The 121,896-nt window shown below is 42.7% G+C and overlaps 3 protein-coding genes across 7 annotated transcripts; 1 reads left to right on the forward strand and 2 right to left on the reverse strand.

Moving 5' to 3' along the window:
- Nucleotides 1–26,289: 26,289 nt before the first annotated feature.
- Nucleotides 26,290–53,326, forward strand: MRPS5 (mitochondrial ribosomal protein S5). Its single transcript, XM_030945787.1, has 11 exons — nt 26,290–26,366; nt 27,259–27,396; nt 37,353–37,478; nt 37,774–38,007; nt 40,403–40,437; nt 47,707–47,797; nt 48,480–48,526; nt 49,181–49,238; nt 50,043–50,105; nt 51,221–51,357; nt 52,766–53,326. Exons 1-11 carry the CDS (start codon nt 26,300–26,302, stop codon nt 52,988–52,990), a joined length of 1,221 nt encoding a protein of 406 aa, XP_030801647.1. The 5' UTR covers nt 26,290–26,299; the 3' UTR covers nt 52,991–53,326.
- Nucleotides 53,327–54,933: 1,607 nt separating this feature from the next.
- MAL (mal, T cell differentiation protein) lies at nt 54,934–65,488 on the reverse strand. The gene is made up of 4 exons (XM_030946181.1): nt 61,152–65,488; nt 57,757–57,927; nt 57,496–57,624; nt 54,934–57,267 (listed from the first exon to the last, which is right to left on the reverse strand). Exons 1-4 carry the CDS (start codon nt 61,797–61,799, stop codon nt 57,193–57,195), a joined length of 1,023 nt encoding a protein of 340 aa, XP_030802041.1. The 5' UTR covers nt 61,800–65,488; the 3' UTR covers nt 54,934–57,192.
- Nucleotides 65,489–66,090: 602 nt separating this feature from the next.
- GPCPD1 (glycerophosphocholine phosphodiesterase 1) lies at nt 66,091–109,026 on the reverse strand. Of its 5 annotated transcripts, none has more exons than XM_030944494.1 (21): nt 108,846–109,026; nt 100,514–100,599; nt 96,974–97,058; nt 95,950–96,043; nt 95,268–95,330; nt 89,519–89,594; nt 87,676–87,717; nt 86,390–86,513; nt 83,774–84,017; nt 82,564–82,726; nt 82,340–82,472; nt 82,070–82,124; nt 80,387–80,479; nt 79,248–79,325; nt 78,392–78,431; nt 77,542–77,603; nt 76,594–76,659; nt 75,614–75,750; nt 74,697–74,832; nt 74,216–74,376; nt 66,091–67,879 (listed from the first exon to the last, which is right to left on the reverse strand). In XM_030944494.1, exons 2-21 carry the CDS (start codon nt 100,560–100,562, stop codon nt 67,675–67,677), a joined length of 2,106 nt encoding a protein of 701 aa, XP_030800354.1. In that variant the 5' UTR covers nt 100,563–100,599; nt 108,846–109,026; the 3' UTR covers nt 66,091–67,674. The 5 variants fall into 5 exon arrangements, 4 of the variants coding, with proteins under 4 accessions (XP_030800354.1, XP_030800353.1, XP_030800355.1 ...); XM_030944493.1 differs by lacking the exon at nt 108,846–109,026 and adding an exon at nt 108,228–108,798; XM_030944495.1 differs by lacking the exon at nt 108,846–109,026 and adding an exon at nt 108,049–108,203.
- Between the last annotated feature and the right edge of the window lie 12,870 nt (nt 109,027–121,896).

The raw sequence follows: 121,896 nt of genomic DNA on the forward strand, positions 1-121,896 counted from the left end.
TAACCACAGAGGTGGTTCAGTTGCCCAGCCTGTTAACAGCAGGGATCAGATTTGCTTCACATCTACGCACATTGCAAAGAGGGGCAAATGTTCTGTAAAACACTGCTTACAACTACTGGTAATACACAGCCATCATTTTGTGCTGCCAGTGCAGGGCTGGTTCAAGAAATAGCTGAGATTTTGGCTGTGTTGTTCCTGCTTAGGAAAAGGAAGGTTCCAAAAGGTATTACTGTGTTCTCTCAAATGTCAGAAGTGCCCAACGTAAGCAATTCATTGAAATAAGAAGTGGAGTATGGTATTTTCTGGGGTCCCCTGTGGCAGGAAGGAATTAATCTGACTCCATGTTCTTAGAAGGCTAATTTATTACTTTATGATATTATGTTATATTAAAGAATACTAAGCTAAAACTATACTAAAGAATAGAGAAAGAATACAGACAGAAGGCTACAAAGAATGATGATGTATCTCGTGATTGTCTCCAGAGTCTGACACAGCCTGATCATGATTGGTCATTAAGTTAAAACAATTCACATGAAACCAATGAAACAACCATCTGTTGGATAAACAATGTCCAAACCACATTCCAAAGCAGCAAAACACAGGAGAAGCAAATGAGATAACCTTGTTTTCCTTTTTCTCTGAGGCCTCTCAGCTTCCCAGGAGAAGAATCCTGGGCAAAGAGGATTTTTCAGAAAATATGATGGTGACAGTGGAGGGCCAAGCTAAAATTAGGAGGAGGTCAGGGTGTATCCCCAAGCTCTAATGTGAGTTAGAAATATTATCAGTCATTAAGAAGCATCCAGTTCATGCAGCTTTTACAAATGCAAACTTGTAATCACAGAAGCAAAAAGACCACACAATTGTCAAACTTGAATTACTCACACCAAGTAAAAGCAAGGCAGGGAACAGTCTCCCTGTATTGGGCAGGCTGAATAGGCAGCTGGGGTTTTCATTTCTCTCAGGGACCAAAGTTCTCTTGCAAAGGAGCTCCTGTGGCTGTGCATGTGGGCTGGTGCTTGTTTGGGCAGATATTGAAAAGGAGGCAGAAGTGGAAGAGCTGAATTCCACATCAAGAGGCAGCAGCAGTTTTGGAGCAGGGTCAAAGTGAACAAAACAGAGAAAGACTCTGTGGATGCTGGAGAACTTGAGAGTAGAGAATGTCAAGAATGAAGCTTTCCCCCCAAACCTCACTGAGATACCATTTGGCCTGTGGGAAGTCTCTGTGATACTTTTAAACAGAGATAAGAGGGCAGGGCTGTGGAAGCTTGGTGACTTGCAGGGAGATGCCTGGTGGTGGCAGCTTCTCCTGGGCCTCCTCCTCTCATGGTGGCTCAGCTAAATTTAAATTGAGTACAGTAAATTGGTACCCTGTACCAGGGTCAGGCAAATGAGCAAGGGAACAGATCCCACCATCCTCTCAGAGGCTCCTGGTGTCAGGCACGCATTAAAATCAGGAGGATGTTTGCTTTAACATCTGCAGAAGCCTGAACTGGCACTGCTAATTTAATCTGAAGGGGTTTTTGTTTTTGTTTTTTTTTGATTAAACTAAGATTAGCACAGAGATTTGCAGGAGAAAGCTGTTGATTGGCCTTAACAAGAGGGAGGTGCTGTAAGAACTGGAGTGCAGGTGAGACAGTGGCTGATGAGTTGGTGGGTGTCCCAGGAGCCTCACAGGTTCCTTTGCAGGATTTGAGGTCCAGAATTTGGCTCCTCAGTGTCTATAATTCACTGTGTGGAGCCTCTATCCACATCTGCTTCAACCTGCCCATCAGCCTTGTGCCTTGCTGCAATGAAAGTGGAAGTTTAAAACCATAATTCAAACAGGCTTTCCAGCCATTCCCAACGTGTCCTAGGGGAAATAACCACAGGAGATGAGATCTGTAGGGATTTTTGCCCAGGATAAATTGTGGCTCAAGAAAATGCATAACAGGAAAAAGCATTAAAGTTTGACACTGTAAAAATCAAGTACCCATGATTTAGCAGGTAACAGATTTAATGCTGCCTGTGTGAACTTTATTGTACTCTCCCCCACCCCACAAGAGTGCTTGATTGCAATGTCATCAACTGCTTTTTTTTCTACAGTGCTTATGTCTCTCTTATGGAGGAAATTAGATTTTCTAACTGCATAATATTCAACTATAATATATTGTTAATATGAATTCCTTCTGAGCAGCCTGGATGGCAAATGCTGAGAATTTGAAAGTGGCTGTGTAATGGTATTTGGGACGCTTGAACTGCAAAGGTTTGTGTGCTGCCTCATTTTCTTTGCATGTAGCAGAGCACAGGAAGAAATATTTGCAGTATGGAGTACAGAGTGTTATTAAGAGAGAGAGAGGGGACTTATTCTAGACTGGGGTCTGGTTAAATCAGTGCCTTCAGAAAGGGAATCTGCAAGGGGTAGCCAGAACATGGCCCTGCATCAGGGATATTCCATGCACATTTCATCCAGAGCCCACCACAGGATGGGTCTGGCAGCTGCCAGAGGGGAAGTGCCAGTGCAGGCAGCTCCTTCCATCCCCTGCTCCAAACCCTGGGAGCTCCTGTGCTCCCAAACCACCAGCACTGGGGCCTCAGAGAGGTGGGGATGTCAAGGTGGATGCATGGAAGCACTGAGGAAAGAGGAAACAGAAACTGTTTGAGGGTTACTAAATCTGAAGTTACAGCATGGCAGCAGAGGCAGCCACAGTCACGAATCTCTCTTTGGGCTGGGCCAAAGCACTTAAATCCAAAGCAGTGCCTCCACGTGGGGTGCACTATAAATATCCACTAATTGCCTTTAACATGAAAGAACAGGGACTTGTGGTGATCCATCTGCAAAAGCAAAGAATCCTGTTTGGCTCTGTGCAAAAAGCAGGGGGGAAATGCAGAGGAAGGGGAGCTGGTGCTGCTGTCAGTCCCTGCTGTGAGCCTTCCACCCAGCACTGTGAACTTCCAAGCTGGATTGCCTCATCACAGCTCTGCAGGAGTAGGCCAGGTCCAAGGAGGGCAAATCCTTCAGGTCCCACTTCTAACTGGAGCTGTTTGATGTTAAACTGAAAAGAAAAAAAAATCTGTGTTAAAAGGAAGATCAAATGACCCCACCACCCTTCTGCCAGAGGAGGCAGCGCTATGGAATATTTTTAGGTTCTTGAAATTTAATGGTTTGCACTTCATGATTTTCTGTGGAGAAGAGAGTGAAATGGGGAAAAAATTCTTCCTTAGGCTTTCATTCTCCAGTGTCATAGCAAGCCTCCTCCCATCCTCTGCATCACAGAACACAGAATAATGTAGGTTGGCTCGGAGGAGTTCAAGTCTGACTCTCTGCTCTGAGCAGGTCCAATTACATGGGTTTGCCCAGGGCCATGTTCAGCTGAGGTCTGAGTATCTGCAGGGATGGCAATCCCACAGTCACTCTGGTCCCTGTTCCAGCACATTTGGTGAAAAATCCATTGCCCTGTTAAATGGAGAGCCACAGAAAAAAAGATTTTCGACCATGGCATTTTCCCATAAAAATATTGAATCCATATTTTCTCCCATGATGTCAGAATATTAAAAACAAAATCAAGAAATAACAGCAGATGCAATAAAATATTCCAAAATGAAGTGCAAAACATTTTCACTGTGTTTTTTGTCAGAATCACACAGTTCTCACAAATTTTTTTCCAGCTTTGACAGAAAGGCATGTTCTTTGGGTTTGCTGCCTGGTCTAAATCTTCCCAGTCACCTCTAACTAGAACTTTGGATAATGTTACTGCATGATGGGGTCCTGGCATGGAGCCCAGAGCCCTCCTCCTCCCTTGGGCTCTGGAATAAGAGCTGGTGATGACAAGTTTGATTCTTTAACCCCTGACTGCCTCCTCTGCCATTGGAAAGTCTCTAAGCCAAACACACTGCTCTGGGAATCCCAGAGCTGGGAATTTGCTCCATGCACTGTGCTTTCCTTTGTTTTGGCAGGCACTCTTGGATGTGCAATGCTGCTGTTTACAGCTCAATATGTGGCACTGCTCTCTTCTTCCATCGTTACACACTTCGATTTTAGTGACTGCATGAAATTTTCTGGTTTGCTTTCCTTGTTCCCAGGTCTTTCAAAAGGTCTTGGTATTGATTAAAAGATGGGTAAACTGCTTCAAAGGCTTCCTAAAGACCTAAGCACAGGTTTGAATTCACATCAGCACGGGTGGAGTTCTGTGGTGAGACCACTGTGGCACATCTGAGCCCAGCTGTGCAGAGAGCCCCTCACAGGCTGAGGGAAGGAAGATGCCTCACCTGGGCATTTTGCAGGTTGTCCCTGTGTGGAAATGGTTTTTTTTTGATCATAGGAAGAGCAAATCACGATGTCAAGGACCCTGACCTTCCTTTGGTCACTGATGTAAGCCTGCCCAAAAGTTCTCTTATGCAGGGCAGAAGGATAAATACCATATAAATACCACCATAAAAGCACCACCACATAAATTGTACACCTCACCATTTATCTCCCCCTAATTTGGCAAGATTTAATCCAGCAAGATGTCAGCTGGAGGAACCCACAGGAAGGGCAGCCTGAGAACTGCTTTTAGAGGCAGGGCAATCTACCAGCCCTCAGCATTCAAAACTTCTGAGCCTTGCCCCTGAAAGCTGAGTTATTTAAATCCTTACACAGATAGAGAGGCCTTCTGTTCTGCCTCCTGGCACTCATTTCACAGTTTCAAGCCTTTTCACTTCATTTCATTAAAGAAGAAGGAAAAGGAGGAGAAGGAGAAAGTGAAGGAGAAGGAGAAGGAGAAGGAGAAGGAGAAGGAGAAGTGGGAAGGAGAATAGCACAAGCTGAGATTCTGGTCCTGCACAGAATCAATTTATTTCCGCACATGAATATCCAGATTACACATCCAGATATATAAACAAATATACATATTTGTTCATAAATATAAGTACACAAATACATATTTATGTAAACAAATAAATATAGGTAGGTATAAATTTAAAAAATATATATATACACATATTACTTATTTCCAAGAACAATTGTCCTTTTTTAAAGCTGGTGTGTTCCCACAGAGCTGCTCCTGTACAATTCCAGCACCTGACTTTCTAAGCACAGATGTCTGCTTTATAGATGAAGGAGCTGGCTCGACCACAAGTTGTGTCCTGCAGCTGAGAATAAACCTACTTTTTCCAAGCTGTCTCCCAGGGCATTTTTCTGCTACTCAGCTCTGCCTCCTGCTGTGCTCTTGCTCTGGCCTGAATGAACACAATGGCACCAGCATTCCTGTAGGTGGGAAATAGCCTTGCTGAGGGCTACCAGCCCCAGGGCTCCTGTTTAGACAGAGACATGAGAGCAAACAGATCAAGTTTTCCCATCTTTTCTCCTCCATGGCATTGGCTTTTGGTCAGGTCACAGCATCCTAGGCCATTCCTGTGCACATCTTTTCTCCAGACGGATTTTTCTGCCAACAATAAAAAGAATACATCACTTAATGATTTACCATTTATTTATTAGGCAGTCATTAATGCTTTTTTTTTTCCTAATATATGCATAATAAGTGATCTGCTCAGGTGAATTGGCTGAAAAGGCTTTCAGCCTTTGTTAGGCACAAGTCCCTGGAGAACAAGAGCTCCCAGCTGCCAGATTCAGCTGTCCATGTCGTTGGTAACCAAGGAAGCTGCAGGTCATCTCCTATTCAGCATTTATGGGGGCACACAAATGAGAAGAGCACAAAGCAGAGTATCTCTAGGCATAAAGGTCATGCAGTGCCCATCCTCTATAACTAACATAATTCACACTTGAGGTTGAGCTGGTAAGGAAACCTGGTCTGACTCTGGGTGTGGGGGCTGTAGCTGAGAAGGGCCCTCAGTCCCAGCTCAGGTGGTGCAGGAGAGGCTCCAGAGGGGCTCCTGGATGCTCTGATAGGGAAGTTTCATTAACATGAGAATGGCTCCATGGAGCCTCCAGCCCCCGACCCACAGCTGGGCTGGTGCCAACATGAGATCATGCCTTTGCCTGTGCCCTGGCAGCCTCCCTGGCTGGCAGTCCCCACCTCCAGGGAGATCTGGGGCTTGGCTATGCCACCCTGCCAGGAGGATGCCAAACTGATCATCCCAAACAGCTGGCACCTTGGTCAGCTCCTGCTGTCAGAAGAGGCATTTCTCCCCAGGGGCTAAATGGGCAGTGGAGAGCACACAGGACTGTGGCAAAACTCATGGTGAGGCACTGTAAAAGGGGAGGAAAAAGCTGATTTTAAACCATTTCTGGTTTCTGGAAAGACACATTTCTCCCATTCTTCAGCACTCACAAGCATCTAGACATGGCTGTCCAAGGATCCTTGTGGGGACACAGAAGAATAGAAACAACAGATTCCAAGTTTCCTGACAGCACCCACGACACTGTGGCACTGTTACTTTACAACCCAACCCAGACCTCAGCTGGCTCCAGCAACCGAGGCAGAAGTCACACCAGGTGTCCCAGCAGCAAGGTGCACCCAGCAGTGCTCACAGTTCCACCTGCTGCCAGCTCCCAGGAATGATCTGTGCTCCATCCTGGATGGCACAGCTGCTCTCTTGACTTGCTGCATGTCTGCCATTCCTTGACTGGTGCCCTGCTGCTGCTTCTGGCGCTTCCACATATGTGCTCTCTTACAGGAAACTCTCAATTCCCTCGGCAAACCCCTTCAGGCCTGGAATGTTTTACTTACTTGGACAAGACAGCTCTTCTCTTATTAAAAAATAAAATAAAATAAAATATAAAATAAAATAAAATATAAAATAAAATAAAATATAAAATAAAATAACAGAGAGTCAGAGAGAGTTAAATTAGTGCATGAATCCAAGTGACCTGCAGGAATTTGTATGAATGGTGATCCTACAGACTGCCACTAGCCAGCTCCTCTCCTTGTTTGTGTCTGTTGCACACCTGGGGGAAAATTTGTATGAGTCAAAGGCAGAGCATGGAAAACAAGACTTCTGCACTGGGCATGAGGGATGAGAACAACTTGCTGTTCCTTTGTGAAGCTGATGTGCTCTTTGTCACTTGAGGAGTGCCATGGAAATCCAGGTCCTGGGCTTGCACACGTTGGTGGCTCAGGGGACATCACGGGGTCTCTGGCGTCGAGATGACCCCGAGGTGTTAGAAAGTCACTTTTTCCCAGCCCCAAGACTGAAGAAGAAGGCAGAATTCCTTGTCTCTTGTTCTCAAGGTTGTTTATTTTCTGTTATCTGTACATTCTTTCTCTGACCTGCTGAGGTCTGTTCAGCAGGTCAGCCAGTGGCACACTGACCACCTCCAGGGTGATCTTATCTTTTTATACTAAAAACTACATGTACTTTATTTACAATAATTTTCCAGTACCTATCACCTATGTAAGACAGTCTGCCTCTATTCTAAACCAATGCAAAAGTGCCACCATCACAGCAGAAGATGGAGGCCAAGAAGAAGAAGAAGGAGAAAGACTGGACATGCCCAGATTCCTCCATCTTGCCTCCTGAACCCCCATTCTAAAAACCCCAAAATTCTACATTTTCACCCTGTGATAAATTCACTATCATTCTATTCAAACCCTTGTGGCTTGTAACTCTTCACACAAAGTTGGTAATTGTTTCCATGGGCTAAAATCGAAGGCACAGGTGTTTTTGACTCTGTGCCAAGGTCTCTGAGCCCCCTGCCAGGATCTCAGGTCCTCCAGGGCAGTCAGAGCAATGTCCTGGGTTCCAACAGGGACAATCCAGGCTGCCCTTGGTTTTCCTCTGCACTGTCACCTGCTGGAGGAACAGTGCTAGGAGAAAGCAGAAGATGAAGAACTCCCAGATGAGATGAAGAACTCCCAGAATCACTTCCAAGGTGTCTGTTGTGAACTTTGGAGCCCTGCACTGTGCTGCTGGCTCACACTGCACTAGGGAGAGCACAGCCCCTCTGCCTGTCCTTGGCTCTTCTTCTCTCCAAAAGGCTGATTAGGGACATATTCTTATTCTTATTTCCTTTCAGGTCATAGCATTAGATCTGTCCTGACAAAGATTTGGCTGGCCTCAGATTTTTGCTGGTTTGGTTTTTTCTCCAATCCATCTCTCCTTTTTTTAAAAAAAGACAAGCAAAATCAGGTAATTATGAAGGAAAACCATGCCCAGAAGGCAAAATGCTTCAATAAGAGGAAAAAGGGAGAGAAAAATACTGTTCTCTTTAGCCTGGCAGAAGCCAGGCAGAGCTGCAAGTCTCCTGGGAGGTCTTGTTACTGAAGATCAAAGAGCTCAGAGAAGAATTGCCTGGTTTGGAAAAAATCTCCAGAAAGCTCTTAGCTCCATCCACAAGCCACTTCCCATCCAGCAACTCAGCCAGTGAAATATCTTGTGAGCCTCCTTCAAAGCAGTGATCTAAAAACTGCAGAGTGTAAAGTGGGATTTTATGGTCCCATGTATATTCACAAATACATTTATGCCCTGAGCAGGCTGCAATTCTGAGGGCTCTTGCAAGGCAGGGACAGAGGCATCCAGGGAAACAGCAGAGTGGGCTGGGAGCATCCACAGCATTTCCTCACACATGAGCTATAGCAACCTGAGCAAAGAGTCATCAAGCAGAACGACCCCATAGCAAGAATGTCCATCAAGAGAAGGAGCAAATAGACCTGGCCACTATTGCTGAGCGAGTTAAGGCAAGATTTCCCCAGCACACAGGTGCTGATTTCTTTTTCAGCATAATTCCGCAATAAAAGCTCTCTTTCCCCTAGGCATTAGTGGCAGATGACAAGCCATAAGCATAATTGCACAGCTAAGATATTGCTCTTGCTGCAGCTAATGGTTTCTTTCCTCAATAAATGATACAGGCAAGAATGTTTGCACTTGGTCCTTCAAGTGCTCTGAAAATCGGAAAAGACTGAAGCGTTTCCTGAGCTCAAAATAGAGTAATGTATTCACAAATTATATTCAGAACATTGGTACTTTATTCTGAATGAGGCAAGAAATAGAGGGCAGACCAAGTACCCACCAGCCTGATCAAGTGCTCAGCAGAAAGTGCTTCTGACTGTATTTGTAATGCATGGCAGCCACTACATCGCTACAGTCAAAATATTTGACTTTGTTTAGAGATGTCAAAAACAGCGCTGAAATTTATCTTTCCCAAGTGGCTGTGCTTCTTCCAAGCAAAGATAAACAAATGCTTCTTGCAGTGTTCTCAGATCTCTGAGTGCTTCAGGTTGTCTCAACTCATCACGATACCCAAAGTCACTTTGAGGCAGCAGAAGACTCCGGGGGAAGTTCTCAGAAGAAAACTGTCACCACTGTTAGGAAAATTAATCCACAAACGCCAGAGGTTTATGTCCAAAAAGGAGACAGAGGAGTCCTTTCTGGCTTTATTTGAATAAAGGGAGAGGTCATGGGGCATTCCCCTGGGGTCTTTCAAATTTTTGGAGGACGCAGCCTCCCTTTTATCCCAATTTCCCAGCAGCATCTCCCTTCTCTCTTTCCCCATTGGCTGAGGTACTTGAGAGGTACAGACTTCCTGATACACCTGATACCAAAGATTTCCCTCTCATGTATAACCCTCCCTTTTAATTTTTCATTCTTATGGAATTTAGGGGTTTTTCTTCCCCATTGTTTCTTTCATCTTTCAATGTCTAATTTCATTCATCAGCAACCCCAAAGTTTATTTGTAAAAGCAAATATCTTTTTCCATTCATCAGTCAATCAGTGGAATCTTTCCTATTGTTTCTTTTTATCTACTAGTTTTATCTACCAGCAGACCCACAGCTTGTTTGTGAAGACAAATCCGCCATTCCCCTCAGCACGCTGCCCTTCCCCACCTGCAGCCATGAACAAGGGCAGCTCACTGCAGGCTGGCCCTGGGGGGGAACTTGGCTTGGAGAGCTGCTGAAGTGACCCCAGGCACAGACAGGGGACAGCTGTGTGTCCCAGGGAAGGTGTTCCTTGCACTGGGATGTACCACACCCTTCCTTGCACCTGAGCAATCAATCAGCTGGTTCTTTGCTAATTGTAGCAGGTCGGCTGTGTATGAGCTGCGTCCATTCCTCATGGAGGGAATGCAGGCCTGCTGGAGACAGACCCAGGAAAGCATGAGGTGGTTCCAGGTCTGAGGCCTGGGAAGGGTGAGCTGTGACACAAGTGAAAAGGAAGGGTTGGCTTTATTTAACCCGTCCTGGAAATTGTCACCAGAGGCACTGGGCTCGCAGCCTGCCCAGGCGGCTGCACACTGGTGATAAGCATAAATATTTAACATTTCATATTAATGACCCAGACTCCTGTGTGCCCTAAAGATAATGGCTGGCAAGCTGTCACTCGGAACATGCGAGGTGCCAACAGCTGCATTTTCCCCTGCAGCCATTTTCCTCAGTGAGAATACTGATATTATTAAAGTTTGCCCAGAAAGCCTTTCAGCAGCTCATTAAACACAGCTGTGTATTCTGTGTAGCATTAAAGCAATTCACATAGTAATTAACTAAATGCATGAGAAGACGTTTTAACTAATATTGCTTTCCTCATGAGAGTGGTTTTCATTCATCTCAATCCAGTGCCCTCCCAGCTGACAGCATGGCAGGGGGGATTGACTTCCAGACAGGATGGGGGCATGTTCCCTGTGAAGCCACTGCATGGCCCTGGCAGACTTTGATTTTTCCATCTGAGCATCTCAGCTCCTCCTGCAAATCAAGCATCTGCTCTGGGCTTGCCACCCTTCCCTCTCCTGTCTCCACCCTACTCCTCCCAAACAGCAATCTTGGGATTTCTCTCCCCTTTTGGACCTCTGTGTTTCTCGTCCTGTGTCCATAGGTACCAAGTATTTTCTCCTTTGTGCTGCTGCTGCTCCTCTCTCCATCAAGGGCTGTTTGCAGCCCCATGAGTTGACCCTTGTTCCACAGTGCCTCTTCCAGATACCTTCCCTGAAGAGCATCAAAGCCATAATTTCCCTTCTGTTGTTCATAAATGCTGGTATGATTTTCTTTTTCCTAGCAATTAATATAACATATGGCATCCACTGAAAAAATGAAATACTTTATTACACCATAATGTCCAATGTTCCTAAGGATGTATGGGGCACTCCCCAAATTTAAAAGGGACACACACCCCAACCTCAAGACAGAGCTGAGTATAATAATATGAATATTGTTTTTAGCAGCTTTCCTGTATGTTGCTTTGTAACCAGAGAATGGAAGTTAATTGGCATAAATCTAATTGTGGAATATTAGGCCTTGCTCTAGAGTCATTCAAAAAGTTTGTTTTGTTTTGTTTTGTTCACTTCCACCAGTGCATGATGTTTGCAAGGGAGATGGAAAACTCCTGAATCAATCCACTTTTCCTAACAAATGGTTTCCCATAGACTGGAACCTCTTTGCCTTGTTAGTACAATGCAGCCTGCAAAGCTCAGTGTTAGGCAGAAAACAGAGCAGGATGAGAAACTTGCCTCATCTTCTGAGCATTTACTGTAAATTTGCTGCCAGGCTTCCCTCGCTGGGTTGGGAATGGCGTTTTGCATGTTGGTGACGATCTGTAATGGGATCCCACAAGAGGTCCCCATTGTCACTAAAGTGCTGCTGAGCAGGAATCTGGGAGAGTGCTGGGCATTATCTGCTCGGGCACCAGAGACATCACCCCCTGAGTCACAGTCTGACACTCACAAACGAACGGGGCATTCACAGGATTTTCACTAGCAGTCTCCTTCTGCTCCACAGCTAATTTAATTGGGATGTAGCCAACAGGGAGCAGTTCAACTGGACGTATTAATAAACATTTTTTCTTTTCCTTGCACGGTCCCCAAGGTATTATTTTTCCCTCTTGCTTAATGGTGCTGTGTAACTATGGAAACCTCCAAACCCTCTTGACTCAAGTTTGCAGGGGGCAGGGGGAAGCAGGGGCAGAGAAAATGCAGAAGAGATATTATTTCTTTGGCAGATCTCTTACAACTCCTAGATCCCAGAAAAACAAGACACTGTCTTAAGGGAAAGTATTTCTCTTGTTCTGTGAAATCTAATGATAATTTGAACACAGACAAATTTTCCATCTTGCTCTTTTTGTCCTGGATTTTTCCACTCATCTGGCTGAGCTTGGGGTTCAATTCCCTGGATGCTGCCCAACTCATCGTCCACGCAGGAAGGAAACAGAGGGAAGAGAATCAGGAAAGCCACAGAGAGTTCTAGAGGCTCCCCCAGCCTTCCTGGCGGACTCAAAGCAGAGAAACAGGAATCAGTTTCCTGCTCATCCTCTTAGCCAATACATCCCTTTGTGCATTCTGGTTTTCATGAGCTTTTGGTCTTGCCCTGCCCTGGGAGAGTGACAGTGGTGGGGACGGTGCAGTCCCTGCCTGCTCCTGGGCCAAAGGGGGGCCGGGGATGTTGCAACACTGTGAGGGGCCTGATGAGGAGAGAGAATAATGCATTTCATTCTATTGATATTAGAAGGTTAATTAATTCCTTTATTATACTGAATTATTCTATACATCTAAAACTGAATCTGCCAAACACTCAACCCTACACACAACTGCAAACACTGCACTCAGTTTTGTGACTCTAACTCAACAGTCCTGACACACACACACTCTTGGCCCTGATAGGCCAAGAAAACAAAATACCATGACTTTGGGTAAACAATCTCCATGTTGCATTCTACTTTTACACAAACACAGGCACAGAAAATAATAAAGACTGTATTTTCTTTCTCTGAAGTTCAGAGAATGTAAATCCCAAAAATATTCTTGAGAAGAATTGTGCCTTGCTTTTCTGTGCGAAGAGAAATGTAACTACACTGGGAGAAGGTGAGGGTGACAGGATGGGAAGCACTTCTGTCCCATGGCAGGGGGAATCTGCCCCTGAAGGACTGATCAGCAGTGCATGGAGAAAAGCCTCCCCTGGTTCAGGAGTAACTACTGCAGGTGTTGGTTGTACCAGAAGTGAAACATGCTGAGAGCACCCCAGGTCTGGGACATGCTAACACTGTGCACCCTGGGGAGTCCAGCAGATACAGCAAAAACCACAGAGACACCAAGAGGAGATGGGGGAACAGGGATGACACTAATAATTGAGATTTTCTTTTGCTGAGGGTGAGAGGCTGGCACGGCAGGTGCAGCTCTCTGGGAGCACAGGGAAGCTGTGCAGCTCCTGTGCCAGACGTGAGTCAGCTCAGCTGCACACCCCAAGTGGGTGAAGTGACACCAAAAACCCCAAGGCAGCTCAGTGAGGGTGTCACTTCCTGCTCACCCTGAAGCATTCACATCTTCAGCAGCTGATCCAAGCCAGTCTCATGTAGCTGCTGAGACAGCCACAGCTTAAACAAAAAAAAAAAGTAAAACAGGAAAAAACCCCTGAAGCAAAATGGGGAACCTCTGGGGGCTGACAGGGATCTTACGCCGAGTATTTTCTGGTTTGGGACAAGAACCTGTTCCTCTTTGATACGGCAGGGATCACTACAAGAGCTTCCCAAGCTACATGAGGACAGGTCTAGGCAGATGTATGCCCCATCCTGCCTTGGAGATCCTCTAGGAATGAATGCTCAAACTCAAGCAAATTGATGTTACAATTGGACTTGTTTATAATTCTGTGATTCTCTGTTGGTTTTAAGACATGACAATGAGATGCAATATCTGAAACCTTCACAAAACCACAGACCTTTTGCTGGCTTTTGGCTGCAGAGGCAATATTCTCCATTTCTTCCTGTGGCAATAGTTTCACCAGCTAGTTCAAAGGGTTTTAGGAGTGGAACAGGATGGTCTGTTTTCCTAACAATGCTTGCACTGCCCATCCCTGCCAGTTCATGCCTTCCCTCATGTTGTTCTGGGCTTTCATCAGCTTTACAAATGCTCTGCAGTTCTGCATGAGAGCCCTTTAGTTCAGGAGCTTCTTGTGGACCTGTTACAGGTCAACACGTGCCTTTCTCACAATGCCTGGAGCAGGTTTTTGCCAGCAGCTTGGATAATTCGCTTTTCTACTCCTCATTGTTCTGGCTGGTCTGATGACTAAACCAGTCTTTAAAATGCTTTATTTTTGGGATTTAAACACAGCAATGGTTTACCTTCTCAGCGTTGTTCTTTTGGTTTTAGTATTATTTCACTCTGGTGATACAGCAGAAGGTGCACTGCTTTGAAGCCAGCAATAGATCTAAGCAACACCTGGAGTCTTCAAGGTTTTAAGTCTCCAGCATTAAAATATTTTTGTGTGTTATTTTCTGTGGTTGGAGCAATGGATGTCTGTGACAGTGTTCACAGGGGTTTTCAGGTGAGGGAAGAGACGAGAATGTTGATTCTATGTTCAGAAGGCTTGATTTATTATTTTATGATATATATATTACATTATAACTATACTAAAAAGAACAGAAGGAAAAGTTTCATCTCAGAAGGCTAGCTAAGCTAAGAATAGAATAGAAAAGAATACCAAAGGTTTGTGTCTCAGACAGAGAGTCCAAGCTAACTGGGCTGTGGTTGGCCATTAATTGCAAACATCCAAGATGGGCCAATCACAGGTGCACCTGTTGCATTCCACAGCAGCAGATAACCATTGTTTACATTTTGTTGCTGAAGCTTCTCAGCTTCTCAGTAGGAAAAATCCTAATGAAAGGATTTTAATGAAAAGATGTTTGCAACAGATGTCTGTGACTGCCTCATTCAGAGGAACAAAAAGAAGATTCTTGAAACAATTTCCAAGATATATTTTTTATTGATGGCCAGTAGGGTTGGGACACTTGGTTCCTTCTAAGACCTTTGAAACCTCCATGATCAATCCTGACCTTCACCTCCAGGAAATATTTGCCAGGGGAAAAGCTCAATCTAAGGGTTTATCCTCTCCCACCCTGAGAGGGAACAGCTGTTTCTCCATATGCCTTTCACTTGTGAGAAAAAGGGAAGGGAAGGGAAGGGAAGGGAAGGGAAAAGGGAAGGGAAGGGAAGGGAAGGGAAGGGAAGGGAAGGGAAGGGAAGGGAAGGGAAGGGAAGGGAAACCTTAGCTTTTAGTTTCCCAAAAGCAAAATACTCCCAGTTTTCCCTTGACAGAGAATTGCTGTTTTCTGAAATCAGGTGTTCAGCTTCACACTCTTGTAAGGATATATCTAAAACCAATATTTTCTCAATGGCCATCCAAAAAGAGAGAATAAAGCTCCCAGTTTGCTTCTGTAGCATGACCATGCAATGAGAAGAACCTTTTATCCCTGGTGGTGGTTTCTTCTGGGGATATTTAAAGATGGCCTGAAGTTACAGACTGAACAGATTTCTCTGCATGGATTTTCTATTGCTTGGAAACAGGATCTTTGGGGACACAATGTGTCTTCACCAATAAAGACCTCTGTTCTCTGCAAATGACTTTGTCCCACCATGGGTCATCCAGCCTAAAGACCAAATTTTCTTACCAGAGTTTATTCTGCACTTCAGGCCCTGAAGCTCCCAAAATGTTAGCCTCAGTCCATGGTCTTGAATTACTCCATGGCACTGATGGGATTCTTTCCTTGTAAATTGGAGGGGTTTGCACACCCTGGGTGGTTTCAAAGGCCTGCACAGACTGCAGACCACGGACTGGATATATTGCACTTGATTCAGTTATTGGTAACTGAGTTCTTCTTTCTGAGGCTGAAGTATCCTTTGTTGGCAAACCAGACAGGTTTTCCCAAGGCAGGAGGAGGAAGGGGAATCAGTGGGGTCAGTGGGATTAGTGGGTTATGCCATTTCCCACCAGTGAAAGGTTTGGCCCACTGTGCTAATAGCATTCCACAGGGTGTGTTCTGGACAGAGCCCCCCAAACACACTGCTAAAAAGAATCCTTTTCAATTGCTTACAAGTGCTCAAGCCACTTTCTCTGCGGTATTTTAAAAATTATTCACTGCGCGTAATTTAAATTTCATTGCTTTACTGGGGGGGGGGGCAGGGAGAAGCTACTGTGAGGAGTTATTTTATTTCTGGCTATAAACACTGGCAAAACCCTGTAACTGAAGTTGAGGTTCCAGTGAAATATCTCAGCATGGAAATTAAACCTCTTTCTTAGGAGACCATTCTTCTTTGGGCTTCCAAACATTCTTGCTTTCATTTTTTCCCAAAGCCCAGCACAAATAAAGGGTTTCTGCCTTGTTCTTTGCCTCTTTTATGGGCAAGAGAACACTGACCTCAGCAATGATGTGCTCCTGTGGGCTCCCTCCAGCTGTGCCCTTGGGAGTTGCTGCTGCTGTTCGTGCAGCTGCTGGACATCATTGTCCACCCCAGGGCCAGAGATCAGCCTGACCTCTGGGCCCTCAGCAGTGCTTGGACTGTTCACAGGTCAGGATCTGCCACAGGAATGCTGAGGAGCAGGACAGGACTTACCTTCAGGAAAATCTAGTGTCTCCCATTGCCTTGGTTTCCTTTCCTTCAGCATGTTATCCTAGGCTTCTGCTGAGATCTTCATTTGTTGATGAAATATTTCATCCTTTAGAAGGATGCCAAGCAAGCAGAAAATCAAAGCATGCATTATGCATGTGAAGATACTAGTTTTCAATTTTTGTACAATTGCTTAGATCAAATCTTGACAGGATGTGGTTGTGAAGTTGTTCCACTGATTTCCAGTCAGTCTGTAATTGCCTGGAGATCCCAGCCTGTAAAAACACATCACAGCATCAGCCAGGGCCCCTCCAGGGGTACCCTCGTGCTGTGGCTGAACCAGTATTGGAGAGGAAAAGAGGAAAACACAGATAAGTAGGGAGCAATAAAAAGAAGGAGGAACATCTCAAAGGACTGTGTTAGAAATGATGCAGCTGTCTGTCCTGCTGTGAATCTCCCCCAGCCTGTTTCAGGTGCCTCATGGAAGCCTGTTCTCACCAGCCTCCCCTCCCAGAGCCACCTGCCAGGCTTTCTGACAGCCCCCATAGATCCATTTGAGTTGATAAGCACCTTTTAAAGGTCATCTAGTCCAATCCCCCTGCAATTCACAGGGACATCTTCAACCAGACCAGTTTGCTGAGAGCCCCGTCCAACCTGGCCTTGAATGTTTTCAGGGATGGGGCACCTTCCTGGGCAACCTCTTCCAGCATTTTATCATTCTCATCATAAAAATTATATCTTATACTTGGCCTAAATCTACCCTCTTTTAGTTTTAAACCATTATCCCCCATTCTATTGCAAAAAAAAAAAACAACCAAAAAACTGCCCTACTTAAAAGTTTGCCCCTGTCTTTCTTCTAAGGCTCCTTTAAGTATTGAAAGGCCACAATAAAGTCTCCCTGGAGCCCCTTCCCTGCTCCAGCTTCAGCTCTCTCAGCCTTTGCTTATGGGCAGAGTAGCTTTTCACATCCATCTGACAGTGTGCTCATGCTTACCTACCACACCCAAGAGAGAAGGGGCTGAGATTCCCCCTCAGTGTGCTGGAATGTCTGAGGCAGAGAGTTCAGACCTGTCTGCAGCTATTCTGCCTTTGTTTGTTCTGTATTTCAGACCCTGACACAAACCAGCTCAGCTGCCCTGGCCCAGGTCACTTCCACCAGCTCACAGGATTGGCAGACAGGGAGTTTCTTTTTATTTTTTAAATTTTTTTGAGGGTTGCATTAATTTTAAGTTTCTTAATCTCTGACTTGTCAGGGATGCAAAAAAGAAAATCTCATCACCTCTGTTCTAGAGATGTAGCTTAAAGAGGAGATGACAGTATGCTTTAATTTCTTTAAAGTCCTCTCAAGCAAAATGAACATTCATTTTGTGCCTGAAAGCATCTATTTTCTGAGCCATAACTCCTCATCTCTGCTATTCACAATGTACCCTTTGGCTTCTTGACATTCTCTAGAGATGTCCTAGTCCCTGGCAACGTCACTCTTATTAGGAGTGATTTCTACGGACCTTGAGTGACTTCTGGGAAAACACTGGGTTCCTCCTCAGGAAGACAAGGCAGGCTGGTTCTCACTGTGGCTGGGAGAGAAGCAGTCCCCCAGTACCAGCTCTGAGCACTCCAGCCTCCTAATTTGGTGCTACTACTGCGGGCAGCCAACATGAGATTTGACTTTTTGCTTGGTGCTTCTCTATATTTGCTATCTCATTAATAAGCCTTTGATGCATAAATGGAGCTGGGTGTGGCTCAGACAAGTCATGCAGATAGGATACAAGTGAATGTGAGATGCTGGGCTGCCAGGGAGCAGGACAGTCCAGGAGTGCAGTCCAAAAGATGAATTGTGTGGCAGGACTGTCCTTGCCACCAGCACAGGGAAGAGGCAAACCCAAGTAAGTGCAGAACTCTTTAGGCTATCTTTTCCTACCAGCTCTGAGTCACCTGAGTTCCCAGCACTGACTGCTGGAGCTTATTTAACAGCCCAAGAATATGCAAGAGAATGTTGTCCTGAGGGTCCTGTAGTCATTGCAAAAATTGAGATACTGCAGGTCAATAAATAACCTGTTATCCTGGTAGATAGCACCCAGGTAAAAACTCCTCATGGAGTGACTCCATGACAAACACTGCTCTTACTTATCTCAGAAAAATGTTTTTAGAGAAGGAAAACAAAGACCCCACATAGTCAAAGGAGAAATTCCAACTTAGAGGTTTAGAGGTTCCAACTTGTAGGTTCAGTGCTGGCAGTGAATGCCTTGGTCCTGTACAGAGTTTCTGCCTTCCTTTGTGGTAACTGGTATCTTTCAGGGTGAGCAGTATCAAAGTTTCCTCTTCTGTTTTCTGTTGTCTACACTCATGCTTCAGCCAGAGGCAGGGATCTGAGCCTGCCAGCAACAGCTTGCAGCTTTATTTCCTGCTGCCATGTGACAGTGGCCCTGGCAAGAAGCCTTTGGGAGAGGAGGTTTGCAGGCAGGAGTGTCCAGCTTAACTGCAGCAGCTGCTCCTGTAGGATTCCTCACTATTCTGTAGGATTCCTGCACCCTCCATTTCACATCAGATCTTGGGGAAGCCAAGTGTGGAATACCTGAAGCCTGGTGTGACAGACCCCTCTGATTCCCTGTTCTTGGGATCTACTCATGCCAGCACAATAGTGACAAGAGGACTTGTACAGAGACCCTGGATTGGCCAGGTGTGCTGTCACTGTGTCACTGCCGCTCCAGTGTCTGTGTGTCCCAGCTCTGCTGCCAGTGCAGAGCTCAGCCAGAGCTCTTGGATGTGCCCAATGTACACCTGAGTGCCAGCCGCTGCGTTTTGGGGACAGCAGCCTTCTGCTTAGCAAATCACGTGTGTGAGACAGGTGGAGTATGGATTGTTCCTGCCAGCAATGGGATGGAGAGCACACAAATAATGTGAAGAGCAGACCAGTTGCTTTTTTTACTACTCCTGAGTGTCTGGCTGCTGCCATACAGAATCCAACTGCAATGCATTTGGTGCCAGGTAACAATCATATTCACACCTCAGAGGAAATGTGTGGCCAAGCAGGGCTGAGATGAATGTTATCCTGGATGGAGGTATCTTTAAGCAGCCTCTGGGCCTGCCAGATCCTGCTTTGTTTATTGGTCTGTAAAACTGATTGACTATTTTTCTGACTGCACAGCCTTCAAAACAGGTTAACTGTTATGAGTGACTGACTTTCCTGGGTGACTCCCAGCACAAGCAGCAGTTGCAAGGCCCAAGCTGACCAGCTGTGTATCAAAAGTGAAGGAGTAGCCAGGCAGAGCAACCAGCAAGTGCTTTAGATACGAATGTTGGCATCATTTTTGGTATAATTTTTTATTGGGAAAAGGCAGCAAGGGTTTCACCTGATGCCACATCACACAGTGCTGTTGGGTGCAGCACCACTGCAGCTGCTGCAACTCTGATAATGAAAGCACCTGGGATTCACATGCCACCAGCACCTCCATAAAACCGATGCTTATGCCCAAATAATAAGAAAAGTCAAGTACCTGGAACTGCTGAAGAAAGTAAGTGATCAGCCAAATGTGACACAAATGGACTGAAAAAAAGAGGGGGAGACACAGAGAGGAGGAGAAAGCATAATGACCAGGGCAGGAATGTTTCTGACCCCAAATCAATGAGCAGGTATATTATTAAACACCCCCTGAAGATTTCAAATTACTGAAAGCTGCCTGCTCTCAGCAGTTGTACAGCACCTCTACATTAGCAGAGATTTGTATTGGCTTTGCCACTCTCCTTGGCATCTGTTCTTTGGTCCCAGAGATCTTGTAGCAGCTCTTGCTGCCTGGGGTTAAACCCTGACACAAACACGCAGGAACTGTAGGGGTAACATTTGCAAAGGGAATTTTGATTTTGCTGCCACCAAACAAAGGAATGACCACCTAGGAGATGGTGTGTCAGTCACTGCTGCCTGGCTGGAGGAGAAACAGGTTTTTGGCAGAAACCCTAAAACCACTTTGGTACTAAAGGCATCTGCACTCATGGCCTCATGGCTGCTGTTGCTGGCCTTGGTCTGGCATCTTTCATGACACCTCACTGAAGCAGGATTCAGCCATCAGCCCCCAAGATGTACAAAAGCAAACTCCAGGTTTCCATGGAGAATCTATTCTGCTTTCTCCCTGCATATCTGAGGTTCCTACCAAGGAGGAGCCAAAGCAGTGTGAGGCATTTGTTTGATACTGCTTTTACAACGGGAAAATGTGCACTGGGGAGTGACTTAAAGCATTAGAGACTGACAAGCAACAAGCCAGGCAAAAAAAACCCCAGGGTTTTATGTTATCAGTTGTTTAAAATTATCAGTCTTGCAGATACAAATTAACTAGATTGAGACTTGGCTATTATTCAAAGACAGGGAAAACCCTAATCAAAATCACATCTCCTCTGGAATTTTTGTCTGCAGGCATTAGAGTGCACAATTCCTCCTTTGGTGGAGCAGGAAGCCTGCCCTGCTGTTGTCCATTATCAGCCTGCATTGTGCCCCTCCCAGTGGCAGCAGCACCCTTCACAAATCGATGACTAATCCTGATCCAAATCAGTTATCCGATATGATGGAATTGTTTTCTGTGCCCTGAGACAGCAAAGAAATAGCTGTTAACATCACTTTGCTGAAAGTATTCCAGTGCAGGGCAGACCTGATATGTGTCTCACAGGAGCACAGTGGGATACTAAATGCAGCTTTTGCTCCAAGATGGTTTAGACCCTTTTAGAAATTCTTTCCTTAATGTAGCTCCATTTTTTAGAGGGGCTGGGAAGAAAATAAGTGCAGTAACTCTCAAGAAGGAGGAAATTTATCCTGTTTGAGTTTAATCTTTAAGCTGAACTTCAGGAACTGGCTTTCAGGGCTGTATTTTACTTTTTCTCCATCTTTTTTATTCTGTGCAGCATTCTGAGAGGCTGGTTAGTGCATAAAGCAATTCCTACTGGCACAAGACAAGAAAACTCAGCTGTGCTCACACTGCCGGCATCGAGCAGCTGTCCCAGTGTAACAAGGTACAGTGACTAAAGAGCCATTTCACTGCCTGGGTAACAAATTTGTACAAGGCAAATTCCTTCTCTTTGGTAAATGATGCACAGAAAGTGGCATTTCCATTACGTCACCCAGTGCATAAATATAAAAGAGGGTTTAATTCTCTACATGACACAATTACTTCCAAAAGGAAGAACTGGAAATAAAGAGCTCAGTGAACATATCTGCAGGAATTTATGAGGGTCTAATTGGTTTTATCCAGGGTGACACTGCAGGGTCATGTCCTGGCACATGTGATATCTTAACACTGTGAGAATGGGCATATTTAAAGTGCCAGAAGATAAGATAAAAATCCTGTTTAAAAGATTATGTCTTGTATCAATTTTCTGCCAGCAGCTAATCTGCCAGAACACTACAGGAAATTCTTCTTTACAGCTTCTGGGTGTATTTTTGTCCCATAAGGTACAAAGCAATCATTGTGTTGCATGTTGAATGTATGACAAATACTGAGGACACTGTAGGCTGCGTACTTCTGCTCACTAATGCCAGTGAAGCAGTTTGTTATTCCTGTAGTCTTTAATTTTGAAATCAAGAAGCAGATTGGTAATGCAGTATACAGGCATACAGACATGCCTGTATTGTGGAAGATGCTGGTCAGACCAAAAACTCCACTGCCTTTGCTGCACAGAAAGGAGAAAATAACAGGGGGAAAAAAGCTGCTGTGAAGCCTCTCCAGAAACATTTTCCCTTCAGAAAATTGTTCTGAAAGAGCAAGAATTCATTGCCCAGCATTCTGCCTTCTCATCCTCGGCAGGGCAATGGCCCACAGCCACAGTGGCAGTGCAGGGACAGATCTCACCCTAAGGGGACTGCACCCAAGGAGACAAGGTGTGTGCAACTGAACTGCCAGGCCACCTTCTCACCCTTGTTGTGAGGGACTTTAGGGTCCTGAGCAGCTCCTAAAGCACATCTGGACTCTCACAGGTCTATGGGACTGGATGAGATCCATCCCAGGGCACTGAGGAAGCTGCTGGCAGGGCTCCCCAAGGCACTCCCCATCACTGACCATCAGTCCTGGCTGACCACGGAGGTCCCAGGTGGTGGAGGTTGGTCAGTGTGACACCCATCCACAGGAAGGACTGGAAGGAGGATCTGGGGAACTCCAGGCCTGTCAGCCTGACCTCAGGGCCTGGGAAGGTAATGGAGCAGATCTTCAGTGTGATCACAGGGCACACACAGGACAGCCAGGGGATCAAGGACAGCCAGGATGGGTTTTAGGAAAGGCAGGTCCTGCCTGACCAACCTGATGTCCTTTCATGACCAAATGACCTAACTAGTGGATGGGAAAAAGGGAAAAGCTGTGGATGTGTCCAGCTGGACTTCAGCAAAGCCTTTGACACCACCTCCCACAGCATTCTCTGGGAAAAGCTGGCAGCCCACAGCTTGGGCAGGGGCTCTCTTTTGCTGGGGAAAGAACTGCCTGGATAGCTGGGCCCAGGGTGTAGTGGGGAATGGGGAATTCTGCCCCCAGAATGTGTTTGGCCACCAGAGGTATTCCCCAGGGCTCAGTATTGGGCCCAGTCCTGTTCAATATCTTTTATCACTGATCTGGATGAGGGGACTGAGAGCAGCCTCAGTAAATGTGTGGATGACACCCAGTTTGGTGGCAGTGTTGGTTGCTGGAGGGCAGGAGGGCTCTGCAGAGGGACCTGGGCAGGCTGGATCCATGGGCTGAGGCCAGTTGATGAGGTTCAGCATGGCCAAGTGCCAGCTCCTGCACTTTGGCCTCAACAGCCCCTGCAGCAGCACAGGCTGGGGCAGAGTTGCTGGGAAGGGGCCCGGGAAAGAGGAGCTAGGTGCAGGGCTGAGGATGGCAGCACTGAACATGAGCCAGGTGTGCTCAGGGGGCCGGGAAGGCCAATGGCACCTGGCCTGGATCTGGAATAATGTGGCCAGCAGGAGCAGGGCAGGGATTGTCCCCTGTACTGGGCACTGAGGTCACACCTCCAGTTCTGGGCCCTTCATTCAGGACAGACACCTCACCTACTATTTATCAATATTTCATGACAAAAACTTTATCTCCACCCCAACAAAAACACCCACAATCAAAAATTTTACACTACATAGAGAACTCAAGACAGCATCTAAACTAAAAACATTTTAAAAACTTCAAAAACTTTTATTCCATTTTCAATCTCATATAAAAAACAAAACAATACAAATATTATAATTCACACCATTAAAATCAAAAATCAACTATTTCCTAATTACAATACGTGATAAACATTTCTTAGCTTATCAACTTTTACTGCACTATACTATAAATACTTTAAAGCTAATCACCTAAAATTACTCTTCACAAAATTACTCATCTTATTTATAAAACTATCCTTTAAAACTTATTTCTAATTCTATTTCTCTCTCAACCATATCTACCCTGTTCAATAACACTTCTAAATCAATATTTCTGATCTCAGAATTTACATTCAAATACATACTGTATAACCCTTCTATCAGACTTGAAAAATTCTCTACAAATTCATTTCCCACTGGTGACAGCAGACTGAACATGAGCCAGGGGGGCCAGGAAGGCCAATGGCACCTGGCCTGGATCTGGAATAGTGTCTGGAATAGTGTCCCTGGCCAGCAGGAGCAGGGCAAGGATTGTCCCCTGTACTGGCACTGAGGTCACACCTCGAGTGCTGTGTCCAGTTCTGGGCCCTCCATTCAGGAAGGACATGGAGGGGCTGGGAAGACTCCAGAGAAGGACAATGGAACTGCTGAAGGGGCTGGAGCAGAAGTCCTGTGAGGAGCAGCTGAGGGAGCTGGGGGGGTTTAACCTGGAGAAAAGGAGGCTCAGAGGTGACCTCAGCACTCTTCACAGCTTGCTATAAATACATATTATAATATTGGCTTTTTGCAAATATAAAATGGATTTTATATAGTGTAGTGTTAAAGTAATTTTGTTATGAAGATATAGTTTTGTGAAAAATGCGTATTTTATGATTGGCTTTTTGCAAATATTAAAATGAATATTATATGTGTTGTGTTAGAAAGTAATGTTGTATTAATTCTCTTAAGTAGTGTGGTAAATACAGTTTTAGGTTATAACATAATGTTAAAATAGAAACTATGCTATGTAGGATATTTTTTTCAAAGAGAGGACTTGCACCAGATAGCAGCCACAGGACACCTGAATCTTTCAGAGAAAGAGAATTTATTGCCCCATTATCAGAAGAAAGGAACTTCTTCCTGCCTCGCTCAGCCAGGATGACGCTGTCATGATTAAGAGGAAGAAGCTGACACTGACCAGACAGAATCCTGTGTTTGAATGGAATTTATGCATCATGTATGAGATGTATGAATATGCAACAGGCTACTGTTTTTAAGGGTTTATCCTCTGTTAATGTGTGTCCTTTTTCAGGCTCGTGCTGCCCAGAAAAAGGTACCCAGACGTCCATAACTCTTTGTTTCTGTTGTCTCATATTGTCCTAATCCAAATTGTCCAAAATTTTTATCACTCTAACTGTATTGCTATTTTAATAACCATTTTATTACTATTACACTTTGAAAATTTTAAAAACAAGTGATTGGTGTTTTTCACAGTTTTTATTTCTGTTAGCCAGGCTTGGGAAGAAGGATGTGCCACTGATAGTGGACACAAAGAATGCAGAATTTATGGGCCCCAAGGACATTGAGCAGAACTCCCAAGATAAGGAAGAAACCAATAAAGACAAATCAGGGACCATGCTGAATCAGCTCTGCCTGGGTAAAAGGGAATTCCAGCAGGGACAGATCACAACCATGGGTTTCTCAGGTCTGGATTGAAGGCACTGAAGACAGTAGTTCATGTTCAGACTCAAGTGTTTATTATTTCTTATCAGTAAAACAGTCTCACTACTGTGAGTTTGGCAGATTTTCATTAGAAGGCACAAAACGGCCAACAATCTCTTGTTACAAGGTCTTTTAAGACTAAACCATCCAATCAAGAACTGACACCTGGATTATTTTCCCTTTTAACCCATTAACTGATCCCAAAGAGGCCGCAATGCGGACTTTCCTGCCCAATCACAAAATGCCACCCAAAGCCAAGAAGAAGAAGGAAGAAGAAGCATGAAGAAGAAACCCAGGACAACACCCTGTGCCCTCCATCTTGCTTCCATCCACAACATACTAAAAACCCCAAAATCTCAATTTCTCACCAAGTGATACACCTGCACTACTCTCTATAATCTATTGCACACTTTTGTGGATTCCAGTCTGTCTTGAAGTCTGAGAAACTTTCTCCGTGGATGAGGGTCGAAGTCAGCGTTCCCCTGGGGGTCAGGGCAGAGAAAGAAATATTCCCGGTGCCCTGGGTTTCCACATCAGCCACCAGCTGAGCCCACCTCGGAGCGAGAGAAAGCCTGAGCATGCGGACTAATCAGCATGAGAAGTGAAAGAGTCACTAAACAGCAGAGAATACGAATTAACAAGAGAATTGTGTAACTTGTAGCCAGTAAGCATTCATTCCTTGATTTTTGGAGTATCACCGAGCACCCAGGTTTGTGAAACTCTGAAATAAATAATGGATGTCTCTATGGAGTGTGTACTTATTGGCTCGCCCAGCGATGCTGGTGGCCAAGAGCAGCACTGCAATGGGAGCAAAGCCCCGAACGCCTCCCTAACGCCAGTATTTATTCCGAGTACCGGGGAACGAAGCGTTAACAGCTTTAAAGGTGTAGTTGGAACGATGAGGCACCAGAGGAGCTGGAACAGAAGCCCCTATAAAGAATCGCTTACAGAAGAGGCCTCAGTGCGCACAGAACACAAACCCGGAGCGGGCTCCGCACGCACGGCCGGGCCCCGCCATGGCGGCACTGGGGACCTGCCAGGGCCTTTCCCTTTGCGGCTGTCCGGCGCCTGCCTGCCTGCGGGATTGTTAAGGGTGCAGGAGACAGTGTCAGCAGAGGCGTCACTACAGCGGCAGCAAAGGCTCCAGCTGAGCGACAGCCGCTGCCCTTCGCCTCTCCGCCCGCTTTATCCCCAGCCGCTCTGGCTCGCTGCGCTTTGTCATCAGGCAGCGCGCGGGGCACCTCGCTACGGCGGCCGGGAGGGGGCGCGGGCCCGTCATGGCGGCGGCGGTGGTGGCGGCCGGGCGGGCGTGTGCCCGCGGCGCGCTCCGGGCGGCCTGGAGAGGTGATGGGGCAGCGGGAGCTGGGGCAGCCTCCGCGGGGAGGGCAGCGGCCACCGGCACGGGCAGGGAGGCGGGAGGCGGGGGAAATCCCGCAGGGCGAGCGGAGCGCGCTCAGGGGGCACACACGGACATCTGTCCATGGGCACACCCCCATCCATGGGCACTTCCAGACATCCATGGGCACTTCCAGACATCCATGGGCACACCTGGGCATCCATGGGCACTTCCAGGCATCCTGGGCACACCCAGGCATCCATGGGCACATCCAGACATCCATGGGCACACCCCCATCCAGGGGCACCTGGGTCCTCTGCAGTCACTTTTTGAAACTCAAATGTATTATTTTTTAAAGTATACATAGAAGGAAGGGAAAACGTCTTTATTTTCCACAGTCCTCTGAAAACTTTCTTGCCTTTCTTTTCTTCAGCCAAACCTCAGCAGTTAATGCATTTCAGGTCTCTTTTAATCCTCAGGGCAGTCTGTAATGAAGTGGTGCCAAACTCTGATTGGAGCCTGAACATTAGGACAGGCTTGAAAACAAGCTGGTGGTTTTTCCTCGGTGGAGGGAAACATTTCCACAGTCTAGTCACAAGAATATCCTTTAAAAACCCCAACCATTTCTTGCAGGTTAACCAGGAAAAATAAAAGGCTGCAAGTACTTCTTATAATTTATTAAAATCACTCTATCAGCAAGATAGAGTGCCTTCTATTTGTGACATTTTCTGTTGCAATGTTTTCCCTCCCACCTTCTTCTTTGCACTTCAAGACAAAAGGTTCAAGTCTGATTCCCTTTGAAAATCACTGGCTTCCCTTCCCATGCCTATATTTGCAGAAAACACAACTTTAAGGAAGGAAATGTGCTGTCTATAAACACCTGTGTGTCTCTGTTCCCAGGGTTTGCTCCTGTGCCAGTGGGAGGGAGCTGCAGCTCCTACTGCAGCCTGGCATGGGCTCTGCAGACACGGTGCTCCCTCACTGCCCCCTGGACTGGGACCCTGGAGCAGTGCAGGAAAAGCAGCTTCTTCAATACCTGTAAGTCCTGAGCTGGATAAAAATTATTAACTGTAACAATCAGGAGAGGGAAAGAAAACACTACCTTGGAGAGACACAGCCCTGAAAATCTGTGTATGCTGACTTTTTTGTGTCTCCTGAGATTACAGGGCAGCTGCAGGTGTTGACAGAAGTGTGTGCACAAAATCAGGTTATCATCTTTTAATAGCAAACAGGGGTTTGCTTTGAGTCCCAGTGACTCCACCTGATGTATGTCATTGGATGGAAGGAGGAAGCGGCTTCCCCTCTGTTTCCTAGGCCTTTATTCAGAGTATAAATTGTGTGTTTATCTCCTAAATTAATTCTGAGCCACAGGCAAGGCCTGCTGTTGAAGCTGTGCTGCCTCAGAAGTGAAATTGCTGCAAGGGTAACAGTCCTGCAGATTGTCTGCTCTGGTGCAGTGTTTTCCTCAGCCCTGAGAGGAATTTCACCCATGCTTGCCACAGCTGAGCAGCAATGGCTGTTTAAATGCACACTCAGGAGTGTGAGCTGAGGTACGTGGGGGCCTTTTTCACCTGCTTTGTGCTCCCTTATCCTGTCCCAGAGGGGAAGAGAAGAAATGGCAAGGACACAATCCCTGGCAGAGATAACTGCAGCAATTAGAGAGTTGAAATTTGATTGTTTCTGATCCACAGAATTTAAGAGCTCTGCCGAATCAGCCTCTCAGAACTGGTGGGCTCTTCCCATTCTCAACATCTGGGTGCAGAAGACTGCATTTGCTTTCTTTACATCTGCTCAAGAGAAGGGGTTAACCAGTCAGGCTGGGCTTGCTGCTCATCTTATCCTGTAAATTTTGACCACTGACTGATTCCAAGAATTGAGGGTGGAGAGGTCTCCAAGGGCTCGGGAAAGGCTGCAGTGTGAGCTGCAGGTTCTGCATGGAAAAGGCTTTCTAAGGATGCCACCTGCAGGGAGAGCTCGTTTAGACAAGCAGCAGCAAGATGAGAATATGGAAGAAGCCACCCTCTGTTGTTATTTTGTTTATCTTAAATTAAACATGTAGCACCACAAGTGATTGCAATGTGATTAGGATTTGTAGGTTAGATTATTTCCTTAATTAGCCTTGTGTTCATACTCACAAGCTCTGGATGAGCTCTGTTTTACCAGGAGCTTTTCAGCATGTCTGGTTAAATGACTGAATTAGAAATATTTGCTGTGATGGCATCCGTGTTGTTTAGTAAAATTTGATATATTTAGGCAAACTACCTAAAAGTATTGGTTTATTTAATGAGAAGTAGCAACCTGGAAAAATGAAAGTGTACCTCCTTTATGTATTAAGCAGAGACAGTAGCCATGAGATTCAGAAGACTCAGGGTTTTGTATTTCCAAGTACAGTTATTCTAAGAACACTTTCTCTTACAGAAGTAAAAAGCAAAATCTTCACAATGCTAATGAAGTGGATACAAACAGTAGAAATCACTCAAATCCTTAGCAGTGCAGTTGCTTCAGAAGTGGCAGCATTTAAAATGCAGATATGACCATTTTATGTGGAGTAGCTGTCGAGTGAAATGTCAGCCAAATGACAGAGCTTTGTGCCTGGGAAGGGTGACTGGATTTTTCTCTCTCCTTAGTGAATGCTTAATGATCTTCCATCATTCCTTGGGCAATATCACTCTGCTCTTGTTGGTAGGGTCATCTGAACCTTCAACATAACTCTTATTTTTAATGGTTTGACTGGTTTAAATAGAAGGAATTCATTTAAATAGGAGGAATTGCAATTACCCTAGGCATTTGGCTCTGATCCTTACCCAGGTAGTTCTCTCCTTCAACTCTGACGCAAAAACATACACAGGGAGTTATTCCTGTCCTGTGACATATTTCAGTGAGTTTTTAATGAAATACTGTAAAATTATCTTCTTATTCCAGGCTTATTTCCCCTTTCCAGCCTCCTGATCATGGGAAGCAGTTCAGTTTTCATTTACTGGTTTGGCTGTCTCCCAGCCTTAGGAATTATCTTTGACCCCAGGCATCCAAACCAGCATGATTTTCTCAACATCTGTTATGCATCCAAGTGCATGTGAGATAAAGAGCTTTTATTTGATACTGGGACTATTAAAAATTAGACTGTCCTACTCACAGGTGGTTCCATGATTTACCCTGGGGAGCCACTCATGGCATCACAGAATGGTTTGGGTAGGAAGGGCCTTAAAGAGCATCTTGTACCAAAGGCGCTTCTGTGACCTTTCTTACACCTTCCACTGCTCCTTAAGACTGCTCCTTAATTGCATTTTGTACCATGTTTTTGTAGTCTTATGTGAGTTTTCTTTGGGATTAATTGTTCATTTTGACAGCCTTGTCTAACTCCATGATCAGAATTTAAAAATACTTACTTTTTCAATTTACAAAGAATTTTTCTTGAAGTATGAGCATTCCAGATAAATAATTACAGAGCTGCCTCTTGTCATTATCAGTGGTACCATAAGAAGAGTTTGCATGTTTCAGCATTAAGGATGTAAAGAGTTACATCTGTACCACTGCTTTTTAATTTTTTTTTCCTTTTACAAGAGAGTTGTCTGTATGTTGAAAAATAGTTAGTTAATTGCTTTTAGTCAAAAGAAAGGGGACTGACTGCCTTCTAGTTAATTGTACCTGGAGAGGTACAATTCTATTGGGTTTTGATTTGATTGGGGTGTTTTTACAGTATTTATTTTGATAGTTTTATGATATTACTTTTCAAAGGTATTTAGCCTGATTTTCATTTTGTTTTGAGGAACTGAACCAAGCCAAAGGTGTTTAGTTTGCAGAAACCTCACTGAAATTTCTCTTCTCCATATCCATCTGGTGACACGGAGACATGATAGTTTCTAAAAATAAAAAATGAAAGCTTTAATAATCAAAGCAACCTTCAAAAGATAGTAGCATTTCCAGGACCATATACTAGCCACGTTTAAGGTCCTTGGTTTTTCATAAAATGTTATAAAGAAAAAAAAATACAATTTCTCAGATGCTGAAATTGTAGCTGGATTTATTCAGGGTTTGAATTGAGACTGACAGTCAACCTGACAATCCCATGTCTGCAGCTTCTGCTGACATTGTGACAAATTGGCAGTTTTAGAAAATGTGAAATTCTAATCTGAGTGCACTGTGGAAGTGTGCTCAGGACTTGCAGTTAAGTGGAGTTATTCCCTGTGTCAGTGTAGCACTGTGAATGCATCTTTTGGAATAATTTCCAGGTTTTGTTGTACTGTCAGGATGCAAGTTTTGTTTCTGGATTTTGAGGAAAATGCCCAAAACTTTCCCATTCTATCTTGGGGAAAAAATAATTAGACTATAGATGTCTTTTTCTGCCGACAAATTTGCAGACCCACCTAAATAAAATTTTTATGCAATCCACATAATTGGAACTTTTGCACTTTTTAACAATGTTATTAAATTACTGTGAATAAATAGATAGCACCAAGAGCTTCAGACTTGTATTAACAAAATCAAACAGAGAAAGTTTGGTGGTAGATCAGGGGTTTTTTTCCTGTTTCACTCTTCTGGAAATCCCTCTAGCAGTGAGAAGTAGAACTGAGCTTAAGTTTTCAGTAGAAACACACCAGGTATGTGCAGTTCTTATTTTTAATCTGTAAACTCTTATCTAAAACCATTTTTATATCTGCCCCATGGTAGTGATCCCTTGGATGGCCTCATGTTGATTTTTGTGGTGTTGCTGTAGCCCTTATCCTGGTGAGACATTTCCAATGCCCAGGTTCTGGCAGGTGCAGCTGGATAATGCTGCACCAGTTACTGCTGTGAGACTCAGCAATGCTGTCCAGACTGAACCCTTCACAGTGCTCAGGGCTTCCCAGGTTTGTGGAAAGCCCTGGGGAGCTCACAGATGATACCCTCAGAAGATGACATCTGCAGGGGCTGGAGGCAGAATTGCAAAGAGGAGAATGTATTTTGCTTAAGCAGCTCTGGTTTTTAGTGGCCTCACCTGGGAGGGGGAGATTTTTATCTTCTCATTATCTTCCAGCAGAACTCAGTATCAGATATGCATCATATGCTGCCATTTTTAAAATCTGAGAGGTCTCTTTTGAGAAAGGGTCTCTTTCTTTGAAGAAAACAATGTTTTGAGTGTGGTGACTTAATACACTTGAGAATAATCTGGCACTATATCTCATTTTTTATTCATATAGTTCCATGCTTTTCTGCTCATGGGCCAGGGTGAGACAGAAAATCAAGTGATGTCCTATGATGGCAGACAGTGGCATTGCAGAGGTCAAGTGGCAAGAGCAGCTCTCATTTGGGATGGGCACACTGATGTTGATGAGTCTGCTGTAGAATCAGATGTTAAAAGTGATCCCTCTGGTATTAGAATGCCATTGTTCCATTTTTCTCTCATTAATAAATCTCTTTGTATTTTCATCTGCAGAATATTCCCTTTTGAATCATGGAGGAGAGGATTCAACCTAGAGGAGTTAAGCATTTTCCATAAGTAACTTTACAAAGCCTGAGTAGGTCTTGGAATGAAAGACTTCCATGTTTAAAGCTAGGAGGAAAATACATTAGAAACATAACTCCTCAGGAATAACAGATGGTGTGAACTGAGCTGACAGGTTTTGAGCAGTGTATGAGTTCAGCTGAGGATAATTAAGGTGTGTAAAGTCAAACTCCATCTTTGTTTTGGATGGTTCACTGCTGTTGTTTTGGAAGTAGGTTTTAATGTAATTGTGAGAATGACTGCAGCCACTCATAAGAATTGAGCTTGAAGTTGAATGTTAATACATGCAATTGGAAATGACATCTAAATTATTTGAGTCATGTTCAGCCACTGCAATGAGTTGTAGGTTTTGCTCTTAAGACAGCTGCTCTGTGTATGTTTTCTCCTAGCACCTTTACCCTAAATGCTTTGTAGTTAAGGATATTGTTGTCAGGCACATTTTGTAAGATGATGGAGACAGAATGTGGCATCATAAGGTTAGATTTTTGGATCACTCCTTTTCCTAACCTAAGCTACTTAAATTGCAGTTCTTTGCCAAATCCTGGTTGGAGTGGTTGATGTAGCCTGCTCTGTGCCAGCCTCTGTCCTAGGAATCTTTGAAGTACATGTGGAAAGGGAGCTGAAAGCAGAAAGTTATTTTTTGGAATGGTGTTTGTGAAACAACAGAGAGATGTATATTCCTGCAGAAAATGGGAGACCAAGGTTGAAGTCCTTCAAATCAGAAGTGTATGGGTCTCCAGGTTCCAGATAAGTGTGTTAAACTTCTGGATTAAGTAAAAGGGGTAAGTTAATGAATTTAAAGGCCTGCATCCAAGAAGAAATGTCTCACTGTTGTCATTAAGCAGCTGTATGTGTAATTTATCATTAAATTTGTAGCAGCACATTCTCTGCTTGTTCATATTTCATATGCATGAAGCATTTTTTTTCTAAATCCTGGTTTTGTCTGGAGATGGTGGCAATTGGTGTTTTCTAAGATTTCATCTGTTAATAAAAGTGTGTATTCCAGGCTGAAACTTGAAAGAGAATGTGATTGAAAAGACCTTACTGAGCTCCTTAGGTAATACAGCTGCACCAATGTAATGGTGTTAGTGGACAGCAGTGCACTGAGGCACTGTTTATTGGAAGTAGAAGTATGATTATTATAACAAGTTCTTTACTCTTTTTATTATGTCAATATTAATGTCTTTCTATCTCTGCTGCTGTGCTGCCACAAGCTATTTGTCACCAAAAACCTTAGGGAAAGATTACTTGTATTGGAAAGAAGTGAGCCTACTTAGCTGTTTTACAAAATTGATTCTTTCTTCTCCTTTTATTCCCTTCAGTTTTCCAGCTTACTGCTCTTTGTCTTTCTTTGTATGCTCAGCAAGCTGTGAACTCATCTTCCAGGAGACAAAGAAATCTGATTTTAATCTCAGTAAATGAGTATCTAGGATACTAGTTTCTAATGGGGCTTACAGCAAGTCTTTCAATACTTTTGGTTTACTGAGGTGTGGCCAAATATTAATCTGATAATTACCTGTCTCATTCCAGCTATTCATGAATAATATAAAAAGACAAAACCCCAAATCCCTTCCAGAGTATTACAGATACCTTTTGTGTAGATTAAGCAAAATGGAGTGATGTGACACAGACTTACTGTTGTTAGTGATCAGCCTGCAGGAAGCATGCTTTCAGCTCAGTTCAGTAGTGGATCATTTTCTTGTCTATAAAATAAAATCTTATAGATGACACTTTTTCCCCCCACTCAGTAGCTCTCTGCTTTTGGGTAACTGACTAAAAACGTGTAGTGGCTTTTATGACTGGTTTTATTTTAGCTCTTGAGGAATGCATGCAACATCCTATTTCACAAAGGCAAAATAAAATAAGCCCATAAATCTCAAAGACACTGCATGTCTGCTGTAGTGTCTTCATTCCAGAGCATCTCCACAAGTGTAAAAGCAGTGCACTGCTCCTCCTTTCTGCCTGCAGTTACTTCCTCCAAATCATCCACTCCTCCTGCCTGTGTGTGTGCTCACTAATCACCTTGGTGCTTTGCTGCCAAGTCAGATTGACCTTTCTTACACACAGATTTTTTTCTCCAGTGCTGTGTTGTCTGTCTGTCATAAGCAATGTCCCCACCACTGCAATGCTCCTGATGACAGCCTATCCCTTTCACATCCCATTCTTGTCACTTTGTCTTAAAATCAGCGTGATACCTCCATCCTATAAAGAACTCAGCAGCCTGCAGGCTTCTGATGTGTTTCATTAAATGCAGCTGCTTTCCAAACCCATGATGGTATTACTATAGACTGATGAGATGAACTGCACTTTGGGACCAAATGTGATGTTTTCATCCGGTTCTAATTTTGTCAGGATTTGTGCAGGGCTTGAGGCCAAAGCTTGACTCGGCCTGACCTGTTCTTCATGGATGTGTTGGCATTGAATGTTCTCCTCTGGTGCAACACAATGTCCTTACTCTGTGACCTTTGCTACTTCCCTCTATTGGAATTAAAGTGATCTGATTGTATGTATATTTGGAGTGCAGCTCAAAGAGCAGGATTTTTTTTGGCATCTATTACCAGCTCCAGAGCTGCTCTTTTCTCTTAGCTGCTTGTTGCTGCCCCTCTGCAGCCTGCTTTGTAGCTGTTTGACCCTTTGTAGGGTCACCCAAACTGCAGATTGAGGGACTGTTCCAGCTTAAAAATAGCCTTGCAAAGAAAAATGTAAGTACCTTTACTGTGGTTCCATGTTTCCAGGCTAGCAGGATTATAATTTTTAAAAAAGAATTGCTAGTTACGCAGTGTTTTCTGAATCAGCTAAGAAGCTTAACAGGATTGATGATCAGCCTTCCACCTAATGGAGCAGCCCCATAGTTAACTTAGCATGATTTACTGAAAAACCCATTACCTACTTATTTTGCTTTTTCCCCCCAAGAAAAATTTGCAGTAAGGAGGTTATGAATTTTTATATAAGTTTTTGTTGGTTTTGGTGTGGTTTTTCTGTTGGTTTTGTTTCCCCCACACATTTAGCTCACAGCTACATGGATCGGTGTGTTGTAATCAGCTGGAAGGTTTTTAGTGGCTGGCAGTTCAGACACTGGTTTTAAGCCATTTGATGCAGCTGCTGCTTGTGGGATTTTTTTTGACTTCCAAACCTCTGGACATTGGGGTTCTCTTGAATGTCTAGAAAAAAGCATGTAATTTCAGACAAAAATTTGTATTTTACAGGGACTAAAGCTTACCCAGGAGGCTTTTCAATTCTTTTTTCACAGCATATAAGAAGTGGGATAAACGTTGCTGTTATCAATGGACATCTGTGCTGATCTGTAGATTTCCACTTGTCTGCAGTAGAGCCAAAATCCCTGTTACATGTTTTGCCTTGTTGAGCTGTTCATACACCATGTTTTTTGGGTATGTGGTGAGTTTGGAGGCCACCCTGCTCTTGGCTGTCTTGGGGTAATATTGTTTTGTAGCTCCCTGGACTTGCAGAGTTGTGTGTCCTTCCTTGTGTACTGAGCTTTGATTGTTGGATTCAGGATTCTCAAAGAGGAATCAGTTGTGCTTCCTACTTGGAAAAAGATATTTGAGTGAATAGGTGTGTGTCAAACTCTTCGAAGAACCACCTTGACATCTTAAAGAAACTTGGTACAAAAATAACCTGGGCACTCAGTGGCATCTCTGAGCATCCTGGATTGTTTCTGTCCCTCACTGTGTTGTCAGCATGGCAGAGCTTTGCCCAGTTCCAAAGCATTTTCCAGTCTGTGGGGCAGGATCTCTCAACCACATTATTCTGAAAATAATTAATTGCTGGGGTGAAGTGGTAGTGATTTTATGGTTATTTTAATTCCCCTGGTTAAAAGTTTTTTACTTTTTTTTTTTTGGTCAACTTTAAATAAACAAAATCAGTTTTTAATCAGAGAAGACAAGATTAACACTGCCCCTGGGTCAAGCACACAATAGGGGCTGCTGCTGGACAAGGAGCTGTCCCTGGGCCAGCCCTGCCCTGGGGACAAGAAGGCCAAGGGGACCCTGGGCTGCATCAGGAACTGCACTGCCAGCAGGGCAGGGAGGTGATCCTGCCCCTCTGCTCAGCCCTGGGGAGGCCAGTCTGGAGTGCCGGGTCCAGTTCTGGCATCCTCAGGACAAGAGCGACCTGGAGCTCCTGGAGAGGGTCCGGCAGAGGGGAACAGAGATGATGAAGGGACTGGAGCACCTCAGTTCTGAGGAGAGGCTGGAGGAGCTGGGGCTGCTCAGCCTGGAGAAGAGACACTGAGAGGAACCTCATCCATGTCTGTCAGTGCCTGCAGGGAGGGGCCAGAGCATGGACCAGGCTCTGTCCAGAGGCAGTGGGACAATGGGGCAGTGGGACAATGGGGCAGGAGCTGAGGCTCAGGAAGTTCTACCTGAACATGAAGAAGAACTTCCCTGTGCAGTGCCTGAGCACTGGGACAGATTGCCCAGAGGCTGTGGAGTCTCCCTCACTGGGGATAGCCAAGAACCATCTGGACACCATCCTGTGCCCTGGGCTCTGGGATGGCCCTGCTTGAGCAGGGAGGTTGGAGCAGATGACCCACGGTGGTCCCTTCCAGCCTGACCCATCCTCTGTGATTCTGTGAAATATTATCTATGGTGTCTTTTCACATAATCAGTTTCTTTTTGGTGTAGTTTTTTCTTTTTTTCCTCTCTCTTTTTTTTCTTTTTTTTTTTTTTTTTTTTTTTGTTGGGTTTTGTTGTTGTTGTTGTTGTTGTTGTTGTTGTTGTTGTTTGGTTTTTTTTTTGGTCTAAGCTGCTGTGGTGTCCTCTGTTGCCATCAGCTGGGTGAGCAGGAGTTTGCAGGTAACTACTGAATCTGTCTCCTTAAGTCTTGCTCTGCTCTGCTGGGTGAAGCACCAAGGCAGTGCATGGTCCTGGCCCTGAGGAGGCCTGACAGAGCCAGAGCTCTGTGATGATGCTGTTAAAGTGTTTTGTATTCCTTTCTCCTTACATTCCTTTCCACTTACACAGGCAATAAGGGGGTCATTATATTTTCAGAACTTGAGAAAAGCAGCAGGTTTATGTTTTGCCTAATTTTTTGTGTTTTGTGCATTTTAAAGCAGGGTAGCCCTTGGATACTTTTAGGGGTGATTTAAGTTGACTGTCACTGCTCAGTGTCCTTGGATAAGTACTGCAAGGTGTTGCTGCTCTGAGTTGCTAATGAATGATTTTCTTTTCATGACCTGCAAATGAATACCATACTGGTTACTTGTTAGGAATATTTGTCCTTAAATCAATCTTGAAAAACCTTGTAAAAAATATGCCCTTGGCTGTGGGCCTCTCTCAGTGCAGTAATCAGGAGTAGAGGCACATCTTTGCACCAAATACATATGCACAGAGTTGGAAATCATTTTCTTGGCAAGGCAGTAATGCTACAGTTTAAATTCCAGCAAAGCAAAGATCAAGCAGGTTTCAAGTCTGGGGTTACTTTTTGTTCAGCTTCAGTTTCCAGTGTAAGCTGTACTTGAATATAACTTAAGGAAGTTTTTTTTTTATTTCAGTGACAGCTGATCAGCTGTGGAAAGGAGCTTTGGCAGAGACTGGCGTGGGAGTAAAGAAAGGAAGAGGAAAGAAAAAGAAGAAAAAGCTAAGGAAGAATCTCAATAGAGGCCAGGAGATTGGTGAAGGTAGATCACAAATACAAAGCTGAAGACACATCTTGATGTTTTTGTGTACAGTGTTTCTTGATTTCATAAGTGGACAAATCTCTTTTCCTTTCTGTGATGCCAGACTGCTTTGTCTTTAAACAAAAAAATCTTGATATGATTATTTAATGTTGGTTTTGCTTTTTCAGTTATAAATTCTGCATCATAGAATGCATTTGAAATACGTGAGAATTTTCCATGTCGTTGCATTTTTCCTGAGTGCAGAGTTGCAATTCTCATTTGGAGCAAAGCATAATTTTTCTCTGTTATTTCTAAGGACGTTCTGGTTTCCTCTGGCCTGGTCTTAATGCTCCTGTGCTGCAAACTGGGAAAGTGCAGGAAGTTTCCCAACGAAAAAAAGAAGAACGAGAGAGAATTCAGTCTGAAATCATTCAGCAGAGAGATACATTTGAGAAGAAAAAGAAAATAAAAATTAAGAGAGAGGGAGGATGGAGTGGAAAGTGCTGGGGAGGTGTCATTCTGGATCCTCCTGACCCTGGTCCCAATGGAGGTAAGAAAACCAATTATCTTCTGCCTCTCCCTTCACCTTTCTGAGGGGAGACTTGGAGAAAGTGAGATCCAGACTTTTTCTGTGACTGAAAATTGGTTTTGTACTTTGTTCCAGGCCCACACACAAGCAAGCTAAATCAAAGAGCAAGTACAGCAGTGAAATCTGTTAAAACACTGCTTTATTTCCTGCAGCTGTTAGACTGAATGATTTTATGTGGTATTACAGAGTACTCTGTTCTGTCAGACTGCTACAGGAGTCTTGAAGGATGGAAATGTTCTTCTGTGTCCACCATCAATTGTCTTGAGTATGAAGTATAGTCATGGGTTTTTTATAGTTTCTTAAAGGATCTTGTGGGATAAATCAATCTTGTTGAAATTCTAGTTCAAATAATGAAATAGGGTTAAAGATTATGTAGTTTGAATGTAGCTTTTAGAAGAAGCTGCAATAAATAACTACCATAATAACTGTAAACGTTATTTTTTATTTCCTAAGTACTTCAATATAGTGAAGCTAGAGCTTTTACATGTACAGCAGAGAGATGACTTTTTTACAGTGCTGTTATTTAGACTACTAGAGATTCTATAGTAGCTTTAACATTTAGAAGCCTAATCTTTGTCAACTAATTAAACATGAAAAGGACTTGTCAGTTCCTGTTGAGCTGCGTTTTTATTGTGAAACTCTGCTTATTGACATCTTTCTGTACACTTTTATAGTAAGAGGAGCTAAGAAAGACAGGTGGTACTTTCTAGCACTGTTGCATTTCATTTTGTTACCCTAAGAGCAAATATTCTGTGGAAGGCAGTGATGGGACAATGGATTTGGCCAACTGTCACTGAATCTGTCAATGTAAAAATAGGAGATCTGAGAGATTAATTGCTCCAAATTCCCCATAAGTCAATGGTGGAACATGGAACAAGTCAAGGAAGTGCCATGGTTCTAGTTCCATACTCTGAACACAAGACTGTGTTGAGTTTATCCCACTAAAAGAAGCGACAGCTGTTGTAAACAGCGTTTATGCATTTGTGAACTTTACCTTCTGGTATTTTCCTTGATTTTGCTTTTGGCTGGTACTACTGATATGGATTACTTGCATTAAAGTTGGCAATGTGGAGCCTGTTCTAGTCAGATCAAGTTCTGCCAACAAGAGGAAAGGGCACTGCAATCAAAATAGGAGAATGAAGCTGTCAGCCTGTATTATAAATGAGTTTGAGAAAAAGCAGTTTCTGGTTAGCATGCACTGATTTCCTTTTAGTCTGCTAAAAATGTTGGGGATCTTCAGGCCCCCACAGTTCTTTCCGTTTCTTTCTTTTTATTCAGAGGATTAATGATTTTGCAGGGGAATTGGGACAATCCCTGTATGCAAAGCAATGTCAAGGTGATATGAATAGCAGACCTGAAACTGCCAAACCCAAAGAATCCTTTTGGCCTGAGACTGTGGCATGACTGGATTCCCTGGTGTCACTTCCTGTGCTAGCTAGGAGTGCAGAAGGAACAGTGTTTTCCACTCAGAAATCAAATTGCTTTTCTCCCAAGTTTGCAGTGTTTCTTTAGCAACTGAAGAGCTTCAGAGGGAACAGAGAGTGCCTGCTCATATCCTTACTGTCAGCTAGAAATCTGCTTTGTGCAGCCTGACAGATCTCTGAACTGTGCCAAGGTGATCATGTTTATAAACATCTTGAAGGTTTTGTGTAAATAATAAACCAATGTTTGGTCAAGGACTGAGGCCCCAGTTCTACACCATTACAGGCTTTTAAGCTTTCCTCCAAAATCTCACTGTAACAACACCAAGTAAAGGTTTTCTGTGTTATACTGAAGTGCTCTTGTTCATGGGGTAAATTGGAAAAGCAAGAGGTTTTAAGGACTGTGGTTATTTGAAGTGATCATATATTGTTTTGTTTCGTGCTCCCCTTCTCCCCTTTCTGGAATTTCACAAAAGTGTGGATACAGAAGTACTTTCATTTCCACAGAATCACAGAATCAAAGAATAGGTTGAGTTGGAAGAGGCTTTTTTCAGGTCATCTAGTCCAAACCCTGAATCTCTTTGAATCCCTGTTAATTGTATGATAAAAGCTTCAGAATATTCTGAAAATTTTGGATAATACTTTAGTCATAATGGAAGTGACCATCTGGTGATTTTAATGATTTACAGCTTTTGCTCTGTATATATGAAATTTGAGGGTTTTTTTCAGTTTAAGAGCAGTATTTAGGGAAGAAGTCAGTTTACACTGCTGGTTCAAATTATTCTTATCTTACCTTTTCTACTTCTTGCTGAGACAGCTTTATAAATTACAGCTCCATAGAAGTTGTGTCCTTCCTAATTTGTACCACCTACAGGAGGGTGTGCTGATAGACAAGGAACACAAGGAAATGTAACACCCTGTTTTTCTCCCTACAGAAACTTATGAAGATTTTGAAACAAGAGTCCTTGAGGTAAGCATAGCAGATCTTTCCAGGGACTTTGAAGAATTACCACTACTTTATATTGACCTTGGAATTATTTAACAAGTCTTTGCTAAGTCAGTATGATAGCAGTAGGAATTAGTCTGGTTTTCTGTTTCAGATGCACAACCTATGAGAAAGTGAGTTACCTTGCCTCTTCCTCTGAGAGAGAAGGGCTAACAGAAACATTTTATTGACAAAATAGCCTGATTTACAAGAGCTCCTTGTCTGAAAGTTAAAAGAATAACCAGGCAAGTCAGAAGCTGAGCTACCTGACAGCTGTACTCCAGAAAAGCATCTGAGGCTCCTCTCCTGTTCTGGTAAATGTGCAAATGGGTTTCCTTGCCCTTGATCATCTTTCTGCATTTTGTTGAGATGACCATCAGTTGGAATTCTATCCAGTGGCTTGAGTGTTTTCTGGGTAAATCCAAATCTTTGCTTGTGGCTGTGGGGTTTGGTACCTCCTGAGATGTGGAAAACAATGATGCTGTATTGTAATCTCAGTCTGGGTAATAAAAAATCGTGAGTTGGTTTCTGTTTATTTTTTTTAAATCCTGCAGAGGGGAAAGATGTAAACTGTTTTAGATGTCTGCTGTAAGGATGAAAAGCAAAGGATAAAAAGCAATGGTTATAAATAAAAAGCAAGGTAAATTTAGACATAAAGAATGACTTGCAAATGGGAATTTGAATACTGGAATGGATTGGGAGTATATGGAATGTCTGTCATTGGAGCTTTTTAAAAACAAGTTAGGTAATCTGTCAGAAGGGATGGGGAGACAAAATCTGTGACCTGTTAACCCCTTTTCATATCTCAGTGGGTTTTTAGAGTGGACTGGACCACACTATGTGTTTTGACTGATGCAGCAAAGACCAATTGGAGCGCTTGGCCTTTAGCTGTGTTTGAAGGCCATTTGTAAAAATGGAATTGCACAGGAACTGTTTCTAAAAGAAGTGATTTTTGTTCCCAAGCCCTGCAGCTGGCAGTGCCTTCTGCTGCCTGAAGGGGCCCATGGCAGAGCAGAGTATGTTGGATGCTGCTGTGCCATGTCACAGCTGGCTCTCACTTTGGGTGCCAGAGCAGGGGAGTTTGCTCTGCTGTACTGGCAGAATTGTTTACAAACAGCAAAGCTGAGTTGCTCTGCAGGGGTTCCATGTGCTGTAGAAATCTGTCTCAATGCTTTATTACATTTGAGTAATAAAAAAGCTTTTAGAAGCAGGCTGGGGCTCTGCTGTTAAATGAGATTGCCACAGTTGTGGCAATCTGAGAAAGTGGAATGTTTTTGCAGAAAAATAGCAGCAGCAAAAATTCTCTGTTCAAAATCAGCAGTGAGCTCAAGATAATTGAGTCTTACAATTTTCTGATAACAAGTACGAGTTTTGAAATAAATAGATCATTTTAGCATTCCTGGCTTAAATAGGTGAGAGACATGCTGCTATTTCTGGATGTGTTTTCCATTATATTTGCCTTCACAACAGTACAGGAGATTAAAATAATGTTTGCTGGGAAGTTGTGCTTCACAGCAAGAAACTCAGAGCCATTTTTAAAGGACTGCCTTATGAACAAAGGTATAATAGGCCCTTTCTCTTGTGATTATTCTACTGAAAAGGCTGTGCTGTTTTGCTAAACAAAGAGAGAAATAGCTTATTAAAGGGTTTTCTTATAATGTAGAAACAGAAAAGCTGTAATTTGATTTCTCCTGACTGAAAAATAGAGTATAGACAAGTTCAGATTTTCATGTCAGCTAGAACTGAAGTTATTGTAGAGAACTTGGGTTAACTGTTTCTTACTTTCCCTGCCAGCCTAAGGCAACATTTCCAGTTCTGCTCATATATTAGAGATAAGAACAATCTCTTTAAATAGAACTGATGGTAATGCTTAACTGGTGTTCTAACATAATATAATCACAGTGGTAATTAAAATCTACAGGTGCAGCTGACATGTGCCATTATTATTTTCACTTTAAGGCTTCATTTCATGTGTCATCAACCCTCAGATGAATTTTTCTTTTATTTTTCTCCAAAATGAACATGGTAACATAGAAAAAAGAAGTAGCCTACATGTCATCCTGTGCTTTAATAGTAATTGCCTTGTAGTGCAATTAAAACTAGAAAGTGAGACCTTGTGCCCAGTAGGGCGAAGGCACAGAGCATGGGGGTTGGTAGCCCTCTGAGTCTCTCATTAAGGGGAACTTTCTAAAGGAGAAGATAAAGTTATAAATAAAGCCCTTTGTAAAAGACAGATCTCAAAAGGGTTTTGTCTAACACTGAAATTTCCTCCTGCCAGTTGAGAAAACTGTGATCTTGGTGATTACTTGCTCGTTTGTTCATGGTTTTTTGTTTCCATTGCCTGTTTCTGGTGAAGGCAACTTGAAGAACTTTGTGCAAGCACGACTCCATTTTAGCAGGGTCAGTGCAACCTTTCCCATGTCAGAATAGATCTGGTTTTGAGCCAGATGGTTCAGGTATGGTACTATCATTTTTAAATAAACCAACAAAAACAGTCAGAGATTTGTGTTTGAGTGCTGAACTACAGAATGCAAAGTAGCAATAGGTGTTCTTGTCTCAGTCCATTTGGATCACTCAGATTTGCAGAGCAATATAACCTGTAAATTAAAGTGCATTTGATGAGCTTGCTGGGCAGGAAAACAACCAGCCACTCGATCCCCTTTGTATTGACGCATCTAGCACAGGAATTCACTAGTTCTTCACTCAATCCATCAAGTTTCTAGCTGACAAGTTCCTTGTGAATAACTGATAACTCTGAGGAAACCAGTTGCCAAACCAACAGTCAGAGTGTTCCTCCTTCCTCCTCTGCTGCAGTGCAGGTGTGGCACTGGGAGGCGCCTCTGTCATTGATGTCACACAGCTTGGAAATGTCACCTGTGCCACTGCCATCAGTTAGGGGGCTCTGAGGAACTGCCAGAAGCACAGCATGAAGGGATGGTGGCTGCAGGGGACAGAGAGCTCTGGGTGGCACTGGCTGCATAGTGGCTTCTGTTCCTTCCTGGACATCTTGTTTGCCTTCTTGTTGTCACTCTGACATGAGGAAGCTGCTTCCCTGCCTGCATCAGGCCTCTTCTTGACTCAGCTTGGTAGACTTGCTACTTGTGACAAAAAGAATGTTCTTTGATGCACAGGCTAAATCCCTTTGTTTCTCTTTATAAGTCATTGGAAGTTGTTTTTGCAGAGTGCAAAAAAAAGGCTTGTGAAAAAGAAATGCTGCATGAATTACAGTGTCTGAGATCCATTGTTTGACAGCCTTGACTAAAAAATTATATGGTATAAAGGATACTCTTTGAGTAATAATTTACTGCTAATTAGATGTTGCCTCAGAAGTACTTTTGGGGTATTTGTAGGCTCTACATTTTGCTTTTAGAATACAGGGGAGTTTTCTGTTCCCTAGATGATGGTGACAGTGTCTTTAGACTGACAATGAAAATTTCAGACAGTTTTTAACATAGCACCTGGAGCTACTTGTCACAGGAAAACATGAGAGGCCAGAGCTGTGCATTATTTCTGATACTCTTGGAGTACTCAAAAGATTTTGGCCTGCCCTAAAAGTAGAGTTTAGGAATGCTACCCTCAATTGGTTCTGTTGAATAAATACTTGATGATTTTTATCTCTTACCTGTCAGGCTGTATGGAAGGAATAAATGACATTTGGAACACCCAGAAGCTTTTGAGTGACTTCTAATTGGGCATAATTATGGCTCATCCTTTGAAAAGGAAATAAAGCCATTTCAAATGCAGAGTGACTGTGAGGGTGCATTACTGGGGGCTCAGTCCAAAGGATCTGTACTCAGCTGGGAGCTGTAGTAGGAGGCCACACTGAGAGAGGAGAGAGAGAGGAGCAGGACAAGGTTATTGGTGCTGCTTGTGTTTGTGTGAGTGTTGTTATTTCTGTTGTGTTGGCTTGCAGGGCTCAGTGTGGGATTGCATCCCCATCTTTCTGTAAGGGTGCTTGGATGGGCAGAGCATCTCCTGCCCTGAGGGTGAAGGTTTAGAACCATTTCAGTGTAAGCAGTGCAGCTGGGAGGAGTTCTGCCACTGTGGTACCAGTCAGCTCTAGCCTTGGTGCACAGAGTGCTGATGGGCACATGACATACCTACCATGGCTTTGGCTTTTGTTAACAAGTTGATTGCTCAATTCTTTTAGGTAGCTGGATTCCCAAACCTTTTAGCTGTGCCCCTGACCCTGTCTGGGCTCATTGGCATGGAAGTGCTTTTCCTTCAGCACTGCACCCTGCTCTCATTTGATCTCATTTCCCCTTGTACCTTGGAGAGCTGCTGGCACCAGAGGCTGATGTCCCCTGAGAGGATCAGCCTGTGCAGACATTTCTCTGCATAACAGCAGCAAAAGAGTGGCAGGGTCAGGAGTGTGGCCTAGAGGTGGCAAGTTCCTAGAAATCATATCTAGAATAGGATTTCTAGAAAGGAGGGATTCCCAAGGGCAGTCAAGTTGGCCAGTATTCATTTGGCTTTTACAGAAACAAAACCTCACAGGAAGTGTTGGAGTTTGACCCTTTTTTTAACCAAGTGCAAGAGCTGAAAGCATAATAATGTTTAGCAGCCTTTCTATGAGTGTAACTTGCTTCCACATTGTCATTTCTCCTCTTGATAGATGTTTGAGGTGGTTTGACTTTGGTTTTGAGGTGCTGCTCTTCCCTCAGTTCTAGAAAGAAAGCTGAGTTTGCAGCATTTCACCACTGGATGCTGGATACAAGGAGACAGTTAATCGGAGGTACACTGGGATTTAGGTTGAGCATGTGCTGCATCTGCTTTTAAAGTTTAAAACTTGGCTTTGAGTCTAACTTGAGTGGCAGTCTGATCTTAGGTGTGGTTGTGTCTGGGTTTCAGTCACTTTTCAGAGGCTATGCTGTTTGAAGAGTGGCACAGAAGCTCCTTGCATGTGTCTTTATTGCCACATTCTGGAAAGGGAGAGGAATAATCCGTGAGGAGAGTTCTACAAACATCACATCCTTTATTTTTGACATGCTGACTCTATTTTTGTACAGATACCTACTGAGATTGGCAGCAGAAGATAAAAGTGTGTGCAAAGCAAAAATAGTATTCTCTTGATGCTCCTGGGGAGATGATTGTGCTTCACTCTCTTTGCTTCCATTATTATTTTGCATTTTCTCTAAATAGCCCATTTACACAGGCACTTTATCTTATGGGGTGTGGATTTTTAGATGTTCTTGTCAGCAGTGAGTTTGAAGAAAGAAAAACAGCTTGGAATAAGCAATTGGCAAGGCTGGTATTTCTTCAAAGTGCTCTCTAGAATGTGTGGGCACCTTGAATTAAACAGCATCTTTATTTTAATGAAAGTAAGGTGAAATTTTTGAAACCCTAACCATAATCTGTACCTAGTGAAGACACTGAAATTTTGAAGGGGTTGTTGGTTTCGGGTTTTTGTTGTTTTTTGGTTTTGGTTTGGTTTGGGTTTTTTGTTTTTGTTTTGTTTTGTGGGGGGGGTTTTGTTTGTTTGTTTTGGTTGGTTGGTTGGTTATTGTTTTTTGGGTTTTTTTTATTTCTTATGGTGAATTTTAGTAAGAATGTTTAAACCATGACCAAGTATTTTCTAATAATCTACTTTCAAATGCATAACACTATGAGCAGAGTAGCTTACTGAAGAATTACATGTAGGGAAAAGGATTTCTATATATGCTATGTATTATCTTTTGATACTTGTTATATAATTCATGTATTACAGCATATAAATTGTATGTCTGTATTTAAATAAACATTCAGTTCAATGTATAAACAAAACCAAGGGAGCTAGAACAGAGGGACAAAGGATCTCAGATTGTTGTCCCAAAATTGGGTTCTCTCATCCAGTGTGCAAGAAGTCAGTGCACACACAATGGAGCTATTTGATTTATTTATAGTTCTGCTCCAACAGGGGTGCTGTGGGTAAAGCTAGCACACTGAAAGCCAAAAATACAAACATATTTCTACAGATTATTTACAGTTCTGCATCATGAATCTACATCACTGCTTGGCTAAGCTGCTCCTTGCTTAGCTGTCTCTCACCTGGATTAAGGGTAGAGCACATTCTGAATTCCTGGTTGGTGTTAGGGGTCCCCACTCACAGGCAGGTAGCCTCAGCTTCAGAGCTGTGGTTTGCACATCCAAACGAGCCAGGTTCACCAAAGGACAAACTCTGAAGTATTTCTAAACCCCAGCAGACCAAAGCTGGTTTGGGCTGACATGTAACCAGTCTCTTCCCCTTATCTCATCATTTTAGTGACCTTTTGCACATTCTGCATTCTCTAGGTCAGGTTGTCCTCCCTTTTCCCAGAACGTGCCCTCCCTCCCACCTGTACATCCATCTCTTGTGCACTTTGGGATGTATTGAACCATTGAAGGTGGGGGCTGTAAAGTAGTGACTTGCAGATGGAATCATGGAATATTCTGACTTGGAAGGGACCCATCAGGATCACTGAGTCCAGCTCCTGGCCCTGCACAGAACAGCCCAAGGGTCACACCAAGTGCCCCAGATTGTTGTGCAAACACAGCCTGAACTCTGTCAGGCTTGGTGCTGTGAGCACTGCCCTGGGGAGCCTGTTCCAGTGCCCAAGCACCCTCTGGGTGAAAAACCTTTTCTTGATATCCAACCTAATCCTCCCCTGACACAGCTTCAGGCTATTCCCTTCTTCTTCCCCTCTCTTAAATGGAATCTCCTTTTCAGCAGCTGTCATCTCTGTAATGAGACTGCCTTCTGCAGCATGCAAGTAGATTTCAATCCTAAATTTTAATTCATGTAAAGCAACAACAGACCTTGAGCAATTCCTGAGAGTGCTTCTAAATTAGATTAAAATATGAGGGGGGGCACTTCAATATTGGTGTCACTTTTTCAATATTAGCATTACTTTCCATTTCTTTCCCATGTTTTTTCATCATGCTTGAAATCACACATAAAGCTGGCAGCATTAGAGCATTATCTGTTGTGCAGCTGAACACAACAGAGGGGTTATTTTCATGAAAGGTAATTTTCGTGAGGTAACTTTTTCTCTGAGTGTGGATTTTTAATAATCTTTATGTATTTAATGCCTTGAAGCCAGTGTCCCACTGCAGATGCTAACCACAGACAAAGACATGATAGATATTTGAAGTGTACAATACAGACCTCCAGTACCTTTTTTTTGGCAAACTTGACTCTCTTTAAAAAAAAATTTAAAAAAAGAAAAACTAACAAAACCCAACCCATTTGGACCATGTGCAATAAAAGGAAACTTTGTGTTGGTTTTTTTCCTTCAGGTGAGAAATGTGTTTTGTATGAAGGCAAAGGAAGGCAGAAAAAAATCAATCCGTGCCTTAGTGGCTGTTGGGAATGGTAAAGGGGCTGCAGGTATGTGTTGTATGTATGTATGTATGTATTTATTGACTTATGAACAAGGTAACATCTGATGATGGAATGTTTTGTGGCAGCTTTAATAAGACAGCTGTGTTCATGGTCAGCCAGAGTTTTGCTGAACTTTGCTTCTGTGAAAGATCCAAGGCCTCATGTGTTCCTCCAGCTGAATTTTGCTTGCACTTGGGAATAGAGGAAAATTTGTAGAGAGGAAGGTGTGGTTCTCTTGCAGAAAGATGTGTTACTCTGAAAAAACTCTTCCTGCCTCTTCTTTGGAAAGCTTCTTCGTGGAATGTGTTATCACTGTAATCCTGATGTCCTAAATGATGGAACTGAAGTTGTCCCAGGCTTTTTCCTTTCACTCCCTTCTTTATTTTTAAACAGAGTGGACTTTTTATTTTGTCTGGAGCAGTCATCACTACTCAATTGTCTGAAACAAAGTTTGGTCAAACACACAAAAACAGCTTAAGCCTTGGTTTTTTTCCCTTTGACAACAAGCAGTTGGCATCCACATGTTAGGTGTTCATAACTCCTAAACTCTTTGTGATTTTCTCTGAACCACTTTTTGAGTATGGTGCTAAACGCGGCTGTGAAGTTTTTTGGTTTTTCCAGTTTTCTTTCTGAAGATCATCTGCATCATCTGTTTCTCAGCAATAAAATGCCTCTTTCTGTCTTGCAGGTTTTGCCATAGGGAAGGCAGGTGACAGGACAAATGCTTTAAGGAAAGTATGTTGATTGAATTTTTTTTACTTGATGACGATTACAAATAAGTCATACCTACACTTATGGGTTTTTTCCCTAATAATCAGCATAATTTGTAGTCTCTGCAAAGAAGTAAATCCATGTGTTTGCTTTGTCTGTCTTGATACAGATAATCATAGAATGGTTTAGGATAATCATAGAATGGTTTAGGTTAGAAAAACCCTTTAAGATCACCCAGTCCAGCTGTTGATCTAACACTGCCAAGTCCACCTGCACATCTTCCAAACACCTCCAGGGATGGTGACTGAGCCACTCCACTGGCAGCCTGGTCCAGTGCTTGGTAACCCTTGCAGGGGAGAAATTTTTGCCACCTAAACCTCCACTGGCACAGCTTGAGGCAATTTCCTCTCATCCCATCCCTTGCTACTTGGGAAAAGAGACCAACCCCCACCTCACTTGGGTCTCCTTTCAGGTGTCTGTAGGGAGCAGTAAGGTCTCCCCTGAGCCTCCTCCAGACCAATCATCTTCATTTCCACAGAGTTTAGATGTGGCAAATCTGTTTTCCCTAAGTTGTTTTTCTCTTTCTTTTTTTATATCTAATTAACTGAATAATGGTAAATTGCAAATGCTAAGCAGAAGAATTCAAGGGGAAAAATGTTTTCTGCTTTTGTTCCCTAGGCAAAGAATAAAGCAATAAGCTCCTTACACTTTATAGAGCTGTATCAGAACCACACAAGTAAGTATTATTCTTTCAATGTAAGCACTGAATTTGCCAGCAAGAACTGGTTGCAACTACTTGGAAAGCATAAAAAATGTTAAATCAAGTTTTTCTGGTCTGATGCATTGTATTATAATTCTTGATAACATGGTCTAGTTGAAGGTTTCCCTGCTCATTTTGGAGGGGTTGAACCAGCTGACCTTTAAAAGGTTCTTCCCAACCCAAACAATTCCATGGTTCTGTGCTTAGAATTTGGATACCTCATGCATACTATTTCAGGCTCTTAATAGCAAGATTAGATCTTTTCTGGCACAGTTTGAGTTAAGGGAGTCAGGTACTGTCAGGGCATTTTTCTTTACAGTGAATTCCTGTGCTTTTACCCTTACTGTGTCAGAGGAGATGATTCCCTGTGACTCAGTCCATGTGTGCTGACCCAGCAGGCAGGGACAGCCTGGGCTGTTTCCTGGTAGTTTTTTATTAGTATTCTGTATGGAAAATCCAAGTATGCTGATGTGTCTGGGGAAACCTTAGGTTAAAAACTAGATTATTTAAAAAATATGAGTCAAACTGTGTCATGTGAGCTCAGTTCAAAACTAAGTGAGGCTCACTGGAGGCACAGCTGCCTATTTTTCAATAGTAACAGTGTTCACAGGTATCTCAGCATTCATAATCTATTCCAGAAATTTACCTAGACTAATCATCCTCTTTAAAGAAATCAGGGGAGAGTAAAACCAACTTCACAGTTCAGAAAAATAAAGGCACTAACCAAAGCTTTTCTAGAAGGAAGAATTTATCTGTAATGCCTTTTTTCTCCCCCTCCAGTTTACCACGACATTTCTGTGAAATTTAAAAGGACAAAAATCCGCATGAAGAAACAAAACAAAGGTAATTAAAGAAGTTTCAATTTTGAATTCTTCATAATTACTGGTTTTTATTTCATGAACTTAAACTTATGTAGTGTCTAGTCTGCCATGTTTTCAATGTTGAAAATCATCAGTCAGGTTTTTCTTTAGAAATACCTACTGCTGCTGACGTGGCATTGCTCTTGCAAACTGGGATTTGTCCCTTTGACACTGCTGGGAGCTCTCTCCCTCTTCCTAAGTGTAATTCCTTCAGTCCTAAATTACCTGGGTGTGGAGCCTGGTCCTGCTCCAGCCACTGGTGGGTTTGTATAGAGCTGTAAGTTCTCACACCCCTCCCACGCCAGGTCTCCTTTCCTTTACAGCCTTGGTGGTTGTGAAGTCAGTTTGATCTTCCTGGAAGTGGCACCTGAAGTTTCATGAGAGCTCATCAGTTAGGGGGGTGTTTTTTTCTTTTCCTTGTCTCTTTGGGTTTCTTTCAGATCTGTGTCTCTGTATATTTTGTTTCTGGTTTCCTCTTTCTCCCTCAATTTCCTAATTGGCAAGGTCTCCAGATAACCTCACTAGAATAAACATTCCAGCCCTTTTTTGCAGCTTTCCAGCCATTTGGTCCCCAGGATGTATTTCTTTTTTGTGTCCTTTACTCAGCAGCAGCAAGACTGTCCTGCAGTTTTTAAAGATCACTTGGGCTAAGCCATGTGAAACAAACCTCTCTGGAGCAAAAGTAGACTCTTCAAAAAATATCCCCTCCATTAAAACCTGGCAAGTGTAAGAAACCATTTGCAATTGATGCCAGTGTAGTACAGTTATGCATTGGAGCTGATAAGATCTCCATCTCTGTGATGGAGAGGGATGCATGTCCCACACAAACTTCTGTTGTGTTTGTGGATTTTGAAATATGTTTGTCTCTCCTTCACTCTGTGCCACTAAAATTATGACAAAGTATAACTGATTCCAATTGCTGGGCCAGGAAAAGGGAAGTGATGCCTCTGCACAGCCCCTGGAGCCATTTTCAACATCTAATGTGTTCTACCATGCTGGGTAGCAAAAACAACAAAGAAGAGATCTCAGTGCTCTCTTCTGAGTAAATTGTGTGCTTACAAACAATCACACAATGCTCATTTATGTTTTTTCCCCCAGGGTACGGCCTGCACTGCCACCGAGCCATTATCACCCTCTGCAGGCTAATTGGCATTAAGGACATGTATGCCAAGGTCACTGGATCCAAAAACTTGATTAACATCACCAGAGCTGTCTTTAGAGGCTTGAGCCTACAGGTGGGTGCATTCCCAGTGCCCATTAGGTATGGGGACAGGAGGGGATGGGTGTTGTAACAGTTTATGGACAAACAGTTTATATTCCAGGCTTAAAATGAAGTAATCTTACAAAGAGCAAACAAAATCAGCAAAGGGGGTCATTCCTCAGCAGTTTTATGGAGCTGTCCAGTCAGGAAGAGCTGTGTGTAACTCTGCCTGTTCGACAGCCAGGTGTCTGCAGGGGACATCTGAATTCCTGGGCTTTCATTTGGTGGGGTTTTGGTGTCTACTGAAAAATCCTGGGCAGAGGGAATTGTGGGCCAGGTTTGGTTGCTGCTGCTTGTTTGTGCTCCAAGTTCTCATTGAGCAAGGACTGAAGCCCCAGCTGCTTCTATTGCTGCTGTAATTGAGAACTCTGAATTCAGCCAGGGAGGTGGTGGTGTTCCCTCCACCTCTGAGTGCTCACAGTGGAGATGTCTCTGTCTGAGCCAGCTGCCTGGAATTAATGGAGAAGCTCCAAGATGCAGCATTATATCCTACTTCCTTTGAACAGCAGCCTCAGGATGAGTCAGCCCTCTGGAAATTCCTGGTTATCTCCCTTGTTTGCAGTTTTGGTGGCTGCCAAGATTTAGCTGCTTCCATTCCCAATACAGCCCTGCAGAGGTGTAGCTGTCAAATCTGTCACCCTGTCCTGGCCAATGTCATCAGTTCAGCCTCAGGAGGTGAGGGGATTGTGATCCTCTTTGCCTGCTGGGAGTCACAGATCTCCCAGCTTACCAATGCCTCAGGGCAGTCACACTTGGAGAAGTCTGGCATTGTGTTTTTAATTATTGACTCCGAGAATCTTCCACAGAACAAACAGAAGGAAGGCTTGCTGTATAAATTATTGCTTTTGGAGTTATGCACTTGATATGTTTTCTTCACTGCCCTGAGAAGGAAAACTTTCCAGTTGCCTGTAAACATTTACTCTGTAAAATTTGGGTGTGATCAAAACACCTTGTAGGCAAGGGACAGGTGTAATTGAAAATAATGTTACATTCATGTCTTTATGAATGTATTTTTATGTTAGTTAATGCCACCTGTCTAGGCAGTAACAGGCACTTTTCTGTTACCAAAGCAAAATTTACATCCACATAAAGAGATAAAGATGTTCCTGCCAACAGGCACGTTTATGAGCAGGGTATGTCTTTCCAGAAGCAAGTTCCTCTGGGATGACACTGTAGGGCTGATCAGTGTACCTGAGGTCTGGCTATCTGAATTGTTGCCCACTAAGATAAGCTTGACAAGTCATTTCATTTCCACAGTGCTTAAACTGTTTATTAGGAAATGACTTTTTGGGGCCTTTCTCCCCTGCCCCACACCCTGTGTAGGTTTTGGCCTGAAGTAAAGCCTCACAGCTTTGGTTGTCCTTTCCCTGTCCTGCTGCCAGGAGACTCACCAGCAGCTGGCAGACCAGAAGAGCCTCTACGTGGTGGAGTTCCGGGAGGAGCAGGGCCCCCTGCCCATCGTGGTGGCCCTGCCCCAGGGGCCTGTCCGTGAGGAGCCCGAGCCTGAGGACGAGGTTCCCAACACAAAGCTGGAGTGGAGGGAGGTGAAGGAAGCCCAGGGAATGCTGAAATCCCCCTGGGCCGGTGTCAGACGGGCGGCGTGCTGACAGCTTCGGTCCTGCCCTGTCTCCAGCTCAGAGCAGCTGGGAAAGCCTGGCTCAAGGGTGTCTGGGTTTGAGTTCCAGGGAGGGCAGCAGGAGCTCTCTCATGCCATCCACGTCACTGCTGCCATCTAGGAGCACTGCTTGCTTTCCCACAATTCCCCTGAGCCTGTCCAGGTGGGAATGTTCAGATGGAAGCAGTCAGAGAACAAGTCCTGGGCTTCAAGCATGCATTTACTCCACTCCAGAGGGTGGTTTGTCCATGTTTCTTTCACAAGCTCTTGGGAAATTGTTGAAAATACAAGATTGTGAAAGCAATAAAGACTCATCAGAGTGGGTTTAGTTTGGGTTTGTTTGGGTCTTTTTGTTGCTGTTGTTGCTACATGCTGGTGTCTGGGTGATGCTGCAGCAGCAGCAGCAGTGGGGGCTCATGTGCAGCCTGTGTCCCACTGCCCAGGCTCAGGAGCTCTGTGCCTCCCAGTCTGTGAGTGCCTGTCATGGCATTTCCCTAAATGCCAAAAGATGCTTGGGCCACCTCTTTTGTTTTAGTATGGGAGAAAATACCTTAGAAATCCTTCAAGACCAGCCTGGGAATTTACATTTGGAGTTCTGATGTTAAAGACATTTAGGAGCAATGTTTTACACTGATTTCAGTGCAGGTTTCTAAAGACAGCAGTTGTGTATATACAGACAGGCAGGGTGAATTTAGTTGAGTTTAATCTCACTCTTGCAATGAAAATTCTATTTCCAAGGCCATGCCTGCTGAGCAGTGGGATGACGGTTTTTTCCCTGTTTGCCAGGAAAAAATACCTTCAATACCTCAGTCAAAATATGCATTCCATAGGGATTTCCAGGTGTTCAGGTTGCAAAGTTCCTTATCCCAGCACATCAAGCTGCTGTTGAGGAATGTGTGCTCACCTTCAGCTGGCATCTCTGATGTTGAGCTTAGGTCCCTACATAAAATTAATCTTTTGTGGCTTTAGTGTTCCCACAGGTTTGTTCATATTAACACAGGGGCTTGTGTAGATGTTTTACCCAGCACACGGATTGCTCATTGCTCACAGACAAAGCTAGCTGTAAAATGAGAAACTCCTGCATTTTCCATGGAGCTGGGCATAATTTTCTATTAAAAATCAAATTCTTCTCCTGCAATTCAGGAGAAGATGGAGGTTCTCCTAACTCATTGCATTGCTGGAGGCAAGGTATCCAGTATGCAAATATTTGGAGAATAGTTAACAAGGTGGTTAAACCACTTAGTTAAGCAACAGCAACCAAGATTACAATCTGGGCATAGTTAATGAATATGTCTGCAATCTTGTTTTTAATAGGAACTGAGGCTTTGCCTGCCTTCAGGTGCATAGATTGGTTTAACTAGCATGTAATTGCCTGCTCTCCAGAGCAGATGCCTGCAGACCTCCTTGTCCTGCTGAGGAAGCTGGAGAAGAGCAGAGATGAGGATTCCACTGACACAACCAGATGAAACCTGGTGGTGGCTGCAGGGGCACAATAGGCCCAGTGTTTCAACAGTGTGAATGGCATTTGGCACTTATAAATGTTCTGGAAAAAAGCCTGATTTGTGGCTTTTTAAATGGGCTGCTCCATCTGGCAGTTACATCTGCAAGGGAATCCCAGCAATGGAGGGATACCGGTCTGGGGGGGTCTGGGAATTCCTGAGCAAGTGCAGGGTGTGGGATTTTGGGCCAGGCCAGCTCTGCAGACAGGGACTGCAGTGTCTGTGTTGAACAAACTGCAGGGCCAGCCTTCCCACACCCTGGAGAGCCCTGCCAGAGTGCCATTGGCCCCATGGAAGTGTCCCCAAAGGAAAAGGCTTGCTAGCCTGCAGTGTCCATCATGCCCCCTGTTTCCAGCAGAGTGTCAGCAAATTCTGCGGTCAGGGCTGTCTGTGGGGAAGAGATGTGCTGCAGATGTGGTCTGGAGGTCCTGGGAGAGCTCAGGGCAGCATCTTTCCCCTTCAGGAAGTGCTGGGGGTATGCCATTTTCCAGACAGCTCCCTTGGGCTGCCCAGCTTCCAGGGCACGGATGGCAGTCTTTGGGGCTGTGTTGAGATGACAGGAAAGCTGGGCATGATGAACTTCTTTTGTGTCATTTTCTCTTCTTTCCACTGTGCAGGGAAGGTGCATGTTGCTGCAATTCAGCAGCCACCCCTCCCAGTGTCACTGTCCCCTGCTGGGGCCCTGCAGCCTGTACCAAGCAAGGACCCCCCTTCCCCCTGCTCAGCTGCCTGGGGTTGAACTTGGGGTCACACCAGGAGGGTATCAAAGTTCCAGCCCCATTTTCTGTGAGTGGTGGGGGGCAGGGGTCCCTTCCATATGCCCAGCCCTCCCCAGGTGACCCTGGGGCCACAGAGCCTCCCTCAGTGTCCCTCCAGCCGATGGACACTGCCGTGCCAGCAGCATCCGGCTGCTTTTCCCCACTGCTGGCTCCCAGCAAGGCTGGGCTGATGCTGTGGGGGAGGCACTCAGCGAACAGGGTGGGACAGAGGGGCACTGGTGCAGACTGGTGTGAACTGGTGTGTGCCAGGCAAAGGGAAAGCAAAGGGCAAAGCAAAGCAGAAGGAAGGAGACTGGGGCCGTGCCAAGCTGTGGGCTGTAAATGGGATGGCCACGAGGCACAGGGACAGGGACGTGAGGGGACAGGCAGCACTGCTGGGTGCACGGGTGCTGGGCACAGGTGGAACAGAGACAGCTCATCCCAAGGCCCAGGGTAGGGCTGCAGATCCCTGCCTTTGTAAACACATCCGAGCAGAAAGGCATCTTTGTGTCCCTTGTCACGTTCAGGGGCGTTCATAGAACCTGGGCACCAACACCCCCACACACACCCCGTGATGATGGGATGGTGAAACCAGTTTCAACAGGGGGATGTTGAACTTCAGAGCCGTGTGCCATTGTCCAAAATGGCTTTGAGATCCCTCCCTGCTCTGAAAAGGGATTTCTCTTTCCACCTCTGTTGCAACTAGTTCCCTGTTGTCACAGTAACACAAGCAAAACAAGTCAGGCTGGTTTTCAGCGAGGAAAAAACCTCCACAAATGTTTTCCTTAGTTTGCAATTAAAAAGCTTCAAACCAAACCCATGGTGACAGGTCAAATGTTTCCCGAGATACGAAGCAACAGAGGAACCTCCAAGTCAACTTTTATTTCCCTCTTGTCCTCTAGTTCTCAGTGTTATCCAGGAACTTCAGACTTAAAATGGAAGCATTCTTTGCCCCACAAGCTGGAAGAGATAATTTAGCACCGCTGTTTTTTAGGCACCTCTAACAGATTGAAAACATCCCTTCCTGGGCCTAAACCCCATTTCAATTAATTCATTGTCAAGGTTTAACCCCAGCTGGCAATTGAGCTCCACCCAGCCACACAGCCCCCGTGGTGGCACTGCCCTGTCAAGGTGCACAGCTCCTGGGGCTGGATGCAGCAAAGGGAAAAAGAGCAGCAAGGACTCACCCGTTCTCAAAATCACAGCAAACCCATCTTTATTAGTGACACCATGGCAGTGTGAGAGAGAGTAGCCATTCACCAAATGCAGGAGTTGATCCTGATCACCCAGAGAATTCTCCTACAGCCCACTGGGCCCCTTTCAGGTTGTGCTTTGTAGGGGAGGGATCAAGGGCAGTGGTAATTCCTGGCCTTACAGTCGTACCTCAGAATTCAGCAGCACCCTTCAGGAGCTGCAGTGATCCACATTGCTCCTGAGCTGAGTTAAATATTGTTCCCATTGCTCATTGCAAGTCAGAGAAGGCATTTTCAGAAACTGCATGAAGATATTAATTTGCACAGCGGTTTTAGGGGAGAAAATACACTTAAATGGGCACACAGCAATTAAAATTACACAGTTTCACACTTATGCTCCTTGGTGTTTGTTGTTCACTTTTCCCCTGATACCAGTAACAACTCTGGACACATAAAGGTGAAACCCAGGGATATTTTAGCCCTTTGAACCCAACTATACTATGTTTTTTTTAAAACTGGATGGCTTTTTTTTTTTATTTTGGCCCCAGCATCAAACTGTACCCAGCCTGTAAGATATTGAAGGGAAACAGATTGTGCCAAGATATTCCTTTCTCTGGCAGGCCCCTTGTCTTCATCACCAAGATCCCACATAAAAAGCTACTTGTTTCTAGGCTATACATCAGAAAACAAACCCCAAACCCAGCCTGGAGAGGACAGCCTTTGTTCCTGGGGCTGTTCAGGCTCTCAGGACGATTTCCACCGCAGGAGCGAGAACACCTCGTGGATCACATACAGCAGGGTGGCCACGAATGCAAATACCTGGGATGGAAAAACACAGCAGCCCATCAGTGTTCTGGGGCACAGTGCCACTCCAGCCCTGAGCCCACGCCTCGTGACGTGCCACATGTCTGGGGACGCCTGTGCATGCTGAGACAGCGACTGGTTTCTTTCCCCCCTCCCCAACCTGTTGGTGCAAATACAGATTTGCACTTGAGGCCACTCCAGAGCCACCTGCTGCCATTCCCTGCCCTCCTGCCAGGCACTCACCACAGCAGCAATGTTCTCCCTGTATTCCTGTGCCCAGGAAAAGTTGTCACGGATGGCATAGGTAACGAAGGCTTCCAGCACGGCGGCGCTGAGGTAGAACAGCGCTGCTGTGCTGTGGCAAAAGGCATCCTAAGGAACAAGGATCACACCGTCACCTCCGAGGGAGTCACACTGCTCCTACAACCAGGCTGCAGTCTGAGGAGCAGCAGCAGCACCCTGCTGGTGACAAAGCCACCCCTAGGGTTTGTCACAGGCACGTACCAAGGCGACCCAGCAGCTGCCACCGCTGCTGTGAGCCCCGCAGAGGTAGAGGCACAGGAGGGAGATGGACATGACGAAGCAGAACACGGAGACAAACATCACCCAGCCCTGCAGCATGGGAAATTGGACCTTCGAAGATGCCACCAGGATCCACACAAGGCCCCCAAAGATCTGCAAGTCAAAGTGGGGGACAGGGTGAGTGTGGGATGAAGTGACTTGTCCAGAGCAGAGCCAAAAGCCACTCGCCTCTGGCACTGCACATGGCAGCAGCCCATGAGTTCTTCCCAGCCTCTACTCAAAAATGAGCATTTAGCTGGGAGTATCTGCCACTGATCCTGACCAAAAAAATTCCTCACGGGTGCCACTGCCACTCACACCCTCCCTACACCAGTGTGCTTAGGAGGCTGGCTCAGACCTTACTGAGGGCTGGCTTTAATGAACAGGGAGGCTGATTGAGGAGAGGTGTGTTTGCTTCACACCCAGCGTGTCAGATCCCTGCCAGGAGCAGTGTCAAACCCAGCTCACCTGCACAAGCAGCACACACACCTGCCCTCACAAGGGTCACATGCACATATCACTCTGAAAGGAGAGAACAGACTGAGGAGAGGTTTGACTCCCTGGGTAGGGGAAAAGAGCCTGAGGCTCCCAGATCCTGCTTGGGAAAGGAAGTTCGTATTTCTGCTCCAGTTCTCTGGGTCATCCTTCATTGGCTACACCAGAGCTGTGCCTGGTCCCAGCTGCTGGTGTGGGAGCAGGTGGGACCTTCTCAGCCAGCCTTGAGAGTTTGCCATGGGCTTTGCCATGGGTGGTACACAGGGACAGCTATGTCTGGGCTCCATCACTTTACCAGCAGACTCCTGCACAAGAGGATGGGAGCATTATGTTCAGTGTTGTGGAATGTCTGGAGTGCAAGTGGTGCCTTTGCACTGAAATGCCCTCAGTAGCTTTTCTGTGCCACAAATCAGCCCAGTTGTTCCTTGGACCTGTGCAAAATTCAGTCTGTGCAGCATCCTGTGATGTGGAGCTCCACAGCTGAGCCCACACTCGGTGGATCTGTGCTGTTATGGGGACCTATCCCTCACCACCAGCCAGTCTGGGATTCAGGCAGATGTCCAGAGGTAGGAGAGCCTTGCTGACTCTAAGGTCATTCTGACCCTTGTATGGCCAGTGTATCCCAGCCAGCATCCAAGTGCCAGCTCATACTCATTTCCATTTCCATTTTCCTTCCAATCATTCTGCAAGTGGAAAGAAAGTCTCTGATTTATGATAACTCAGAAAATGTTACATCACTTGTGTCACCCCACAGTAGAAGGAAAGTTTGTTGGTGCCATTATGCAAATTGACACATTACATCAATTATGTGGTTGAGATGTGGCAAAGACCTGAGTGAAAATGGGTCTTCCAAAGTGCTGCTCTTCTGGTCCCTCTTGTAACAACCAAAGGCTGAGCCTTGAACACTAATCCAGTCCTTTTAATCACTCATGGGCTGACACAATGAGTGTGTTGCAGCTAAAAATCCTGGGGGAAAGCATCATGCTCCATTAAAATCAAGCACAAATTATGGTGAGATATGAAGTTGGGGAAAGAAGCACCACAGCTCACTTCCTACCAGTCACCATCTCTCCTTCCTGCAGGCTGTGCTTACCCACTCAGAAATGTCTGTTTGACCTGGTTTGATTATTGACTTTGGTTTTATGGTGAAGATTCATAAAAAGGAATGAAGGATTGAGAGGCTTCCAATAACTCACAGCAGGATGTGGACAGCGGTCTAAGGAAAAAATTCATCCTTTAAATAGCTTTTACAAAGCAAACATATCTGCTTTCAGCTTGTTTCAGGTTTTCCACATAGGTCTGGGTATCCATATGTGCAGAAAGTTCTTCAAATTAAATAGATCACAAGAATTAAACTGAGCCTCACAGATTAAAAATTGTAGATTTTGATCAGCCCATGCAAATGTGGCAATCATCTGAGCTGCAGGTTGGATCTTCTGAAAATTTCACAACCATCTCAGCATTTAAAATGCCAATTTTGTTTTGTTATGTTACCAACTTGGCCCATGGTAGGCAACCTGAGATTCCACTAAGGAATGAGAAACTCTTTATCCCTCTGATTCAAGGCAGCCACCTCCTTTGTACACAGCAGAGGTCACACAGCTGCACAGCCCAGAATCTGCCTGGAGATGGAGAAATCCAGTCATGCAGCATTCCTCCTTCCTGGGTGGTTCCTGGGCCTTCAGGATGCACATTTCCAGATCTTAGCCAAACCAAGGATAGGGTGCTCACTTCAGCAAGCTGCCCTGCCAAATCCCCCGGAGACAGGGATTACAAACAAACAGTTCAAGGGGAATGAGCTCTCTGAGGCCAACAGGACCAACATAACTCAGGGGCAGAGGTGGCTGGCAAGTGTCAGCTCAGCCAAAACCTCCACAGGCACTCAACATCCTCCTTCCTGTAGCTGCAGGAAACCTGAGCATTGCTCTTGGGCAGAGATCAGGTCTACATCCTCTTTGCTACATTGTTATCACCAGGAGAACGAAAGAAACGCTGTAAATCCCAGGAGTGGGGAGCAAGCTGGGTGACAGGAAAGGATTTGGTGCCAGATGGCACCAAAGTTTTTAGCATGAAATAATCTGAATGCCACCCTACAATACTCAGCCAGAGCTTTCAAAACAGGACCAAAGCACTCGGAATTTGGAAAAAAGCCTCCCAAGCTCTTGTGAGAAGAGCACGTTTCATGAGTGGGGCAGAGGACGGGAAGAAAAGTTCAGGCTGAGACTTTGTACCCCTTAACCTATGCTCAGAGCAATTGCTTCAAACCACATGCGCCAAATCCATTAAGATTATGATCTCCTCCTGCTCAATGCAGTTACAGTGTGGAAATAGGTTACAAGGTGTTTGCTCACCCTTTGCTCACCTTTCGCTCTCCCACACGCCCAGGGTCCTGCAGCTCTGCATTTGCGGCTCAGGAATGCCGTGAAGGAGCAGCGCAGCCTCGGCTGCTGCCAACAATTCCCTCCGCTCCCTAATCCCCTGCTCCAAGCGAGCAGCTCACCCTCTGCCCGTGCTATCCGCTAAAATCACCTCCGGTCATTAACCAGCTCCATTTGGCACCTATTGAAACCCACCGGCAGCCCCTGCTGGTTTTTCAGGCAGGAAATTAAAACGTTTTTCAAAGGCTCCAAAAAAATCCCACTGCAGACTAAAGGAGAGCTTCAGAGCCCGTGGTTTTCTCCGAGGATGAGATGCCCTCCAGCCCCCTGTGGCTCGGGGACCCGGCGTGGGTCCTGAGCCACGTGTTTGGGGACAAATGTCACCCCTCGGAGACCTGCAGCACAACCTGCGCTGAGTGCCCAAGCAGCAGTCACGGCCCTCCCCAGGGACAAGGCAGCACTCACGATTTCAGGGATGAAGAGCACATCTGGGAAGGTCGTCAGGACAGCCAGGCCGCTGGGCAAAGTGCTGGTGGAAGTTGAGGAAGACATCGGAAGCCTCTGGCACGGTGTTTCTCGGCCACTCTGCTCCTCACTGCTGAATGCAGCCTCCTCACCTCTCCCTCTCTCTCTCCCTCCTTTCCTGCTCTCCTTTCTTCCTCTTTCCTCCCCTTCCTGCCCTGGTTCCTTTCCTTCCTTCTTCCTGCTGACAGATGAAGACAGCTGTGAGTGGCACAGGTGTGGCCAAACCCTGTGACCTGGAGTCACATGGGAGGTGTTCGGGAGATGCAGGGGCAGCCCCGGGGCGCTGGCAGCAGAGTTCGGCTGTCCCCGCAGCCGAGCGTGCCAGGCAGGTTCCTGGGCAGGGCCGAGTGGCACTGGGTGACAGCTGAGGGCAGCAGGGGACACCTGTGCGCATCCACCTGGACAGCCTCGTGTCCCCTTGGATTTGCACAGTGAGCCAGCGTGGCCCTGCACACCTGAGGTGGTCACAGCAGAGGACACGAGGGTGGCCAAGGTAGGCCAGGATGCGAGAGGGGACAAACAGTGGGGCCTAGAAATGTCCCACAGACACCCAGGGATGATGGATGCAGGGCAAACCACCTCCACCATTTCTGAAGGAGATTGGAAATGCCAAGGTAACACAAATGACCTAAAATTATGAGATTTCCCAGGCAGGTTAACTTTTTAAATTTTACCTTTTTGTCTGTAGTCCATAGGAGCAAGTCATTCCCCTTCTTCTTCATATGGAATATTTACGCCTCTTAAACACACTTGGGCACACAGCAAAAACCACAGAACTCCAGAAGCTGAGGCCAAAAAGTGCAGAGGAAGGACCTTGAGAAGGGAAGACAGGGTAAAACCTGTCCCTTGGAGAAAGCAGTGAGGCAGATGAGTGGAGGAGGCTGCAACGTTGGAAAAACTGGGGAAATGCTTTTAATAAGCAGATTAAGTGAGGGGCAGGGTTACATGGCAGAGCAAGCACAGGACCACAGAGCTGGTGAAGGGGTGGGATGGATGCCTCTTACCCAGACCTTGAGCTCTATTATTGAAGCAAAAACATCCAAGTAGATAATGCCATCCTTCTTTTACTTCTGGAGGCCTTTTCTCACTTAAATGCAGAGTCCATGCTGACCTTCATGATTTCTTCAAAAGTGGGAGAGTTTTTGCTGCATCCACCTGATTTCCCACTTCTCCAGTGAGATTGCCCTATGGTGACACAGCTAAACATAATGGATGAAACCTTGGATATGAGGCAGACCTAGAAACCAGTCAGCAAATAGTGAGAGCTGGAAGCAGTGGGAACGTAGGCATTGGAGCTGGAGACACAGACAGAGCTCCAGAGGGGTCTCACTGCCTCTGTAAGGGATAAAGATGAAGCTCTCCTATTCCTGGCACCATGGGACTGCTGTGAGGAACAAGCAAGTGCATTATGGGGGGCAGGGGCACTGGAGCTGTTTCATTTGGAAGGGCTGAGACAGCTTTAAAGAACCCTTTCTTTGTCTGATTTACAAATTATTGGTGATAGATTAAAAACCAGGGGGTTTAGTAGAACACTGGGTACAGGGGTGAAGAATGCTGAAACCACTTGACCAAACTCTCTTAAATTAGGCCCCTCATGAGGGTGCTCCTCCTGATGAGGTGGGCATCAACAGGGATGTGGAAGAGCCTGGTAGGGAAGTGAGAGATGGAAGTTTTGAGCAGAAACCAAAGAGCTGGTAACATCTGACTCAAACATGTTCTGCGGAGGACAACACAGAATCTAAAAGTTGCAGGACAATCAACCTCTTCATACTAGAAAAGATCAATCCCAGTTTTCCCAGCACATCTCCTTGAGATGCATGAAGATCCTTCCCCTGGGTGGGAACACCCCTCAGGGACAGCTCTGGAGGCTGAATGAGAGGCTTGCCCGTGGTCAGTGACATGGGTGAGTAACATCAGCCTCTATTTGATAGTTATTAAGCTGGCTATGTTATTGGTGCAATAAATAGAGCACTGTATCAGCAGCTTAATTGTGTAGTAAATAACTCTGATCGGATTGGAGTTTTGCCATTGTGCATTTTTCTCTTTTTACATTTTCACCTCATCATTGTCAATTTAAATAAAGCAGTCATTAATTCATCCTTGTCCTTGTCAGCTGCTGGCCGCCTGAAAGAAAAGGATGACATTACAGGGTTCCCTAGGGAGGTATAAACCACTGAGTTTTCTGTTCTGGAAAGGCTTCTCTGAAAGAGATCCCTGGACACACACAGTTTTGGAGCTGGTATTCAAATGGTGGAGGTGAGCTCCAGAAAGAGGATGAGGATGCCTTTACCTGCTAAGGAAAGCATGTCACCCCATCGTTGGTGGTGCAGGAGGGGCTGCCCTGGGGAGGCACAAACCAGCAGCAGCTCCTTGGAGAGAACTTCTGTGTTAGAGCAGTCCCTGGTGGAGGTATTCAACACTGGAGGCAGCACTCAAATTTTGCCGCAGGGCTCCTGGGAGGGGATTGCTCCCACACAGGAAGTGCCATGAAAGAAAGCAGGTGCTGGCCTTCACCGCCCCTGGGGAGCCTCTTATCTGCACCAGGAACACCAGGGAGAGCTGCTTGCTTTCCAAAATAAATGTATTTCTTTCTGTCCTGGCACATTTTGCCAGTAGGGTCTAGACACTTTTGGCTTCAGATCTGCCCTTTGGGTTTCTGAGGCAGTACCACAGGACATTTAATTGTCTAGGAAGTTACACAGGGATACAGGGTGGAGTTCTGAATGGTGACAGTGGGAAGCTAAAAGCCAACACCTTTTTTGTCCTGGCACCTTTAGTGGGAGCAAGTAGAGGAGGGCTGCGGGTTTGGATCCTGAAGAAGGGAAAGTGAATCACCCCAGTGAAGTTTAGAGGTTACAAAAGAAAGGTACAGTCCAGCACTGGTTCTTTCTTCCAGGACCTTCTCTGAGTGAGCAGCTGCTGGAGTTTTTTCAATTTTGGACATAGATTCTGTGAGAGAATCTGAGGGCACACAGTGAAAATAAGAGCAAAGACCTGCATGTGGTGCAGTTTACAGGATGCAAGAGGAAGGGGAAGGCCAGGGCTGGCTTTTTTTCCCCAAGAACTGCATGGAAGCAGTTGCTGGCTGTTCAAAGTGTCAAAGCTGGGCTCTGGGAGATTGATATGACTGATGCAGCTGAGAAGGAAAGTGCAAACTCCAGGATGTGGGGTGTATTTCAAGAGGTGTGAGACAAATGTGGAGTCAGCAAGTGTTTCCTCAGCTGGCAGCTGCTGTGACCAAGACTTTTGCTGCACATTTACAGTTAAGGTACAAGATTTATGTGACTGAAAATACATGAAGGCCCAGTTATTTGGAGAAATTCTGAAGGTAGCATCCAACTGTGTATTGTAACACACCAGCTCTGTCAGCACCAGCTCCCACACCAGCTACATACACACATACACACATATATAAATATATGGGTGGGCCAGAAGGAAATGTTCCAAAATCAAGACAGAAATTCTGTCTCTCCTGCTACAGCTCTCACATCTCTGGATTAAAATTCTGTAGCAGGCCCTTGGCTGGAGCAAAGCCATCTCTGCCCTGGACCACACTGGTTTCCAACAAGCACTCCAGAGCAGGAGGGGGCACTTTCCCCTGCCAGATCCCAAATTCCTGCTCTTTGGTTCCTTCTATCCCTTCTGCAATGCCAGTGGCTGAGTTACAGCTGCTCAGCGTGCCCAAGCTGTGAGCTCAGCTCCAAGAACTGGCACAGCAGCAGAGCTGTGGAAGCTCCTCAGGTGTGGAGGAAGCTGCTGACACAACTTACTCAGGAAAAAAAAAAAAGGAGTCAGCAAGAAAACACCAACACTGCTCAAAACTGTCCTGTAAAAATCACAGTGGGTGGATGCTGGAACCCAGGACATTCCTCTGGCTGCCCTGGATGACTCAAGACCCTGGCAAGGAGTCAAAAACACCTATGCCTTCAATTTTAGTCCATGAAAAAAACTACCCCCTTTATGTGAAGATTTACAAGCCACAAGAGTTTGAGTAGAATGATAGTCAATTTGTCACAAGATGAAAAAGTAAAATTTTGGAGTTTTAAAATGGTGGTTCAAGAAGAAAGATGGAGGAATCTGGGCGTGTCCTGTCCTTCTTCTCCTTCTTCTTGTCCTCCATCTTCTGCTATGATGGTGACACTTTTTTGATTGGTTTAGAATAGACTGTGTAACATAGGTGACAGGTATTGGAAAATTATTGTAAATAAAGTACATGTAGTTCTTAATTTAAAAAGTTAACACTACCCAAAGGGCAGGGACTGTGCCACAACCTGAGCTGCTGGACAGATCTCAGCAGGACAGAGAAAGAATGTAACAGATAAGAGAAAATAAACAACCTTGAAAAGCAGAACTGAGGAATCTCAACTTCTTCAGTTGTGAGGCTCGGAAAAAAGACTTTCTAATACCTCAGGGGTCATTTCAACCACAGAAACCTGAGAGGTGGATTTATTTCCACCCCCATTCCCCTCAAACACAACTGGCCAAGTGCAATTCCCTGAGCACTTAAGGCTGGGAAACAAGATTTTAAGGGTGCCTGAGCATCTCACTGAGATTAGCCTGAGAGGTGCTTCACACAGCCCAGCTTCTAAACCCCCTTTGCACAGAACAGGTGTCTCAGCATCTCTGAGGATGTGCTGCCCAGCTCTCACAAGCAGTGACACAAACTCTGCTAGGAGCTGAGTAACAGCTGGCAAAGCCCTCAAGACCTGCCAAGAGGATCCCACAGTGTACACAAATGAGGAAAAAAAATTAAGAAAAGAAATTTAAGAATTAATCACATAATGAGGAATGTATCAAGTAACAGCCACAGGTTCCTGATGCCAAGATTCTGGTTCAGTGCCCCCTCCCCTTCTCAAAAACAGCTCACACACTTCCAGTTTTTAGGGTTGTTTTGCAGTTTTGTTTGTTTTTGTGGGTTTTTTTTTAATAAAAGAAGGGTTCCAGATACCTAATACTATTGTGCTGTTTGTGCAGGACAAACTTTAAATACTAAAATGCACAAGTCAAAACAAGCTGTTTTGAACTGCTCAGCAGTGCAGGCTCAAGCACTTATTTGCAATGGCTTTACTCTTTGTACAATCAGTTCTATATGTAGCAATGACTGTATATAAAGAATATAGTACATACTATTGTTTTCATTGTCAATTTACAAGAGAAAAAAAATAAATATTTTCCATTCTTATTATACATTAACATTTCAGTAGAAAGTTACAGCTGTTGTGTTGGCATGACCTGCAACATCAGGAGAAGGGACATGCATACTTATCTATTAAGAACTCTAAACTATGACTTTGTAATAAATTACAGAGGACAGATACCAGCCAACAGAATACTGATTATCTGAATCCAGTACATTTGTGATTCTTGCTCCATGGTAAAAGCCAAAAATCTTGCAAAATACAAAAGCCAATAGCTTGCATTATAAGTAAGACAGACAAACCATGTATGGTATACATACATACCACGTAGGGTAGAGCCTCTTCTCCAAATGTTTGTGAATAACAGGCTTGTGGTTTCTCAGGCAAAGGAGATTAAGTTGTTGAGTTGGTCCTTGCACCCTTCACACATAACTAGCACCATAAAGATGCAAGGACCTCAGCAAACACCTAAAATTCATGCTTAATAGATAAAGCATGCATTTTGTAGAGTTTGTGCAGGGTATACACTCTGTTCATTAAGGTTACTGTGCAAAAAAGATTCTCGACCACTGAAGATGTTTCTGTAATTCTGTTATGATTATTAGCAACATTTTTAAAGTTTAGCAGGCCTGTGTGTGATTAATGAACAACCTGTACTCACAGCTCCCCCCTGATTGCTGTACCACTCAACTGGGGGCTGAGGAAACAAAGGCAGCAGCCTCAATTCCAAGCAAGTGGGGGAAAACGAGCTGCAGTTTGCTAAAAAATAAAATATTTTAAAATGGCACAAAGCTTTGTACAGGTGGATCTACCAGTGCAAATACATATACATGAGGTACCAATTTGTTCAGATCATGTATAGGCCAGATCTAGTTATATGTATCTTAAAATCACTCAATTTCCTGCTGTCAGATAAATGCTACAGCTTGTCAGCCTGTAAGTAAAATCAAAATTAAAACAAATTTTCAGCACATTCAATATCAGATTATTGTAATTTCTCTCCAATTTAGTTTCTGAGCTTTCACTACTGAGACTACTTAATTTTTGGTTTTTTTAAAAGCAAAATAATATAATAATAATTTTCTTTTTCAAGACTTGATATGATGTGAGGTAAAAGTTAAAACTGTGTATGTAATTTGGAACAATAACTGTAACTGGCTGAATATTTTAACATTTCTTGAAATTTTACTAAGTACTGTTAGGAAGGAGGAACACAGTTATTGCTATTTGAAGACTTAAAATTAAACCAAACCAACCTGAAAGCATAGACAGAACTATTCCAATGGTGAAAATTCTACAGATACAAAACAGCATTCTGCCTAAAATTAGTCCTTCTTCACCTGAAAACTCTTCAAGTTATCTACAGCTTTCTCTTCTCTGTGACAATTATGGCATTTACATGGAGTTAAGGATTTGAAGTGGCTAGCTGAGGGGGCCACACAGCTTTTCAACTCTGGCAGCTCTCTCTTGAGACGTTCCAGCTGCTCCACCTGGAATATATTTGGTTGTTCAGGATTTGAGTCATATATCCTGAATAAATGAGAAAAGAAAAAACACTGATCAGTATAAACTAGCAGTCCACAGAAATGTACCAGATGAAGCACCTGCATTTTTTTCCTTAACAGAGCAAAATTAGGTGCTAAAGTCAGTTTGTTTGGGGTTAGTACCATGAGTTTTGCTGCTCATCTCACAATATAAAATGGTATTCCCTTTACACAGACTGGTTAGTGTTTCATTGGATATACTAAAAACCTACTGGCATATACTCAATCTCCTGACAATATGATTTTACAGGTGGCACAAGGCAGTGAAAAAGAGCAGTGTTCCAGGCTTCACAGTTCAAAGCATAAGACATTTTAGAGATTATTTGAACAGACTGTAATATACTGTTTGCACATAATACTGCATTGAATGTATACTTACTGTTTCAAGTATTTCACCTCCCCCAGTTCAGAATTTTTTCTTTTTTAAATCACCACCATTACCACAATATTAAGTGAAGAGTGAAAAATAGAAAATCTGACCTCCCTGCACACCTAATGCAGATTAACCATCTGCACTACTTTAAACAGTCTACCCTCTTCTCACTTTCTTGTTTTCACACATGTAAACAAAGCTGCAGGTTTGAAATGTCAGCATCATACCAGATTGTCCAAACCCAAACCATATTTTGAGTGACAGTGCAAGCACTGAGCACAACTCAAACACCATTCTGGTGTAATTCATTACAAAGAAAAAGCATTGGTGCTCCTGTAACCTAACATTGGTACAACACCTATTGTAACAAGGATATACCTTGATTTCCCAACATTCATTTTTAATATCAGCATGTTTATATTCAAAATTTTAATCCTAGAACCCAGCTGCTCTCACTTTTAGTTGTTGCACATACACAGTTCCAGGTATTGCAGGTCTTCAGGTTTTCCTCCTTCAAATGAAAACTTCTGCAAGAAATTACCATGGTTTCTGCCTTAGTCTTTAAGTATGATAATACTTCACTTATGATTCCTTCAAGAAAGTAGTTTGTTTTTATTTCTTCATCCTTTGTCTCTCACACATTTTCAAGTTATGCCCAAAAGGAACCAATGGCACTAACAAAACAATGTAGTGCTCAAGTGAGAGAGTGCAAGGTGCCCTTTTACCCTGACAAGACAACTTGTGAACTGCTGGCAACTCCAAGACACCAAAACCAACATGCAGATGGGTACAATAATGGGATTAGGTGAGGAAACACTTCCATAGGAAATACTGATATGGATCACAGTAAGGTCAAGGACAATTTCTGTGAAGAAAATCCTAGAAGTGAGGATAGATGCTGCCCAGTTTGATGAAATTCAAACAGAAGGCATAGCATTTAAATTACCTGTAAACCAATACAGGCCTAAGATATCACCCAAATTTGCCCAATGGAAGCTTTCTGCAAAATAACAGCTCCACCTTCCTTCCTTCCTGTGCCTTCTTCAGTTGAGTCAGCTGACACCTTATGAATTTCCCTGTGAATTCCACACAAAACACTGAAACTTGAGGATAGTATTCTATACAAAACACATGTTAGGAACTAAGAATCTGAAGTCTTTCCCATCAGTTAGACACTAGAACAGCAAAAGAATGGTTCTTCTAAGGCCCTTGTTCCTAGAAACGTGGCTAAGCATGTTTCTAAGCAGCTTCTGGCAAGTATTTTATTACTAGTTCTTTACTACAACACGTATAAACTCTTTAATTCCTGCTCCATTCTAAATTCTTTTCAATTGAGATTCTGGATGAATTCAACCCTCCAGGCTCCTTTCAAGCTGTCCACTAGAGCCAGTCCACTCCAGTGTGGATATTTGGTTTCTTCTAAACCAAAGGCAGAGAAGACAACTCAAAGCAAAACTTCAGAATTTCTTAACCCTACTTTTTGTTTGGGTCCACAAAAGTACACCACCAGTTTGCAGCAACAGAGCTCCAGTACTTCTCTAATTATTTCCAACATCACTGTAAAGACAAGGAATAAACTCATCTCCCTGTCCTCCTTTCTTCAACAGGACAATAATTTGTAAGCAACTATGCACCGAAGTTTCTCCATCCAACCTCCTGTTAATAAGCAAGCCCTGCAGAAGACTGAGAAGTGCTTTAAACATTACTTTTTTAAGTAAGCACCTTCTACAAAAGACTTGCAGGACATTGCAGGGCTCTGCAGTGGGTGTAAAACTGATGTGTTTGGCTCCTGAAAGGTGTTTTGCAACCTCTGAAAACAGATACAAAACAAGAGGCAGCAGCACTGAAATACTGTTTTCATGCTCAAAAGATTTTCTGAAGCTTTTGATTAAAGCTTTTCACTTTTCTTTAGATCTCAAGGAAAAACTTTGAGTTTACTTTTCAATTCACAAAACAGGGAAGATTTAAACTGTCTTAACAACTGTCATATTAATTCAATTACTGAGTAGATTACAAATCAACTCATACTACACTTCCTCCACATATCCATGCTGTTATTTAAGTAACATGCAGTTTCAGGCAAACAGGGCAGCCCAGATTTCAGCAGTCTTGCGCTTTTCAGAAGTGTTTAAAATGCTTTTGATTTGATTGCCAGCTAATTTTGTGTAAATGTTGGGAAGTTACTAATACCAGTCAAGCACAGCTTTTGCCTACAAGTGCAACATGCAGCCTAAGGAACTGCAGTGTTTGGACAAAGCTCTCATGGAAAAGCTCTTCAGCATCCATGTTTGGGAAATAGTGATTTAGTATTTCTATGCAGTTCTGTGTATTATTTAACAAACAAAATTCAGATCATGTAAAGTGAATGAGAAAAGATGATGCAAGTGTAAGCTAGCACCCACCCCCTCTCCACATTGGTATTCAATATACAGCCAGCAAGTGTAAAAACACAAGGCTGCATTGTTCTTACTGAGTTAAGTATCAGTTCAAATACAGAAATATTTTCTGGACTGTTTCCAAAGCCTATCCAGGAGAAAAACACCAGATCAATCACCTCAGAAATCCTGCTTTAAAAATCAGCATTTTAACCAAGCCAGAGTAATTTCACAATAGGTTGAAATTTCTTCTTTAATTAAAATTGAAACATCAGACTAATAAAGCATTTTAAGGATGTGATTTCTGTGCAGACAGAAGATACCCAGGCATGCACATAAAGTACTTTCTTGTTTAAGAGCCCAAATAAAAGCCTGAAGGCAGACATGGCACCTTTCTGTAGAGGCTGTCCTTTTAATTCAAATAATTAGGTTAAACACTGAGATGAATGGTAGTTGAACATATGAAAATAGGAGAATATCATCCCAGCATCCCAGAACATCTGCTTGGATTAATGATTTTGGGTGTATGTAATAATTTGCAGCCCAAGTGGAGAAAGGCCTGGATGGGGAGAGGGAGTGCATTTGTGTTCTTTCCTCTGCCCCAGTGAGATCAGCCTTTTAATATTTTTGGCATTTGTAAGCTTCCCAGATTTAGTCTTGCAGCTTTTCTCCATGCAAAGCAAAGTCACCCCCTACCTGCATTTTTTTTTCCCAGAGCTTGGTATCATCAACTTTTGGTATTCAGGACACAGTTTTTCTGCCATCTTCACAACTGGCTACAGTGTTTTGGTCAATTCTACATGGATGATTAAAGTTTGGAAAAAAATAGCTTACAGAAATAATCTCTATGCATACAGTTCATAATCTCAGAAATAACTACTGCACACAGTAACTCAGGGCCACATACAAGCAGCCTAAAATTCACTACAATTCCTCTATTCACTTCCTAGATCATTCAGATAATTAGCACTTAACATGGTGTAAGTAAAGGCCTAGGAAACAGCAACACAAAATACTATATTTGATAGATATCTGGACTTGGCCATAAATCCAGAGGACAAAAATACAGAAACCATGGAAGAAGCACCATCTTAATTCAGCCCTGGAAATATTCTGGAATTTGAAGACACAACAGCTGCATGAGCTGGCTTTATACTAAAACAGATTACTGCAGTCCCTACTTATTACTTACACCTTGGAACAGTCATGTACACCTCTCTCTCTCGAGGTCTGCTTTTTAAATGTAGTTTTACATTTATTTATTTCTAAACTCCAAACAGCACAGGATATGGATGCTGACACCATACCTATTTAAACTCTAAATATCAACTTCAAGTCTCAAGTGATCTGAAAGACTGGCTCTTTACCCAGCAGCTCCAGCTGTGAGTGGGAATGTTTGCTGCCAGGTTTTACATCCCTACATTCTCAGAACTTGCAGGTACCACCTGCATTTCAAAATGTCCACCTTGAGACTTCTGATGCAACTTTCAGAAACTGTCATATCCCTAACCTGCATTAAGAGTGAATTTAATTTTACTCACACAATTAGTAAAACTTGAAAAGTAATTAAGAATTGCAAAGGGACATACCATTGTTTGTTTTGGCCTACAGAAAAAAGAAGGGAAATTACATTTAGAAATTACACTTAACAAGCCTGCAATAACAGCTTTGGAGTTAATACTAATTTTGGGGTTCCTCTCCAAAAAAATGGCAAGATGTTGAAGTGGAAATGATAGAGGAGGCAGGCAACAAGAGGAGAGATGAACACTATTAAGAATCCAGATCATCTAAACAGTGAAGGAAGGTATAAGAAATTTTTGTTCAGTTAAATCCACAAGGGAATTCAGCCTTCCAACGAATTGGCTGGTTATCAGAAAGTGAGATAAAAGGTGTTCTAGTGTCCTAGTACAACTTAAAACACACCAAACAGTGCAACAGGACACATAAGGTGACGAGTAGCCGACTTGCAGCCTCAACATAAATGCCACAACTCCAAGTAGCATGGAGTATCTAAAGCAATAAAAGCAACATGAAGTCAGAAGTTAGGCTGGTCCCTGCTTTACTGTTTTACCACAGTAGTGAATATCTACTGCACAGAGAGTAATTAACAACTCTGGAAGACTGGATTAGTAGAGGTGAAGAGACATTTCACAAACACTTTATGCAGTGGAGTTTGATTAAAACACCCCAGCAATAATATATCACTTTAACTTACACATACCACAGAATAAAATTTCATTACCCTATGATTGCACACTAAGTAGTTAGAGGATTCTTTCACCTGCATTCTAGTCCAGAGGTATTTTTCATTGACTAAAGGGGCCCCAATCCTGAGCTGCAGCAGAGGTGCAACACAGAGCACTGCTGTAGCAGTAAAGAGGACTTATGTGTCCATATCCTCAGTCTGAAGCTGATCCCCAGTGTAAAAACCTAGTTATTCCTTTTTTTACTGCCAGTGAATGGGAGACATTCTGTACAGCACAAGAAGGGGCACCTCTGGCAAACCTGAGAAGCAATGGACCTTGAAAGGACTCTCAGCAGTCAACAACAGATTGAAAAGAGTTAACTAATTTTTTTATACTGAGAGCCTAGAACCCTAGGAGGAAACATATTTGATTTCCTGCCCCTAGAGCTGATTAAATTGGCTCTCAGTTTTCACTTTATAAAACAGAGCCTTTGACAATTATTGATTCCTCTTCCTTTGGTTGGGGTTTTTTTTTGCGTTTTTTTTTTGTTTTGTTTTGTTTTTTTGTTGTTGTTTTGGGGGTTTTTTGTTTTGTTTTGGGTTTTTTGGGGTTTTTTTGGTAGGTAAAACAATATACGAAGCAATACTCTTGCTAAAGCAGAAGGTTTGAAAGCCTTCTTTCCCAATTACTTTCTATTAGAAATTCTATAATACAAGTTTTCAAATTAAACTTCACCTCATAATGATGAATTTCTCATCTTCAAAGACAAAAGACCTAAAACTTTGGGTTGCTGTAAGCAACCAAATAACACAACAATACTTTTGTTAAAATATTTAACACAGTATTCTGATGTTTCTACCTGAATTTTTTGATGTAACAGCTACTTTCTGAAATTACTAATTTGGCAGTTTGCCCTGGAGTCACTCCAAGCTAATTTTAATAGGAAAAATGTGAATTCACAGCTTTGAAACACAAGAGAATGTTGTGTTAACTATTTCCACAGCTCAGTGTAGAATACTGAAACTTCCAGTCAAACAATTAAATGACGTTTTCCTCGCTGTAACACGTTTGCATAACCTAAAAATTACTATCATGAATATTAGTAGCACCTTAAACGTGTATGCCATACACTTGTTCTTTAAAGGATCTAATTACATTTATGTTGATCTCAGGAAAAACAAAAGTTATTTTGCTTCATAGATACAGCTGAAAGAGTGGGAACTGGTGTTAGACTTATTCTTGATCCGGGTTTATGGGGTCCTTGTACTTTCTGCACCCAGTCAACCAAGAAGCAAAATGAAATTTCATCAGAACCAATTTACAATAGTTTCTAAGCTTCATGATGGTGGTGATTATAATCATTCTTTTAAAAAGCCACAACTAAGTACCTGTCATATATTAACCCATGAACACCATATTCTCTCAACTTCTTCCTGTTATCCGGGTCGTTTGTATCATCACCCCATGAAAAAATAACCAGGCCTTTGGATATGGCCAGTGTAATAAATGCTGGATTCCTCAGCAGGTCTTCTGAATGCACACTAATTCCCTAAAACACAAAAGACTTCAATTAAAAATCCATGTTTTTGAAACACATCAGCTTTTTTAATCTTTTAACACTGGCAGCTCCTTACTGTTTCATCCATAATAATAAAACATATTTAACACAATTAGAGAGTTTAATTAGAGTGGTATTTTTAAAACACCATATTAAAAAACATTTCAAACAATGGACATTTTTTTGGCAGTCGCCCAATATTAGTGTATTTCTTTTGTGAGGTTAGCCATAATTTAAAGCATTAGTGCCAAAAATGATAGATTTAAAACAAGCAGTAATAATTCAGTTTGATTTTTAACTTGTCGGCTTACCAGCAAGTTTTCAAACTGTGCAAAATTAATGGCAATTGGAGTCGTGCGAGATCTGAGATCCATGAGCTCTGGATAGAGTTTAGATTCCCCTTGGGTGAGAAATAACACAGGATACTTGTTTTGCTTATGTCGGATCCTGTCAGGAAAAAAGTCCACAAGTAGCACATGAAAAAAATAAAAGTGAAAGAAAAAAGATTTGATCTCACTGTTTCAAGGGGAATTCCTCTCTTTCCTGCACATTCTTCTAGTTCCTAGCTGGTGCAAGGAGATCGTCCCACAGTTTAGCATCAAACTGTGCTGACAAACTGCTCAAATGAGTCCTTTTGCCACTACTGGAGATCAACACACATGTTAAGGGAAGCTAGGCTTGATGTTGAACTCAGCCTTATATCCTCAATATGTTTATATATAATCCCCAAAGACCATTTAATTCTGTAATTTTCTTCATAAATGCACAGATTCATGATGACCATGAAGATCCACGACAGGAATTTCTAAACATGGTTAATACACAGCCCCTAACCTTACTAATGCATTTTTCAAGCTGAATACTGTAACAAGATTATTTGTTCCTAAGTTAGGCTTGCACACCTCTCAAGTATGACTGGAAAAGACTCTGGGATACCAGAAGAAACCCTGACCTTTTTTGTTGAGCTAATAAAGAGCGAAGCATACAGAAAGGCACTTGACAAAAATACCCACTGGGACTTTGTTCACCTATTTTTATTTTTCAGGCTCATTCCAGATAGCAAAGTGGTCTCATTTCAGTTCCCAACTATTTTGGCACCCAAATTTTATGTCTAAGGAAAACACCTGCTACTTATTTCCTGGTGTGTATTTTAAAATACAAAGTAAATTTTACCAAATAAAAATAAATTTCAAAACCAAAGTACATTATTTCTCTCTTCTAAACTTACATTGTACAAATATCTGCATGAAAAGAAGAAAACACAATTCTTCTTCGTCCAGCATTCATCAAAACAGTTTTCAGAATAATATCTAGAAAAAGGTTCATATCAAAGTAAGTTGACAAGTTGCCATCCCATTGTCCATCCTGGGAAAAGAAAGCGCAAGTTTGAGTCACTTAAATTAATGCTTACTAAAATTATTTTAACCAGCAATGGTCTCTCAGTCAACCTGAGCAAAGTGAGAACTCAGCTGGCCAGTTTGAATGCAGAATCACTCCTTCAGTCTGTTCAGTGCTGGTTCCAGCTCTCCAGGACTGACAGCCTGAGAGGTGCAGCTGAATTCTCACAGCAGTAAAATTCACTGAAAAACTCCCTGTCTCCCCATCCAAGGAACGCATTCCTAAGAAGCCTATTACAGCTACAAAAACACAAAGGAATTCCCTGAAGACCTGTAATTATAGCAGCTACTCTCTGCTGTTATTTCTAGCATACTGACTTCCACCTACCACTGTCCTCAGCTTCCTTCCCCCACTCCAGGCTTCCAATCCCAGCCTTTAGAACCATTTCTCTCTGGACTGAGTGAGGCACAATCCAGCTGAGTCTGCAACCCTGCTGACTAGAAGGAAGCAGCTGCTTGCATTACTGCACCATGTTGTAGTTGCTCCTGCACAGGGCCAGGAGAAGTTGAATTTCTTGGCACTTTCCTGTCTGCCCTGTTGTGATCTGTTGACTTAAAAAAAAAATCTCCTACCAAAAGCAGTCTGAACTCAATCCTATGAATTTTATCGTTTTAAGAATAAGACTGTTTATTTGTTGGAGTGGTGCTACTATACCCCCAGTTTAAAAATAATGCAGTATTTTTTTTTAAAAAAGGCACAAACCCCCACAAAAATTATGCCTTTGCAGCTCATAAATTGTCACATCTAATTACAAGCTTTAGCCATAAGAATATCAAACAATCAAAGTAAATCACATGTGTGTTTACTTACCCTTTGTTGGGAGATCCATTTTATTTCTATGTCGAACCCAACATCATTAGGAACAGACTCCAGGACCTGAAAAAAAATTTACTGTGAAGAGATCCAAGAGCAAAGGAGGACAACAAAGCACTGGGAAGGTAATTGTTGGGAGAATATATTGGATTTTAATGCTAATGGTGTCTAACAGTAGAATTCAAAACCTTAGGTTTTTAACATTTTATACAACACACATATACACCCTTTCCTACTCCAGTTTAAACTTAATGAATACATAAAAGTGGATACAATCTTAAGGACAAGATTTTGACGAGGTACAAAAATGTTTGTCAATTCACCTTAACACTTGTAAGAAATGCCCCATTTGTACTCCTAAAGAAAAAATATTTTTTCTTTCTCCAGAAAGTTCCTTTGAATGCAAAATGCATTTAAGTATGAAATCCAGGAGCTTGCCATTACCATGATAACAAAAGTTCTTTCATGTGAAATTCCTGCAAAGAATTATCTGCAAGGTGATTTCAAAAGGTGCAGCTAACACAAACCAGTCCTAAATGGAAATACACTGGAAATTCACTCAACATTTCTCAGTGTCTGGCTCTGAGAGATGGCCAAGACACTGTGAGGAACTGCCAAAGGCCAGGTGTGGTTTCTCTCAACATTAGAAACTGTCAATGCATTAACAGGCAATTCTCACATGTTAACCAGCTGTACAACTGAGTGCACTCTGAGCTACACAGTTTGGGCTCATGAATTCAGAGGCTTGAAATACACACAGACTGTTACTTGTAAGCACTGAAAACCCTTCAGTGTCCAACAATAAAACACCTGTTCTCAGTTCCAGTATTGACACCAGAGGCCTAAACCCAAAAATCAATATCCCCCTTGCTATGTGTGCAAAGCTGAAAGTAAAACACAGGTTTTCATGTTCCCCAATCATCTTGCTCCATATTCACTACTTACTCTTTGCAGAGAAGGAAATGGCTGCATCTCAAAAGCAGAGTTCTCTTCCTCGTTAAAAGATGCTGTAAAGAAAGATGAAATATCGAATTAAAACAAACAGAAGAAAAATCCCAGTAAAGCCAGCAAGAAAAGACTGGCTCAAAATCATAAGGCCTTTAGGAGTGAACAATGAAACCAGGTCTCCCTTTTGATTACCTACACTTTTCCTCTAACACTGACATACTCCCATGATGGTGTTAGCAATTCCTGGTTTGGAATTTAAAACCTTGCCATAACATATATATATATATATATATATATATATATATATATCTCAGAATGGCTTCTCTCATCTCTCACCACCTCACTCAGTGAATTACATCCACAATAAGCCTCGGCTATCAAGGCTTATTTCTTTAATTTTTTTAAACTTTATCTTTTCTTATACAGGTAGGATGTGTGAGATAATTTGCTGTCCCTACAAATGGGATAATTAAGGCCAAAAATTTACAGCACTAAAGACATCCTACAGCAGTTACCAAAGTTCTTGATAGCAAGTCAGAAGAGCTGAAGGTACAGTTGGAGAAGCATAAGATGGAAATATCAGTGGCAATTTTCTTATGATTATTCAGAAATATATATTGATCTATATATTTGCCTTCTACCCTTCTGTCCCTGCCTCCCAAGGGAGTAACTTCTGTTCAGATATTTCCTTCCCAGTAAAGAACTCTATAGCATGCACAAAATTAATTATATAAGCCTTTAGAAATGTTCAGGACAAATGTGATTACAACAAGCAGTTGCAACCACAGAATTTATATCATTACATGGCAATAAATCAATCCCAACACTCTTCCAAACTAGTACATACCATTGTGATCTTTTACTTTCAGGGCCGTCACGTGAGCCAGCTGAAGAGCATAAGAGCAACATTAACACTCTACCCACATCTTCCTACATGTAAAATGTAACTAATTTTGCTTGTAAATAATTTTACAATTTAAAAGTCTATTATAGACATAGTTACAGTAATTTGTAAAAGAATAAAAGACATATTGTACACATCACAATTTTCTTTCCAACTTTGTTTTAACGATTTCAAGAAAAGCTCAAAACCAAACTGAAAACATGCTCACTGAAAATTCAGGAATCATGTTAAGGGTAAACCCATACAAACTATAATTCAATATCAAGATGTGAAGAAGTCTGAACATTAATCTCTCTTCTGTGTTTCAATCCTGCTGACCTGTTTTATATTACAGTCACACATACTAGCTAGAATCAGGCCAGACACAGCCAACTCCCTTGCTCCATTCAAATTCTCTCTGCACAAAAAGGAGCAGACCAAGTAATTTTAAGTAAAAAGAATCATATGGTTCTTGGATTAGCCAGATGGTTTCCTTGACTCAGGGCAGGTATCTCAGCAGGGTCTTCAGTAGCCCACTCATCCCTTTTTATCTAGACAAGGCCCTTCTGTTTGGAAGGTAGAGCAGTTCAACACAGTCCCTTTACCATTTGAAAATTAGATACCATATTTCTAGAGGATAAAAGTAATTTATCCAAGTTGTAAAAATGGTTCAAATGTATTTTTCTTGGAATTACCTAATTGTTCTGTTTGTCCAATTTTTAAAACTGCACTCTCCAGAACTATCTGTAGTTACTCCCAAAACCTCCAAGTTTCATAAAATTCTACACACAGCATATTGTAGTAGCCAAGGAAACAATACCTTTAACAACTGCAGCTGATCAAATGTGAGTTCTTTGACTGCAATCTCAAACAGCTCCAAAGGCTCCGTATCCAGTTTCTTTGAAGAGAACCAACACATAATTAAGCATCACTGAAAACAACAAAAAACCCCCACACCCTTTCATAAAGTAGCCATAAAGGCAATTTCCTATTCTATTGATAAAGATACAAGTGATATCTTATGAATGAGATGATCCATTTTCACAAGACAACCACAGGCACTTAAAAGCATAAAACAATTTGAAAGAAACCCAGTGTTTTGTCTTTCATGCAAGTCAGAGGCTTTAAAGTTCTTTCCTCCCAAAACATTAGCATAATTATTCTCTAAAAACTTGATTGGTTAATGTATTCAGGAAAGATGTTTACAAGTAAAGAAATGCAGTAAAAAATATTCCAAGGCAGTTCACTTTACTGCTGTTTATCCAATGTCTCAGAAACTAATAAAAAATATAAATGTCCTGGGGTAAAACTCACACAGACCACTCCCAAAATAAAGACCTGGTGTCAAAAAAAACCTGTCCATTTCTCACTTCCCCTCTTCACTAAGAAATTTTTACTGAGCAAGACAATACTGAGTGAAGATACACTGAATATTCATTCCCCTCAGTCAAAGTTCCATTTCCACACTGTTCTAAACCAAGCTTCTTAAAACGTGCAATACTGCATTGAGTGTGGGAATTTGAAAAACAAGACCCAGTGCCAAGAAGACAGAGCAGTGTGCTGTGCAATCTCTCTTTGGATTCACTGCTAGGACTAGGAGGGAAGATAAGCAGAACAGGACAGAATGCAAACATTCAGGCCTCAGTATAAGAGAGCCCCATAGGCACCACAGAATATAGCAGAGTTGTCTGCTTTTTTCTTCCAAATCTTAAGTCAGAAAGAAGCTAAATAGTAACCACAATGTGAGCTTGAAGAGTGCCAAACCATGCATCTGAAATGCTGTTGCTATAACATCAAAAGGAAAAAACTCAACTTCCCTGCTCTATGCACTAAGTAATGCTGCATGTTTATTGCCATTCTATCCCTTGAGAGCCCACAATTATTTCTATGAGAGCTTAACATTTTACATTTCTAGAATGGACATATCTATACATAAAATACAGCTATTATCTTCTTTACCTTTTTCATGGCCATGCAACATGTGAGATCGTGGTATACTATAGGCACATGATCTTTAGAAAGATGTACATCAAATTCCACAAATGCTGCTCCCTGCAGAAAATTGAAAATCACACAGAACAAAACAAAAGCCCATTAATTACTTATGCACAAGGACTACAGAACAGCATGCAAGTATAGTCAAGTATTCACAGGTCCTGGACATCAAGCTGGCATTGATTTAACTGGTAACCTGGCTGTTACCAGTTAAATCAAATCATGCTCAGCAATGGATTATTAAAATGAAATAAATACATGGCAAATTATCCTAATTACCATAATACAGACATATATATATATACACATACATTATAGATATAGATACATCTTGCTTAATCTTGTAAAACCCTCTAATAAGATTCAAGTCTTGTGAACCTGATTACAGAGAAAGACCAAGACAATATACTTTAGACACAAATATTTTAAACACAGATAACTTTGAGGCATCTTCCTCCCTCCTCCCCATCACCACACCAAGAGACAAGTGATGGCTCCATACTGCCAAGGCTTTAGGGAGATATTCCATATAGAACAAACTTCTGGAGTAACACAGCAGCAGTGTGTTATAATCTGTGCAAGAGCAGAAATAGCTGCCTCCAGCATTCTCCTGCCCTTTTCAGCTGTAAATAATTTTCTGTTAGGCTTTAAAAAAGGAAGACAGATCCAAAAGTACAGTCTTCCAGAAAAGAGGGAGGCCCAGAAAGAAAGACAAAGACAGTAACAGGTTTGGAGTTTTTTACTTATATTGACTGTCTGCAAGTCATTCCTTTGAAGGCCTCCAAGAACACCATTCATCAAATTATCACCCTGACACCCACTTTTCCAATCAGCACAGAGAAAAAATAGGACATGGGGGTTTTTTTCAGCCCTTTTCTCAGCAGAAATACTTTCAAAGTGGTGGCTTTCAGCCTTTTCAATCTGCAAATAGATGAAAACAATTCTCTAGTGATGCTGCTGATGGCTTCACAGCCAATTTCTGCCTCAATGCATATTTCTTGTGAGCATTTTAAAAGCCTGTCTAAAAACCTGTAGTGTCCACTCAGGGATTAAGAACTACTGTTCAAAACAGTCATTTAGGATCTACAGTTTTGTACAGTGATCAAGATTATTGGAAGAAATAAAAGCGACCACCTCCAACACAGAACTTAGGCACATGGAGCTATTATCACCCAAACTGGAAGTTCTGTCTTAGGATTTCAAGTCTTCACTGCAGCAAACACCAAAACAAGGACTGGTTTATTCTACCAGCTCAGCTCCCAAGTCACATTTTCAGACAGCAAGTCTCAGTACACAGCAGTCCCCTGAGCAAGACCTTTACCGCGTGAGAGGATGCTGACAGACTCTAGCAGTGCCAAAATTTGATTCATTTGTTCAAATTGTCTTTAGAGGGTTGAGATTCAAATTCTCCCTGTATTAGAATACCAGCAGAATATACTAAATGGAAGTTTTGATTTTTTTAAGGGACTTGAGAATGAGAGTCTAACCTATTAACTTCCCATAACTCAGGCAATTTCCACAGTGATTTTTATCTAATTTACATCAGTTCAATTACCATTCACTGTATTGAATCATGCAAATTAAGTGTACAAGCCAACTTAGTTTGCACTAGACAGGTGCTGTGTGTACGAAAATGTGTGTACATACGTGACTAGCAGCACTCCTGAGGGATGCAATGGTGTTCTCTTGAACTTTAGCAAGCCTGAAACAACAGCCAAGAAAAAGGGCTTGTTAGATGCATTATAGCACAGAATTGAAACAACAGAAACACAAATCAGAAGTTTTGTTTTAGAGAATACCCACAACTTGATACTGAAGTAAATGACTATGGGTTGCAGCTTTTCAAACTGTCCAGTTCCTCAACTGATGTCAGTGACACAAAACAATTTCTCCAGTTTAAAATGCAAACAAACTTACTTAGTGGTTGTTGTTGAATTCCCTGCTCCCCTGTGTCCAACATCCAGAGTTGTTCTTGGTTTCCAGTACTTTGCATATGAAGCCTGCATATCACAAGTGTATCCCTGGATAGGTTTGATAATTATGTAGTCCACTGCAAGAAAAACAGCAATGTTTCACATGTTAGTAAACAGCAGATGGCTTTGAGGAAAGTTATCTGCATCTGTCGCTGGCATCAACTGTACCTCTAACTTTTCCAATTGTCTTCCTTGGATTTCTGCTCATAATGGCAAGTGTAAGAACTCCAGCACTCTTTCCAAGTTCTGCAATTGTGGATGACAGGAGGCAGGCAGAGCCTACGTGACCTGGGAGCACATCATCTTGTACTACCTTCTCACCTAAATCTTCCTGAAAACAAAACAAACAAAAACCCAAAACCCCCACTGTTAGATGTGAGTGAGAATTCTAAACAAACTCTTCTGGCTTGACACAACATAGGTTTCTTGTGTGTTACACAAAACACTAATTTCAGCTAAAATTGTTTAATGTAACAGCGAGTTATGAATTACTATCAGGAAAATGAAAACTTTAACAGAAAACTACAAAACTCACATTTTTCTTTCACACCCCTTACATCTCATAAGCTTTTCACATCAAAATAGCATGCATGGAATAGTCTGTCTTCTAAAATGCCCAAGCCTTGTTTAGGACAAAAATTAACTGGAATAATATTTATGCTTAAAATGCTAAAACCTTGGTATGCATTTGCAGGGAAGAATTAATATACAGAATGTGCACTTGACCACAGTCAAGTTCAGGAACTATGTAGACACTTTTTACAATTATGATTGTAAGTGATCCTGAAGGCATTTTCAGACCAAAAAGAGAATGCTTAAAAAACCTTATTCTCTGTAAGTTGCTTTCTTTTAAAAAGAACTTCAAATACTAAGACCTTTCAGGGGAAAAACAGTGCAAAACAACACAAACAATAGTGAGAATCCAGTTTTAATCTGCATGAATTAGTTCAGAGAAATGTCTTTTGCTTATAATATAAAAATTTAGATTCAGTAGTTGTGATATAACCAGTTCATATACACATTGTACAGGCTGAAGCAGGAGACGTATAACTTAGCTGATAAAGGATTAATGTCCTGATTAAGGATTAATATCAAGCCAACCTAACAGCATGCAATACTGCACACACAGAGATTCAAGTCTAATTTGTACTGACTTCTAAATAAGCAGAATTGAAAAACTTCCTGTGTCCCTGTGTCGCATCAAGGCTCCCAAAAACCTTCCTACAATGGGCTGGGAGTCAGTAGTCTCACACTTGTGTATATAAATCCAAAAGATGAAGAACATCAGGCAGTAGCTCTGTTTCAACAATGAAATCTTCCCACCAATTGAGCTCCAAAAGGCAGACTGGAGTTGCTTCTTAGGGGTAAAGAGACATACCTCAAAAAAATCAAATATCAACTCCAAGTTATCAGGCTCCATGGTTTGTATTGTGTATTCTATCCATCGGTCTGGCTGCAAGGCATAGCCACAGTCTGGCTGAGAGTGCCGACATTTGTAGTCGTCGTTACTGATCAAGGAGAACTCCACCGTGTTTGCCATTTTCTGGGGAACAGTAGGGGATGTCTTGTCTTGGCCCTCTTCATCATCATCCTTCTCTAGGCCTTCTAGGGTCAATTTTACTCTACTCATCCAGAAACACAAAACAAATGGTTAAGCCACTGCAGTGCCTTTACAAACGATGAAGATCTAGAACAGGACTGTATACAGAGGTTCCTCACATGAGCAAGAGTTTGCAGCCATTGTCTAAATCCTATTTTAGTCAGATTTCAGTGCTCAAGTCACTGCTAGAAGTTGAACCTGGGCAAATATGAAAACTCTACTAGGGGTCTGAGGAGCAGCACTCCACCAGACTATTTGGGCTGCCAAACAAACAGCCTTCCTGTACAGGTTGACACCCATAATGCCAACAAGCTAATGAAAAACACTTGAAATCAGCAGTCATCATCCAGATCAAGCCTTGAACACTAGTGGCTGCTGCTATGTCTCTCTGATAAGGCAGATAAGTATCTCTAATAGATAGAAGTAATTAAATCCCTTGAAGAATCCTGAATGAGCATTTAAACTGAATGGATTTCTGAAAAATCCTGGACTGAGAACCACAAGCCTCTCTATAGGACTCAGAGTCCTTTATCATACAGAGCAAACCTCCCAAATAAAATTGGTTATGTCAGTGAAGTAAGCATACATGAGTAAACCAAATCCCTTCCTGCATCACAGACACAGCAGATGAGATACAGGATTATCATTTATAGATGCCAAGTCACCAGTAAAACTGATGTCATATCTCAAAGAAATAATTAATATCATGGAACTCTATTACACCAAGTCTGCATTGAAATATATCCTCATAAAAAAAAGAAAAGAAGTTACAATACAGCTATTCCAGAAACTTGAAAAATGACACTGCCATAGCGAGTGACAGTCACAGAAACTACTGGACAGATCCAGCATTTTAGGACAGAGTGTTTAGTGAATGCATCTAGCTTATCAAGTTTTATTTCAACCATTCAACTTAGACAAGAAGCTGGCTTCAGAAATTGTTCTCTCTACCTGCTATAACATGCAAGGAAAAAAGTCAAAGCTGTACAGAATGCAATGTAAGTATTAAATCTCACTGAAGAGCATCATATTAAATAAATCTTCCCCTCATCAGCAAATCTGGAATTGGTGGGAGGGGAAATCAAATCAAAGCTGAGAAAAAAGAAATAATTCAAGTATAACAGATCCATGGAATGGTTTGGTTTGGAAGGGATCTTAAAGATCATTTAGTTCTAACCCCCGTACCACAGGCAGGGACCCCTACTCGACCACGTTCCTCCAAGCTCCATTCAACTTGGCCTTGAACACTTGGGTTTCAGCACCTACAACTCTGGACAACTTGTGCCAGTGCCTCACCACCCACACACTAAAGAATGTCTTCCTCATATCTCATCTAACCCTATCCTTTTTCAGTTCTCCCTCGTCCTATCACTCCAGGCCCTGGTCCAAAGTCCTTCTTTAGGGACTGCTGCAAAGGTCTCCCCAGAGTCTTCTCTAGGCTGAAGAACACAGAATTTCTAATCCTGTGTGCACAGCAGAAGTGCTCCAGTCCTCTGAGCAGCTCCATGGTCTCCTCTGGACTCACTTTAACAGCTCCATGTACTTCTTAGCCTGGGGGTCCCAGAGCTGGATGCAGTTCTCCAGGTGGGGCGTCACCAGTGCAGAGTAGGGGGCCAAAATCCCCTCCTCACCTGCTGGCCACACTGCTGCTGCTGCAGCTCACAATGCACTTGGCCTTCTGGGCTGCAAGTGTGCAGTGCTGGGTCACATGGAGCTTCTCATCACCAACACTCCCAAGTCCTTCTCCTCAGGGTGCTCTCAATCCATTCTCCACCCAGCCTGCACTTGGGGTTGCTCCAATTCAAGCGGAGGACCCTGCACTTGGTCTTAGTGAGATCTGAACTCCCAAGCCTCTGAAGCTCCCTCTGGATGGCATCCCTTCCCTCCAGTGTGACTGCACCCCTCAGGCTGCTGTCATCAGCAAACTACTGAAGGAACACTCAACCCTATCTGCCATGTCACCAACACCACCAACCCCTGAGGGACACACCTCGTCCCTGGTTTTCACTTGGGACATCAAGCTGCTGACCACAACAGCCAGGGCAACCACCCAGCCAAATCCTTATCCACTGTGTGCAACAGCGCAGTCCTCAAAACACCAGGGCTAAGATACCCATTTCTGACAATTAACTGTGGAGTTACAAAAATGCCTGCTTTTTGAGGCACCTCTGCAGAGAAAAGCACCAAACTGATTTAAGAACACTACAGTTCCAGCCAAAAAGCAAGAAACACCAAGACAATTATGGAGTAAATATTTGTGGTTTAACACTTGGAAACTGGGCTATTAGTAACCCAAAATTAATTTAAAGGCTACATCAATTAAGTAAAAAAAAATAGCCCTAATATTGACAATTAACATGAGGTAAATTGCATACTGAGATGAGCAACTCTTACCTAAACCTTGATGTTTTAAATTTCTTCTTAGAAATCAGTACAGGGGGTTTCTCAGAATAATGCAGACGTAGCCTGATTTCTGTCTGACATGTCAGCCACCCAGCATCCACAGTTTTAATACCATCTATCAAAAGCCAAACAGAAGGGAGAAGACACTTTAGTAACTCATTTTAGGGAGATCTAGGCAGTTCCTCTTGCCATCACCTTCCAGATAATCCTCCTTATCACCAGCCTTGATCTACAGTAATGCAGGAAGTTTGGTGCAGCCTTCCCCCAGTCTTTCTGAACTACCCAGAGCAGCCAACAGGAACTGCAGCTGTCTGCTGGATTTTAATGGGATTAAACAGGAACAATGATCATGTGTTAACTATCTGCAGGACAGCACTGAGCAACATGCCCTTGCCCTTGGATCTCTCACATGGAATAATACTGACAGGAACTCTGAAGGTTCATAAGCAGTCAGAGGCTCTCTGTTTCTGATGAGATACAGGTGTGTCCATTAGCCCATCACAATCAGTGCCAGTAAAGCAGTGCAAGTCTGCAGGATAGGGTACAGCAACAGTTCTGATGAAAAGCATGGAGAATCCTCATCCTGAACACCAAAACAAGGAAAGCCTGCAAGCAGGAGGACCAGAAGCACAAGCTGCAAATCAGGTGCTGAAGCAAACCCCATAGTTTCGAAGAGTTCCTAAAGAGCCAAACCCATCATTTGATGAGGATATGAGGGGGAAATGGAAAAGCTTGAAGAAAGATTTATGAGGTATGGTAAGGAGTTACTTTCAGTGTCAGAGGATGGAACATTATGTGAGAGGTGGGTCAGAACTGTCAGAAGTGAGACATTTGTGCACACAAAAGAACATGAGCTGTGGGCTTACAAGAACCCTTCGGCAGCTGCATCTCTGACTGAAGAGGCAGAGTGGGTAAATTCAGTGTTTTTCCGGGCATGAGGAGTTTTTCTAAGGCTAGGTATTAAGAGAAAGCTAAGCCTATTCTGTACTTTCAAAAATGCATGCTCATGATTTATAGTTCCCAAATTTCAACCTTTAACATCATCAGAGTGACAAGACTTCAACTCTTCCTAGCACTCTTCTATTAAGATTAGAAGGGATAAGAGCCTGAGTGTGATTTCACAAATGCTGGATACAAAAATAACTGTAAAAGCAGAGAAAATGATCATAGGCAATTCTTCTCAAAACCTACAATCTCAAACAATTTTCAATTACAAGACTTAACCTTGTTTAAATTAAATTCATGTTAAGGAATAAAGGTTAATATATCTCACTTACTACAGATTCCAAAGTCTCCATCATCGACAGTAATTTTATTTTCTAGAATTAAAAGGAACGGAAAAGAATAGAAAAAAGTAATTAGTATTCACATTTAAAAGTCATTGCCAAGTTAAATTAATTCTACTTCTCCACTTCACGTCTAAAAAGTGTATCTAAAAAAATGCAGGAAAACTGAAACAGACAAAGCAGCATGTTTTTTTCAACCTTCTATAAAGATTGATCTCAATTTATGTTTTTTCTCAGTTTCTGCACAAAAAAAAATCAACCAACACACAAAATACCACATTTCACTTTAAGTAATCTGAACTGAGAATAAAAAGGTTGCACTACTTTCTGGCTTGCTGCAGTATTTTGCTGCTAACTACATCCCACTAGTATCTAAGATGCTTTACTTGTCAAAGTAGTGTCAAAGACATTAAATTTTCTTGCAAACATACAAGAAAGTTGTCCTGCTGCACATTTAAAGTTTTTTAATCGAGTCAATCACAATTAAAATGCTTATTCTGCCCACATGACAGAAACCAGCCTAGCATGAAATACTGAAAACACTCACTTCACACTTACTTTTATCCTTAGTCTTTCCAAAGCTTTAAGAACTGAAATCCTAAGGCACTAAGTAAATTCATCAGCATTAACAGAACAGATAGTCTAAACAAACCATCCATTTCTCAAAACATAAAACTTCACATAATTTTGCCTCTACAGTGGTTAATCCCTTTTTTCCCCTAAGAATCATTTGGCTCCTAACCTAATTTCTTAATAACCACAGGCAACAATTTAGGATCAAAATGACCCAGTGCTAACATACTGTGCATTGCTGCATTTTCTTAAAAACTGTTTATGAAGAATTGAGTATTACCTGGGGTAAAAAAAAAAATCTCAACTTGGAACGAGGTAATCTAAACCTGAAGTCTAGGCCCTAGCAGTGGATAGGTTGCTTCTCTTATCAGTTACTGACAAATACAGAAATAATCTTCTTACAGGAATAGAAACACTACTAATTCAACCGAAATTAAAAAAAAAGGGCAAAGGGAGAACGGAACATGATCATGGTACTTTTAATGACTAACAGATTCTTTGATACCACCTACCTTCTAAAAGACATTTTTTTCAAATAATTAGAAAGTTTCTTAAAAATTGTAAACTTCTAAGTGTGGAGAAAATAGTATTTTTATGTGCTAGAAAAGACAGTGCATAAAACATGACATAGCAGCATAAGAGATCTAAACTACAAGCTACATTCAAAGGTTATTTCAGTCACTTTTAAAACCCAAATTTTTCCCTGTTCAGAAAAGCATTAGTAACTCATATGCAAGTCTGCATGCCACCCTTTCTTTCAGCAAAATACATTTCTGCTAAATTGACGGGTAAATAAGTACATTCATGTTTCTATTTTCATTAATCCATTTACTTATAGAAGCCTAATTAAACACTTTTGTTTAAAATTTTACTAATTAAATAGTACTTAAATAAAAAACAGCAGTGACTTCACACCCTCCCCTCTTTTTCTTTAAAAAAGATCATATGGATCCTTAGTCTCAAAGAATTAAGCTTACAGAAAATTATTAAAATTTCAAATTAGTAAAAAACCAACCCACATAATCTTAAGGATGACAGCAAATAATTTCACACCCACTTCCATTTTGAAGCCACTTATGTATATATCCATATATATATTTTGAGAGTAAGGCCCATGTCGTGCAAAGAAAAAGTCTATATCTCCCACACATTAATAAATTTAAGTATTTTAAAACTATAGCTATCAATCCCTCTAAACCAGTGTGCAGCATATCAGCAATCTTATGCATATGCCTCAAACAGATGCAGTTGATGCCCATACCTAAAGGGGTAATTGATCGTGGTTGTAGATGAGTCTCCCACGTGTGAACTATGACTTCGCAGGGACCATCGATAGTCTGTAATTTAAAAGTTAAATGTCTGCAATAATTTCTTTTGTTAGATCTGACTTTGTACCCATGAAGCTGTTTGGGATGGTTGTGAACTAAACTTGAGATTTAAGGAAGTAAAAGAAGAAGAAGAAAGGGAGAGGAACAGAGAGAGAAAAAGACTGAAGAAGAAAGAAAGAAAGAAAGAAAGAAAGAAAGAAAACAGATGAGGCTTCTTACCCCTGCAACTGCTGATGACTGTTTGATGTGTTGTGAATACATATGACAAAACTTTTGACAGTCTGACATGGCAGAAAAGTTACATGGAATCATTAAACCTTTACTGCTAACAGATGCTCTGCTGGACTACTTTAGTTTCCTTCTGATACCAAAAAAAAAAATCTCTGAATTAATCAGGGGTGCTCACTTTGTTCTCAAGCTACATCAACGGTTTATGAAAAACATTCCCCACATATCCAATTCCAAACAGCACTCAGCACCTACTCATGCACATAGCAGTTGCAGGGGTGAGTTCTCCTTCAAAATCTGCCTTGCTAAATTCGAAGACTATAAAACACAGTTATTTTAGTTGTGGTACTGGAAAGCAAGTTATTTACCATCTAATTAAAACATAAATAACTGATCCAATCAGCCAGCAATGAAGACCCTGCAGGCTATTCCAGCTGGAGCAGGATAAATGAGATACTTTCATTAAAAAGAAAATATTGTCCACCAAAAGAATACATTTGTTGACAAACATGGCCAAGACTCAGATAACCAGAACAGTAACACAGACTCTTCTTTCAGAACAATTTAACTTTGAAATAGCTTTCTAGGTCAAAGCTTTGAGGTAACCACAGCTTAACAACAGAGAGAACATGCCTGATTACCAGTTCAGTCACCCTGAGAAGGTTCCCCTAGCATGGCACAGTTGTTTCTATCAGATGTAAAACCCACTGTCAAACAGCTGCAATTCGTCATTTTGATGTTTTGGGGCCTAAGTAACTCTTATTTCCAAAAAAATTTGCTACTATTGCCAAGGACATGGAAACTTCCATTCCAGCTCATCCCCTAGCTCAGGTTCTTGTTTAAACAGATTTCAGACCCACAGGGACATCCAGACAAGCTTCAGACTCAGCAGTGTAATTACACAGCATCAAAATGCTTTGTTCCATTACACCCCACCCAACAAATTCTTCACATGCAGATGGGATTTCTTGACATACACTGAGCACATTTAATCTCCCAAGCCTTTGGGTGAGTTAACAGCAAGCAAACACCAAACATTTAACAAGAGCTCAGTAGGATGGCTTTGCTCTGCAAGTCTCAGCTGAAGCAATGTTCCTAATGAGTTCAGAGGCATCCACACTTAAATGTCGTGTCAGAATAAACCACATATGCTTAGTTATGTTTTAAAGACAGAATGCATGTAAAATACAAATAAAATTATATTACTGCTTCCAGTTTATTCCTGTTATGGGGCAGTTTTAGCTCCCAACTTCTCATTGCTGCCACAGTGACCACACTTAGGATTTCTAGAAAAGTAAATAATGAGAAGTTTCTTTCCCCTTCTTTCACAACACAGTGACATTTGCCTGTCACAATGACTGTTTCCAAAGCTGCAAACCATGTTTGTCAGCAGGGAGGCTGCCATTTACTCTCACCATGCATGCAAGATCTCCAACAGCAGCTCCCACGAACACGTGTACAGCTTTAGTTTGTGAACCTGGGCAATGCAAATCCTCCTAACATGGACTAAGCTGTCTCCTTCAGAAAGTAAGCAAAGGTTTTTTCCTTGTAAAACCCCCAATGTATTGTATGAAAATACCAATTTATTTCTTACACTACTGTAACTGTCCATTCTAAAGTCAGGTTCTAAAATGATGAATGAATTTGAATAACATTATCCCAACAGTAAGGACACTATGCCAGATACATTCAGCACAATTTCCTCTCCTGAAAGGAATACAATGGACTGATTGTGCATTTAATCCCAGGAACCCTAAACACTTTCCATACTAAGAAGAGCCAAGCAAAGCTACCTGGAAAAAAAGGGCAATTGATTAGAGAACAGGCACAGACATCATTAAAAACCCTCTCAATCCCCACTCAGACCCTCTCTGAGTTTACAGGCATTTAAAAAACGTTTCAATTACATGTAACAGAAGCCATTGTTACAATGAGGTCAAAAGAGTAATGTCATTTCTGTGGCATATACTGACCACATCTGAAAAGCAGCCAGCTGAGCAGTAGAAGTAAATGAGGTGTCATCAATATTAACGGTATGTTAACGTTGCCTAAAAGGAGAGTGTCTAGAGGACAGTCTTAAGAGGGCATCCATTCAAATGTCACATCAAGCATCTCATGGGCAGTACACTAAGGTAAGTGACACTGTGGATCTTTTTCTACTACTACACACATTGTTATTTTTTTGTAAAAGCCAACACGAATATTGTCGCTTGATCTTGATTAGCTGATTATCTGATTCAATTTTCAAGTTTTTAAAGAACATTCAAGAACTTTCTTTAAAAATCAAATCATCTTCCATTATGAGAAGCTGGGGCCTCCCTCCCCAGCAGTCATTAGACACTTTTGAAATGAAGGGAAAAATGCCTATCTAGCCTAATGGTTCTGAGGTTCGATGCAGATGCACCATTTGCATGAAGTCCTGGGTACTCAGTACAATTAAATAATGAAAACACTTCTGTGGATGCTTAAATGGTAATTTAGGAGATCAGTTCCAAGGTTCCTGCTTTAAGGCATCGCAATAGAGTAGGCATTGGGGGGGGACGACCCAAACCAAATCTTAAAAACGCCACACAAACACATTTATCCAAGGGCACTTCACTAATTAAAACTGTGTTTCAAGAATAATAATCTACTTCAATAATATGAAACAGCTAAATTAGACTTAATTGCTAAAGCTGCATTTCTGGCCAAAATCTCTCTGGATTTCTGTACCATGTAGAAGACAATAACTAAGCACTAAACTGAATAATTAAAGCCATTCAGGCATTGCATCCAACTTGCAAGGCAGCAGCACACAGAAGTCACCTGGCAGGAAATGCTGAGCTCAGTAGAGATTTTATAGCTCTGGTATTTCCAGTAACAGTTTCACACACAATCTGCTATCTCAGCAGACAATAATGTCTTTGTTACTATCATGACAACCACGGGTTCTTAATCTACAAAAAGCTTTCTAAGGCATTAATTACTGAGTGTAGGTCTAAGTTTCATCTTTATTACTACAGTCCAGGCGCTAAATGGATTTATTTAATTGCATTTTAAAAAAGTAAATCTAACTCTCATTTGAAACCTCTGTAATTAAGCAGAAAGTGTGAAAAATGTCCTCCAATCCAGTTTTTGAAGTCCTGCTACATGCACAGACAGCTTAGCTATTTCACACTTGCCTTGAAAGAAGTAACCCTGAACTTGCATGCTTATTTACAGTTTTAAAAGCAAATACAGAACACAGCTGGACAGATTAAGGTGTGTTCCTTACTCAGGTTTTTGAATATGCATCATGCAAGCAATGCATGTAACATTATTCCTCTAAAACTCAAGATACACAGTAGACCAATTCCAGCCAAGGGAGTTTTGGTGTGCCTCACACAAAGCCCCTCACAACCCACTGCCACAAACAGAAAGTGAGTGTAGAATAAAAGCCAGGAAGATCCTCACAGGGAGCTCACTGATCCCAGACTACGTTCAATGAAAGAACAACCTCGACCAAAATAGTTTAAGTTACTGTCTCTTTTCATCCAAGTGTGTGTATTTATTTTTCTTTTTAAAGGCTTAAGATCAAAATGTTTGCAACACAGTAAAATCACTTGATACGCAGGAGCTGAGACCTGACACCAGTTTTATAGGAAAATGTTCTTTGGACATTTTGTATTCATGCAACAATTCTACAAATTTCAATATACTGAGTATTTAAAAAAAACCGCTGCTCTATTTACATAACCACAATTATGTTAACAGCAATATGCTTCACTACAAACAAGACTTTCCATTACATCATACTTTCCTTCACGTAAAAAAATTTTAAGATCAAATTATGATCTTCTTAAAGGGAGGAGAGAAAAAGACAACGCTTTTTTTTTAAATAAAATGTCAATTATTCTATTTTCACATCTAGCCTGTAGCACTACTGTTGGCAATCTAGGAACCATCATTTCTCTGTGTAAAGATGTATCAGCCCCATCTTTTCCACCATGTCCAACTCAAGCATCTTCACAGCTGGAGTTACTGTAGAAGTTGCTAACTTCAAGTGGATCTGTCCTCAGCATGATTTACCAACTATGTGTTGTCAAATTCATATACTCAGACTTGAATATAAGATTACACTGTTGTTTTACTACACATAAAATTGATATAAAGATTAAGTGTCAGAGATCATATACTGCCAGCTTGTCAAATTTAGGAGATTAATCACAAGCAATGCCTAATGAAAAAAATTCTGAAATAAAATAGGCAGAATAATTTAACTTAAAAGTATATTTTCCTTATCAGCATTTCCTTAATGCTAAAGTTCTCCATGTACTGTCTCACTTGCACTATACTGTACATGATATTCCTGTTACTTTTTCATTGTTCTGCAAGAGGTTTACAAAAAGAGGAAGAAAACTACATTGTACCTGGATTCCTTTCCTTCAAAAGACTTTATTTTAAAAGAAGTAAAGTCCTGTGCATTTAACAGGTACAAGTCAGACACCACTAAGCTGACAACCCTGCGCCCCAGGAATTCACATACTTTGTTTTGTAGGGTGTTTCCTTTTCTCCTGCTCTTTATGCTGGTATTGCATTAAATTCATACTTACCTTGGCAGACCCTGCATCACACGGTGCATAAGGGTGCAGATACAGAGCACCTACTCAAAGAAACACACTCACCAATACAGAGGGTAAACTTTTGCAAATGGTAAAACAGAAATTGTATTGTCTATCAACCATGGCTCAGCCTCTGCTCACTAACTCTTGTTTTTTGAGTGTGTTACATTTGCTTACATTTAAACTTCTGGTCATTTGCGAAAAATAAAATAAAAATGTAAGTGTCCCACCAGAGCTGCTGAGCTGTAAGAATTAATCTACTTTTGGCCTCTGTTTGACCTTAGCAAAAGAAATCTGTTACTGGCCTTCCCTTCTTCTGCCTCAAAGTACCAATTTAAATACCAGTTTCTGACTAGACTATTTCACATGCTCTAATGAAAAAATCAGAACTGTGTTTCGTTTGAAATTAGTACCCTTCACTGAAATGATACCTCCATCAAATGTGATTTTTTTTTTTAGTTAAAAAAGGCTGACAAAAACTTACATGCTCTTGACAGTAATTTGAAATTTTTAAAAGGTATTGATGAGATGGTTCTGTAACTCCTTTGCACACTTAGCTACAGCCTTCATAATCCCAGTTTCAATGAGGAACTAAAGCCCAGGGTGAATAGCTACAGGATATTAATAGAATAAGAAAGACAGCAAAGGCAGCATTAAATTTCTTAAGGTTATTACTTATTATGAAAAACAGTTCAAGAGTAGCTGCTTATTTTCCCAACTTAGCCCAGCTTTTTTTTTTTTCCTGGATGCAACCTCTTCCCATCTGAAGAACTTCTCCCTGCCTTAGTGCAATGTTTACAAACCAGTACACTGTCACATACATTAAACTCTAATTTATGTAACTTTAAGTCATATGCAACTTTGACATCAATACCTGTAAAAACACATCTGTCTCTGTCTCTTGGCTCTTTTTTTCCCCTCCAAGTCGTGCAAATACCTACATACAAACATACAGAAAACAATGGGATGCCTCATCCCTTGTTTCACCTTTTCACTTCAAGACATTAACTTATGTTAATTATGCAGCACAAAGTCTGGTTAATACTTCTCATGCTTCACAGAAACAAATCTGCAGTGATATTAAAAACTTTTAAATTTTTAATGCACCTCCTACACTGACCATTTTTCTCCTACTATCACTTGCTTCCATCCTATCATACAGGATAGATATCACATACTATCACATCCCTTCCATGGATCACTTGAGATCCATGCCCTGCTGAAGTCCATATGCAACTATATTCTAACTATAAGAACTTCACCATATTATTTAAGCTTTATAATAATGTCAGGGATTTCTTACCACTGAAATTTTTGGAACACTAACACTGATAAAAGAAAGAAGAGAATATAATTACAGTTAAGAGCATATGGTCATGTATCTCCAGAATTGAACTGTGAGTATTTCCACAAATGTTTTAGTGTTTCATATGTAGCAATTCAAGACTTATTTCTAAAAATATTTCATGTTTAACTCAGGAAATCCTTTTTTTATTTCAAGTATGGGAATTTTTCCTAAGGATGAGCCAACTTAAAGTAGACAAGGTTGTACATACCTTAGGTTCTAGAAAGTATCCTTTAAAATACCGATACTGAACAGGAATTCCTCTAGGAAGCTCTACAGTAGTTTTCCATCTTTTCTCAAATATACTGTGAAGAAAAAAAGAAAGCAACCAACCAAAAAAGTAAGTTTCAAAACACAGCCTAACAGCCACCTCAGACACATGTCTAAGTAATATTCTAAAATAAAGTCTAGTGTATTGTTGCAAGGAAAGTTATAACAAAGCACCTTAGCCAAACACGCACAGAACACGAGATGTACTTAGAATTGAAACTGAACTTTTTGATTGCCAGATCTGAAATGCTCTAAGAGAACAAGAGTTCTCATCTCCACTGAACAGATGGGGAGAACATGGTGAAGTGATTCAGAGACTCATCCATGATCACACAGCCAGTCACTGACAGAATTACAGACACAGCCTGCAAAGCTTATTTTCCATCACCTCAGATCTGCCATAAGCTGGCACTATTTTAAGAAAATACTGAATTTTTCCACTGCATTTAAGCTTTTTTTATGTACACTCATGCTTATACGTACATCCCTTCCCCCTTAAGGATTTCAATGCAACTCTCAGTTTAAATAATCTCTTTCCTATCACTTTCTAGCACAATAATAATTTTTTTATAGTCTTTACTTTCTTTTTATCCTATACATCTCCTATAACTTGCTGCACAGCCATGGGACTGAGAATTGCCCCAAAGCAGTTTCTTACTCCAAGTATCTAAAGCTAAACTACTGAAATGCCAACCACAACAGCAGAAGCATCATCCATAACTAGAAAAGCACACCCAAGTTTTGTATTTCCTTAAACATATTCCTAAGCGTTCAAAGTGCTCAGGGGCAACCCAAGAAATTCTGGAGTTCTACTAACAGTACACGCAGCTCAGGAGTTTACAAACTCAAAGACAAAATAAATTTGTTGCTCCAGAACTCCAGCTACTTCAAATGGAATAAGTAAAAAAAATTCAAAACAGAAGAAAAAAATCCCCCCAAAAAACCAAAAATCAAAACCAACTTACTCATCCACAGTCTGGAGGACCACTGCAAGCTGGGGATTCCAATTTCCCAAAGCACTGCAGCTCCCACATATTGCAAAAACCTCTCCTAAAAAAATCCAAACAGAAAAATACCCACAATCATCATTACTTCAGGCTAGATGGCATTAGAAAGTACAGCCACAGTCAAACTTTCAAGTATTTTAAATATATACACCAGAATCACTCATCTAAAATCCCTCCTATCCAGAAAGGAATCTTACCCCACCCAAAACCACAACAGCATTTTCTTCACCATCTCAAGGAACTGAGAGAGGCACTAATGACAACTCCAGCCCTTAAAAGGCTTGGCTTCCAAACCATTCTTAAGGAATAGCATTCAAAACATTTCTGGGAATGTAGCAGGCAAATTTTCACAGTAAAATGTTTAATCTTTTCTAATGTTAAATAACACGGTTATTTCCCTAAGACTCTGTATTTTTTAATGTATGTCCATATTCCCTCAAATTCATACCAAAAATTTAGAAAGCACAGACAAACAGGAGGTTGCTAGCATTATTCCCAAGGCAACATACCCAATTAATTTGATTCCCAAAAGTAATAAAGTTAATTTTGCTGCTATGCTTTCAGTTTTTACTGGCTATCAAAACATAACATTGTTACACAAAAAACCCACATGAAATTGTCACATTATCTCAATGCATACATACATACAGAACCCAAAAGCTCACAACAGTATATTTAATTTTGGGATATCCCAAGTGACCATTGCAACTTATCCTTATTTTTAACATAAAACCTGTATGTATCTGATTGTAAGAACAACAAGAATAAATACTAATGGAAAGAACAAATTAGTATTTTGCTCTCACAGGGTTACAACAAGATTTTTAGACATAATAAAAAGCTGTTGCAGAATGAGAAAATATGGAGTTTTAAAGTACAGTTAGGCACCACAAAAGAATGATACAAGCATCTCTGACTTATTTCCTGTTCTCAAAATGAGTAGTGTGGGGAGACACAATAATCCCAAGATACAAAGTAGACCAGCTGTATGCAGCAAGTGTACACTACCTCTTCTTAAGCCACGCATCACAGCTGACACTTCAAAGTACACAGTTACAGTTTTGAGGATGCTTTTTTGTCTCTAGAATTGTGTCCCTTTTCTCCAGTTAAACTAATAAGGGATACCACAGGCCTGCTTATGAAAGAAACCTCTGCAGATCCAGGGGCTGGAAAAAATCTACAGAAGACAGAATGTAAGACAACATTTCTCTGAATGAAATCATTCTGAAATCATTTTACATAACACTTTGAACTTCAGCAGGTTTTTTTTTAATCTTTTGCTGCAATTTATTTTAAAAAGAGAAGCCTGAGCTTTCTGGATGTTCACTGTAAGCATACAAATGCAGACAAAAATCTACATTATATTTATTATGCAATTGCCTATGTCAGCTTTCCCTTTTCCACCCTATCTTGAGGCATGTCATGATTTGTTTTTGCAGGGAGAAGATAAAGTGGGGAGGGAAGACCACCTGAACACCACACAGGCAGGATTTCTGAGTAGAAATACTAAAAAAAAGCTAAAATTCTTTTAACATCCCTTTAAAACAGCAGTACTTAATACACCTTCGTGTACACACAGCTAACCTTGAAGTGCCATCTAATTATATTCCTCTTAACAGGTCCCAGCTGGAAGAGTTCTCTGGGCTCCTATTTTAAACAAAATGTGAACACCCAGTGACCACCTCTCACTCAGTAAGGCACCAGACACAAAAGGCAATGCTTGAATAGGATGTGCAGCCACCCTAAACTCCCTTCAACAACTGCACTGAGGCCGAATTAGGATTTATAAAACACTGCCTTAATTATACCAGGAATGCCAAAGTGAAATGCAGGGCAAACTGCCTGCCCATAGGCAATTCTGAACTCAGGGGGGTTTGGGTTGGGTTTGCATTTCAAGCTCAGGGGTTCTCAGCTTCTCCCCTCTCCTTGTCATGGAATTCAAGGCTGCTCCTGGCAGAGCTCCTTTAGCTACTGCAGAGAAGGTTAATCTAAGCCTTCTGCCCCAAAGCTTGCAAAAGCCTCACTGATCCAACAATATCAATGTTGCCATAAGCTGAAGCACCTTTTTGTGTCATCTCTTTATGCTGTATTTCCAGATAATTCTTTGTGAACAGCCATTGAGGCAGGATCTGGTTCTCACTAATCCTACTTTTCATGGCAGATATTATTAGCATAGGAAGAAGTTACACATCCAAAGTCAGCTTTGCTAGTGACAGTGCCACCACAGCTGTGGAAGCAACAATGCAAGCAGGACAAAGAGAGCACAGCTTGCAATACTCCATGGTACAGCCACACAGGTCTTGAGCTAAGGTCAATTTACTCTCAAGTTCTAAAATTTTCTCCAGAATGCTACAGAAAACTCTACTCCTCACCAACAGCTTTATGTTGACATCGAGTAACAGTTTTCAGTTCCCAAATGCCAAATCACAAGGGAGAAACACAGCAGAGGTCTAACACAGGGCAGATGTCAAAACCCGTACAATGTTTTTATCATTTTCTTTCCCTACAACTACAGGAGACACTTCTGCCATCTGGTATTGGCCTGGCACAGGAATTTTGCCAATCTGCTCCCACATTCATCTGCTTCTGTTAGGCAACAATCAATTACTTTTTTTGGCGTAACTTCTGTGCTGGTTTTGGCTGAGGTAGAGTTAATTCTCTCCACAACAGCTAGTAGGGGCTGTGTTTTGAATTTGTCCTGGAAGCAGTGCTGATAACAGAGGGATATTTCAGTTACTTCTGGGCAGTGCTCACAGCATCAAGGCCTTTTCTGTTCTCTCCCCACCAGAGAGGGGGCTGGGAAGGAAGAAGCTGGGAAGGAACACGGCTGGGAGCAGTTGTGCAGACCTCAGTTACCAGCTGTGGTTAAACACAACTCCTTCCTTCCAAGTTCCTGAAGATGAAGGTCAATGTAATACACACAATTAACCAATACCAGATTTTCACGTTCTACCTGATGTGATACCTTGTGTTCCTCATTTGGATAACATAAGGTATTTTACCCTTTTTTTTTTGGTTGTTTGTTTGTTTTTGCATAGACAGAATACTGAATTAAGCTGCATATTCTTTCTGTCTGTAACTTCTGATAGAGGTCACATCTTGTGAGAACTTTTAACAGGGATGCAGAGAGAATAAAAACCAGAACAAACACATCAATGTGTGCCTAAGTATCACAGGTCAGAATACAAATGCTTGTTTCCATGGCATAAAAAGGTACTAAAGAGAGAAGATTTTAAACCAATCATAACCATTTCAAAATCCTTAGCAGATTATGAAATTTTTGTTTGGAGAAAGAGGTAAAATTTATTTCCCAACTCTCATTTTCAAATTCATTGGTGAAATGTCTTAATATATTTTACAATGATTTATCATCTTGATATTTGATCTAATATGTTCTTTTATCTCTGAGGAAAACAGACAAGACAGCCTTTGAACACTCCTCTATTAAGTTTTCTCTTACACCAACCATACAGAAACGAGAAAGTATGATTTGAGTACCTGGTCCTGATGGCCCCCTTACTTCAAAAGTGACTTGACAAGAGGTCATTTCTGCAGAAGTTTTGTCTTGGGATTGTTGAAATCTCCTAGAGTGGGAACAAAGAGAACTAATTTGAGGAACAATCACTTCATTTGTTGCTGCTCTAAGTAAGAGGAAACAGAAATCCCACCACCTACAGGGAAGCAAGCCACTTGTGATATTACTGCTTGAGTGAGCAGTAGAAGTAGAAAGCTCTTTAAAAGCAGCTGTAGACCCAAAAAACAGCATCCAGCTGCAACACTGGCATAAAAAGACCACTAAATCAAATACCATACGCAAGGATCAGTATCCTGCAGCATTTATCAGTCTTCAGCAGAGATTTTTCAAAACTCTCTAATTTTGCTTCCAAGGAGGCCACTGGAAGGTTTTAAGATTAGGACCCTTGGCAAACAGTAGCTTCTGTCTCATCAGTGCTATTCTTCAGCATCCTCTACAAAGCACTAGGAAGTTTCCACAGAGAAGCACAACCACCTTGAAGGAAAAGGGGAACAACCCATGACAGATAACAGCTCTCTGCTGCCACTTGTCCATCCCTGTAGACTCTGCTCCCTCACTTCCAGGCTTTCACAGGAAGCACCAGGAGCAACTGGAAGCACCAAGCAGCCTTCAAAGCAGCCCAGCAGGAAGAGACTGCCTTTAGCCAGGACTGCAGCTGAAAGACTGACTCTGCCTCAATTTTCTCCTCCAATGCACAACACCTTGACTGAGAAAAAGCCGGCAGAAGCCCATTTTCACCATTAGAGCAGAAACACTATTGATATATCACATCCTTTTATATTATTTACAAAAGCAGCAGTCATAGTAAAGTCCACATACGGATGTTGCTAGACTGTCATCCCCCAAGTATATCCATCTGGACATGGGCTACAAGATAATTGTACCAATTATGAGCAGAATGAATTTTGCAATGGTTTCAATTAATCCAGTTCTCTACATTGCTGTGGGGGGCTTTTTGTTCTGTGTGTGTTTTGTTTGGTTGTTTTGTTTTTTTTTTTAAACCAAGGAAGTAGAATGTTACTATTGCTATTTTTGAACAGGACAAACAGCACTTTATTTCAGTACAATCTTGGTCAGCAATCTTTTAATAAAAACATCAGAAAGAATTAAGAACACTGAAGAAAAATTTGCCTTTCGTTAGCTCTACTACTACAAGGGGAAGCCCTTGCTTTCAAAGGACACAGGACAGTTAAATATGCCTTGAAAGCAAAAGGCAGATACCAAATAGGAGGGGAGAAAGAAGCTCATCATCAAACCTCATTCTTTGTGGGCATTTAAAATGTTATTGCAGGTATTGAACCTTCAGAACTGTTTCTTCTGGATTTTCTCCTCCTCCTCTCAATTCTAACTCTCCTCCTCTATTCCTAATGTAACTACAGCTGCCTTTACTTTACATTTTCTCCTCTACATTTTCTTTTTTCTCCTCCCTTATTTTCCCTCCCCATGTCAAGGAAGATGACTTTTCCGTAATAAAATGAGAGCAAAAAAAACCAGTAGGCATATAAAGGTTTCTGCTCACATATTCCAATTCTGCATTTGCCTTCTGCAAATTTTATCACTCTACAAATGATAAAATCCCAGACTAGTGAAGCTAGAAATAAGGACAGCTGATAAACAGGAATTCCATGAAGGGCATGCCCTTTAGGAACTTTCTCACCTGTGTATGTTAAGTGACACATTCTAGCACTTGTTTTTAGCAGTTATTTATAGACAGAGAAGCACAGCACGTTTCAGTGCTGAAACTAAGACTGGACTCACAAAACTGGTCTAATGTGACAAAAAAATCTCAGTGTAATGCAGAGAATATAAATTCCTAGTGTGCATTTATGATGACACCAAGTAGTCAGGGGCTTGGCTGTGCTCCCCAAATGCCTGTTTGGACAGCCTTTAACTGAAAGGGCAGAGAAACCAAAGGGGAAATGAAGTAGGCAAAAATGTCTTGCAAAAGTCAAGCAGGAAAATGAAAGCTGATATGTGCACCCAGTTCCCCAAAGCAAGAATATGCTTTTGGCTGGTAACCAAAAAAAATCCCATAAAAACACACACAAAAAAACCTGCAAGTTAACTAACTACCCAATTGTTCCTAGAGAATCATCCAAAATCCTCCTAAGCCTATAAAGCTTTTAGCCAATCTTTAAAAATTCTATGTACCTACTTTCCAGACAGGCATGGGCTTTTCTAAACTGCCTAGTAAAATAATTTTACTTTTCTATATAGGAGCAGCCAGTTGTAAGGAGGTTTTTAAACTGACTTTTTAAAATTGCCAAAATTTTACCCAAAATGCATTTTATCTCAAAAACCTACTCAGCCTACCCAAGGGATGTATATGAAGAAAAGAAAAATTCCAGTTCATCAAGCAAGAGCATGTTTTTTTTAGCAGAATTGCAGGTACAGATATTGCTTTTATATTTAGGGTCAAAGTACCAACCCTCATTCTGAAGAAAACCATATTTTCTAGCAGAGCTCTGAATGCAAACACACAGCAAAGAAAAACAAGGTCTGCTTTTTGTTAAGGAATCAAACCTATGTGGTATATTATAATGCACTCACAAAAGCAATCTGTGTTTTCAAGACATGATACAAAAACATCTTACTCCAGGGGAAGGGAAAAAACCAAACAACCTAAGCTTAGCTGTCTAGTTACTGATGGTTCCTGAAAAGAGATAATTTAATTCTCAAAGGGGAATGAAAAGCTTTAACAATCAAATCCTTTGACCTCTAAGTGTCAGGCATCTTTGAAACAGGATGTTCCTTCCTTCAGATTTTCAGCACTGCTTAACCAAAGAAGCTGGCAAAGAATTAACAAAATCCTCTTTTGCTCCCCACTCCTGTCATGATGGACTTTTAGGTGAATGCAAAGAATTTTCAGCTCAGAGGGGTCACATCATAACTGCTATGGGGAACTGAAGCAAATTAGAAGAGCTACATTGAAAATTACAAACACTTCCTAATCAACAAATATTAATAAAATTGATTGACCTAATTTACAAACTAGAAATCCTTGTGCAACAGCCCTTTTTAAACAACCTCTGAGTCCAAAAGGAATAAAGCTGAATTCACATCAGCTGCAGCAACAGGAATTCAGATGCTAACCTGGGTGCAAACAATTGCTCCTCTTCCTTTGGTCAGCTTTTATAGACTACAACCACATGCAAGAAAGTAGTGAACCCCTGAGTCTCAGTTCTCCTCATGGGAAAGACAAATCACACAGGTAGAGACTTATCAGCACTTCACTAAAAACAAACAAACAAAAAACAAACAAAAAACCTCAACATGAAACATTAATAGGAAGAAAAGAATAGGAAATCCAAAACTCTCATCTCCCTGATTCTAAAAGAGGACTTCTAGAAAATGCAGGTAAGATAAAAAAAGATTACATAATACAATCAACTGTTAAAGTGTCACAAAGTATTATAGATTTCCTCTAAAATGAGATAATAAATGTCATCCTGGATGGGGAAGATCAAAATATTTTTTGGTTGTAGTTAGAAATATACCAGGACAGGGACTTGATTTATTAATTCAAATCCTGAAGCTCATTTGAACCTTCTAGCTTACAGGTCTGGTGATATATTAAGACCCTTCAAAGCTTTCAGCTTCAGTGGATTATTCTGCCCCACCCTTAACTTCCCTAACATTTCCAATATGATTTAAGAGGTGCTGGCTGCTTGCTGTACCATATCTTATATGTTTTTTCAGGATTAGCTAAATACACACCAGGTAATCTGGGGCAATCACAGAATATAACAGTCTATCTGACAAATACTGAACAAATTCCAGAGTCATAAAAATTCACAGCAGCCATGCAGCCAGGTTAGCTGCTCTCTACTGATTACAACCAATATTTTTAATAGCAACTTGAACAGGTTTTGAGGCTTTGATTCTGGTGGTCCAAGGGCAGGCTTGAAGCACAATGGGATTTTTTTTTTTTAACTGTGGAGACTTACAAGCCTGAAGGCCTTGAACTTTGTTGCACGGACAGAGGGCTTTTGTGGCATGGACAGAGGGCAGGGAACACTTCAAGCAACTACCTTGACAGACCTGAATGAAAAGCTGATTTTATCAACTCTAAGTTGACTGTAAGAGCTGCAGAACGGCTGGCTACACTTAGCATATCCATTATGGATAATCGGACTTTGGCAACACGCCGGTAAGAAAGCAAAAAAGTATCAGACTCACACCAAAGTGTCACATTTCTCCCTTTCTCTACCCACAAAAAGCCACCAATCTCTATCTAATAAACTAAAAGTAAAAAATTCTGATGGAAATCTATCAACCCAAAACTCTCTTGGGTAACATTATATTTAAAAATGACAGGATAATATGCTGCACAGATTTTTCCAATGAGATGAAAAAATACAGCTCACAAAGTATCATTTTAATGGGTGAGTGTTTTTTTAAACTAATACATTTTATAGATACTTAATGGGATTTTTCAAAGGTAATAAGACAACTAAGTACACAGGTGCCACGAAATTCCTGGAATGGATTTTAGCACTTTCAAACATCTGATATTTAGTGTCAGATTATTTCTGCCCGCTCTACTACCAAATTTGCTTATTTAGCTGCAGAAAAATGAAGCCCATTGTATTGGGTCTGGCTGAGAGGGAGTTAATTTTCCCTACAACAGCCCTGACAGAGCTGTGCTTTGTACAGGCAGCTAGAAAGGTGTGGATAACACCCAGAGTTTCAGCTGTGCTCACACAGCATCAGCGCTGTCCCTCCAACATTCCCCACTATCACCGGGAGGCTGCGGGTGGGCAACATCCTGGGAGGAGACACAGCCAGGACAGGTGACCCAAAGGGACACTCCTGGTCATATGACATCAGCTCAGAGATTGATACATTAAAAAAAAAAAAAAGGGAAAAGAAAGGAGGGCGTTTGTCATTTAAGACCTTTGTCTTCCAGAGCAACTCCTATCCATATGGAAGCCCTGCTTCCCTAATGGTGAAACAGAATAAAATCTTCTGTTTCCCCTTGCTTCTGCAGAAATTATTTTTGCTGTATTAAATTGCCTCTACCATGACCCCTGAGGCTTTTTCCACCTTTTTCCCCCTGAGGAGAAGGGTGACAGAGCCGCTTGGTGGGCAACTGGCACAAAGCCAAAGTCAACCCACCAGCACCTCCTGTGCACAAACAGGCTCTTTCATAATGCTAGCACACATTTCATCACAGACCCTGGTGCACAATCCCAAAAGTAAACATGCTCAATTATTTCAAAATATCTCTCCATTTACTGCATATAAAATCAACAAGGACTAGAAGGCTGCAGTATTTTTAGTTTTATTTTTATCATTTTGAGCTGACACTTTCCACCTTAAGAGAAGAGACTCATGAGCTGTATCACCACCCAGGAGAGTCCAACTCCACGCTGAAGCAGGGGAAAGGTGCCACAGCCCCAGCCAAGTCATCTGACAGCTGAGAGGACACACTGGCAGCACTGGGGCTGACACAGAGCACCCCTGACAGCCTCCCTCATGAACCATGAATTTGAACACAGCCCAGCCATGCTGGAGAAGGTACTGCACTCAGATTGTACCTTCTTAACAGATGTGCTACACACAGCAATAGAAAATCCACCACGCATCAGATCTCCTGCTGCGCTGAACAAAGGGACACAAGCCTAAGACACACACTGCGATATTCATAAGATGCCAAGTGGTATCTGGATAACCTTGTGGTATGATGGACAGACTTTGCTGCTTGTGGTTGGTCCTAATGAGCAATCAGATATTATAGCATACATCTAAAGCAACAAATTAGACATGCAAGACAATTATGTAACAGTAGCTGACGACACCTGGGTTTTAGAACAGCGTCAGAGGATGTATTTGTCAGGGCATTCCCTTTAACAACTGGGAGAGAATTTTTAGAAACAGCATTACAGCATTAACTCCTTCATGTTCAACCAAACAACAAAGAGGGCTCTTCCTGCCCCCTCCTCTCCCTCCCACTGCACCTTGACTGCAGGAGCAAGGACAAACTCAGCAGGTCTCTCCTTCTGCATTGCAGTGCTAACACTGGACAGCAAACAAACTTGCACAGAAGATCTGGACATGCTGTTCTCATTCAAAGGCTGAAATTTTACCAACAGCCTTATGCTGACATTTAGAAAACAGCAAAGCCCAAGTGACACCTCTGAAATTGCATCACACTAATATACAGCAAGTGAGAAAAGTATCTTGAGGACTGTATTTTCAGTATCAATTTAGCTCCCCATGTGAGGGGCAACATCAGCCGTGGTTCTCTCTGCTCACCCACCACAAGGTATCTGCTTTGTTTTAAGTAACAATAAGTTAACTGTGTCAGCATTTGGCAAATACCTGTCCATGTGACAGACTCTTCCGCCTCAGCTATGCCATAGCAGTTTGGCAAAGTTCTTGAAGCAGACGGGAAACAGCTGGGGCACGTTTGTGAGACAGAGCAGCACCAGTCCGATTCCTCTTTTGTGAGCTGTTGCTTATTACTAATGTTCGGCTGACAAGATCTTAAGCAGGGAGTAATTCAGGTCTCTGTGATCACACTAGCATTCCTCACTTAGGAATGGCTTGGACAAATAACATGTATAATGCTCCCCACAGCTCTCAATAAACCACTTTTTTAACAGGTTTCCAAAGCCTGGACCCATTCTGTTGAGAGGCTACGTGCTTTACTGAAAGACTAATTACATGGCAGCTTGGGCTACCAGTTTCTATTCAAAATCAATGGCAATCTCCTATTTTTTTAACATCTTATATAGTTATTTTACAGAAAGCAGTGCTAGAATGGAAATATATATGATAAAAATAATTCCAGTTATCAACTATTTCACCCTACCATTAACATTTAAAAGATGTTGAAGGTTAACCTCCATCTAACACCGTGTGCTCTGACAAAACAATAATACTAACAAGACAAGCTATTAAAGAGAAAAAGAAAAAGAGAATAATGGAAGAAATAATCTGTGCCTGGTTAGGCTACAGGTAACAGATTAATTTTTAAAGTTCAGCTTAATCTAGAGCTGCCTCACTAGCTCCTATGCGATCAATAACATCAAACCTGGAGCCGGCAGCACCACCGCTGTGTTCCTCTAGCGCAGAGCGGAGACAAAGAGCAGCAGCGCGCACACCCCACGCCCGGCAGAGCCCAGCGGCGCTGCAGCGTGCCCAGCCCGGACACGGACCGCGGGCTCCGTGCGCCCCGCACGGCACCGCCCGCGGCGGGAGCCCGGCCGGGAGGCGGCGCGCCACGTCCCCGGCCCGGCCGCTTGCATAATGCGGCAGCGGCGGGACCGCCCCGGGCCAGGGCTTTAGGCGGCGACGTAAACAAACAGAGCCGCAGGCCCCGCGCTCCCCGGCCCGCCGCCCGCCACGCCACCCACCGGGTGACAGCCAGGGCCCGGCGGGACAGCGCGGGAAACGCCCGCAGCCCTCCCGGCACGGCACCCAGCCCTGGGCCGGGCAGCACCGCGGCCGCCCCCGGGCGCACGGAGCAGCGCTCTTCCCGCCTCTCAGGAACCTGAGGTGACGTCCCGGTGCCCGGACGAGGCGCTCTTCCCGCACGTCCTCTCCGATAACACAGCGCTCCCTCAGCGCCCTCTCCGCACAGGCTCGAACAGACCCCGCTCAGCAGCGCCGACCGCCCCCTCCGCCACCGCGCGGTCCCACCGCCACACGCGGCCGGCGGCGCCGACTGACCTGGCGCAGCGGAGCGGCGCTCAGGGTCCCCGCTCGCTTTGTGCGGGGCTGCGGACAGCAAAGCCCGGGCTCCCCGCCCCTCCTGCCGGGGCCGCCTGCCGGGGGTGGGGAGGGGGCGGCACGGCCCCAACCGGTTCCAGCTGCCCCCCGCCAACACGTGACCGCGGCCGCGGCCCCGCCCTCCCCGCCGCCGCCAATGAGAGCGCGGGAAAAGCCGGGGGGCGGGCCCGTTCCTCGACAGCCGCGGGCCCGGGGCGGGGCTGAGGGAGGCGTGGGGAGAGCGTGGAGCGGGGGCAGGCGCAGGGGGGCTCCGAGAGGCACGGGGGGTTCGGGGACGGCTTGCGGCCGCCTGCGCATAGCGAGGGAGCTCTGCCCTACCCGCCTCTCCCGCGGGCCAAGCACCACCGCTTCCCCACGCCATCCCCCTGGTACCTTCCTCTGAGAGCGAAGTGCCGCTCCCCCAGTGCTCTCCCGACACCGCAGCGCGACCCGACTTCCTCCAGCCTCCAAGACCTCCTCAGGAGCGCGCACCGACCGCCCCTCGCCGCCGTCGCCACCACACTCCCCTACAGCACTCCTGCTGGCCCCGCGCCCCCTCGGCCCGTGGCGTGCACTGACCTGGGCGAACGCTGCAGCCGGCTGCCCACCCCTCGGTGCGGGGCTGCGAGCGGCGCTGGCCGGGCTCCTGTTGGCGCTGGCGGTGCCGCTGACAGCGCGGGGAAGCAGAACAGGGCAGGGGGCGGCGGGGCCGGCAGGCGGATCCTGCTGCCCCCGAGCGCACCGGGGAGGGCGCGGCCACGTGACCCGCCCGGCTGACGCGTCACTCTGCGGCCCGGCCCCGCCCCTCCCGCCGCAGCCAATCAGGGCCGGCCGGGCGGGGCGGGAGGGGCGCGCGCCGTTCCCTTGAAAGCCTCGGCGCTGAGGGAGCGCAGGGATGGTGGCGCTGGGGGCAGGAGAGTGGCCCTGGGTCGGTGGCACTGAGGGCAGCAGAGTGACCCTGGGACTGTGGCCCCGGGACAGTGGCGCTGAGGGCAGGAGTAGCCCTGGCGACGGTGGCGCTGAGGGCAGGAGGGTGGCCCTGGAGACAGTGGCGCTGAGGGCGGGAGAGTTGGCCCTGGGGACGGTGGCGCTAAGGGCAGGAGAGGGGCTTTGCTGAGGCGAGTCAGGCTTCTGCTGCCATCCATACTCTCTCTGTGGTCACCCCCACCTCAGTCCGTGTCCTCCGTACCCAGCCTGGGTAAGGGTTGCCCTAAGGATAGGGAGTTCTGCTTCTTAAAGGTTTACTATGGTTGAAGCTGGCATAGGTAAGCCTATGGCACCAAGGACATGTGTTGGGAAGGATGAAAGTTTGACAAGAAATTCTCACAGATATGTATGCTTAGCAGAAAGATTTTTAAATGTAGAGTCTGATGAAGGAATAGAGATGGAAGCAAGTTTTGATATAGAGGAAAAGAATTGCTGAGCCAGTCTTACTGGCTAACCAAGGAGGCAAAGGGTGGGTTAGTTAGAAGGCAGTTTTATGACTTAGAGCAAAGGATAAACCCACCTCAAAGAAGAAGATGTTTTTACCAAGCAGGAAGATAGCACTGGCAAACAAGCCTGCCGATGTGGCAAGTAGAAAAAAGGTCTCAGAATTTTCCACTGCAAGAAAACTGAATAACAACTTCTAGCTTCAGCTGTAATGTACTAACTTTTATTGATTGGAGAATAGTAACATGAATATGGTAATTATAGTAGTTATGATAGGCTATAGATAATAGTTAAGGTATAGATTGGTTCTACTGTATTAAGATGCTCAGCAAAGAAAAGGATAGAATGCAATGTAACCAAAACCAAAGGGTCTCCAGGCCTGCCTGCAGCTGGAGCTCACAGCTGTAGGCACAGGCTCTGTCACCCACCACCCTGGGCTGCTGTAACCTCTTGGATGGAACAAACTGCATTTTGGAGAGCCACTTTTGTGTGCAGAGAAACCCTTTATCCTGTGTTGGGGGTTAGTGCTGTTACAGGAATGGGACAGCTACTCAATGCCATCCCTCAATCTGCCATTTAAATAGAGGGCTATTTTCCATTTATTCCTGCCCTGCAGATCTAGCTGTGTTTTTAAGCAATTTGTGATGTTCCACTGGGTGTTGTAGGCAAAACTAATGTTAATATCAGAAACGTGTGTAATGCATTTAAAGTGCTGAGGTCTCTGTGTTAGTGTTTCAAGCTTCAAGGAAAGAAAGGTAGGGGGAAGCATGCAATAAAAAGAAATTATAGCTGAAAGCAACTCATTTTTAAGTGAAAAAGATAAGAGGAATTCCTCTGGGTAAGGTGGAGTGGAGGTTGGTGGAAAGTGGTTTCCTTGTTAAACACAGATGTGAACTGTTCTAATTACAAACCCTTGGTATTTAGGAAAACATTAGGAGCCATCACTTCTCCAGGTGTATTCACTGCTGAGGGAAGAAAGAGGATAAAGAAACTTCAGAGAAAACAGTACTTAGAAAAGCAATTGTCTACTTGTTTTCTCTTCCCTGTTTTTAAGATTTATTAATTGAAGGAATTTGTTGTAAAGCAGGGATAGAATTGAACACTTTCAAGCATGGTTTGGTGTGTTAAACTTTTCAGAAATTTGATGTCATGCCAGAAATATTATAAAATTGTGCCATTAATTTTTTTTTTGTTAAAAAATAAATTTGTTAGAAATGTAACACTTGATTTCATTCAGCCCTAGTGTTAATTTTAAAAAAAGGACTTTATTTTGTCAAACTAATACTGCATTTCATTCCATAATTCACTGTAGCTAAAAATTACAACTTAGACCCTTAATGGATTCAAGAAATACTCATGTGTTCATTTTATTAAAGATGTGCACCAGTGTGGAGCAAGTAGGAAAAGGGATGGAAACTACCATTTCATGTTGACTTAAGAAAAGTCTACATTTAATTAAACTTGCCGGCACACTTTCTTTTTTCCACCCTAAGGAGTTACTTCAATATGGTTGAGTCAGATAAACTCCTACTTTGCCATGATGCAGCAGACAAGTCTCAGCTGGTCTTTAAGAGAATATAAAACTGTGCAGTAATTAGAGCATGTGGATCAGTTTATAGAACTCTTTTTAAGTGTCTGTTAAAAGAGTTAAGGTTGATGGTCTGCTTTCCTTTTTTATACAGAAAAGAAATGAAACAAGAGAAATGGGGTTTTATATTATAAAGCTTGTATTGAATTGAGGTGCTGTTCCCAGAAGTCCCAAAGAGCTCCAGAAAGACAAGGTTATGAGATGTGTTTGCAGTGCCCAAGCACAAACTCTATTTAAACCATGTGTGCACCTGTTGGAAAACATGTTTTCTTATTGGATAAAAATTTAACAAGGTGAATGAGAATTGCTAATGCTTACCCAGTGGGTAAAATATTCTGTCTTTGTTCTGGCACTGACACTGTAGTGCTGAAGTCCCTGAGCAGGAGTGGAAGAGCCAAAGGAAGATGCTGAAGGTCCTTGGCGACTCTGCCCTCTCACTGTATCTCTTTCCCTGCCATGACAATGTGGAATTAAGTTGCTTGGAGGTGTTGTGTGCTGTAGGTGAAAAATCAAAGCAGCCTTGAGGCTGCACTGGCTGGGATGTGGAGCCCAATGGGACTGCAATGATTTTTATAAATAATGAGACAAACATTTGCCCAAGTGCAGGAAATAGGTTTACAATACACTGGCAAACCTATATAAAAAGACACTAGGGAAGGCCTTCAAGGGTTTATGTCCTTTTCTGTAGCCAATGGAATATTTCCTTCAGCTGCCAGAATTATGGATTCAGCCTATAATCAAGCTTCATTGATACTACAAGTAGCTATAAAGATTGTGAACATCAAATTACAGCTGTGCTTCCTTTTCACAGCCTGCATTGACTTCCAGTGATCTGGTTTTACTGACACCAGTGCTCACAGCTGATGAAAGCTGCATATACAGATGAATTTCACTCCTCATTTTGCTGCACTTGATCTTTCTGCACTTGTTCTGGGTCTGGTGGGTAATTGGGAATAAAAATAGCTGCTAAAACTGTGCAAATGAAGGCACAGCATTAGGCATGCAGTGTCAAATTAATGTTCTTTGATCTTTTGTAGAGTCACTTATGGTTGAAAATACACTTCTGACCTTTTCTCTGGCACTGAGAATATTGCTGTATCACTACCTAATGGGAAATCTGGACAGTTTATGGGCACTAAAGAAAAGTGATGCTAAGGGATATGAAATAATAGCAAGAAAGAGCCATGCTGACAGCATGGCAAAAGCCTCTCAGTCTCATGGAGAATGAGGAGAAAGGATTGTTAGAAAATTGCCCATTGCACAATGGCATTTTTTCTGTAATGTTTACTGTAGTACAGAATAATGTATTTTTCTCTGTGGACAAGTCAGCAGTTTGTCATCAAAAGCAGGGTGGCCAGCAGGCTGAGGGAGGTGGCTGCTCTGGTGACCCCACCTGCAGTGCTGTGGGCAGCTCTGGGGTCCCCTGGAACAAGTCCAGAGCAGGCTCTGAAGATGCTCAGAAGGCTGGGGCCCATCTGCTGTGGAGACAGGGTAAGGGAGATGGAGTTACTCAGCCTGGAGAAAAGAAGGTTCCAAGGAGTCCCATTCAGTCCTTAGGGACTTCAGAGCCTAGGCTAGCTGCAGAAGGATTTTTACAAGGGCATTTTGTGATGGTAGAATGGTTTGAAACTGAAAGAGGGGAGATTCAGGCTAAAAGTTAGGAGGGAATTCTTTACCTACATGTTAGCAAGATACTGGAATGCTGGGGGAAGCTGTGGATGCCCTGTTCCTGGAAGGGCTCATGGCCAAAACCATTCTATGACTGGGACATTGATTTATGGATTGTTTAGGGACTTTTTCCCCAATTTTGATTCTTCTTTCCCCTCCCTCTCATCCTCCCAGTCCCAATTTTATGTGGAAAGGCTAAGACATCCTTCAGTAAGAATTAATGCTTTTGTCATGTTCTCTAGAGCTTTGCAAGGTGGGCTGTGAGAGAATCACTAAATATAAAATAACAAAGTATCAAGTATAAAGTATCATAAATATTAAATGAAACCCTCTTGTTATAAATTTAGTTGTTGTTAATAATAGCCACTCTTATGGCTATTATTAACAACAATTAAATTAATAACAAGAAAAAGAAGAGTTTCACTTTCTTCTATCAAAAATTCAGTCACTTTCAAACACTGTTAATTATTATTTATAATTGAGCATTAGTCATAGACAATGTTACAACAAAAAGTTTTCAAAAACAAAAACCCAAGTGCCAATAGAATATTGCAGGCATTAAATTTTTGATTTGAAATGAGACATGCTATGATTTCGTTTTGAGGGTTCCAGGATGATTTGCTTCTTGATCTGAGCTGGTTTATAGTTTCTGAAATGCAACATGTATAATTTGGGGGGGTTTTGGTTCTGTGAATTTTTTTTTGTTTCTTTAATGTTGGATCTTTTTTTGTTTGGTTTGGTTTTTGGTTTGTTTTTGTTTGGTTTGGTTTTAGTGGTGGTGGGTTTGTTTGTGAAACACCTGAAAGATTCAAGTACCACTCAGTCACAGAACCACATTTAAACTGGCAAAGTCAATTGCAAATGGGAAACTTTTTAGGGTTTAATACAACTAGAATAAGTTTTATACTCGGGTTTTTGTATATAAACATAAAACTGAGGTTATATCCATAACTTAATACTAATACAAATATTTACATTCATTTGTATATATGAATGTATGTGTGGTTTCTGTGAACTCCTAGCTCTGTCTATGTGCCAAGCCATTCTCTTGTGCTCTTGCACAAAATCTTCTTGTGTTACTATCTCCATCTTGTTATCTCTGGGTTTGTGCTCCTGTGCTAGTTTTCCCAGCAGTACCCATTTCACTGTGTAAGAAACAATGACAATAGTCAGAAAATGAAGAGCAGTTATGGAATATGACACAGATACTGCTTTGTTTATTCCTTTTTTTTAAATCTCTAGAACAGGGAGGAACATCTTAAGATAAGGAGAGACAGAGCTTCCTATGACAGCAGGAAGGTTTGACTCTGCTGTCATTTAAAATCCCATTCTAAAGGTCATGTTTGTGTTTTAAATGAAATGTGAGGCTGACCTTTATGCTCTGCCAGCTAACAGTAGCAGTGATGTAAGTGCTTCCTTTGAATTCTGCAGGTAATGGGTAGCTACAGTGTGGGGATTGTGGTGTGGTGGTGCTTGTTTTGCAGGGGAGAAGGAAAATCGTGTTCGCAGTGACCTGTGTAAACACCAAAGGGCCCAAAGGGGCTGAAATTTCCTACTTATTGTCTGTTGGGTCTCTGCACTTCCAGACTCAACATTTCTTGAAGTGTGCCTCTACTGAATATACCAATATGGAGAAAGTAAATGGGACAAATCTACCTGGGGGAAAATGTTAGCATTTCCTGTCCTCCATCGCTTGCATTTCTCCTCCATCTGCCACACATACTCCTAATGACAGAGAAATGTGGTTTCAGTTATTGGCATGAAAGTCCTTAAAAGTGGAATGAAATATCGTCTTCCTTTTTATGGTTATTAAATAGTAACAATTCCCATGTTTACTGCAGCACCCAAGGTTTACTGTGCTGTTGTGCCTGGAAATGCAGACACATCAGAGAGAGTTTCTTTCCTGGGAGCAAAGGTCAGCCTAAGGAGAAGTTGAGGCTGTCCCTGCCTTAAGCCAGCCTAACATCTGGCTGCAGCATTTTGGCTCTGCTACACCTCCTCCTGCACTCCTACCTCCCCCTTGTACTCTCTTTGGCACTTGTGAAACCTTTCACTGAACTAGGACAGTTCTCAGTCAGAAAGTGGGGGTTTTGCTTAGGATTCTCTTTTGTTTTATTGTTGGTTTGTTGGTTTTTAATGAGGTTAGTTCTGTGTTGAGTCAGTGGGCTGAAACAATTCAAATTCAGGTTGGATGAGTGTTGGAGCTGTCTTGGTTTAAGTGGGGGCATCAGTGGGCAGAAGCTGAGCTGTCCTTAGCTTTTAGGGAACTGCTTGTTGTGACAAAGAGCAACTCAAGCAGATTTAGCAATTTACGTTTAAAACAGAGGGTGAGCCACCTCAAAGTGGACTTGTGAGAGGAAATGTGAGAACACGTCACTTACTTTACACTTACTCTGTATTCTTAGCTCTCTCTGTTGTGCTCAGCCAGTAACTCTTGTAAACAAAGCATTCCTATTCTGCCCACAGCTTTGGAAATATAAAAAAACTAATTTTCTAAAAATTTTAATAAGGTTAATAAGATACAAGCCAAGAAAACTTTTTGAGTAATTCTGACTCTTATTCTCCTTGCTGGGAAGAAGAAAGAACTCTCATTTTCAAACTTCTGAGGATAGATACAGGTATATGTAACTATAAAGATGTCTACATTCTTTGCTGAGTCTGACAGTTCTCCATGTGAAGCTGTTCACAAGTTTGTCATTTACCTTTTAGTCAAAGCCTTAAAAGTTAAGAGCAACCCCCGTGAAAATGCAAGATCAGTGATAAAAGGCACATTGTGCAGCTGAACAATGCATTGCATTTGTGTGACAGCAAAAACTGGTTTATCAGGTTCACTGCAGACAAGTATAGATAAACTCTTGGAACACTGCAAAATCTATTGGAGTGTTCAATGGATATTCTCACTAAAAAAAAAAAAAAAAGAGTACCAGGACCAAAGGCAGCAAAATAAGAGCTGCAAAGTCTAGGCTGTAACTGGTGTGAGGTAGTGAGAACTCAAAGCCAGCCTGTTGGTTGATGTGAACACTCTTTTATGTGGAACAAAAAAGCCCCACAGAAAAGCACTGAAAATCCTGCCCAGCTGCTCTCAGCTACGGGAGCAAAAGGCATCCAAGTGTGCTGGAGTACTGGCCTGGTCCCAAGCCTGTGTGCATGGGCAGCACAGATAAAGCACAGACATGCCCCAGACAGATAAATTACTGATTAACTGAAGTGTGTGAGCCTCTGTCCTGGTGCTGCTGGCAGCTCTGCCAGTGAGATTGCAGCTGCAAAGCTCAGCTGCTGCTCACGATCCAGGGAAGCTGCTTTTTGCTGGAAAAACTGCACATGGGCAAAACCTCTGTGCTGTATTGCAGCTCTTCCTCCAGGGACCTGACCCTACTGAGGAGCTGGGTGAAATAATGACTAAAAGAGTGTGTGGAGAAGGCTCCTGGTGAGGAGGAGCAGTGCTGCAGTCCCAGGCTGTTCAGGGTTATCCTGAACCCAGAGCAGCCCAGAACACAGCAAGTTCCCCTGGGGGTTCTACTGCCAGGGAAGGGGCACAGTTTTGAGGTGGCAGAAAGTATCTTTTTGTTGCACCTTGCATTCTCTGGGCTGCCAACAAAACTCCTCTGGTTTGCAGGAAGGTTATCTGAGGCACTCACCAATTTTGTTAGCAATTACCTTGGGCTCAGACTGTGTTACAGAGAGAGACTGCTCCAGAAACAGCACCCACCTACTCCCAAGGTGAAATAATATTTGCCTTTAAATTCTGTAGTATAGTATTGAACTATGGCCAGTTAGACACTATACAGAACTTTCACATTTCTGAAGTATAGATGAATGGGTAGCATTGAGGAGTAAAATGAGCACAGAAATTATCTCTGTGTTAATGGCATGCCTGTGGTGTTTTCCTGCTCTCTTCTAGAACAAGATGCAGCTATAATTATTTCTGCTGTTTTCCTTCAAAGTATTGATCCACAGATAGTTACAGCCCTCAAGAACTGAACCAATTTTTAACATTATTAAACCAGAGTTCCAGTATCCTGTGGGTTCAGAACATAAGTTGTGTAAAAGGATAACAAGAAATTCAAAGGACATTTTTTGGAGACTAAACATTCAGCCTTGTTCACTGGAACTAGAATGACCGAATGGTTTGGGTTGGAAGGAAGCTTTAAAGAACACAGAATGGTTTGTGTTGGAAAGGGCCTTTGAAGACCATCTCATCCTGCCATAGGCAGGGGCACCTTGCAGTAGATCAGGGTTCTCAGAGCTCCATCCAATTTGGCCTTGAACCCTTTCAGGGATGGGGCACCCACAGCTTCTCTGGGCAGCTTGCTCCAGTGCCCCACTAATTCTTGATGTCCAATCTAAACCCACCCTCCTTCAGCTGAAAACCATCACCCTGTGCCCTGTTATTTCAGGCCCTGGTAAAAGGTCTATCTCCATGTTTCTTACAAGCCTCCTTCAACTACTGAAAGGCCACAATAAGGTCTTTCAGACTAATGAATACTGAGGATCCAAGAGCAGAAACCTCTTTTTCAGCAGATCTCAGGACTGTGTGCATGCAGTCAAAATCTGTGAAGATTCTTAGATGATGCCTGAAATGAGGACTCTTCTAGGGAATGAGTGTAAAAGGTACCTGCAAAATCCCAGGGATGGAATTATTGGGAGGATTTTGAATGGAGCAGGCTGACTCTGAGGCAGGAGACTGCCTTGTCTCGACAAACTGTTGGGTGATCTTTCTAATTCCTTTATCCAATGGATCTTCTGCAAAGGATCCTGAGGCACACCAAAGATCAGGCTGAATCAAATCAAAGTGATTGAAAAGACAGTGAATGAACCAGGGTTTGACATATTCTGAAGCACAGTTTGTGACTTGTGCATAGGCATTGTCACACCCAGTGTGAAGTAGAAATAAGGTTTGTTTGTTTTCAAACCCTCTAGACCACCAAAGGGAATAATTCAATTACAGCAGGAAAGGAAATGGAGTCACAAAAAAAAGGCAAAAAGAGAGAAAATTCCATGAAAAAAATACACTTTGGGAAAGAGTACAACTTAAATCCAAAGCAAAGGGAACTGACCTTAAAATGTTGCGACTACTAGGTCACTCATTTCCTGTTTATTTCTCTTTGCTTTGTTTTGCAACATGCTCCAGACTTTTAGAGCTTTCTAATATAAATAAAGAGGTTTTTTTTTTGGTCAAATAACTTCCCTCTCAGCAGATGTTTCTATAAAAATAAGTATTCAGAAAATCCTTTTTGTTTCAACAATGAAAGTAATTTTCAAACTGCTGTAGAAATAAAACAAAGGTATCTTGTTTTTCCAACTGATGCACAGAACTCCTTCACCACTCAGAGATGGTTTTATATTTATCAACTGAGTTGCAGCACCTTTCACAAAATGTTTTAAAATTAAATATTACAGATTCTGGAGTAGAAAACATTTTGTCAGCATCTCTTTCCCACTTGTGTGTTTTAAAGACTAATTTTGTGCAGCAGGTTTTCCCTCAGAAGTGGCACATGAGCTCTGCCTCTCCTGTCCTGCCTGTGCACCCTCTGTCCAACGTGACCCGCATCCTGCTCTGCACCCCTGGGAAGGTAGGTGGACAAGATGGTGCATGGCTTTTCCAGATCTCAGTGCGAAAGAACAAGTGGCATAATAAAACAGATATTGTAACACAGTAGAATGAAAATAGGAATAAAGATAGACAGCAGATCCTGCATCCTTTCAGGTGCTGGGAATCTGGCTTGCAAAGGCCATGGGATGACCTCATGATGTACTTTCCCATGGCCTTGCCCCTTTGTCAATATAGTCCAAAACCAGTGTATGGATTCAGAATGTATGGGAAAATAGGAAAATATAAACACACTGCCTAGATAAGTAAATCTTGACTTTTCTCAGAGTACTGGGCAAAAGAAACTAAGCATGTTAAAAACATAAAGCAAAATTATCACTAGCTGAGAGGATAGGGAGACTGACTTGAACAGAAAACACTGAGCTCCTGTTGAAACTTTAGGCCCAGGGTGACATTGTCACCTCTAGCTGCCCAGTCACAGATAGGTCACAGCCTCAGCTTATGGACAGTAGCTATATTTGAAAATGGCACTCTGGCTTTGCACTGAGAACAGTTTTGCTGAAAAGTTCAGGAACCAGTGAAGCTTCGTGATTCATGGGCATCCTGACTTCATTAGCTGCCTATTAGTTCACATTAATAGCTTTAATATCATACTTTGTTTACCCTGCATCTTAGCATTTCATCCTGCTGCCTTAACTGTAATCTGTGTGTTCAGTGGGACTGTTTGCACAATGGAAGATTATCCATGGGAATAAATTATTAGCTGAAAAGCATGTCCATAAGTCCCCTACACTCCACTCAGCTGTCCCCAGCCCAAGAAGTGATTTTTATTTGCTAAAGGCCTGATCCAGCATGTGTATCCATCAAGGATTTGGTGACTTCTCCACTGAATGCCTCTTTAAAGGAGGGCAAGGGTTGGGAGCATTGTAGAGACTGCTGTGAGGGAAGGAAAGGAGCCAGTCCTCATTGCAGGTCAGCAAAGCCTACAGGGCCAATATGTGTGTGTAACCCTTCAAATCCAGAATGTTTGAGATCTTAACTCTATTTTCTGATGTTTGGCTGCTTTATATCTCAGTGTGCACAGCTACCTTATAAACAGTAGACTACTATGCATTACTTTATGAGCAGTAAAAAGCCTCTTTTACTGCAATTGCCAGAATTCATAAGGCAAGAGGAAGCAATTGTCATTGTTTACATCACTCATTACCTTTCAACTGTTGTGTTAGGAGAACAAATTCTAGGATAAATCAGTGTTTTACAGCTGTGCTTTTCCCTTCTGAAGTATGTAATCATTGTGTCTTCTTTATCTTATGGTGTGATTGCATCTTGCACAAACTGCACATAAACTTTAGATAGATACAGATAGAATCTGGAAGACAAAATTGGAAGACAGATGAAGAGTTCATGAGAGCTGAGGGTTTGGAAGGAGGTTAATTTGTCTTTTATCATACTCAGATTGCAAAGAATAGGCATGACTCTTTATTTTCCCCAGACAAAATACTGCACCATGTCTGGCACTTCTAACATCAGCAGTATCTTAGAGATAGCAAAGGAGCCATGGGGTATGAAGGCTGGCTTGAAAAAAGGTGCCAACAATTTTCCCTACAGAGAAGCAAGAAAGAATGTTGGTATTAGGGATTCAGTTATCAGTGGGAAAGGTTTTGCAAAGACAAAAATATAGGATTTGCTTGCAGGTTTGTGGCACTCAGTCTCAGAGGTGCTGCACAATGGCATATCCCTATGGATACTGCTGGTGTAATGTGAATAACTGAGAAAATGGTGCTTGGTTTTAAGACTAAAACCTGTATTGTACAAAAACCTGTATTGTCATTTTAAAAGCTGTATCGTCAGCACAAAATGCACAGCTTCAAACACCAGGAGTTTTCTGGTGCAACACAGGCAAGTTCCTTCTGTTACAGGGAAATTATTCTGGTGGCTGGCTAGGGGGGAACCTCTATCCTTTTAATCCTGAGTTCAACCTGTTTGCCATGGTCTCTCTGATTTTAATACCTTGGCAATTATCTTGTTTGATCTCTTCAGCTCTTCCTTGTTACAGTGTGAAGCAGTGTCCTGTCTTGGCTTTCCCACTTCCCCTGTCCCCTCTCCCTGCCTCCTGCTGAGAGCTGTCCATCAATCTCAGAAAGTCAGCAAGGCCGTCGTCTGATAGGTCAAGTTCAAAAGATGCCTCTCAGCCCTGGGGACAATTGGGCCATCCAGGTGTCATTTGTCTCCTGAGCCCCCCGCTACCTGGTTGGTAGCTCACCTACCCCTTCCCCTCCCCCTTGCCCTGAGCTTAAAAAGACACTGGACCATGCGGTCGGGATCCGGTCAGCGTTGTCGCTACATTCAGAGGCCTGCGTGCCCAGGAATAAACTCTGGACTATGACCCTCTAGCCGGATCCATCTCCTTTTTTCCTCTTCGCCTCGCCTAAAGCTTCTTCCTCAGAGGTCCAGCCTGAGTTCTGTTGCCTGGACTTGTTCCAAGAGCCTAGCTGCCGCATCCAACTAACCAAAGGTATCTCTGGGGTGTAACACCACGGCTGCCGCCTTTGGTCAGGCAGCGAGGGCCAGACAAGCCCAGGCACGTTCAACCCGGTAATATTGGGATTATATTCCAATACTTCCTCATACATTCAAAGCATGAAATCGCATTTTTATAGTATAAATTCACCAGTCAGGATATCAGTGGCATTTTATTTGCATTGGATTATCTTTTAAAGAACTGGTGAGCCAGTTCTTTTTTTTGCCAGTTGAGCAGCACACACCTATCCCAAAACAGGAATCAGATTCTTGCCTAAATATTGCTGCACAGATGTTTACCACTCCACACAGGCCAGGTGTGATTGTGGGTGTTACCTGGATGTGATAATTCCCAGGAGCAATCAGCATCTGGGGCACACCTGTGCAGGAACCTGCAGTGGGTGGCCAGCAAAGCCTCATGAGAAACCCTGCCTGGCTCTCTGGAGGCTGCTCCAGGAATGGAAAGCCCAGCTCACTGCCAGCATGAAGTCAAACTTTTCCAAGGTCCTTGTAAGGTGCTCAGGGAGCCGCTTTCCAACAAGGAGGCAGGAGGAAACAGCCTCTATTTTAAGGAGATTATCTTCAACAAAGATTTGTCAAAAGGAAGTACAGCGAAGGCTGAAGCCAAGGCACATGTTCCTGTGACCCAGTTACCTTCCAGAAACCCAGGCAGGACAGAAAGGACTCTGGCTTCTAGCTACAAGAGAGCTGCTGAGCATTAACACATAGTAACCTAATTAATTATTCCCCCAGTGGGTAATTACTAGCATTTTCTCTTTCTTGCTGCAAAGTAGCAGCCAAATAATGGTGCTGATTTTAATTAACTAGCCGATGGGAGGCTGGATGGGCTGAGGAGAGATTTCATACAAAAA

The sequence above is a fragment of the Camarhynchus parvulus genome, chromosome 3 (genome assembly GCF_901933205.1).
Source record: "Camarhynchus parvulus chromosome 3, STF_HiC, whole genome shotgun sequence".
Lineage (NCBI taxonomy): Eukaryota > Metazoa > Chordata > Aves > Passeriformes > Thraupidae > Camarhynchus > Camarhynchus parvulus.

Excerpts from the sequence above, each read along its gene's own strand:
- MRPS5 (XM_030945787.1), top strand. The coding sequence starts at position 26,300 with ATGGCGGCGGCGGTGGTGGCGGCCGGGCGGGCGTGTGCCCGCGGCGCG. Across the intron at positions 26,367-27,258 it reads GCTCCGGGCGGCCTGGAGAG|GGTTTGCTCCTGTGCCAGTG; the intron begins GTGATGGGGCAG and ends CTCTGTTCCCAG. Across the intron at positions 48,527-49,180 it reads GGACAAATGCTTTAAGGAAA|GCAAAGAATAAAGCAATAAG; the intron begins GTATGTTGATTG and ends TTTGTTCCCTAG.
- GPCPD1 (XM_030944494.1), bottom strand. The coding sequence starts at position 100,562 with ATGACCTCTTGTCAAGTCACTTTTGAAGTAAGGGGGCCATCAGGACCA. Across the intron at positions 82,473-82,563 it reads GACAATTGGAAAAGTTAGAG|TGGACTACATAATTATCAAA; the intron begins GTACAGTTGATG and ends TTTTTCTTGCAG. Across the intron at positions 67,880-74,215 it reads CATGGGTTAATATATGACAG|GATATATGACTCAAATCCTG; the intron begins GTACTTAGTTGT and ends TCATTTATTCAG.
- MAL (XM_030946181.1), bottom strand. The coding sequence starts at position 61,799 with ATGGTGGAGGTGGTTTGCCCTGCATCCATCATCCCTGGGTGTCTGTGG. Across the intron at positions 57,928-61,151 it reads TGCTCTTCATCCCTGAAATC|ATCTTTGGGGGCCTTGTGTG; the intron begins GTGAGTGCTGCC and ends TTTGACTTGCAG. Across the intron at positions 57,625-57,756 it reads GCAGCTGCTGGGTCGCCTTG|GATGCCTTTTGCCACAGCAC; the intron begins GTACGTGCCTGT and ends CTTGTTCCTTAG.